Source organism: Patella vulgata, chromosome 3 (genome assembly GCF_932274485.2).
Source record: "Patella vulgata chromosome 3, xgPatVulg1.2, whole genome shotgun sequence".
NCBI classification, from domain to species: domain Eukaryota; kingdom Metazoa; phylum Mollusca; class Gastropoda; family Patellidae; genus Patella; species Patella vulgata.
Window position 1 is genome coordinate 90,542,897 of NC_065881.2, and position 121,654 is coordinate 90,664,550.

At 37.8% G+C, this 121,654-nt stretch overlaps 3 protein-coding genes across 4 annotated transcripts; 1 reads left to right on the forward strand and 2 right to left on the reverse strand.

Annotated features, from left to right (window-relative positions):
• Positions 1-3,071: 3,071 nt before the first annotated feature.
• LOC126815630 (synaptic vesicular amine transporter) lies at positions 3,072-83,341 on the forward strand. 2 transcript variants are annotated; one of them, XM_050541362.2, is made up of 17 exons: positions 3,072-3,254; positions 31,043-31,092; positions 46,180-46,340; positions 47,020-47,404; positions 58,814-58,872; positions 60,964-61,047; positions 62,162-62,254; positions 63,736-63,825; positions 68,059-68,160; positions 68,938-69,033; positions 70,199-70,277; positions 73,751-73,802; positions 74,309-74,372; positions 76,099-76,218; positions 76,766-76,811; positions 77,628-77,715; positions 78,874-83,341. In XM_050541362.2, the coding sequence occupies exons 3-17, from the start codon at positions 46,196-46,198 to the stop codon at positions 78,973-78,975; spliced, it is 1,605 nt and encodes a 534-aa protein (XP_050397319.1). In that variant the 5' UTR covers positions 3,072-3,254; positions 31,043-31,092; positions 46,180-46,195; the 3' UTR covers positions 78,976-83,341. The 2 variants fall into 2 exon arrangements, with proteins under 2 accessions (XP_050397319.1, XP_050397318.1); XM_050541361.2 differs by lacking the exon at positions 31,043-31,092.
• Positions 83,342-87,697: 4,356 nt separating this feature from the next.
• Positions 87,698-108,295, reverse strand: LOC126816788 (FACT complex subunit spt16). The gene is made up of 15 exons (XM_050543502.2): positions 108,261-108,295; positions 107,101-107,216; positions 106,431-106,513; positions 104,753-104,823; positions 103,985-104,112; positions 103,185-103,320; positions 102,209-102,335; positions 101,015-101,133; positions 98,942-99,067; positions 96,655-96,843; positions 90,996-91,165; positions 90,045-90,174; positions 89,567-89,696; positions 89,203-89,277; positions 87,698-88,708 (listed from the first exon to the last, which is right to left on the reverse strand). Exons 2-15 carry the CDS (start codon positions 107,157-107,159, stop codon positions 88,584-88,586), a joined length of 1,668 nt encoding a protein of 555 aa, XP_050399459.1. The 5' UTR covers positions 107,160-107,216; positions 108,261-108,295; the 3' UTR covers positions 87,698-88,583.
• A 637-nt stretch (positions 108,296-108,932) lies between these two features.
• LOC130012151 (FACT complex subunit SPT16-like) lies at positions 108,933-118,707 on the reverse strand. The gene is made up of 10 exons (XM_056099468.1): positions 118,562-118,707; positions 115,722-115,820; positions 114,680-114,838; positions 113,941-114,000; positions 112,718-112,957; positions 111,977-112,128; positions 111,282-111,454; positions 110,756-110,920; positions 109,326-109,438; positions 108,933-108,959 (listed from the first exon to the last, which is right to left on the reverse strand). The coding sequence occupies exons 1-10, from the start codon at positions 118,628-118,630 to the stop codon at positions 108,933-108,935; spliced, it is 1,257 nt and encodes a 418-aa protein (XP_055955443.1). The 5' UTR covers positions 118,631-118,707.
• Positions 118,708-121,654: the final 2,947 nt, after the last annotated feature.

A 121,654-nucleotide genomic window follows, 5' to 3' on the forward strand; every position in this document is an offset into this window, starting at 1 on the left:
TGCTGGGGTGCGGTGGTTGTGTTGCTGGGTGCGGTGGTAGTGGGGTTGGCTGCGGCTGTGGTGTTGGCGTGTTTTGGCGGTGTGATTAGGTGCGGTAGTGGTGTGAGTGGGGGTGCGGTGGTCGTGGTGTGGTTGGTGATTCGGTTGGGGTGCGGTGGTCGTATGGTGTTGTAGTTGGTGGTTGTCGTGGGGTTGGTAGAGTGGTGGTCTTTGTAAACTTCCAAAATCTCTAAAATTAATAGCAGTTAAAAATGGCGTAATTAAAAATCTCTACTTTTTCTCTCCCAAAGCTTAAAATTCCATGTATGCTGGTGTAAGTTTTCTAATTACTACAATATGATAAATTGCACATTTTTTTTCAACACCCGACATCCTCTGCAGGCGACATAATTGGGGTATGAGAAAAACAATTTGATGGGCCTCTCCAATTTGATGGGATCCAAGCCTGGATAATATCTAGAGTTGATATTTTGGTTTTCTTTTCTTACAGATGAATTATACAAGAGATAAATCTGCATATCACAGGTCTTTCTTTAGGCCTGAAATGTTATCTAAATTAATAATTAGACAGAAAGAGAGAGAAATAGGGTTTAACGTCCACTCGACACAAACTAGGTCATTTCGGGACTAACATATGGTTTTAATTTTATTTCAATAATTCGCTTGCGCGTAGGGGTCTTTAGCAGTGGGAGGAAACCAGAGGACCCGGAGAAAACCCACGAGGTTGGACAGGCGACCCTACTCCTTGTCACGTACAACCGGGGATTCGAAACCACGCCAGTCGACTGAATGACAGACTTTATGATATAGAGCGCGCACGCTAACCATTCCGCCATCCAACCCCCTATTAATTAGACATTAATTATCATGACAAGTCCAGAACCAACTCACGATGCTATCGCATTACTCCTATTTTAACTAGATTAGAACGATTCGCTCATTTAATGATTTAATTTAAAAATGGCGGGTCGAAGCTAAGACGGTGGTTACAATCAATGCACACATCTTGTCAAGACTTCAAACATTGATAGCTTCGCTCAAAATAAAGTAATTTGAATGAAATATTCATTTTGCATTATGTATTTTGGAAATGTTATAGCGAGAACGGCCAACTCTTTATCTAACTTTTACAAAATGCCCCTTTAACTAAATGTTAAATAATCAATTTGTAGCGTGGATTAAGCCGGTGAAAATTTCATATCTTCCGAAAAATATACATGACGCACTTGATTATTACGCCAAGTGTTGAAACCCACTAGATTTATGTAGGACTGAGTGACGGTAATATACCCCCCCCACCCCCACACACACACACACTCGCAACTTATATATCATAAATAATTCATCTGCTAACAGAGAATAAACATTACCCACCCACATCAGAAAACACACAACAAATGTTTTACCGCAAATTATTTTTTATTAGTTGATTTGGAATGATTAATAAAAATACTTGTATACGCATAAAACATTATTCATATACAAAATACCTCTATTCATATAAAAAAACAAACTTCTATTCATATACAAAATACTTTTATTCATATACAAAATACTTCTATGTATACACAAAATACTTCTATTTATATACAAGATACTTCTATCCATATACAAGATACTTCTATTTATATACAAAATATTATATATATATATATACAAAATACTTCTATTTATATACAAAATACCTCTATTCATACACAAAATACTTCTATTTATATACAAAATACTTCTATTTATATGAAGTCCTTATATAGAAATAAAACAACTTATATACATAGAAAAAAAACTACTTATATACATATATATATATATATATATATATATATATATATATATATATATATATATATATATATATATATAAAATACATACATATAAAAATAACTAACGGACAAACTAATTACAGACATTTCAACTATAGTAGAGATCTTTGCCTTAGTTGAAATATGATAGTTACTAGTCTTGGTCCATACACTCTATCATTTCTTCTTATCCCTATCACAAGCAATGTTCTAGTCTTTTACATTGAACAGTTGTTTACACGCGACCTCAGTTCTCCCCCCCCCCCCACCTCCACTACATTGAACAGTTGGTTACACGCGACCTCAGTTCTCCCCCCCCCCTCCACTACATTGGGCAGTTGTTTACACGCGACCTCATTTCCCCCCCACCTCCACTACATTGGGCAGTTGTTTACACGCGACCTCATTTCCCCCCCACCTCCACTACATTGGGCAGTTGTTTACACGCGACCTCATTTCCCCCCCACCTCCACTACATTGGGCAGTTGTTTACACGCGACCTCATTTCCCACCCACCTCCACTACATTGGGCAGTTGTTTACAGGCGACCTCAGTTCTCCCTCCCCACCTCCACCACATTGGGCAGCTGTTTTCACAGGTCCCCAGTTTCCCTCCTTGCCATTTCTGATGAACTTTCTCGGCCAACGCTAGGATCAAACGCCGGACCTTCTGATTATTGAGCCAACATCTTACTCACTGCGCCACCGTGACTCCCCGTGCAGTTTAAAACAGATATCCTTGATGCATGTTTCGTAGAATAGATCCATGTGCAATATAACTGTGTTCTTTATTCATCGCTTTAAAATCAAAACGTATTTTATTATTAGAGTTTTCCCTATAAAATCAAAACGTAATTTATTATTAGAGAATTAAGTCTTTCAGTTTTCTTTATAAAATGTTTATTCATCAAAAAACTGTCTAAGACTTGAGAAGGATCTAATTGTTATGTTGTGTCTGTTTATAGCACATGCTAATTATCTCCCCTGATCTATAAGCTTGTTTTTGTATCTATAACTAAAACAATAGATAATAATGTTAATTACGCCACACAATCACCATATTTACACTCATGACGTGACACACGTGCTAATATCAACTAAACTAACCAATCGAGCGTGACCAGATCAATGACGTCACGGCGTCCAAAGGAACGAGAGCGCGGGCTCGCTATGAAAGGAATCAATATCGGTGCCTATTGAATGCCAATTATTCCAATACTGGTTAAAGACAGCGGATGCCGCGCTTTTAGCGTCCCTGCTAACGGATCACGTGACCCATACCAACTTCCTTTCCAGTATATAACTGTATTTGAAGTAGTGAAGTTGAGTGATATTGGGCAGACGACGTGTATTAGCAGGACCTATAGAATCTATCTTCATGTTGAACTATAAACTTGATCTATGTTTCAATACAATCATTAGGACTACATCGGTTACACTATTTAACTCAAGGTAAGTCATAGTTTATTTCTTTTTTTTTATTGAGCTTTTTTAATATTTATTGCGAAACTGTTTATTTTGTACACAATATAAATGAACTGTTTTATTATAGCTATAAACGAATCAATATACTTTTTATACAATCCTTCATTCCTCAATAAATGACATTAAACTTTACTTAGACAATCTGAAAATCTTGTTAGAAAAACATTTACAACTAGGATATAACATAATAACTCGATTCCTTTATCTGGGAAACGTCTAAAAAATGCCGCGTGGAATTTGGTCTTGACTGTTGATGTCCATTTGTGAAGGGGTTATCAACCATCCCGTTTTTACGGCTTCTGAATTCCAGAACAAGTCGACTCCTTTATTTGGGGATTTTATCAAAAAAAATATCTGCTGTAATTGTATATGTCCATTTGCGCCGAGGTTACCTACCATCCATTTTATTTCGGCTTCCAAACTTTTACTATAAGTGAGACCACGGTATGCTTATTATTTCAAGACCATCCGATAACACTTCTCGTTTATTTTGGTTGTACGCATAGCTAAAAATATCCCACTTTCACATATAGATGTCCGAAAAACCCACAACATGTCCAACGTATATTTCAGTAACTAATACAATTATGGCAGTTAATATTTCTAAAAAGAATAAATCACATTATGACAATAATATTATTAGAAAAAGAAATCAGATATGTAAGATAATATTACTAGAAAGAACAAATCACATGTCTAGTATATAGGACCTACATGTTAAATTCATTTTCATCTATATTATATGTTTAACACATGGTCGTCGTAACTAGCCCAGAGCAACGAGGGGAGCGGGAAGTGTTCTCAGCGGTGCTGGAAATTTGATGGACAATGTATATGAATGGCCGACAATTGTTTTCACCACAGGGGGGGGGGGAGGTACTAGCCTGGTTCAACATATCTAATATGATCTTCATATATTATTTTCCGTACTATCGGAAAGTCTGTTAGGTTGCATGTGTCAAATAATGTTACCCGTAGCCATATATCTAAACTTCAAACATAACATTAAGAATCTTTTGATTCTGTTTTTATTTCGCCAACCAGTTAATATTTGAAGTCAAATAAGTTATATTATTATTTATAAATGCACTCATTATTATCCGGAAGGGTATGGTGAAGATGGCCGAAACGTCGGTCTATCCTAAAACTCCCTGGTCCCTCTGTTTAATGGATATGGTGGAATATTGACAATTAAAGAAAGTGGCATTTCTCGGGGGCGGGGGGTATATTATATCATTATTATCACAGGGTGTAATGAAGGACTTGTATTCGCTACCTCTGATATATATTATTACTTATGTGGGTGAGTGAAATAGCTTTATTTAACGTCCGCTTCCACTGAATTGATATCGCCGACAAGATATGACTATCCCTTATATACCCTATTATCACATATTTCCACTATTGTTGTATAAATAGTCTTGGATAACAAGATGTTTAATTTACATATACAAAGAGATTTGAGGAAGTGCGATTTTTCCATTATACAATGTACAATTACCTGTATATATGATGTCCTCACCTGTTCTCACCTGTCGCACGCTATATATCTAACTTATTTATACACTAATTACCTACATTCTTTATAGCGCTAAACCACAAAAACACAAATAGTTATTTGTTTCATGGCGTTCATCTATTTCATCACGTAATTATAAATTTAAATTCCTTTCTGCCAAGTTGTAAATAAACGGTGTGCCAAGTTGGTTGGGTGGGCCGGAAACCAAAGGCCCCTCTGTGTGCACATAAAGGAGTCGACAGTCGGGGTTTGATGAAGAGTTGTCGGAGCACCCCCTCCCCTCCCTTCCCCTCCGCCCCTCAGTGAGCCACATTGGGCTCCTCGGAGACACAATAGTATAAATGAAAAGTAACATTCATCTTTAAGGTATCCATTATATTGTGTACTGTCAATCATGCCATATATTATATTCGTTTAAATTTACCCTTTAAAAAGTAGGACGTTAAACCCCATTTTATCTCATTTCATTTTAATTTTACCATAATCAATTTCAAGTTGCTTTTCTATTTGTATTTTGTGTATATTCAATATATGGAAATCAAGTTTGTTTTTTATTTGTATTTTGAATATATCCAACATGTGGAAATCTAACTGATGAACACGTGTATTGGTACAATATCAATCACTGATTCTGCTTCAAGTCAGCCATTTTCAAGAAATTAAGTAATAATCCATTTGGGAAACATAGCAATTTAATTTTCAAATTTTACCTGTCTGGGCAACTTATGTTCTAAAAATCCAAGTAAAAGATGTACCTGGTGTCGTGTATGAAACAAGGTATGCCTACTCCTTCTAGAACACCTGATAAACCTTTTCTTATAGCTATAATTATTGATAGGTGTCATACACGAGGCAGGCTATGATGACTCTTCTAACTTAGTCATGAGTAGTGGCAGTTGTCATAGCTGAGACGGGTTATGTTTACTCTATCTAGACCACCGAATACCACTTCACAATTTCATATAATCAATGATAGATATAATACACGAGGCAGGGTATAACACCTGATGCCACCTATCTGGTGTTGATGAGTGTTGTGACGTTCCTTCTAGTAACCTGTTTCTACTTCTGTTTTTGTTTTGTGACGAGTTTGTATTCCATGTTGACAGTTACTGGGTATGACGTGTTGGAGTATTTGTGAAGAACAAATAAATAAAGTCGATAATGTCTCCTGTTTTAATAGATCATTATATATCAATACAAGATTCTCAACACTCTCCAGGAATCGTTCACTTGATAGTTGTAATTCCATATAAGGGCAGACAGGATTTCCGTCATAGCACACTGTATGGCGTATATGCACGTAAGAGATCCATGGGCAGTTGGAATTCGATATAAGAGTAGGCCATAGCGCCGCTGTCCAGACAGAATTTCCTTCTTAGCACACTGTATGGCGTATGCCCGTCTTCATTAGCCCAGTCGGAGTAGACCAGTCGGACGTTAAATCCCATTTCATTTCATTTCATTTCATTAGCCCAGATGGAGCAGAACAGTAGGACGTTAAACCCCATTTCATTTCTAGGAACCGTTGTTCCGAGAGTGAATGTTATCATACCAGAATAAAGATAAAAAAACAGACTAAAGGATTCAAATATTTACTTCTACACACAGAGAACTGTTGACTTTGACTATAGATCTCTGTCCTGAATGGCCACCATATTTAAAAACTAATATTATTATTTTCTAATGTGGTTCTACTGCGTTCCACATCTACAGAAAGGCTAAATAAATATTTTCGATTTATTAACTTGAAGCGGAGTACACTTTTCTCAAAATTCTCAAAGTATACTTAATGGTTTCGGCAGAAATCGTCGATATCGCAATTAAAATGTCGACCAATTAAAATGTCGGTCAATTAGCTATGTGTCTGTTCTCAAGAGGAACTTATTGTATGCAAGAAAATATTCTGATCACCCGTCGGAAACCGTTGGTTGTTCTTGAGGTTTATAGTCTATTTATAGCTCCAACATGCCAGAATAAATGAAATGAAATGAAATGAAACGGGAGTTTAACGTTCAACTGCTCTGCTCCGAACTGGGCTAATGACGTCGGGCATACGCCATTTTGCCCGGACAGCGGCGCTACGGCCTACTCTTATATCGAATTCCAACTGCCAAGTTGGCAGTTAATTAAAACAATATTTCAATCCAGTTCAGTTTATTGAATAAAATATTGTTTAAACTAACTGCCAAGGGATCTTTCACGTGCACGCCAATGTGTACACGGGACGAAATAGAGTATAGGGCTTATACAAACACAAAATTTTAATTCTTTCAAATCAATCAATCAATCTTAATTTAAACGTGATATGAGTTTCTATTGGTTTCTACACTCAATTAACTATACTCTATTAAAAACATATCAAGTTTACACTGATTTCACACTGCCATATTTATGTGTCTTGGAAAAAAATCAGGCCCAAAATAACAATCGTCTTTACTTACAACGCAATGACAATCTTACTTTTTACCATGAAGCAACCACAATCAGACTCAAAATATTTATGTGTCTTGGAAAAAAATCAGGCCCAAAATAACAATCGTCTTTACTTACAACGCAATGACAATCTTACTTTTTACCATGAAGCAACCACAATCAGACTCAAAATATTTGTTTTTCTTTCTATATGAATTATCATTTGTATAAAAAAAACAAAATATCACACAAATGCAGAGTCTCCTTATAATTTCATTCTAACGAAGGTTCTTTTTGCGTGCCCGCCAATATGGACCCCCGCTGTTGTTGCAACCCCTCGCACGACAGAACAACTCGACTGTCGAGATGACAGTGCCTCACCACACAACGTATATACCCTTACTCTGAGCATCGACCCAGCTATGAACCCATTAATAGATTTATTTATAAATGAGGCTCAAGGTTTTAAATTCCAATGATAGATATCTTCTATAGATTTCACCTTCCCAATTACTCATTTAATTAAATTGTCAGACTGATTCCGGTGCAAGGTTTCTAGATTTCCGTTATTTTAACATGATCCTAGTCAAACATCACCTGTTCATAAAATAATGCGGAAACTATCTACATTTACAGAATTTAAATCTGTTTTAAAAACTTATCTATTTAATAAGGTGTGATTATAAATATACTCAAGATATACTTTCTATATAATATACAATGTGACTGAAGAGCGATTAGAAATGACCATTGGACATAATGTAGCGCTATATAAGACAATTATTATTATTATTAATTAATTAATTACACATAGTGTTTATTTGTCTAAAATAAAATACAACAGATAAATAAACTAAGAAAATAATTCACCATAATATATTGTAATAAACATCAAATTATAATATGAAACACAATTACTATTTTAATTAAAGTGAAATTTCGTTGGGATAGTGCGAGAGGTGGGGTTTAACGTCCACTCGACGCAAACTAGGTCATTTCGGGACTAACATATGTTTTAATTTTATTTCAGTAATTCACTTGCGCGTACTGGTCTTTAACCTGACTCGGAGAAAACCCACGAGGTTAGACAGGCGACCCTACTCCTTGTCACGTACAACCGAGGAATCGAAACCACGCCAGTTGACTCAATGACAGACCTCATGATACAGCGCGCACGTGATAACCATTCGACCATCCCCCCACACTCCCACGTGCAAGTGAATTATTGAAATAAAATTGAACTTTCCCGCAGTCCCGAAATCATCTAGTTTATGGTTCGCTGAAAAGCTTTTATATGACAACTAATTTCGAATCCCCTTTAATATTGGGGCGGCCATGATTGCTTTAATATTGGGGCGGTCATGATTGCTTTAATATTGGGGCGGCCATGATTGCCTTAATATTGGGGCGGCCATGATTGCTTTAATATTGGGGCGGCCATGATTGCATTAATATTGGGCGCCCATGATTGCAGCCGCGTCGGCCCCCACTACCCCCGGAGCTTGTGGGGTTATAAACAAATTTAATATATTGATCAAGATTCAAGAGAGAATCGCAAAAATAATAACTGACCCAGAATAAGGTACCTCTAATAATAACTGGCCCAGAATAAGGTACCTCTAATAATAACTGGCCCAGAATAAGGTACCTCTAATAATAACTGGCCCAGAATAAGGTACCTCTAATAATAACTGATCTAGAATAAGGTACCTTTAATACAGGCCTTAATATTCTTATATTATGGTTTGGTATATCCCGTTTATTTCCTACCCGGTTCCTGTAGTTAGATTCGATGTAATTGGAGTTTCACTTCATTTAAATTACACGGAACGAAAATAGCAACTATTTACAATTAGGTGATTTATACTTCTCTACCGGTTGTTAATTTGGATTGAGAGAGAGAGAGAGAGAGAGAGAGAGAGAGAGAGAGGGGGGGGATAGAGTCTGTTGTAGACATTACTGTAATATTGTGTCTGGTGTATTCTATTTACCTGTTTAGGGTGTCTACCTGTTGTGGTCTAGTTGTTTGAAATGCATGTCACTTTAGTTAATTAAAGGTATATAGGTGTGTGTATAAATATATATATATATGTATCAACAGTCACACCATACCATATATAGGATATACTCGTACGGTATAGTTATAAAGGTCAGTAAATGGAATAGGTTTTATAGTGATCAACAAGTAGTAAACACATGGTTCAGACTAACGGACCAAAGGAAGCGTTGTCCTGCTCTCACTTTTGTCCCGGACAATGTTATTTTTTTTTATATATTTACAATTTCTGTTACATCTTTGATATTCCTTTTTTTGTAAATAATATACACATTTATTGTCTGCGATATCCCCTCAGTGAGAGCGGACGTTAAAGAAAGCTATTTCACAGACATGGAACGTCACTATCTCCGATACCCTGTCCCTGGTGAAAATAGACGGTCAATCTATTCACACATTGCGTTTAACGTCCTCGTGTACAGTATGAAACCGACTGATGAGGAGGGGAATATGTTGAACGTGAGAGGAGATGTTGCGCTATAGTAGCGCTATCACAAACTCTTATTTCAATAGCAATTGGTCTACACGGCACCTCGGTTTTACGTCCCCCCTGAATTCCTAAACGCCTTTTCCAATCAGAATCTCCGCCCTGCACAACTGACAAGGATAAACCAGTCCAGATAATCCAGACGAACTTTGTCCACCAAAACCGGGATTGAACCCGCCACCCGAGAGCAAAAAACCCACGAGGTTAGGTCGGCAACCCTATCCTATGTCACGTACAAGCCTGGAATGAAAACCTGTAGAAAAACCCGCGAGGTTAGGTCGGCAACCCTATCCTATGTCACGTACTATTCTAGAATGAAAACCACGCCACTTGCCTCAATGACAGGGGGGATTGATGGCCGAATGGTTAGCACGTGCGCCTGTATCATAAGGTCTGTCATTTAGTCAACTGGCGTGGTTTCGATTCCCCGGTTGTACGTGACAAGGAATAGAGTCGCCTGCCCAACCTCGTGGGTTTTCTCCTGGTTCTCCGGTTTCCTCCCACTGCTAAAGACCTCTACGCGCAAGCGAAATATTGAAATAAAATTTAACCGTGTGTTAGTCCCGAAATGACCTAGTTTGTAGTTTGTGTGGACGTTAAACCCCATCTCTCTCTCTCTCTCTCTCTCTCTCTCTCAATGACAGATCGTGTAGGACTATTGACACCGTTGTTATACAAAGAACCTAATCTATGTAGGTGTATTCCAGATATTTATGACGATAAAAAAAAAACCCTTGTAAATAATTACTCCTGGGATAGTATTGATAATGGAGGAATATTTAATGACTTCGAAAGGAAATGAATCCGCTTTATTATTTACACTCGTATAAAATTTGCAAGTTTCAGGATTGTTACGAGTTGCTGATTGAGAGAGGGTATATTGACCATGGTAAAAATACGACCAGGATGCCTTTTTCAATATGTATATCTATCGTGGGACAGCCATATTGGAAAGAAGATAGAAATGACTTCATTGAGTAACAGTACAAATTAAAGCTTTGATCAATTAGACAGAAGTTTGGGTTGATTGACTCTGCGAGTTTATCGGTTTATCCTAAATAAGTAATTTGCATATATAAATATACCTCGCGCTGTAATTAACCACCTGGCGGTTGTTTCTGGTTCAATTCAGGAATATTTGACCATCTGACATGTCCAAGACAGGGATTAAGTAATTAACAACTTTGAATTGGCATGGATTAAGACTGTATTCATTCCCTATATATATTTCGTTTCGTTAAATTCCGTTTGAAATCTTCACTTAATCGTATACAGTTTATGTATCTTTCGTTTCCATCAATTTTTGTTCCGTTTTTAAGTCTTTGACACTTTATTCTACGCGTTCAGTATTCCAGCTACTAAGGTGCTGCAGGGCGCTGTAAAGTAATGGAATTTACCGTCGAAATTACACCGTGGATTATTTTAAATTACTCACAGAAGTCAAGCCTACTTTTCTTATTGTAAATTGTTGCTTAGGAAAATAATATTTTTCGCTGGCTTGAATCGTCATGTCGTGTCAAAAAGTGATGACGTATTAGATGTCAATGGGTCAGTTAATTATGTCATTAATTGGGGAAAATTCGGCACAAGATTTAATTTCTCAAATACTTCAATTTCTGGGCCATGATTATTAAGGGCAGTTTATGTTGTCTGGGGATGAGGTTTAACATCAAGATCTGGGCCATGAAGGGCTGTTTATGTTGTCTGGGGATGAGGTTTAACATCAAGATCTGGGCCACGATAGTTAAGGGCTGTATATGTTGTCCGGGAATGAGGTTTAACAACAAGATCTTGTTAAAGTAATGCTTTTGGTTGATTTTGTATTATTGACAGAACTCGAGACTCCACTGTTAGCGAGTGGTTGCTCGAGAAAAAAATCCTTTCTCACTGGCTTGAATCGACAGGTCGCGTCAATTTGTCCATTTTTTCAATAATTAGGAAATATTCCGTTCGTCTGTCCTGTATACGAATTAGGATGGAATAAAATGGGGCTTAACGTCCTACTATTCTGACCTAGGTTTTTCGTCTCAGCCGAACGACTAGACACTGTCCCTTGTCATTCTTAGCGTCCCGCACCACCGTCGGATAATTCTTATACGGGACCTCTAAGTAAGCGAACCAACGTCTTACTCATTGAGCCACCGTGGTCCCTTTCCTGTATAAAACAAAACAACTAAGGGGGGGGGGGCGAATGGGTAGCACGTGCGCGCTGTATCATAAGGGTCAGCATTGAGTCAATTGGCGTGGTTTTGAATCCCCGGTTGTACGTGACAAGGAGTAGAGTCGCCTGTCCAACCTCGTGGGTTTTCTCTGGGTCCTCCGGCCCCCCACTGCTACAGAACCCTACGCTCAAGCGAATTATTGAAATAAAAGTAAAACCATATGTTAGTCCCGAAATGACATAGTTTGTGTCGAGTGGACGTTAAACCCGCTCTCTCTCTCTCCTTCCTCTATCTCCCTCTCTCTCTCTCTCTCCCTCTCTCCCTCACAAACCAACTAAAGCTAACCTAATTATTACAGTACTATAAATGGAATAGGAGACCAGACTAGCTCGGATTTCTATTTTATGGTTTGGGATGTCTTGGTTACCTGGAAACCATTATCAAAATCTCTTTATACAAAGATCAATAGGACTCTTTGTAACGTTAAACTTATCGGGTCTAGTTTTTATAAAAATTTCGTTCCAAAAATACATTTTAAAAGATACATTTTGTATGATTTCGATAGAGAGCTAACCGTTCTTATTATAATAGTTCAAAAATAAATAATGAAAAATTTCATTTTAAATACTTTATTCTGAGAAAAGTTATCAGTGTTGGAAGGCGTAGTGTAATTATCACATTAACGGCACTTAGCAATCGAGACTAAGTTTAAATTATCCATTAAATCTCGGCCATCTTGAAGTTAAGAGATTTAAATAGAACTGGTTAATTATCCATCTTGTGTGAAACTTTCTTGTATTTCTGTTTGTAATTAAGTTGAACCACGATGGATTACTAACCAGACAGTTCCAGGTTCGAACTCGATGTTGGCCGAGACAGATTACTCAGCAAGGTTTCCATCATAGTCAGTGGTGTACGACGGGGGGGGGGGGCGACTACTGGTGTTGGACGGGGAGTGTGGGGACAGCTAGTGTAGGACGGGGGAGGATGGGGCGACTAGTGTTGGACGGAGGAGTGTAGTGGAGCGGATGGTGTAAGACGGGGGATGGTGGCAGCGACTGGTGTAGGACGGAGAGTGTGAGGCGACCATAGGCGCACGAGCTGGGGGCTGGGGGGGGGGGGGGCACCAAATGCTGGGAAAATTTGGGCACACAATTGTACTTTGTAAAAGTTGTATAAAATAATATTGCGTTCTTGAATGTGTCCAATTTAACAGCGAATTTATTATTATTATGTAACATACTAAGAACCTAACTACATTTTTTGGGCACCAACCACCACCGCCCCCCCCCCCACCCCAGTCAAAAATTTCCCCGTACGCCTATGAAGGCGACTCGTGTAAGACGGGGGAGGGTGGGGGCGGCTGGCACGGATAATCATCTTATCATTCGGACTGTTCGAGACATCTTGACAGTTGGAACTCGATGACGATTAGGCAGCGACCCAACTCTCTGGTTCCTCATGGTGCACTGCTTGGCGCCTTCCTCTCTTCATTAACCAAGTCCCCGAATCTCGTGGGTTTTCTCTGGGTCCTCTGATTTCATCCCACTACTAAAAACCCCTACGCGCAAGCGAATTCATGAAATAAATTTGAACCATATGTTAGTCACGATATGACATAATCTGTGGCGAGTGGACGTTAAACCTCACTTGTCTCTGTCTCTCTGTGAAGTGAATGAGTTGCGTCTATATTTAGTCTATATGTATAGCTATAAAGGGAACTAGAGCTGTATATATGACCATGTATAATATATAAGTTATGACATCATGGTGGATATTAACGGTATAAAACGTGTAAATTGATACAATATTAATCAAAGAGTGTTAATTAATCCAACCAATCAGACAGGTCATTGCATGTCAAATACTCTCTTGTTATTCATCAATACAATAATAACTATATATATCTCCTTCCTTACTGATAGACTCTTACTACCAGACTTCTCTCTTACTAATAGTCTCTTACTACCAGTCTTCTCCCTTACTACTAGTCTTCTCTCTTACTACTAGTCTCTTACTACTAGTCTCTTACTACCAGTCTTCTCCCTTACTACCAGTCTTCTCCCTTACTACCAGTCTTCTCTCTTACTACTAGTCTCTTACTACCAGTCTTCTCTCTTACTACCAGACTCTTACTACCAGACTCTTACTAATAGACTCTTACTACTAGTCTCTTACTACTAGTCTCTTACTCCTAGTCTCTTACTACCAGTCTTCTCTCTTACTACTAGTCTCTTACTACCAGTCTTCTCCCTTACTACTAGTCTTCTCTTTTAATACTAGTCTCTTACTACCAGTCTTCTCTCTTACTACCAGACTCTTACTACTAGTCTCTTACTACTAGTCTCTTACTACTAGTCTCTTACTCCTAGTCTCTTACTACCAGTCTTCTCTCTTACTACCAGTCTTCTCCCTTACTACTAGTCTTCTCTCTTATTACTAGTCTCTTACTACCAGTCTTCTCTCTTACTACGGGGGGTTGGATGGCTGAATGGTTAGCGTGCGCGCGCTGTATCATAAAGTCTGTCATTGAGTCGACTGGCGTGGTTTCGAATCCCCGGTTGTACGTGACAAGGAGTAGGGTCGCCTGTCCAACCTCGTGGGTTTTCTCCGGGTCCTCCGGTTTCCTCCCACTGCTAAAGACACCTACGCGCAAGCGAATTATGTAAATAAAATTAAACCATATGTTAGTCCCGAAATGACCTAGTTTGTGTCGAGTGGACGTTAAACCCCATTTCTCTCTCTCTCTCTCTCTTACTACCAGGCTCTTACTAATAGACTCTTACTACTAGTCTCTTACTACTAGTCTCTTACTCCTAGTCTCTTACTTCCAGTCTTCTCCCTTACTACTTCTCTCTTACTACTAGTCTCTTACTACCAGTCTTCTCTCTTACTACCAGACTCTTACTACTGATCTTTTCTTTCTTCCTTCTTGCTACCAATCTTAATACACGACATTGTTCTCTCGCCTACTATTGCCCTACTCACTGAGCCACCGCGGCCCTCGCTACCAGTATTCTCTCCTACTACCAGTCTCTTACTACTAGTCTCTTTCTACCAGTCTTAACACGACATTCTTCTCTCCCACTATCGCCCTACTCACCGAGCCACCGTGCCCCTCGTTACATTAAAGGAAGCATGACTCCATTCTTTAGAACCTTAAGATAAACTAATAAATGGGCCGAAAAGCACATATTATATTTAGGTATTATTGGTGTATATAAAATGATTTACACTAATTTTTAGCATATTTTTATTGTAATTTTTAATCATTTATATTCTAAGAAATACGCGAACAGTCCAGACGGAACGACAGTAGTTTGCGCATGCCAATCCATTCTACATGTGTTTAGTATTATTATTATTTCGTAGTTTGTGTGTCAGCCATTTTGATTACTTCTGCATTGTCTTCTGGGATATGTTTCCCTTTTGTTCATTACAAATCGCGCTCGAAACCATTATATCCGTAGAATGCGCGACTCGTGTACTCGTGTCATAAATAGTTGATATTAGGATCCTATATTTTCACTATAACAACATCAATATTGATTGAAATGGACCAATATGCTTGTTTTTAATTTCGAATATTATGGATAATTTTGAGGTTTATCTCCTTTCAAATAAAGATGTGACCTATGAAAGTCTATTGTTGTAAATTAACGAACATGTAAATATTAAACACAACAGCTCTTATAGAAGAAATAACAATCTATTATTAGACATTGTTAGATTTCTGATAGTCAAATATCACGCAAGCATTATTAACATCGGCTTACAATCGATTATCCAGTCGTAGGAAACAATCTCCACACCATGGTTCTTGGTGTCAACGATTATCCAGTTGCTAAACTTATGAGATATTTGTTTGATAGAGGATCGTCTTGTTGATGGAATGTGAGGTGTCTAGAGACAGATTGGTTGTAGCAAGATTTACGGGACACGGTGTCCCAGTGAGTAAGATGTTGGTACGCTAACATCGAGGTCCCGTGTTCGATCCCAAGCTGATTAAAATACAGATCTATATTTCGTTTCGTTTTTTTTATACTTTCGATGGCCTACACTACATGAAGATCTGACAAGTTATAGCGATAGGTCACATCAGGGGTCAAAAGACCTATGACGTCAGACATTTGATTAACCAATCAGCATTGATGTTACTAGTGGATTACCCACAGTTCCGGGCAAAAAAGGTCAAACACTCGATTCGACAGACCATTTGATTGGCTGACCCCTCATTTCAAGCAGAACACGAGTTAAATAACAAGTCTTCCAGATCCAAGTGAAGTAAAGACAAGTAAAACGAAATTTTGAACTATAAAAACCAAACGAAAAAGGATCTGTGTTTTAACCAGTTTGGTTCGATCCCGGTGTTGACGGAGAAAGTTTATCGGGATTTTCCGGCGTCGTTCCCCCTTGTCAGCGGTGTAGGACTTAGGAACTGGGAAGGGAAAACGGATATTCATTCGGATAGGACGAAAACCTAGGCCCCGTGTTCACATTGACGTGTTACATAAAAGAAACATTCAGGTTGGTGTTGGTGTTTGTCCATTTTTGACGCGGCGTCCCAATTTCAAGATGGCTGCGATGACGTCATGGTCGATTCAAGGTTCATAAGGCACGCTCGTACTTGATACATTAGTTTCTATGACAACCGTGTCTACTTTTAAAGACACGGATCGGTAAATAGTACTATAAAGTTTATACGGACCATGATTATATTGTCTAGATCGATCTTTTATGCCTGGATATCGGTGTCGTTAATCTCATTGAGATATTTATGCCTGGATAACGCGGTCTTTAGTTAATTTTATAAAGCAGTATGAAGTTTGTATAGGCCAGGACAATCTCGTCTACATTTATAATGTTTGATTTGTTATGTCTGATAACGTTGTCGTTGGTTAAATTTATAAAGTTTATAGGGTCCAGGACGATCACGTCAACTTCTATAAAGTTCAATTGTTTAGGACTGGTCAACGGCGTATATGGACCAGGACAATCCTGTCTACATCTATAAAGTTCGATTGTTTATGACTGGTTAACGGCGTATAGGGACAAGGACAATTCGATTTTATAGAATTTAGGTTCAATACGAAGACAGAATAAAACATGGCCTATTGTAATAATAATATCTTTACATTATTCTGGTTGAATTCCTTTAATAAACCAATCAATTTACTAACTGTGTCTTAATACAAATCAATCTCGTGGTGAATAAAACCATTCAAAACGATATTTTGTGTGTAAAATTGTGATTTGACATATATTGTTCTAGTGACAATAAAATGGCCTCTTAGAGGTACGTTCATCAGATGCCTCAAGTGACAATTGCTCAATTTAAAATGGCTGACATTAAAAATCAATTTAGAATGAAAGAACCGTTTTAACTTTGCTCTTCTAGAATAAGTATCGGCAATAGAACCACATGTTAAACAAAAGTACTAATTTAATTTTACAATCAATTGGCTTTTACGGTACAGACACAAAAACAATCTATTGTCAGTAAATGTCACTGAACGTAATTTGATGGATTGTGGGGAGTATTAAAGGTTGCTAGGGTTAGGGTTAGGGATTGTGGGATGTATTAAAAGTCTTCATTTGACAAATGTTTCATCTGATGCAAACTACGATATTGTGAAGGACATGGCATGAAATGGGTTTTAACGTGCTACTGTTCTGCTCCGACTGGGCTAATGAAGACGGACATGCGCCATGCAGTGTGCTATGAGGGACGTTTTTCCCGAACAGGAACGCTACGGCCTACTCTTATATCGAATTCCAACTGCCAAGGGATATTTAACGTGCACGCTAATGTGTACACGGGACCTCGGCTTTTCGTGCCATCTGAACGAATCTCTAAAGGAAATAACAGCCCTAGTTTAACCCCATTCTCTACAAATTATATAATGAACTAAACATTGTCGCAACATTCGGCATTCGATGAAAACAAGCCGGCGCCACCTGTAAAATAAAGGTGAATAGAAACCTGTCTTTTATCCGACTGAATCGACACCGGGACATTATCCTCCTTTTATAGCTTTGTATTCTGAATTAAACTTTAATCAATTTGAAAATTAGTGTGCATATAAAAAAAACACCTTTAAAGGTAGACGGAATAACACCTTGAAGGATAGACGGAAAACATATTGAAAGGTAGATGGAATAACACCTTGAAGGGTAGACGGAATAACACCTTTAAAGGTAGACGGAAAAACACCTTGTACGGTCGACGGAATTACACCTTTAAAGGTAGACGGAATAACACCTTGAAGGATAGACGGAAAACATATTGAAAGGTAGATGGAATAACACCTTGAAGGGTAGACGGAATAACACCTTTAAAGGTAGACGGAAAAACACCCTGTACGGTAGACGGGAAAAGTAAGACTTTAACCCCTATTTCGTTTATATTGTTTTTACACTTCCTGTCTTTGTCTTGGATTATTTCTGTTACTGTCTGTTTGTTTGTCTTTTTAGTGACGGCATACTCTGCCTCGTTAAAGACACCTGTCACCTTTTATATTAACTTAAGAAAGGCTTTGAACTAATTTAACTGTGTTTGTCCTGTTTCTATCGTCATTTGTCAATTTAAATAAATTCTCGTGTTTTTATTGCGAATAGAAACAGCTTAAAGGTAATCGGTGATTCAATTAGAACCGATAGATAATAGAGTTTGTCTGTTCAATATGTAACCTGTCTACAGCAACTGAACTAACGTTTCTAGTTTAACTTAGACTATTAAACATATATTATACAACAGCTTAATCTACCAATTGCAGGTCGGTCTTTAGGCCTAAAATGTAATCTAAATTATTAATTAGACATTAATTAACTTACCCAGACCATAATCAACTCTAGATGGCATCGCTGGCCTGCGATCTTTAGTAGATTCAAATTTGTTTTCTTCTTGTGGATGCGGTTACCTTAAAACTAGATAATCGAGACTTTGTTGATTATCGTAACAACGGTATTAATGACAATCGAGGCTAACCTATGATTGTATCGCCGATTATTTGGCTCAAAGTGGAGTAATTTGACTGAGATTTTCAGCATATTCTCTTTCCATTATCCACTTTTTAACTATTATAGCGAGAACTGTCAGCTCTTTATCTAATCTTACCTAATGTCGCTTTAATAAAGGACGGTAATGGAAAATAAAGTAATGGTTGTTTTGAATCTTTAAATTAACACCAAATCTAACGGGTATTGTGCACTGATCAGGGTATGTTTACTATTTCTAGAGCATCTGACAACAATTGGTGTTTATTTTGGGAACAATCATTAATTCTGTTTCATGGTATTTATCACTATGACGAACATAATCTTGTTTCTATCTTACACCTGCACCATTTTCTCCTGGAGGAATATTTCATAAAAACAAAAACATGAAATTACTGTGAGTAGCACGAGATCCAATTACTTTCCCTATAAATATATTTCATGAATAACAGTAGATATGAAGGCAATTTTATCTGATCAAATTCCATATGAACAATTTACTTCAATAAGTAAAATGCCTCAAAGGATTTTACATTAATATTAAATTTCTTTAATCGGAAGTAAGAGTTTTAGACGTATTTAGCACACATATCGAGTGTCACCGGTGAATTAAAGGGGACGTCTCTCTCCCTCTCTCTCTCTCTCTCTCTCTGGGGAATAACGTCCACTCCGACCTACGGTGATAACACAGACAAAACCGGAAGTGATAGTTCGAGCCAGCCTATCACTTGTATTACTTGGGGATTTAGGAATTCGGAGCGTTTAGGCAAGGCAAACATATCACCACTAACATGGTCCGTGAACGGAACGCGACAGTGCGTCAACGAGAATAGAAGGACGGGTTAGCAATGGCGTGCCGAGAGCGAGGGGGGGGGGGGGACGGGGTTGGGGGTATCAAGTCAAATCAATAAAATATTACCTTTATTGAAATTTAAAATTAATGTTTTAAAAATTTAAAGTTATCGTATGTATATAAGGCAACACAAATAAAATAAGTTGTTTCTCGGGCACCGCCCGCACGCAAAATTGGTTGCGCGTGCGGCCTATTTATTAGTCTTGATGAAAAATAAAAAATATGTAACGCCCGCCCGAACATCGATAAGCAAGTCATAAAAAAAATATGCCGCATGTATCTACATGCCCCATTCGTAAATATCCATTCAAATGTATTAAACTGATTCAGATGTAAACGCTCATTTACGGGTCTTTTTTATTGATATCGAAAGAACCTCCATTTTTGTATCACGTGATTTTAATTGCCTCCCCTTGTAAACTAGAATTTGATTCGTGTTAAACACCGAAAGTCATTGACAACAATGCAATGTATTTCAATCATTCGATCTTAATCGGCTCATTATTGCCGGCTTCAGTCGGTCCATGTTTGAAAAAATCCTACTTATAAAACAATGAATCGTAGAACAGGTTAATTATTATAACTTGTGGCTACGAATACGATACGATGATAGTCACCATACCTTAGTCAGAATCTGGGTCATTAGCACATTTAACGGTGGTTTTGATAATCCGGAAAATAATAATTGGATTACACATTTGATGGTTTTACTGACGAGTTGTTAGTTAAATTTAAATAGTCATTCGATATAAACCCCAGATAGAACACCGAATATGCTGAGAAACACACCAAATATCCTGAGAAACAGTCATTGGTTGGAATTAGGTCAATCATTATAAACCAGCGATACTAGATTTAGATCGAAGTGAGGTTTACCGTGATGATTATTTTTGATACACATGCTGACAGAGGCTTACTCTTTAAAATATTGTCGTTATTATGGACGGCTATTAATAGTCGTACGGAATTTAATTTTAAACCAATTTCAATTATGGTTGTCACCATTACCATTAGTAAGCTACATTACGTGAATTAAATATGGAAAATTATTTTCCTTTCAGTCAGTGTTCAGTGTTTGAGTAGACTTGATTTTTGGATTTATGTTCTAAGTATGTATAATATATAACTGAAAGCAAAACCGTAGACAAGTAATGACTTTCTCATTAAAAAAAAAAAAAAAATACAAGGCCGCCCTCCCGCCCCAACAATTTTCAACAATAGGCAAATTTTATTTTGCACCATCCTCTAGCCAGAAATGAGATAAAAAAAAAAATAAACCGCCCTCCCCCCCTACAGTTTCAGCTGTCAGTTGCCCGAGAAACAAGACATTTATTTTGTGTAGCCTAATAGTACTTTCGTCATGCTAATGGATGGAATTGGTGCTCAAGAAATGGATATTTATATTATTATTATTATTAGATCCTTAGGGGGCATATGATCAAGGAGTTGGCTCCAGGTATCACCAAACCCCTCCTGTGTACCATCAAACCTCTCCCCGTCCTCGAGCGTTAGTTCTTGATAAAACCTAGTCAGCCATCACCAACAAGACTACTAACCCAGTGTTGTTATTTTGAAATATTATATTAAGCGCGAATTAATCTTTTATTTAACATAAAGTTCAACAATCCACTCGAAGTTGTCTCGTTAACCCTAATACCCGAGTTCTAATATCCCTCTCTCAACTTATATCAATCGCTTCTACTAAATCATATGTTTAGGTCATATTTATGACTTGGAACGGCCCAAGCATGAAGATTGGCTGCTCAGACAAGACAAGTGAAACCCTGGTGATGTTATTAGCTGATATCAAATCGATTTCACCAATCCCCTTTTTCAAATCCCAGGCAAGGCCAGTCCAAAAACATAATTTGCTCTAAGAGTAAATAGAAACTTCCAATACTCGTTTGTCTTTCTAACATAAAACAGTTAATATAACTTTTGTTTACGTTCAATTTGTAGGTTTAAATCATGTGACGTATAAAATTATGTGACGTATATGAAACAAAAATGGTAGATTTGACTTGAATACACTACACGTTGTATGGTCAATTATTGTAAATTTGGGAGGATGTAGAGGGGACGCTTAGTGACAATACTATAAAAATGTCGGACACCTATTTAACGTGAGTTTTGGTTCCCATAGAAACTATATATCTCACCAAATATTATACTAGCTTTCCCCGAATGACCCCATAACATCCCTGGTTGGTGTACACGTAAAAGATCCCTCGACAGCTGGAATCGATGAAGAGTAGGCTTGACTTATCCCGGTTGTTTCAGAGGAGCGGGAGTTTTGTAGATACGTGACAAAAAACAGGATGATCTAACCTCGTGGGTTTCTCCGTATACTATCTCTGGCTCTCTGACTCACTCTCTCCCATCTCTCTCTCTCTCTCTCTCTCTTTCTCCCAGTTATCCAAAGAATTTGGTTATATGCCAGCCTTTAGTTCTATATTGGTGATCAAAGGTACTTGAGTTGTGATTTATGAGTGAAGAATATCTCGACGTCAATTAGTATTAAACAACCACAGAGGATCAAACGTACTCGATATGGTGTCTGATGTCAAAACCAAATGTTGCTCCATCATTTTATAAGCGTCTTCTATCCACTTAACCCAAAGATTGTGCATGCATATACATACTATTATTACACAAGCTTCACAGTTTGTATTTATGCGAGGACTTTATCTTGAAGCGATCGAGTGAGGGATTTTTGTGGGGGATTGGATAAAAACCAATCCCATCTGAAATTAATTTGAACCTCCTATCGTGGTAGTAGAAGCTTTTATGACTATCGCGTATGGTTTTATATAAAGCCTTTTCCCAAGATGGAGGTGACCGAAAAACGGCACAAGAATAATAATGAACATATAATCTATAAATATTACAAATCATGTCATATTTTAAATGGATGCTAATGGAAGCTAGGGGTTGGGGTTAGGGATGGCTAATTACATGTAGTACCAGAGTGTATGAAACAGATGTTAATGGAAGCTAGGGGTTAGAGTTAGGGATGGGTAATTAGTACCTGACTATGTCGATGCTTTACGCGCAGAAGCATATATGGAGATTGTCTGTCTGACTAATTATTGTAAAACGGTAACACAGTGTCTATTTTGTCTAATCTGAGTTGCCGCTATACAATTACTGAGTCTTACACAACTCCCAACCATGATTCATTCAGAACGGAGCCACGGTGGCTCAGTGAGTAGGACACTGGCTCGCTAACCTGGAGGGAGTCACGTTGGCTCAGTGAGTAGGACGCTGGCTCGCTAACCTGGAGACCCCGTGTTTGATCCTTGCGTTGGCAGAGTAAGTTCATTCGGAATTTCCGGCGTGGTTCCCCCTTGTCAGTGATACAGGATAGGGGGTCTCGTTAGGCAAAACGTATACTCGTTCGGATGGGACCCAATACCGAGGCCCCGTCTACACATTGGCAGTTGGAATTCGATATAGTAATACGCCGTATCGTTGCTGTCCGGTCAAAATGCACCTCATGGCACACTGTATGACATAATGGCCGTCTTCATTGGGCCTGTCGGAGCAGAACAGTGGGACGTTAAACCCCAGTATTTATTCAGAACGATCCTTTTGTTTTTTACTGACACTCGTATATTAAACTTACAGATTGGACAATAAAATGGCGCCCCACTCGATACACACTAGATCATTTCGGGAGGACCCGGAGAAAACTCACGAGGTTGGACAAGCTGCCCTACTCCTTGTCACGTACAAGCGAGGAATCGAAACCACGCTTTAAACCACTAGATCACCCGACTCCCAAAATGTCGTCCATGACCAGCCTCTCTCTCTATAGGGCTAGAGCTACATGGTTTGTTAAAAGACCCATCTGCGCCTCCAACTGAAGATATTGAAGCCACACGTGACTGTGAAATATAATGAAATGGGGTTTAACGTCCTACTGTTCTGCTGCGACTGGGATATTGAAGACTGGCATACGCCATACAGTGTGCTATGAGGGAAATTTTGCCCGGACAACGGCACTACGGCCTACTCCTATATCGAATTTCAACTGCCACGAGATCTTTCACGTGCACGCCAATGTGTACACGGAAACCACTCAGGGAAATCCCGATGAAATTACTCGGTCAATGCAGGGATCGAACACCCAACCTCCAGATTAGCGAGTCAGCGTCTTACCCACTGAGCCACCGTGGCTTCCATGTGTCTGTGATATCTTCCTTGGAGGAAGCATACCCTTCTACTTCCACATATACGAGGGGGGGGGGTGGATGGCTGAATGGCTGAATGGTTAGCACATGCGCGCTGTACCATAAAGTCTGTCATTGAGGCAACTGGCGTGGTTTCGATTCCCCGGTTGTACGTGACAAGGAGTAGGGTCGCCTGTCCAACCTCGTGGGTTTTTTCCGGGTTCTCCGGTTTCCTCCCACTGATAAAGACCCCTACGCGCAAGCGAATTATTGAAATAAAATTAAAGCATATGTTGGTCCCGAAATGACCTAGTTTGTGTTGAGTGGATGTTAAAACCCATTTTTCTCTCTCTCCACATATACGCTATATTGACTCATTAACTTCCGTCCGCGTTCATACTGGAGGTTAGAGTGGGAGCGGACAAGACAAGGGAATGAAATGGACAGTTTCAATATTCTAAGATGGACTACAAAACCAAACCGGCAATTGTTGACGACATGCAGGAAAAGACTAAGACCACGAGGATGAGAGATGATATAAATCATATAGAGACCAGGACAAATTGATCGAGTATAAAAACCATCTCAAGATTTTTCCTGTGCACTTTAAGGAGTTGTTGACAACAAGGTTACAGAAAGCGATGTTATACGATTGCATTCCGATAATGTTAAGTTCTATTTCGTCTTGGTTAATAAACACGACATAAAAGGAAGAGCTGATTTTTTTATATATATTTATTTACAACAATTATGTCTCGATGTTTTATTGCCTAACCGTCTCTCTGATGATTGGTTATTTTTATGTAGTATTATGTTTCATATATTGGATATAGTCGGTATCTTTGATGTTTGATTTGAACTGGTTTCAGTGATAGCTTGTTATTATATTGGATACAGTCTCGATGCGTGTTTTGTTTTAATGTCGGGGTTCCTGTTTCATTGAAGCACAAACTGTTCATCAATATGTATTTATAGACGTGAAATAAACAATATAATATCAACCCCGGACAAATATTTGGTTTTGTCATACAGAATGTACAAATGTGCGAGGATCGTCGAATTGTTTAGAGTTAAATCTCAGACCCAACCCCCTCCACCCCCATCAATTATAAAACCATTAGGCCTAAGTTACATTAAAGGGACAATAACATTCTTGCTGGCTAGACAGCTCCAGAAAATAATAAATAGCCATATTCTAAGTACTAGATGTGTTAGTGTCCTACTTGTTGTGTAAATTATCCATTAAATCCTATTTTACTTGTCCAGAGGGTTCAAAAATATTTTAAAATCCAAGTCACATTTGAAAAGCTTTACGTCAGGATTTTCAAATCATTTAGTTGAATTTTTCCAATTTTTTAAACTAGGTGTGTTAAGATGAAATTTGTATCATCAATTAATTGAAATATTGTAAAATAGTACAATTTGTTGACCAGAATAAAGATTGGGACATATTATTCAGTTACAACAAGAGTGGTATTGAGCTTTTAATTAATCAGTGTACGATGCATGACCCAAGGTCCCCCGGCCACCCACCCCCAACCCCTAGGGTTACGCTGTTCTCTGTGGTGTTGTTATTTTATTATGTATAGTTTTATAAATAATAATATGTAGTTTTTATTATATTGGGTAAACACGGATATCTGTATTCGCTGAGAGAATTCATCAGTAACGCGGATCTTCCAGATTGGATATTAGTGTTAGCTGAGGGACTGTATCGGTACTTCACTGCCCGGTTGCCTCTTGACTGGGTGTATGATGGACGATCTGACAAGGAACGAACAACCGAAGATTCATTTGTGTACTTGTTGACATGCACAAAAAATGGAGATGTGATCGTAACGGTGCTAAAATTCACTTTGGTCAAAACGGCTATAATTTGGTAAAACGGTCCGAAGTTTGGTAAAATGGCCCGAACTTTGATAAACACGGCCTAAACGTTAGTTAAAAACGTCGATATTTTAGTCAAATAGCCACAAAATACTAATAAATGTTTTTTGAAACAATAGACATTAAATATCGACTGACTGATATTCATTTGTCTTTCTATGAATTTGGGACAGATATTCCACTATCTGATCAACATTGCTCTCATAGCACTAATCATGGTGTATGCCTGTCTTCATTAGCCGGGATGGTACAGCAAAATAGTACGTTTCATTTATAGACGATATTCCAGGAATATCCCTGATCTTAGTATACGTGAAATGAAATTGCATGAAATGAAATCGTGTTTAACGTCCTACTGTTCAGCTCCGAACTGGGCTAATGAAGACGGGCATACGCCATACAGTGTACTATGAGGGGAAATTTTTGCCCGGACAGCGACACTACCGCCTACTCTTATATCGAATTCCAACTGTCAAGGGATCTTTTACGTGCACGCCAATGTGTACACGGGACCTCGGTTTTTCGTCCCCTCCGAACGACTAGACAGCTGTTCTTGTCAGGCCCTCCGTCCTGCATCACTAACAAGGGGGAATCACGCCGGAAAATCTGGATGAACTTTCTCGGCCAATGCAGGGATCGAACACCCACCCGACCTCCGGGTAGTAAATACGTATTTTCCAGAATAAAATTTCGAAACAAATCAAGGCATAGCAGTAATTTAGCCGATATTATTAATATTGTATGGCACTAAAAAGACATTTGTTGAATGTCGTCTGGGTTTAAAATCGATGTATATAATCTATAGCCAAGTAAACAATGGAAGATTTACTAGAGACAATAGATTCGAGTTTCTACTTAGTATTTGTTGACTTTATGTTGAGATATTGTTGTGATAAATGTTGAACCTATTGTAAGGGAATCAGAACAACCTCATTCTATTATATACTGGATTCTCTATAATCATTATGTTAACAAACCACCCAACAATATCTATTTTTATCATCGTATTCAAATAACAATTCAAAGTTGTTATTTTGGGTCTGCGGCGCTCAGTGGGATAGGCGCATTTCCATATTGTGAGTTTCGTTTTACAATTGAAACCCTCAGGCGCATTTCTATATTGTAGCGTTTCGTTTTTAAATTGAAACCCCCAGACAATGTATTGGCGTTTCGTTTTAAAATTAGAACTATTATTAAAATCTATTGGTCGTCATATAAAGATGCATTATATAACAGCTAATTTGGCATATAAATTATTATTTAGACATTTATTCACATAACAAATTCCGTAGATTATCGGATGGCGCAGATGATGGAAACGGATTTTAATACGATCGTCTTATAATGCCAATACGTCAAACATTGATAACGTCACTCAGAATTAAGTAATTTGAATGAATTTTGAACTATCTATTTTGGAATTAATATATCAAGAACGGCAGTCCGTCCTCGTTATCCAAAGCTTATATAATGCATCTTTGTAAATGTTGAATCAGGTCATTTCAGTATTTACAAAAAAATAATCATTTAAAGGTATTTAATAACTAGATAGAGTAAAAAGTTGAGAAAATAAATGAATTAATAGTTTTCCATAAGTATATGTTATAGTTTTCTTTTATTTTAAAAAATCTGATGAATTGAAAATTTGTCAAAATCGGCACCTCTGCCACACCTGAAGTCTTCGCTGGAATATTTAGGTGACAGATTTGTAATCTAATAGAATACAATCCGGGGCAATATTTTCTATGTTGATGTATTTATTTTTATTTTGTTTTCTTAATTAAAAATGATAAATAATCAATTTAACCGTGGAGAATTTGATATTGTCCTCAAAATTAAAATGGCACACTGGGGAAGTGGGGAGGGGGGGGGGGTCTTTAATATAGCATTATTGTCGTTTACCTTTCATATAAAAAGGTATATCACCATAGTGATTACTGGGAGGATACTCGTGATCACAAGCAGTATATTCATAATTACGCGTAGGTTACTCGTGATTACAAGTACGATACTCGTAATTACAAGTACGATACTCGTGATTACAAGTACGATACACGTGATTACAAGTACGATACACGTGATTACAAGTAGGATAATCATTGCATGCCTCCACGATTGTCTATCTCGTTCCTCCATATTTATTATTCGTTTCGTCTGTCATTTGAATCAATAATTTATGCTTTATTTCCGGTTCCGGGTCATCTAGAATCTCGCACGCTATTGAATTTGAAGAATACGAAAGGTTTACTGCAACCAAGATACAAAAACTAATTGCAACCCAATCCTAAAGATAGCATCTGGGTTTTCCCATGGGGAAGTTATATGATTGATAACTATCAGAATATACATTCCTGAATTTGTCTTGTAGGGTATCGATAATGTTCATCAGAGTGATTTATCAAATTGGGATTGAAGTAGGACCAGAATAGATTATGGTGAATTTAAAACTAATCTCATTTTTACTCAACCTGAAATTAGCTTAGGATTTTAAAATAACCCCTGACTAAAATACTGTTTAACTAACTAAGAGGTCTTGGGTTCTTTCCTGGTGGCGAACGTTCCTCGGAATTGTCCGGCTTGGTTTCCCCTTTGTCAGTAGACTGGCAAGGAAAGCGCGTCTAGCTGTTCCGGTGGGTCGAAAAATGGGGTCAATGACAGTTGGAATCTGACGAAAAGTAGGTAGGAACGCCGGTGCCCGAACAAGAATTCAAATTGAGCTCCGGGAGAAATAAAGTTGAGCTCTGGGAGAAATCAAATTGAGCTCTGGGAGAAATTAAATTGGGCTCTGGGAGAAATCAAATTGAGCCCTGGGAGAAATCTAATTGAGCTCTAACAGAAAACATGTTTGAATTACAACAGAAAGATCGGAACATAAACAATGGGGGGCTTTCTTGGGTGAACAGTTCATACAGCTCACAAACACTTCATAGTCTAGCTACAACGTCAATGGCTATTGGTCCAATGCCCTCGTATGTGACACTTTAGAAATCGTGACGTCAGCGGCGTAACGTCTTACTTAAAAGAGCCAATATACAGATTAGATTTGTGTGTTAGGTTTGAACCTGATGTCTGTTTTCGTCTGTTGCTTGCCGATATGTTGTCGATTCGCCATTAGTTCCCTTCCTTTACAACCGTTACTCCTCACTGATTTCATGTTGTATTTAGCGGGAAGATGGCCAACGCAGACGGCTAGTCAGATGATCACTTCCGGTATTTAGGGATAATGAATACAGGCTGTTCATCAGACATCACGTGACGCCTATATCATAAAATAAACAGACATACGATAAAATACGTCAGAATTCTTGTAAAACCCCAACAATATAAACATCATCAAGGACATATTAAAAGGGTATAAATAATGTTTGTGCTCCTTTTTTTTTGGGGGGGGGGGTAAATTCGAGGGAAAATCTGCAGAGAGAGAGAAATGGGGTTTAACGTCCACTCGACACAAACTAGGTCATTTCGGGACTAACACATGGTTCAATTTTTAATTTCAATAATTCGCTTGCGCGTACGGGTCTTTAGCAGTGGAAGGAAACCCGGGGACCCGGAGAAAAACCCAAATCTGCAACAAGAAATAAATTCCTAGTAATATTTGATGTTAATCGTCATAGTTAGATATTGCCTTATTATTAATTGATAAAGACGAGAGGGTCCTTGTCGTAACATGGCTGGAAATAAACTTTTAAATAAGTGCTATTCTATTTAATTGTGTCAAGTTGTATGCCTGTTTAATAATAAAAGTACATCTCAATCGCGTAGCTCCCCATCAATGAGGTTCAAGAGTTAAAATATGCGGCGCCCAACACACAGATGTTTTTTCAAAGTTAGATTTTGCTAAACGCGGCACACGTAACATTTAGAGTTAAATTGCGCGCCACGCGTCAGAAAGAGTTTTGAGAGACTGCGCGGCACACAGCACACAGTACATTTACAGTTAAGTTGCGCGGCTCCTGACACACAGGATTCGTTTCAGGTAAATTTCGCAGTCGTCCCAGCACGATAAATTCCCATAAACACGAGTTATTTAAAAAGGATTTTTAATCTTAAAAATATCATTCGATGAAGTAGGGGTTGAATGTGGTGTTTAAAAACAACACAAAAAATATTAGGATGGTCAAATGATAAAGTGTGATGGGGGAGAGGGGTGTTTAATAAAACAAAATGTCCTGTTAGTAAAAGATGAAGGGATGGATTTAGTAATGATGAGAGAATTAACCATTGGATAGATACAGGCAGTCAATATGACGACTGTAATATTTAGACGCCATTTTCTTTCATTAAAAACCTTCTATCGGTTCATCTGGTATACTGAGTACCATATCCACTATTCTCCAGCCAAACCTAACTTATCCACTATTCTCCAGCCAAACGCTATCATTTTGGTATTATTGTCAATGAAAACATCAATGAAAAATAAATCTCTATTCTCTCTGTCCGGCTTATCTGACATGCGGTCGTTCTGCTCTAGGTAACACGTGTGTGATATATATGTTCTTGGCACGATCCACGGTAAACCTATCGTTGATACGTTACTCAATATCAGAAACAAATTACTGGAACCCGTGTCGTCCTCCACGTCAGATAGATATATCACACTAGCCACACACTTCGCTTTATACTAAAATATCTCTCATTCCAGATCGACTTTCTCCATGGATAATTTTTAAAGTATCTAATGTCAGTGTTATCTTATCGTTGGGTTGCAGGTCTCAACGTGACCTAATATGGGGCTTAGGTAAACGAGGGAAAATGATTGATTTTCCGCGACAAGAATGACCGTTACCATAACTGCCAAATAACTGAACGTTAACGCCTCCGCTATTGGCAGATAAGACAGAGAATTTGGGCAAAGAGTGATATTGACAGAAGTCATATGCGAGGTTGTGTGTTCTGTTCTGTTAATCGATTTATCATATAACGTTGAATGATGGAATAGATTATTAAAATAAATCTCAGAGACAGAGAGAGGGGAGGGGGGGGAGCTATACTATGACGAACCCGAGATCGAATCCGTGACTTGCCAAGAGCGAGAGAGAGAGAGAGGGGGGTGGGGGTGTATGCTATACTATGACGACCCCGAGATCGAATCCGTGACTTGCCAAGAGCGAGAGAGAAATAAAATGAAAATCGTTTAACGCCCTTCTTTTCCGCAACAACTCGTGCACTAACTCAACAAAACTTTTTTGTTAATATTCGTTTCAGAGCACAGTTGGGGGGAATCCGCAGAACCCGGAGAAAACCCACGACGTTAGGTAGGCCACCTGACTTATTAACAAAATTAAAATACTATAGTGTGCCGAATTGTTCCAAGGTTGCAGGGCAACGAAATTGTTTTTAATTTCTATTTTCGTCTATAAAAAAATCACAGCGGTCGTTTAGCAGTTACGTGTTTGTTTGGTCCAGTAAACGTTGCCTGGATGTGGGGCAACAGAGCGACGATTAAATAGTAATTTAAATCTGATTAATTCTCAAAGTGAACTGTTCATATCCTTCACTGGAGGCTTCAATCGTGTTCACCCATTTCACCATGGCTGATCAATAATGGCGAGCTAAATACCAACATGCAATCACAGAGAAGCAATTCATTGCGACGATTTTTATCTGGTCGGGCTACACACCAAATTACCGTACAATTGACATACGGATTAAATGTCTAATAAAATTGCAAATAGTTCGTGCTTTCTTCTGCTTGTAATGAAAGCCAGAAATTATGGTTGTTATTCATGACCAGGATTTGGTAAACAAGCCTTATCATTCATTGTTATCGCATTCATTGAATAATTCACCGGTGTGAATAATTAAAAAAGAGAAAAACAGCTGATGTAACTAGTCTCTGTATCCTACCGTAGAACAGACTCAATAATACCTCATTTAATCAGTTAAAATTTGGTTAATAGTAAGGCACAGTTATTAATATGTAAAAAATAAAGTTCATTTTCCGGACAATTTCCATGTTTGGTCTTTTTATTCCATGCTAACATTCATTAATTGACATTTAATTAAGAAATCAAGGGTAGATAATCTATCTGCTTGAATTCAATAGGGCCCATTAAAACATTTTACCAAACACTTATAGGTATCAATGAATATTCAGAATCCCAACTGACTCAACTGAGAAAAGAGAATCTCCTACGAGTCAAAAAATATCAACACAAGTCGATAATGTAACAAAAGAACGAGGCTGTTGATATTTTTTTGATATCAAAAAAGATGATTAGAAGATCTTATTTATCACCCAATAAAACATTCTACAGTAGATATCGCTTGTGTGATAAATATCATAATCTACTGCGATATCTCCTTAGGAGATATCGCTTTACATGCATTTGTTTGGTCAGTTAAAAAGGAACTACCTTTTTGTATTTTCAAAGAACAGTTCATTTTTTATTAAAAGTAACTCCTTGTTTATTAAAAATGAATTATTTTTATTTGATTGACTTTGATGGAAACACTGGGTCAATATAAAGGACTTTGCAATGGATGAATTGCTGTCAAAAAATGATGTATCACTACGCCGTAATGTAATCAGATTCAGTAAAAGTGAAATCTATAACAAAGAATTATATTTATTTATTTGTGCATGTAAGAAAGGATTGGGTGATAAATAAAATCTCCTACTCGTCTTTTTTGATATTAAAAAATATCAACACTCGTCGATAAAGTAAAAAAAACTCGGCAGAGCCTTCTTTTTTGTTACTTTATCAACTTGTGTTGATATTTTTTTATATCAAAAAAGACGAGTAGGAGATTCTCTATTTATCACCCAACCCTTTCTTACCCTTTCGTGGGTATAAATCAAATTGCTGTAAAGCTAGGAGATATCGTTCAGTGAAAGTTATCATACAAGCTATATCTACTGTGTGGTAATATTGTTGAGTAAAAGTTGTCATACAAGCTATATCTACTGTAGAATGTGTGGTAATTACAATTCTAAAATAACTGATAGGTAATTATATAACATTGACAACAATCAGACCTAAGACTTTGTTATAATTAGAGGTCAATGTCCTGTATAATCTGTGGTCTTAAAGGCTCAATACCACTCTTGTTGTAACTGAATAATATGTCCCAATCTTTATTCTGGTCAACAAATTGTACTATTTTACAATATTCCAATTAATTGATGATACAAATTTCATCTTAACACACCTAATTTAAAAAAATAGAAAATTCCAACTAAAAGATTTGAAAAGCCTAACGTAAACCTTTTCAAATGTGACTTGGATTTAAAAATATTTTCGAACCCTCTGGACAAGTAAAATAGGGTGTAATGGATAATTTAGACAACAGGTAGGACTCTTAAACATCTAGTACTTAGAATAAGGCTATTATTTATTTTCTGGAGCTGTCAAGCCAGCAAGAGTGTTATTGTCCCTTTAACCAATACGATCTTATTTATGGCCCAATGCCACATGGAATATTAGAAACTCTGATTCTATTTAACAAAAACCATTATGGCACGAACTTGATGAATTTATATCTGGATGAAATTCAAGATAGTAATAAATAAAATAAAATGAAATGAGGTTTAACGTCCTACTGTTCTGTCCGTACTAGGAGAATGAAAGACGTCGAGATTGTAATTCCAAATCAGTCCAAGAAGTTTTAATTTCCTAACCAGTAGTTTCAGATTCTGATATCGATTATGTCGCTGTTGCATATAGTACAAGAGGCAGGACATACTTACTCTTTCTGGAACACCCTATATCCACGCACTCTATCAGAGCACCCGATATTACTTAATCACAATGATGTGTGCCGTACAAGAGGCAGGATAAACTTACCTTTCCTGTAACACCCGACGTCCAGCTAAGAAATGAAATGGGGTTTAACGCCCTGCTGTTCTGCTCCAACTGGGCTAATGAAGACAGGCATACGCCATACAGTGTGCTATGATGCGATAACTTTTGCCCGGCAGCAGCGTTACGGCCTACTCTTATATCCAATTCCAACTTCCAAGAGGTCTTTTACGTGCACGCCAATGTGTACACGGGACCTCTGATTTTTGTCCCATCCGAACTACTAGACAGCTGTCCGTGTTTTGCCCTCCGCGCTGCACCACTGACAAGGAGTACCCACGCCGGAAAATCCCAATGAACTTGCTCGGCCAACACCGAAAAGTGAACCCACAACCTCCAAGCTAGCGAGCCTGTGTCTTACTCACTAAGCTATCGTGGCGTCCCGTCCAGCTAAGAACATTCGATACCACGTATTACTTAGTTATAGTGATGGATATCGTACTTGAGGTAGAGTATGATTACTTTTTGTAGGACCGAAGGTGAGATGCCTTCGTCTTACTGACTGAGCCATCGTGGCTCCCCGTCAAACTAAGAACATCCGATACCACGTATTACTTAATTATAGTGATAGATATCGTACATTAGGTAGAGTATGATTACCCTTTCTAGAACACCATTTTATGATGATGACTTCTACTATTATATAATCAAATTTCTAGAGTTTTCTGTCGATTTTTAGAGTTTTCTGTCAGTGATTTATTCCACAATAGCTGTTGGTAATTATTGTGATAAAATATCTTGAAGACTGTTGGAAACAGAGAAATACGCGAAATCTTCTAGTTAACTTGTAAATCACATGTATTTTATACCGGTTACTGATTCTACAATCAGACGGTTTTTATATTCATGAATATAAATGTCTAGATTGGTATTTTATGGAGAGACATCGCTTACGCCATTGTCAGACAAGATGTTGTTTTTATATCATTTTATGGCAATGATGTCAAAATCACAAGCTTTAAGCCAGAAGAGTTCAGTGGGCCGTCGTAGAGAGGGAGTCTTGGGTTAACTCGATGTTTTGATAAAGACAAGGGAACCTCATGTAGAAAGGTCGCACAGTGGGCCGTCGCAGAGAGAGAGTCTTGGGTTAACTCGATGGTTTGATAATGACAAGAGAATCTCATGTAGAAAGGTCGTAGAGAGGGAGTCTTGGGTTAACTCGATGTTTTGATGACAAGAGAATCTCATGTAGAAAGGTTACTCAGTATTTAAAAGAATATTATTCCTTAGAATTACTTCCTGGATTTCTGGTTTGTTTTAAACTGAGAAAAAAATGTCCGAGCAATATTTGCCGTACAGCACACTGTATGCCATCATTATCCCGGTTGGCGTAGAAAAGTAGGACGTTAAACCCCAATTCAACTCATTTCCGAACGTCCATAAATTAATCAAATGCTACATTAATCTATCTTGGCCTTACTAGAATAATTCATTCAAAATTATTACTTCAACATATATTCATTAAAATAGTTCAATATTACACCATGTATAAACCTCCATCTCCATCTGTTTCTGTAGATGCAGCAAGAAATGACAATTAAAACAGATTAAAAAATAACCTAAAATACAAAAAGTGATGTATTTATATTGTCTCCCATTTGTTTTTGTTTTGAGTGACGCGTGGCATATCAAGTTTACCCCCGGCTCTCGGATCGATTCACTTGATTTGATTTTATTTGTCTCTGTAACCTGGAGGTCCCGTGCTCGATCCCTGCGTAAACCAAGAATATTCACCCCCCCACCCCCCACCCCCTTGCCATTGGTATATGACAGAAATCCTGGCAAGGCACAACGTATAGCCGTTCGGATGGTACGAAAACCCGAGGTCCCGTGTACACATTGGCGTATACGTAAATGAACACTTGCCAGTTGGAATTCGATATAAGAATAGATCGATGCGCCTTCGTACCGGCAAAAATGTCCCTCATAGCACACTGCCCGTCTTCATTAGCCCAGTTGGAGCAGAACAGTAGGACGCTAAAGCCCATTTCATTTCATGTCCTTTCATTTTGTTGTTTCTTACTTACACTTTCTGTTTGTTGTGTGTCATGTTCGTATGTTTGTCCTTTTGGGTTTGTTTATCTGTGGTGTGGTTTGGATGCACCTTACGTTTACTTTTTAAATACAATAACACTTTGAATAATACGAGTTTTAACTGATGTAACTGGATATAATCCGTATAAATAATGTATAAGCGATATGCTTGTCAAATAATAACCAAGGTTCGGATATCTGTAATTAAACTATGTTTTTATCAGATTTAACATAGTCTGAATAATCTGATATTTCATGTGTTTAGAGAACTTGGGTCAAATACAGAAACGTGGGATATTAAACCCTTTTTTATTTTATTTCACTGTTTTGTTTCACTTTAGTCGGATTGGTTACGTTTCCTGTAACCACATGCGATGGTTTTATCCAAAGCTAAAAATCCCTTTCAAAGTTTGTATATTAATTATGTACGCCATGTTTGTTTCAGAGTTTGTATAATAATTATGTAAGCCATGTTGGTTTCAAAGTTTGTATATTAATTATGTACGCCAAGTTGGTTTCAGAGTTTGTATAATATACATGTACTCCATGTTGGTTTCAGAGTTTGTATAATAATCATATACATTTACCCCATGTGCCGGATTTAGGACAAATGAGGTCCTGTGCTAGTTACTGGGGCCCTGAAGGAGGTAGGCAGGGCATGTCTACATGGCTGTCTGACATACTTGCTTAGAAAATTTAGAAGTAGTTAAAATAGCACATGTTATCTGATTAATAATTAATTTTATCATGTTTTAGGAAAATGTTTAAATTATTCGGAAGGAAGATGACCCCAGACACCCCCACCCACCCCCGGACCATCGGGGCCCTGTGCTTAAGCACACCTAAGTATAATGCGACACTGCTCCAAGTTAATCATTCCAAGAAAGCTAGAAATGGAGGACGTATGAGCCTGTCGAGGAGAGAATATATATAAATCTAAAAGGACACAGAGCTTCCTAGTAAGATAACTAATGACAATAGCTAATGTTTGCGCCATGAGGTATTTTTGATAATTCCACAAAGTCTAGTCTGGGAGATTCTTGTCTCTGTAGCTGATTTTACCTATTTCTATGGTGGGCTGATGGTCGACAGGAAGTCGCACCTAAATGATGAGTCTATATATAAAAACAAATATCTGAATTGCGATCCAATTTTAAATTTAGACTTTCAAAGAAAAAAAAAGGTTCAGTCAATTATCATGCCTATAATGAGTATGATTTATTGAGAAAGTCAAGATATTTTTGTATTGCGGTAAAATATTGTTGGTTTGTTGGTCGAGTCAAGCCTCATTAACGACGCTAATTGTTAAATATTACAACAAAGGCTCGACTATTTTCGGAATATTCTATCATTTAGTTTGCTACTCTGCCTAATTATACAATCGATATTCATTTATATGCATGCATACCATTGTCGATTCTAACAACTCGGGCATCACGCTCACAGTCGCCATATTGACGTGTATATAGTACACGTCAGATAATAACCAATGACGTCAATGTAAACGAATTCAAAAAACAAAAAAGCAAATGAAACGAAACGAACTGATTTTTTTATTATTCGTAATTTTGATTGTTATATCAGTGAATAGTAATTCGTATTTTATAATAGTTTTATCAATAAGTATAATTGTATTATTATTGATTTTCTATAAGTGCGAACGTTAATTAAATAATGCTAATTGAAATATTGTGTTAATATCTACAACATATTATGACAAGGTAAGCCCGGGTGTTTGTTTTTAGCTCTGGGGTAGGTCCACACGCCTACTTTATAGAATTATTGATGGATTCAGTTCTAGTGAAAGTATCAATTAAATATTAGAGTTTATTAATATCGTCTTATTATACACCTGAAATGCCATCTGAATAATACTTCATATATAATGATTGATGACGCTACTTATAGAGACATTCCGCCCAGTAGTCATAAAGCCGTGTAGTCATTGATGACGTTACTTGTAGAGACATTCCGTCCAGTAGTCATTGATGACGTTACCTATAGAGACATTCCGTCCAGTAGTCATTGATGACGCTACTTATAGAGACATTCCGTCCAGTAGTCATTGATGACGCTACTTAAAGAGACATTCCGACCAGTAATCATAAAGCCATGACGTACTACAATGCCAATTATTTATAGTTGTTGGTGGTGCTACTTAAAGAGACATTTCACCCATAAAAAAAATTGATAGTACTGCTACTTAAACAGGTATTCCGTCCAATAGTCAAACTCAAATACTATTTAATAGTGTTACTTAAAGCGACATCCGTCCAATAGTCAAACTTAAATACTAATTAATTGTATTACTTAAAGCGACATTCCGTCCAATAGTCAAACTTAAATACTAATTAATTGTATTACTTAAAGCGACATTCCGTCCAATAGTCAAACTTAAATACTAATTAATTGTATTACTTAAAGCGACATTCCGTCCAATAGTCAAACTTAAATACTAATTAATTGTATTACTTAAAGCGACATTCCGTCCAATAGTCAAACTTAAATACTAATTAATTGTATTACTTAAAGCGAAATTCCGTCCAATAGTCAAACTCAAATACTAATTAATAATGTTACTTAAAGCGACATTCCGTCGAAAAGGATTACTCATACAGTAATTTACCAGTTAGTGGCGATTTGAATATAACAAAATTAACACCGTTATATGGTAGAACAATCACTGTTTGATAGCGATACGAGTATATTTATAGAAACGTCGTGTCTGTGTATAAACAAGTGATTGGTGTTCAGTATAACTGTATTAATTCTATCATACTGTAATTAATGGTACTACTTTAAAAGACATTCCGTACAATATATATAGTCAGATACTTAAAGGGAAATTCCATCTAATCACTTTAGGATTTAGATTGGGTTGGGTGGGTATGTCATTCAGTCAACTGGCGTGGTTTCGAATCCCCGGTTGTACGTGACAAGGAGTAGGGTCGCCTGTCCAACTTCGTGGGTTTTCTCCTGGTCCTTCGGTCTCCTCCCACTGCTAAAGACCCCTACGCTCAAGTGAATTATTGAAATAAAGTTGAACCATATGTTAGTCCCGAAATGACCTAGTTTGTGTTGAGTGGACGTTAAACCCCACTTCTCTCTCTCTCTCTCTCTCTTTCTCTCTCCCTCTCTCCCTCTCTCTCTGGGTTGGGTGGGAACCAAAAGATCTTATAAAAGGGGCATACTCTAGCAGGACCATGGGTCGCCAAGGTACAATATAATATCGATATTTACCAAAATACTAAAAAATGAAACGAAATCGGGTTTAACGTCCTACTGTTCTTCTCCGGCTGTTCTAATGAAGACGGGCATACGTCATACAGTTTGCTATGGGGAAAAGTTTGCCCGGACAGCCGCGCTACGGCCAACTCGTATATCGCAATTTAACAGCCGCGGGATCATTTACAATCTAAATATATATAATCAGTTTAATGACCACACCACATATAAACAAAACCGGGGACAAGACATTTCAAATAATAGACAACAAACTTAAATATTAAATCAAGTGTAAGGATCCGTAGGCCAGTCGTAGACCAGTCGTAAGCCATGACTGCGTTGTATCGTAATTATTATAAGAAACCGAAATTTTGTAACCTCTGCAACACAAGATTATTTACTAATTACGTAATTATCCGGGAATACACGGAAATAGTCGGAGATTTACAGATTAATTAATTGCATAGTTCAAATAAAATCACCGCCATCTTGTAATTTGAGTAAATGTTATATTGGGAATCAGTTTGGTATTTTCCAATCTCAACATAAATTATTCAATGTCTGTTTGTTATTAATTCATTGATAGAACAGTCTTAAATTAAATGGCGGACGGTGAATGATATCCGGTCTGTCTGAGATAACGAACCCTTGAGCTAGGAGAATATTGGCAGAGAGGGTTTAGGGGGGTTTATTGGACAATGAAAGTGTTGTACACGGGATATAGTGAATGCTAAATGAGTTAATTTAATCGTTGTATCGAGTATTTACATCTAGAAATAGGAAATAGAGATTTCTATTGAAACATGGTGTAATTAATCCACCGTTTGGTAAACCGACTCCTCGTAACACGAGACACTTTCATTTCTTTAAAGTGGTAATATTGATATTAATATATAAAAACCGACCAGGCCAAGTCTTTCTTAAAGGTGTAATATTAACATTAATTTATAAAAACCGACAAGGTCCAATCTTTGTTAAAATAGTAATATAATTATTAATTTATAAAATCCAACCATGTCCAGTCTTTGTTAAAGTAAAAATATTTTTAATAATTTATAAATACCGACCAGGTCGAGTCTTTATACTATATTATGGTTATCTTCAACTTATTGAATCATAAAAAAAACCTACACATTTGAAAACTCTTAATTTCTGATCACAGAATCTAAACGAAAACTGGAATCTATCTAGTAAATGATTCTACCGGTGTCTGTGAAACGTTCATGTCCTATTTTTTTTAAATCTAGCTACCCGCCATTTATTCTGTCACAAACAACAACAGCTTTCATTAATGATTTGTATAAACTTTCGGTGTCATTAGCTCGATTGGTGCAGAACCATAGGCGTAGGAGCCGGGGGGGCAGGGGGGGGGGGGCATATGCCCCCCAAAAAAATTATTTTCGGGCAATGAAAAATTCGACGACCTTTTTTTTCTATTAACGTTTAGAGACAAAATATAACTAACTTATTTCTATGAGATCCACACTGCCCGAAAAGTATTTTCTCGTCTTTTTCTTGTCCACTGCATATGCCCGAAAATATGCCCGAAGCTCTCTTATGATAGGTATGCCCGAAAAAACGGTATTGCCCGAAAATAGGTATTGCCCGAAAAACGGGCATCGGGCCGGAAAGCGGCAGAGGAAACTAGCAGTAAAACGCGTTTGCGACCGTCAAATATTCCAAAATTCGCCTCTCAAAGAAAACCGGCGCCGCTGTCTATAAATCCGAAATTTTTCGGGCATTTCTAGTTTTGCTTCCCTAACTGTCATCGAGCCCTAATAAAACACTAACTTTACTTTTCTTATAATTGAATATCACGAATTTGTACTGAATTGACTATGGATTAAAACATTTTATCTGGAGCCACTCTACTTTGTGCGACATTTTTCAGGCATCGATTATTATTTGTGAATGCAGATGCAACAGTCTGATTGGATGGTTAGAATTCAGAGTGGGATTTCAGTTACAAAACCATTGGATACTTTTGGAGTTGCTTACACGGGCTAGAATAGCAGAAAACGCATTTACGGTGATTAAATTTTCAAATTGTTCTCCGGGAGGGTGAGGCCTCCATATACCGCGCGACGATTGATTGGTTGTTTGGAATTCGGGTCAGCCAGGTAGGCTATATTGGACCAAATTGAAGTTGCTGTATTCACAGACTGGAATAACAGGAAAACGCGTTTGCGGCAGTTACATTTTCAAAATTTTCTCCCAACGATCCCGTCTTCGTTGACTGTAAACGATTGATTGGAATTCGAGTCAGCCACCTTAATAAGGCTATAATATATATTCGACCACTTTGAAGTTGCTTTGTTCACCGGCTGAAATAGCAGGAAAACGCGTTTGCGACAGTTAAATTTTCAAAATTTTCTCCTAACGGTACCGTCTTCGAGGACTGTAAACGATTGATTGGAATTCCGAGTCAGCCACCTTAATTAGGCTATATTAGACCGCTTGAAGTTGCTTTGTTCACTGGTTGAAATATCGGGAAAACGCGTTTGCGGCAGTTAAATTTTCAAAATTTACTCCTAACGGTCCCGTCTTCGAGGACTGTAAACGATTGATTGGAATTCCGAGTCAGCCACCTTAATTAGGCTATATTAGACCACTTTGAAGTTGCTTTGTTCAACGGCTGCAATAGCAGGAAAACGTGTTTGCAGCCGTCAAATATTCCAAAATTGTCTTTGGGGGGGGGGGGTATACAAGGTCGCTGCTGTCTGTAAACCCGAAATTTTTTCGGGCATTTCGGGTTCTGCCCCCCCCCCTAACTGTCATCGAGCCCCTACGCCTATGTGCAGAACAGATAGACGTTAAACCCCACTTCATTTCTATCTTCCTTTAATGCGAAAGATGTTGGTTTTACCTCGCCAAGTGGGTGCAGAAAAGTAGGACGTTCAACCTCATTTCATTTGGTTTTGCCTCGGCGGGGGTGAACTATGACCCCTGCCCACAGATGTAGCCCGTTAAGCATTTAATACTACTCGTTTTATTCCGTAACTTTGATCACTCGGTATGTTGAGCATCGTCCGCCACGGTCATAGTTTATCAAAACTATGTTTACAAACAAAGTAAATGATTTGATTGTAGTGGAAGAACAGCATGAAAAATAATTAACTAAACCTGCGAATTAAAGCTAAACGAAGGGTCTTCATATTGATTCGTTCATATAAAAAGTAATTGTAGAAATATTTGAAGGATTCGCATTCATTGGATGGAATATCAGTTTGGATACGAACATTTGTCTAAGAAAGTTGTTAAGGGGTCTCACGTGTAGCATGGATTCTTATCTTGGTCGTGAGAGAGAGAGAGAGAGAGAGAGAGAGAGAGAGGGGGGGGGTAAATGGGTCATTTCGGGACTAACATTTGGTACAGTTGTTTTTCAACAATTCGCTTGTTCGAAAGGGTCTTTAACTAAAAAGGGTGTGGGGGGGGGGGGGGGGTGCTGAACGACCTGGAGAAAACCCATGGAATTTGACAGGCGACCCTACTTCGTGTCACGTTCAAACCTTGTATCAAAACCACGCCACTTGACTCAACGACAGACCGTATAATCGAAAACGCATGCGTTAGATGTTTTATATCACCCACTCCCTGTATTCATTTGTTAGGATTATGATTAACTTCACCACACACCAGTGATTTCTATCTCAGCATGTGAGAATTCTCCACTACCGCAATCGGTTCAATAAAACCAGGTTATTGTAGGCGTGGTTGTGTTGCTAAGTGATGATATGTCTATATGAGTTATGTAATAAAGATATGATATATAAGGAACCAAACTGTGAGATATACACCCATATATTATATTAATATGATGTCATCACGATATATTCTACTTGATGTTCTAGATGTAGATCAAAACACACTAGGAGGGGCGATAACTCTCGCGTTCACCTAATCATCTAATTCTTTCACTCTAATTTATCTGGCTCTTTATAATTTCATAATGTGGATGATACAATTCCCCATCCCTGTGTAATAATTACAGAAATCGTCGAAACGTAATGGTAAAGTGTGTGTGTCAAAAATTCGCTTGTTCACGGGATTCGCAGAGAAAGGGGAGGGGAGGGGGCGATGAAAACCAGCAGGGTAGCCTAATTCAGGCGTCGTTTATTACGTACAAACATTGACTTGTATAGATGATAGATCTGTTGATCTACAGGGTAAGATCACTAACCATCCCTATCCAACCATAAACCCACATGGTTCAACTCTCTCTATCCGGCCATAAAGCCACACGGTTCAACTTTCTCACACTAACCCTCTCTATCCACACGGTTCTACTTTCTCACACTAACCCTCTCTGTCCGACCATAAACCCACACGGTTTAACTTTCTCACACTAACCATCCTTATCCGACCATAAACCCACTTGGTTCAACTCTCTCTATCCGGCCATAAACCCACACGGTTCAACTTTCTCACACTAACCCTCTCTATCCGACCATAAACCCACTTGGTTCAACTCTCTCTATCCGGTCATAAACCCACGCGCTTCAACTTTCTCACACTAACCCTCCTTATCCGACCATAAACCCACATGGTTCAACTCTCTCTATCCGGCCATAAACCCACTCGGTTCAACTTTCTCACACTAACCCTCTCTATCCGACCATAAACCCTAACCGTCTCTATCCGACCATTAAACTTGTCTAAATTATGACGTTTTATTGCGCGTGTGTTTGAGAACTGAAGTATCCCCATGTTAATACAGAATAAGATTGATCATTGATCAGTTTCTGTGATTGGCCTCAGTATGGACGATCTTCTCACCAAATTAATTCTATATATACCATGTTAACCATTCTATTAATTAGTCATGGTCCCACTAGTCATGTCAACAGCTAATAATATTTACACTGGCTCAATAACATCTCGTCAAAACACGTTTCAAGGGATTCGGCATCTTCTCACCTCGCTTGGTCGTCTTAACCTGGATTTATGAAATGAAGTGGGGTTTAACGTCCTACTGTTCTACCCGACTGGGCTAATGAAGACGGGCATACGCCATACAGTGTGCTATGAGAGCAATTTTGCCCGGACAGTGGCGCTACGGCCTATTCTTATATCGAATTCCAACTGTCAAGGGTACGTTTCGTGCACGTCAATGTGTACACGGGACCTCTGTTTTTCGTCCCATCCGAACGACTATATGGTTGTTCTTGCCATGCCCTACATCTTACATCACTGACAAGGCGGAACCACGCCGGAAAAACCCGATGAACTTTCTCGGCCAACACCTGACCTGGAGCGAACACGCGACTTAGAGGCTAGCAAGCCAGCGTCTTACTCACCGAGACACCGCCCCCCCCCCCTTGTTTTATAGAGAGTGTCAGCCGTTCAGTATCTGAATGAATGAGTAAAACGGGGTTTAACTTCACTGCACCGACTGTCAAATCATCAATCAATTGTATCAGGTATTGACAAATAAATGGGGTTTAACGTCCTACTTTTTTGCACCGACTGGGCTAATGAAGACGATCGGTGTATTATTAGACTACAAAGCGTGCACGAGGCAGAATATTTGTGGAAGACCGGATACCTCTTACCACTAGATTCACCCAATGACGTCTCGAAGCTGGATTCGTCTGGACATCTCACAAATGGTCTGGACAGTCGCGTTGATTTTATTATTCCCCAAATGTCATAATTCAATATTATTGGCATTCTACTTTTTGGAGCCACGATGGATCCTGCGTTGGCAGAGAAATTTCCTCGGGACTTTCCGGCGTGGTTCCATCTTGTCCTTAGTGCGGGACGAAAAACCAAAGTCCCGTGTACGCATAGGAGTACAAGTAAAAGAACCAGGACCGATGGAATTCGATATAAGAGTAGGCTGATGTCACTCATAGCTCACTGTATGCCCGTCTTCATTAGCCTTGGACAGTAGGACGTAAAAATCTCATTTTATTTCATTTCGATTCACTTCTATATATTATGATATTCGCACACTATACCGTTCTATATGATGGTATTCCCCTGTCCACCGGTACACTTCTATATATTATGATATTCGCACACTATACCGTTCTATATGATGGTATTCCCCTGTCCACCGGTACACTTCTATATATTATGGTATTCGCACACTATACTGTTCTATATGATGGTATTCCCCTGTCCACCGGTACATTAATACACCTAGCATTATATTGGAATTTACACAGTCAATCGATTCTATCAATACCACACTACAAACAGCGCAACATCATCTCTATATCATTGTTTACCCTGGATTGCGCATTGTTGAAATGTATTATTCTAACATCATTTTACACTTAGTTTATCATACTCAGCACGTAATTTGCGCAATAGCAAATTCACTAAACATGCATGTGAAATTGAATTAACGAGTTTACGCTCCGAGCAATTCAACAATTGTATTGAAATTGATAATTATGGTAAATTATATCAATATTTGACTGATCCTCTTTAACAAGGTTTTAGATTGTATTCTGTGTTTGGCCCAGTCCCCTGGATAGGGCAAATGTCCACATGAAAATGGATTGACCTAACTAAACTAAACTCCACACGGTTGCCGATATCGCGAAAACATCGGGATGACATTTTGTAGGATAGCGATCGTGATGAAGAGAATAAAATAAAACAGTGGCTAGGTGATAACATTACACATCATAGTCAAACTATTTTATTTATAACCAAACTTCACGTAGAGGATAGATTTTTTTATTTGTCTCTGTTATTTTTTAACCCGATGGAAACTTTATTTGTGGCAAGTTTTATCGATTATTGATCAAATGTTATCGATCACTGATCAAAGTGTTTTTCTTTAATCTTTAATCTTAGTTAAATCGACAATCCGCCATATTCCGGAGTATTCTTAATAAAGTGTCAGACCTTATAAATGTCGGAGGTCGAACCAGGATGAAGCACAGGCCTCCAGGGGGCATAGGCTTTCAGGTAGCACAGGCCTTCTAGTAACGTAGGCGTTCATGTAGCAGGCTTCCAGGAAACACAAACCTTCAGAGACCATAGACAATCAGGAAACATAGATCCGCTGGATCTGATAAATGCACCACGGGAAAGCATAGTCCTTTAGGGAGCATAGACATTCAGGAAACAGGTTGAATCCGTACGCACGACCCCCCACGGAGCACAGGCTAGGCCTATGTTGACTCAAAACAATAATACGTGGCCGGAAATAAAGTTAACGAGGAAATGGGGGAGTGTACTAGCCATGCGCTTAGAAAATGATGTTTTAGCGAAATTTAGTCTTTTAATTTGATAATTAAGTTTTTATTCTTTTGTATATTGCAGGTTCTAGAACGCCACAATGACTCAAGTGCCGAAACCAGTGAAGGAGTTATTTACGAACGGATGCAGTGGTTGTATCAACAAATGTCGTGAATCGAGGAAACTCGTGTTAGTTATTGTGTTTATAGCTTTGTTTCTGGATAATATGCTTTTAACTGTTGTAGGTAAGTCATTCGTCATTTAGTATACATTAATAGCATTTTGGATTGATGATTGCTCCAGCATATTACCAACATGTAATGTTGAGGTTGGTGAGGAGAGGGGCGAGTTTGTGAAAAGAGGGTTAGTTGGGGAGGAGGGGTGGGGTTGATAGGAATGACGGGGTTGTGAGGAGAGGGATTAGGAGAGGAGGAGGGGTGTGTTAGTTGGGGTTGGGGGGGGGGGGGCGAACAAGTTGGCCAGGAGAGGCGGGGCTGGTAGTCGTGTGGTAAGGGAACTAGATTCCCGAGAAATATATATCCCGGTTCAAATCCCGGCATATTCCGAGAAGGATCACTGGATTTGTTTAAACCAGCGCCATGTAAATTGTTGCCTAGTGCTTCGGATTGGACGAAAATTCAAGATCCCCTATATACCTTTTGACTTGCGCACTAAAGAGTGCTTTACTTTCTAAACAATATTCACCCCCACTTCCTCGCTTTTCGTTGGGGATCATAGAAAGAAATACCGGTATATTGATCTCAAAAGGGTCTACATTCCCTAGGCAACTCTTGACATACTTACTGTGGGGTCATATGTCACGATACCTGCGATCCTTAATATAGTTTCATCCATCCTAAATATAATATACATGACGTATCAGGGACTTTAAGGCTGTTAATCAATACCTATTTTATTTTTCAGTTCCAGTAGTGCCAAATTTTCTTCGGAAATTAGAAGATGCTCACAGGAAAGAAAATGTGGGTAAAAATCGGACGGTGTATGTAGGACCTTATTATGAAATTATTTGTTATAATAGAACAAACGATTCCGAATCCGACAATCATTACACGTGGAAGGGAGTGACTTATCTTCCAAAATATTATGTGCCAACTCCGACTATAGAAAACGTATGTGAAAACGTTTCAATAGACGCACGCAACGTAACAGAAACGTTTTATATAACGACAGAAAGTGCTTTTGGACACGAGGATTTAGCCAATGAGAATATCAAAGTAGGACTTATGTTTGCTTCTAAAGCCATGATACAGTTGATAGTCAATCCCTTTATAGGTTTAATAACAAACAGGTAAGATCAAATATTTTATATATATATATTTTACTTTAATTATCTTCCTTTTTTTCTTTTGAACATGTACGGGCGTGTTATGAACCTACATCCGAACATGACGTCATCACTACCATCTTGGAATTGTGACGTCATCACTGCCATCTTGGAATTGTGGCGTCATCACTACCATCTTAGAATTGTGACGTCATATCACAATTGTATTGTACAGGGAGTGAGAAAATGGCACAGGTACATTAATGTGCTGGCTCACATACACTATGTTAAAGTTATATTTTTAAATCAGCAACATATTCCGTAGACTTGGCCATTTCTGCACATAGTGAACTATCTACTCTACTTTGACAAACGATCTCTGTCCTAAATGGCCGCCATATCCAACAATTAGTATACTGGTTTTTAAAGCACGTTCTACTCATTTTCACGCCTGTTATACACACAAAACGACTAACTAAACCATTTCATTTTAATTAAATGGAAGCAGAATAAGTACTTCTCAAAATTTCGAAATGCACCCTATGGTTTTGACTTAAATTGTCGATTTAGGACTTAAAATGCCGATCAACTAACTTAATGTCTGTTCCCAAACGGGGCTAATTGTAAACAGGCAAGCTAAGTTTAGTATGCAGTTTTCTTCTTCGTCTTGAGGCGACGTTCTTGGATTAAAGTCTTTTAGACTCCACTAATTTCTCTGCGATCGACATCCTTGCTTTAAGGGTATTTATTGACTTCCTTCAATTTCCGATATGGCGTCACAATTCCAAGATGACGTAATATTCGATTCCTGTATGCTACAATCGTGCCTGTTCCCGCATTTACAAGTTACTGACTGTTGTAAACGATATTTTGCTAGTTGTTACTGTGGACAAAATGTCGATCTGCTCCAGAGATAGAGAGTTGCAGTAGTTCGGTGAGTAGGAAGCGGCTTACTAGTCTAGAGGTTTCGGGTTCATTCCGGCGATGGCCGAGAACGATACTCCAGATTTTTGCCGGTGTGGTTTCCCCTTGTTAGTGTTGCGGGGTTGAGGCTCTGACAAGGACAGCTGTCTAGTCGTTCGGGTTGAACAAAAAAAACAGATTGTCGTGCACGTAAAATAATTCTTGACAGTTGGAATTCGATAAAAGAGTAGGCCGTAGTGACGCCGTCCGGGCAAAATTTCTCTTATAGCACACTGTATGGCGTATGCACGTCTTCATTAGCCCTGTCGGAGCTGAGCAGTAGGACGTTAAACCCCATTTCATTTCATTTCATATTAGAACAATATTAGTTTTAAATTGGATGACGAGACTACCCGCTCCGGTTCTGACATACCAATAGACGTATCAATGGAAACCAATGTCAAATTCATATGATCGTGACTTTTGTTTGGATTGACTGATTTGAAGAATTGTTTAACCATAAAATCTTTAGTACGGCTAATTTCCATGGAGGATAATCTTTTAAAGAGGTATTATCAACAAGATGAAATATAGAACTAATTTATATCCTATTGAAAATAACACTATACATAAGGTGCCCATGAACACGTGGTTATATAAGCACATCTAATTATATAATACCTATTTATTGGAATGGGATTAAATTAAATTAAATCAAATGGCGTTTCTGCACTTATAGCACCAATGAAGACGATCCTACGCCATGCAGTTTTCTATGGGGACATTTTACACGGACAACGACGTTTCGGTATAAAAAGCGGGAAAACATACTCGAAAATCCTGACCTCCAAGCAATATTGTCTCTTTAATATATGTTTTATTTTATTCTGGGGAGTTATCCCTTTATTCTTGATTTCGTGATTTTGACCAAATATAGATGATCTTCTAGACTAGACTTGTCTTTAACGTACATTATTGTTTGTCATTGACCAATGAAATTCATCTTTTTACGGGTGGCCATTTTTCACGGTCTCTTGCTTATTGCCTCCCTTTGTCGTTCGGGTTAATAAAAAAATTGAGATCGATGGAAAACTAAACCGAATCCGTCTCAAAAACAGGAAATAAGAGAGTAAATGATGAATGGTGTATTTGACGTGGTTATTGGTTTTATCGATATGGGAGTTCTAGAAGTCACTGATTTCTATATAATAAATAAAAGGCCAGAAATAAAACGGCGGCCATAATTACCAGTTAGGGCAAGACGGGTTTCTACATGCGCATATTGTCGTTTCCGGTTTGACGTTGTTACTAGGCAATATGCTTCACGTTCACTTCACGAGCGGAAATACTATAATACGATAAATAGTGGCAATAGAAATTATCAAATCATTGACAGATAAAATCAGTTATCCTTTCACCATCGATTACCAATAAATTATTAAACAAGAAAAGATTCTATCGGAAACATCTCCACGGCGCCTTTAATTCTTTAAGTTATAAGTCTTCATTTTCATTCGATAAAATTAGACGCGGGTCTTCATTCTGTTTTTTTTTTTGTTTTGTTTTGGGTTTTTTTTGTTGCTATTCTAAAGCAGCCGTAAGTCATTTTGATAAATGTCATTCTCCCTTGATTCTACGGTGGAATCAATCCTACACGAGTTTCTGATTTTCTTGTATCACGACTGTGGTGATGTGTCTTTTATTTCAACATAACATCAAATAAAACACATATCTTGTAAACCGCTATTGTGTTTTTTGTAGAATGTAATAGGATTCCTCTCGGTCACTCTCGTCTCCTCTATAAATACGTCATTGATTACTGACGTGGACGTAAAACCCCAGGAATGAACTGACACTTGATATTATTAAATCAATGATGTGTGTGTATCACAATCCTGTCACTTCAACTCATCTCTAAGTACATCACTGGGGGCGTGTATCACATGCCTGTCACTTCACCTCATCTCTACGTACATCACTGGGGGCGTGTATCACAAGCCTGTCACTTCAACTCATCTCTACGTACATCACGGGGGCGTGTATCACAAGCCTGTCACTTCAACTCATCTCTAAGTACATCACTGGGGGCGTGTATCACAAGCCTGTCACTTCAACTCATCTCTACGTACATCACTGGGGGCGTGTATCACAAGCCTGTCACTTCAACTCATCTCTACGTACATCACTGGGGGCGTGTATCACAAGCCTGTCACTTCAACTCATCTCTAAGTACATCACTGGGGGCGTGTATCACAAGCCTGTCACTTCAACTCATCTCTACGTACATCACTAGGGCGTGTATCACAAGCCTGTCACTTCAACTCATCTCTAAGTACATCACTGGGGGCGTGTATCACATGCCTGTCACTTCACCTCATCTCTACGTACATCACTGGGGCGTGTATCACAAGCCTGTCACTTCAACTCATCTCTAAGTACATCACTGGGGGCGTGTATCACATGCCTGTCACTTCACCTCATCTCTACGTACATCACTGGGGCGTGTATCACAAGCCTGTCACTTCAACTCATCTCTACGTACATCACTGGGGGCGTGTATCACAAGCCTGTCACTTCAACTCATCTCTAAGTACATCACTGGGGGCGTGTATCACAAGCCTGTCACTTCAACTCATCTCTAAGTACATCACTGGGGGCGTGTATCACAAGCCTGTCACTTCAACTCATCTCTAAGTACATCACTGGGGGCGTGTATCACAAGCCTGTCACTTAAACTCATCTCTAAGTGTATCACTGATTCAACTTGGTGCTGTTAAACCTCTAACTTAATATTAACCATAATGTTCAAAATTTAAAAAAAAAGAATTAGAATTCAATGATCAGTCGATTTCAATGAATATTGATGTTGTTGTCTTGTCGAGAAAATATGGGATCCTAATATCCAATATTCAAGACACAGTGAATATTTTAAAATCAGTACACGATTCGTGTACTCTATGGACATAATGGTTTCCATCGACATTTGTAATGAACAAAGTAAAGCATATTCCAGCCAGTAGACAATATGAGAGTAATTGAAATGACTGATTCACAAACGACAAAATAATAATAATAAAACGAAAGGTAAAGTCTGGACAATTGCCGTTTATTTGGCTATTCGTTTATTTGATTAGAATTACAATAAGTTTTAAACATGGAATGTAAAACACTTTTTATACACTCAAATTATATTAATTTGTGCTCTTAGATTTCTTTTCGACTATTTTAAGGTTCCAAAATTAGAGCTATGCGCCCTTTAAAAGACGAAAGAAATATCAGTTTAACAAATGCAATAAGCCTGCAATGCACAATGTCTAGTTTGTTCGGATTGGACGAAAACCCGAGGTCCTGTACAAGTTGGTGTGCACGTAGAAGAGCCTTTGCCAGTTGGATGTCCGGCATACATTATGCTGTTCTACTATATAACTAGCTCATTTCGGGACTAACATATGGTTCAATTTTATTTTAATAATTGGCCTGCACGTAGGGGTCTTTAGCAGCGGGGGGATACAGGAGAAACCCCATAAGGTTGGACAGGCGATCCAACTCCTTGTCACGTACAACGGGAAATAGAAACCACACCACGTGACTCAATGACAAGCCTTATGGACCAACGCGTACGCGTTAACCATTCGGCCAACCAACCACCCGATTTGAAAACAACTAATGTCAGAATCATCACTAGTTTTAAAACATTTTGATGGTGTCAAACTAAAACAAATCTGACATTCTTCTGTTATTTTCAGACGTTGATTACAAATTTAACTTACATTAAAATATGGTATTATGCACAGGTTGATTTAATCAAGTTATTTACATATGAAGGTGTAATTATTATATAAAATATGAAATTGGGTAAAAACACAAAAACAATCTTATACATATAAAAAAACTCACAGTTTTTTTTGTGTTTTTTTTTTTTGGGGGGGGGGGAGTGTTTTTTTTTTAAATTGCTGTCGTGAGAAGAGGGGGAAATGTTTCCTTTACGACCTGTGGCATTATATGAGTCGATAATGACCGACTTTCGCCAACCCCTCAAACGAACTGTAACAACAAACCTAGCTGTGTTTTTTAACGATACGGGCTAGAAAAAGATCAAAAGTATTAGCCAATAATCCCAATCGAGAGAACGAGTATTGTTTATACTGTCAGCCATTTTGGATTTTGTATAGAAGCCATGAAAGCCACCGCTTCGTATTTTGAAGATAAATAATTAAATGGTTTGTTTATTACTAATCTCTCTAAAACTACTTGTCAACTTGAATCCAAGATTGATTAATAGACAATAGATAGTCCTATTATTGATACCCGATTGACTGATTGATTAATAGATAGTCCTATTATTGATACCCGATTGACTGATTGATTAATAGATAGTCCTATTATTGATACCTGATTGGGTGATTGATAATTGACAGAGCATGATCAATAGAACGTAGCGGATAAACAACGCTTCGATTTTTTTTTTTTTGAAATAAAAACTATCGACAGGAATCACCTCACATGACATAGTTTTCGTAACCCGTCCGATTTAACGTTTTATCGCAAATCACAGCGTGACCACTAACGAGGACGTTCCGGATTCAGTCCCATTCAATCCCGTTATTAGCTGCGACAATTCCTCGGAATTTTTTAAGGTGCTTTTCCCATTGCCAGTAATGTGTGCTGATTTGACTATTCACACTGACAGCCAATTAAATCGCCCATTAAATAAATGGTTTAGTCACCTATAATATTTAGTTCTACCAGTTTCCGATAAAGTTGAGTTCTACCAAACTACTGTAAAGTTGAGTTCTACAAAACCACTGTAAAGATAAGTTCTACCAGACTACTATAAAATTGAGCCCTACCAGTGTCCTATCAAGTCGAGTTCTACCAGTGTCCTATCAAGTCGAGTTGTACCAGTGTCCAATTAAGTTGAGTTGTACCAGTCTACTATAATGTTGAGTTCTACCAGACTCATATAAAGTTGAGTTCTGCCAGACTACAATAATGTTGAGTTCTACCAATCTCCTATAATGTTGAGTTCTATCAGACCAGTATAAAGTTGACTTCTATGAGATTGGTGATTACATGAGAATAATAGACTATGTGGGTTGGGAGTGTATCGATGTCCATGATAGTTTATATAAACGAGACGACATAACCATGTATTTAATCCCGTATATCATGTTACCGACTCCCATTTAATAATTTCAACGATAAATCTGATAAAACACGTTTCAAACATTGATTATGGTTGAATTATTTGATAGACTGACATTATGGTGGTTTGTTATGTTGTAATAAACTTCTATTGACACATATATCCACTTATTACGGACGTGCTACACAATAAATCTCATAGAAATTAAATCCTAATCTTCTACTCAGACTGGGCTAATGAAGGCGGCTCTACGCCATTCCGTGTGCTATGAGGGCAATTCTTCCCGGACAACGGCGCTATGACCTACTCTTATATCGAATCCCAACTGCCAAGGGATCTTTTACGTGGAGCTCAATATGTACAAGGGTCCTCTGTTTTCCGTCACATCCGAACGACTATACATTGCCCCTTGCTCGGTCCTTTGTCCAGCACCACTAAATAGGGGAACCACGCCGGAAAATCACCATGAACATTTTTGGCCAACGCAAGGGTCTAAATCTTATAGGAATAGTCTAAAATTGTTTGCTTGTCTGTTAGGGCTGGTCGTTCATGTCTACTACACTACTGCTGGTTATAACTGGTCGTTCTTGTCTACTACTACTGCTGCTGGTTATAGCTGGTCGTTCTTGTCTACTACCACTACTGCTGGTTATAACTGGTCGTTCTTGTCTACTACTACTGCTGCTGGTTATAGCTGGTCGTTCTTGTCTACTACTACTGCTGCTGGTTATAGCTGGTCGTTCTTGTCTACTACTACTACTGCTGTTTATAACTGGTCGTTCTTGTCTACTACTACTACTGCTGGTTATAACTGGTCGTTCTTGTCTACTACTACTGCTGCTGGTTATAGCTGGTCGTTCTTGTCTACTACACTACTACTGGTTATAGCTGGTCGTTCTTGTCTACTACTACTACTGCTGGTTATAGTTGGTCGTTCTTGTCTACTACTACTACTGCTGGTTATAGCTGGTCGTTCTTGTCTACTACTACTACTGCTGGTTATAGCTGGTCGTTCTTGTCTACTACTACTGCTGGTTATAACTGGTCGTTCTTGTCTACTACTCATAGTTCTATGGAGTTTAACGTCCGCTTCCACACAACAGTCGACAATCCGTATCTTGTAAACCATCAAATCACCTGCTGTGTGTCGTACTGGTAATAATTGGGGGTAGACGAGTGGTTTAACATCTGCGGTAATATAGAACCCGGCACCCTTTTATTAATAAAATCCAATTAAATCGATAATCTTTACTAATGAGACAATCAATTCCTGCACGTGATGAACCGCGTTGTCAGACCCAATTTAAATTTACTAAGCAAATAAGAGAAAGAGGAACCAGGTTTTAATTAAACAGGAAATTAACAACTTAATTACCTCCACTTTAAGAAAAAGCGGTGCATATTTTTTATTACCTAGACTAAGCGACCAATCGTGTATATGTTATATTACCTAGCCAATGCGACCTGTCGAGTATATGTTATATTACCTAGCCAATGCGACCTTTCGTGTATATGTTATATTACCTAGCCAATGCGACCTGTCGTGTATATGTTATATTACCTAGCCAATGCGACCTGTCGAGTATATGTTATATTACCTAGCCAATGCGACCTGTCGTGTATATTTTATATTACCTAGACTAAGCGACCTGTCATATATATGTTATATTACCCACACTAAGCGACCTGTCGAGTATATGATGTTATTTCTCACGACCAGTCGAGTATATTTTTTCATAACTACGACTAATTAAAAAGTGGTATCACATTCTACACACAGAGAACTATCTGCTCTGAGTACAGATCTCTGTCCTGAATGGCCACCATATTCAAAAATCAATATGCTATTTTCTAATGTGGTTATATTCCGTTTACATCTTTCATACATACAAAGACTAAATAAAACCTTTTCAATTTGATTAAATAAAAGCAGAATAATCACTTCTCAAAATTCTTGAAGTATGCTCAGGATTTTCGACTAAAATTGTCAAATTAGGAATTGAAATGTTGGGCTATTAGCTTCGTGCGGAGCCAATTGTAGGCAGACAATGTATGGCGGTATCAACCGTAATGCTTTCCCCAATTTTAACAATTCAGTTATTCATGTATACAGTTCGTTGATTGATTATTGGTCCTGGTCGCGAATGACCTAACGTGAGAAAACATCAAGTATAAACTTCATTTCTGGTGCGGTGGATCAGTGGGTAGGGCGCTGGCTCTGTAACCTGACAGTCTTGGAGATTTCCAGGCGTGCTTTCCTCTTGTCAGTGGTGCAGGACGGAAAAACAAAGATCCCGTGTACACGCTAACGTGCACGTCAAAGAAAAGAAATCTGAACTCTTAATTGGGAATAAAAGTAGGCCGGGTAACACACTGCATGTTGTGTACCAGTTATTATTAGCTCTGATCAGAGTCTATATATTATAAGGCACTGGCTCTGATCAGAGTCTTTATATAAGGCGCTGGCTCTGATCAGAGTCTATATATAAGGCGGTGGCTCTGATCAGAGTCTATATATTATAAGGCGGTGGCTCTGATCAGAGTCTATATATAAGGCGGTGGCTCTGATCAGAGTCTATATATTATAAGGCGCTGGCTCTGATCAGAGTCTATATATTATAAGGCGCTGGCTCTGATCAGAGTCTATATATAATAAGGCGCTGACTCTGATCAGAGTCTATATATAAAACTCTGGCTCTGATTGAACAAAACAGTAAGATGTGAAACCTGTAAATGTTATCGATAATTCTCGACATGTATTTCCAGCTGTCTGATTCAGAATACATCGTTGATGATATGAATACAGCAAACAGTGGCGGTTTAATCGTCAGGAATCTCTAGATATTCTCTTGTCCTGTGGACAGAAACCATCCAAATCATTTCAACACTTTCTCTTTTTAGCATTAAAAGTCAATATGGCGTTATGTAAACTTGAAACATTAAAAATAGAAGAAAAACAAAAAGGCTCCCGGAGACGTCGTATAAATACAGTTAGGTCTAAATATTACAACCAACCTATAATTACACCATCGGTTTAATTCGGGACCATAGTTTAGCAATAAAAAACACTGTGTGTTTGGGGGTGGCGCAGGCCGAGAGTTGGGATCTGCTAAAATTAGTGGGCTCCATTAAGTAAGGCCTGTCACAATCTGAACGACAGACTCACCCTACCTGCAGAGAAGTGACTCTGACACAGTGAATAGCCATGATATCCATATGACGTTATCTAAACGTCACAGGTCATGAGGTCACATCAACAAACAAATGTAAACACCATCGTTATGATCATTATCAACATTACAAGACACAATATATGTTACATTGTAAACAATGGCCTTCTTGCAGCCTTTTAGGACTGTATAATCCGTACAGAACGTCTTATCGCTTCTTCCAATGATTTTTCACAAAAATAACATCATCTACAACTCTAGATTTGACGTCGGCATATTGGAACTATTTTGTGCTTCGGTCGTGTCTATTTAAGATATACACAATCAATTCTGTTAATGTTTTTAGCGTGGGGATTGACTAAAAGTTAATTTATTTCAGTTCTAAACAAAAATTTAAAACTTTAACGCAATTTTTAAAAAATAGCGAAATTCTGGCTGGGATTACTGAGCAAAATGGCCATTCACTGTATACGTGCGAAAAAAAAGCCAGCTACCACCATTTAATTTTCGTACGTAAGTTACGTACGGGCCTGTCATTAGAGACTTTTGGCAAGCGTAATTTCCTGGTCCGTATCGCGTATCCGTATGGATTTTGCGTGTGACGTCATCAATGTCTGTGTATTTCTCATACGTGATACGGCACACGGATACGGCAGCACGTATGGAACGGCTTTCATACGGAAATGGTCCGTATAACACTGTCGTCTTTTTACCGTCGTTTTTGCTACTTTTAGACGCTGAAATGTTGCATCATAGCGTTTTTATGAATCTTTGTGTATCCTAAAACACGAAGGTGTATATTTGATGTGATTTTAACAGTGATAACGACTGCAATTTAATCATTATTTTTGATGGGTTGTTCTCGGAATTTTCATATTTTTCCCGCTTGTCTGCATACTGGTTGATTTACGGGCTAAACTTTCTGAAATGATACATTAGTGAAACCAAAAATTTCTAAACTCTGCCAAAACTCTAAAACTACATTGACGCAACGTATCACGTATACGATACGGATACGGGATACGGATGGGAAAAATCCGCTTGCCAAAAGTCTCTATTGAGTCAAGTGGCACGTGACAAGGAGTAGGGTCCTCTGGTTTCCTTCTACTGGTGTATACCCTTACGCCCAAGCGAATTATTGAAATAAAATCGAACCATATGTTAGTCCAGAAATTACCTACATTGGAACAAAAAAATCCTTGAAAAAACGTAAAAAATTCCTGAAACAAAAATTACCAGGAAAATTTTATCAGTATTTGTGTTTCCTGTAATTTACAGAAACTCCTTCAATTAACATAAATTCTATTTTCAAATACGGAAAAAAAATCCTGGTAATTTTTGTTTCCCGAGCATGAAAGTGATAACAATTTCATTGAATTAACCACTGACTTTATACGCGTGTGGGAAATAACTTTATTTAACGTCCGCTTCTACCGAAGTAATATCACAGACAATCTTTATTCGCAACCTTTTTCCGCTAAACTGAATATCTTATTCGAGAGCAATGTATCACAAACCGCTGCTCGTCAGTAAGGCTTTCAGGTATGCAAACTCTGCCATAGAGACAAACCGGCTTACACTAGCCAATCGGGTATACTATTCGGATTTAAGTGTGCTTGATTACCAGATAATACAACCTATACATACGGAGCGTTAAAACATCTTTTTATGAAATTATTTACAATCTGATTAACGTATGATGAATAACAATACACTTTATACATCTTATAAATACTGGAAATTAGATATACATGACATGTAATATATCAAAGTTTACAAGCTATAATTCTACAATATTATGGTTAATAAATTGAAATGAATACTATAACATGATAATTTTTAGGAATGATTATATATGTATACGATTACTTATCGTTGCATTTGCAAACAGAAATAATCCGTAAATTCCTGGTCATTGTACCGTTTATGCCGTAAAATAACAGACTTAAGTCCATTATAGAATGGAATAAAATATTTTATCCCTAAATTTCACGGAAATTTGTTGTTTAATACTGAATATTCCATAGAAATACATAAAACACGTAATTTGAAGAAATAATTCACACTTTTAACACAATTCCCCCCCCCCCCCCAAAAAAAAAGCCATCGATTAGCAGAAAAAAAGTGTTAAACTACGGAACTCGGCCACATAAACAATGGATATTTTTTACAGTATATGTTTTATAATTAATGTTTATTTTGTTTTATTTTTAGAATTGGATACAGTATACCAATGTTTACTGGTTTTTGTATTATGATGGTATCTACTATAAGTAAGTTATTGTTTTATTCTGATATATAATTAGAGTCTGTGATTGTTAGTGTGGATATATTTAGTTTCAATCAAGAATAAATCAATATAAATTCACATCAGTACACAATTTTAACAAAAATACAAATTACTGTTTGCAATAAACTTCTGTTTAACCTTCGTAAATTTTTTCCTTTAGCTTCGCATCAACTCCTTATTAGCTATATCCGCTCCTTTTCTATGGCTTTCTCTTCTTTATCTATAATCGTATGTGGTGTCTTCTCCTTCATTATAACTTCTCCTTCGCTATACATTATAACTTCTCCTTCGGCATGTATTCTCCTTAAACATGTCTTCTCCTTCGCTATACATTCTCCTTCGCTAAACATTCTAGGGTGGGGGGGGGTGAATGGTTAGCACGTGCGCGCTGGTTGTACGTGACAAGGAGTAGGATCGCCTGTCCAACCTCGTGCGTTTTCTCCGGGTCCCCCGGTTTCCTCCCACTGCTAAAGACCCCTACGCGCAAGCGAATTATGGAAATAAAATTGAACCATATGTTAGTCCCGAAATGACCTAGTTTATGTCGAGTGGACGTTAAACCCCATTTCTCCCTCTCTCGCTCTCTCTCTCTCTCTCTCTCCCTCTCTCGCTACACCTTCTGCATCGGTATGCCTCGCTACGCCTTCTCCAACACTATGCCTTTCCTTTCCTTTATGTTGCTCCTACGCTATACCCACTCTTCCGCTAATCTTGTCACTTCACTCTACCATTTATAATATATAGCTAAATTATTTTATTGTAAGGATTAAGAATTATAAAAGTGATTTTATCAAGTAGAAATCGATGATGAGAATATTGTCAATTAATTTATTTTCAGAACATCTCTAGGGAGTTTAGTCTATCTTTTGTTGTATAATCGTGTAAATTAATCGATAATTTGTTTAATTCTTCTCCACTTCAACTCGTTATTCCTGTGATTGGAATTAATTAATCAATCAATCAGTGAATGACATCCACGTGTTTGTTTTGATGACCCAATTATATAATAGTCATCATTGTCATACAAATGAAAATTCGAGATTAAATAAACTTTTTTTTTTTAATTGAAATTTGAAATATTCCCAACTTTATAAAAAGTTTTGCTTTAACAAAGGTCAAACAAATCATATCTATAAGGAAAGGCGGGGTTACTCTCTATGTAGCACCTGGTAACACTTCTCAATCAGATATAAGTAGCGACGGGTGTAGATATGAGCCAGGAAGTGCTTACTCGTTTTAGAACGTCTGATAACACTTCCTATATAGTAATAATTGGTGATGGGTGTAATATATGAAACAGGGTATGTGTGCTCTCTCTAGACCCCCTGGCATCACTTCTCAACTAGATACGAGGTGGAGAATGTCATACAGGAGACAGACTATGCGTGCTCTCTCTAGACCCCTTGACACCACTTCTCAACTAGATATGAGGTGGAGAATGTCGTATATTAAGTGGGGTATTAAGTTAATAATTATAGTGACAGGCTTCATGCATGACGTAGGCTATGCTTAATCCTTCTAGAACACTTGATATCACATCTCAATTATGGACGGGTGACATACAAGAAGCAGGGTATGCTTCTTCTGTCAGAACACCTTCTACCACTTCTTGTTTGAGAATTTCAAGGAATCTACTTTCACATGGGAGCCACGGTGGCTTAGCGGGTGGGACCTGGAGGTCACGTGTTCGATCCCTGCATTGGCCGAGAAAGTTCATTGGGATTTCCGGGCGTGATCCCCCTTGTTAGTGATGCAGGACGGAGGGCCTGACAAGGGACAACGTGTAGCCGTGCGGATAGGACGAAAAACCGAGATCCCATATACACATTGGCGTGTACATAAAAGATCCCTTGCCAGTTGGAATTCAATATAGGAGTAGGCCGTAGCGCTGCTGTTCGGGAAAAACGTCCCTTATAGCACACTGTATGGCGTATGCCCGTCTTCATTAGCCCAGGTTAGGAGCAGAACAGTAGGATGTTAAACCCCATTTCATTTCTGTTTTTACATGTAAACAGAATACCTTTTAGATTAAAGTCTGAAATCTACACTACTTTTATTTTTATTTATTTTTCAGTATTTGCGTTTGGTGAGAGTTATGTTGTGTTGTTTGTAGCGAGAACTATTCAAGGTATAGGATCATCTTGTTCCAGTGTCGCAGGTAAAAACAAAATGTTCATTATATTTCTAAAAACGTTTTAGAATTGAGAAGGGGTGCAAGATATACGGTCTGGAATTGAGAGCGGGTGTGGAGTATAGGGACTGGAATTGTAACCAAATAGTAGTTTGTTCTAAGTACAATTTGTGGATGAGCAAGGGGGATGAAACTTTAAATAATGACGCCGTATATCCCTGTGTAAGTCAAACAATCCAGCTTATGTATGTGGTTTCGATTCTTATATGCAAGCTCCTGGATGTTTATCGTCCAATGTTGATACAGGGAGTTTGTTTCAGAGTAATCAGGATCCAGGCCCGACACTGCGTAGGGTCAAGTAGCGTGATTTCTATTCTCAGCTTGTACGTAACAAGTAGTAGGATCGCCTGTCTAACCTTGTGGGTTTTCTCCAAAATCTCCAATGTCTTCCTACATACAAGCGAATTATTAAAATAAAATAGAAGCACATGTTAGTCGGTTGACCTAGTTTGTGTCGTCCTCAAATTCACACCTACATCATCCGTTCTTGTATCATCTCGAGAATCTTAGTGATTTATAATGTCGTGAATTGATTTTTAAATGAATATATCTCTCAAGTATTTCTGGTACTCCATGACGTATTTCCGGTACTCCATGACGCATCTAATAGTCACCAGAGACAAACTATTCTTGGGTGGATATCAAGCCGTAAGACATGGTAACATCCAGGCCACAGATCCAATATCATACTAAACTTACGCTTGTCAACAGACACTAAACTAGTTGACCGACATTCCAATCTTGAAATACTTCGCGAATTTTGAGAAGTATTTATTGTGTTTCCATTTTATAAAATAGAACGGGCTTATTTAGTCTACATGTGTGGGGAGGAGGGGGGGCTCACAGTGCCACCGGGTAATATTGGGCTGTGTGGAACATGCTAGAGTGTATCATATCTGATCCACGGTATATGTTTGACACTGGTTAAGCATTATGATAATGATTATAATGTTGAAAACCGCGTGAAGTTTTTGCCATTTGCGAGGGGGGGGGGGCGCTAAAACTCAAAACAATGACTCTTTCGTCCCTTTCACTTAGGCCCTAATTACATTTGATAATATTTATTTTGTTTTTCTATAAGGTATGGGGATGTTAGCAGAAAGATATCCGGATGATAAAGAACGAGGTAATGCTATGGGTATAGCGTTAGGTGGATTGGCTATGGGTGTTCTAAGTGAGTACATTATTTATGTTTCATATCTCAATTAATGACTAAAGGGTTTCATAAGCCTGTTACGGTAGCCACACATTTTGGACAAATATACGTAACGTTTCTGATCGCCTTCTGGAGTAGGGGGAGGCGGAGGTAATCTCTGTCAAACTATAACATTGTGAATGTCTATCTCTATAAGGAATGTCAGTCCAAAACTTTATACAATTCTGTTCCGTATTTAGATGAAACCAAAGAGGTCGTAGCCTAATTTATTAGGTCATTTGTAGACCGAGACATCCGGATTCAAAGTGCACTCAGATTCTAATAATACTGGTTGATGGTGGTCAAATGATAGACTTCGTTGTCACAAATGGTTAATTTTACAGGAAAGTATATCTAAAGAAATTGATATCTTTTCTTTGATAGTAGCTTAGGTTGGTTGCCACGGGCGTTCCTGGTAAGTTAAGAGATGGTACTATAATGGCGGTACTCGACTTACAAAAATGGCGTTATAAATTGACAAGACAGTCAATTTCATTCCACGATTTGTCTACAAAATTGGTGGTTATTTGGGACTGACATGGAACATCATACCAAACGTACGCTATTCGTCTACAGCGAACAGACACTAAGCTAGTTGACCGACATTTTAACTTATAAATCGACGAGTTTAGTGGAAAACACTAAGTATATTTGGAGAATTTTGAGAAGTATATATTTTGCTTCCATTTAATAAAATTGAAAAGGTTTATTTAGTTTTTGTGTGTAAAATAGTATAGTAATTGTTGGATATGGCGACCAATTAAGACAGAGATCTATTCTCGAAGCAGAGTAGATAGTTCTCTGTTTTCAGAATGATGGAACGTGTCTCTAAATGGCTAATACACATAAATTTTAATGGTCATGTAGAAGGGAAATGGAGAATTGTTCTTACTTATTCTTCTCACTATTAATCATTGACTCCACCATATTCTAATAAAAAAATATTGTCGGTTTTTATTCGACAGATATCTGAATTTGGATTGGTGAATAGGTTACATGTATGTAGGCCTTAAACCCAATCGTTAATAAAATAGTATGTAAGCAAGACATCGAAACGTCATTCCGTTCCGATAATTTGCTACCAACAGTAGTTTCATTCATGACAGCAATGGTGACGAACACAAGATAACCCACTCCTACATGTCAGCCATTCCTGTCCGATTATTTCCTACTAACGTAGCTTCATTGATGACAGGAATGGCGACGAACATGAGATAACCTACTCCTACATGTCAACTGAGTTAAAAAGCGTGCCAATTGTAGAGAAAAGTTGAATTCATATGACTTGTTAGTGGACTGGAAGAGCTGGTTAATTCTTTTGATAAAACCACTTGTTACATTTCCATTGATAATGACGAGTTTACACACTCACGTTTCTAATATTGATAATTTTTACACACGCACGCAACGGTCAACAATTTACTCCCTTGTGTAAACCCATGTCTGCTTTATATTTACAGTTGGGCCGCCATGGGGAGGTGTCATGTACGAATTTGCCGGAAAAGAAGCCCCGTTTTTAATCCTGGCTTTCCTGGCTTTGGTTGATGGATGTAAGTATTATATAAAATGGCTTGGTTCTAATGTTGTGGATCGCAAAAAACGATTTGGATCCGAGTTTTGACCACATTATATTGTTTGTTGGCCCTTCGCTTTGTTTGTTTATAAAACAAGTTTCGTTTTCAGCGAGAAAAGAATAAAATCTACAACATGGTATAAATATAGAACAACTACAACATGGTATAAATATAGAACAACTACAACAGGGTTTAAATATAGAACAACTACAACAGGGTTTAAATATAGAACAACTACAACAGGGTTTAAATATAGAACAACTACAACATGGTTTAAATATAGAACAACTACAACATGGTATAAATATAGAACAACTACAACATGGTATAAATATAGAACAACTACAACAGGGTATAAATATAGAACAACTACAACAGGGTTTAAATATAGAACAACTACAACAGGGTATAAATATAGAACAACTACAACAGGGTTTAAATATAGAACAACTACAACAGGGTATAAATATAGAACAACTGTAACAGGGTTTAAATATAGAACAACTACAAGAGGGTTAAAATATAGAACAACTACAACAGGGTTTAAATATAGAACAACTACAACAGGGTTTAAATATAGAACAACTACAACAGGGTTTAAATATAGAACAACTACAACAGGGTTTATATATAGAACAACTACAACAGGGTTTAAATATAGAACAACTACAACATGGTTTAAATATAGAACAACTACAACAGGGTTTAAATATAGAACAACTACAACAGGGTTTATATATAGAACAGCTACAACAGGGTTTAAATCTAGAACAAGTACAATAGGGTTTAAATCTAGAACAAGTACAATATGGTTTAAATCTAGAACAAGTGTAATATGGTTTTGGTTTTAAGAAAAGCTGTTTTTTCTATTTCATATAGAAATATGGCGGCTACTGATTCTGAAGATAGTTTTTAGGCTCTATGTTCCTATATATCTTGCTCTGTGTGTTATATTTGTGTATTTAAACAATATGGAGACAGTCTATTTTCTATGATAAAATGTTAGATAGCGTTTGATCAATAAACCGTGCACTATAAAACACAAGTTACGTGTTAATATTCCTTGTGTTACGTGAGCACGTGCTAAATGCGGAATGTATGGATCTGCTTCACGTATCAAACAAATATCAAACAGTGAAAATACAAACATCTTCATTGGCCACAAGAATTACATTTAAACACAAAACATTCTGCGATATTTAAATATTCCTTTTATCTTCTGATATTTTATATATTATTGTCATGTCGTCGTGCTTCAAATACAAGACTTGCATTAAATAAAACAAAACGTTGTGTTACTTTTATTTCATAACTTATCAAAGAACATGTTACGTCATTTCCGCAAATGCTGTCTATGTTTAAACGCCAGAATATATTCGTCTCCGGGTTTGCATAAAACCTTATTTGCAGACACACGAGAGCTGGGGTTTAACCGTCTCCTTTGTGGGTCCAGCATGATATAATTTTGTTCCAATAATTCGCTATGCTCTGAATCTTTAGAAGAGAGAACATGTTAGCCAGCAGACCCTACAAGTGTGTTATCGTATTCACCACTTGCCGAATGGTTAACGCGTGCGCATTGTATCATTAGGTCTGTCAGTGAGTCAACTGGCATTGTATCTATTTCCAGGTTGTACTTGCCAAGGGTCGCCTGTCCAACCTCGTTGGTTTTCTCCAGGTCCCCCGGTTTCTTCCCACTGTTAAAGACCTCTACGCGCAAGCAAATTATTGATATAAAATTGAACCGTTAGTCCCGAAATGACCTAGTTTGTGTCGAGTGGACGTTACACTCGGGGTTATACCCCTCTCTCTCTCTCTCTCTCCCTCTCTCTCTCATATTAAATCCCTATCTTTAAAATGCCAAAATGCGAATATTTAATTAATTGTTCGGCTATCGTCATGTGATTAGCTAATTGGAAAGTTGGGAGAGAGTCGTATTAACATTACCTGCGGGTAATTTCCCCTTCAGAATCGCTCGAGTATTATTAAAAAAGGATATTTTGAAACACTAAAATAATCCCTAAAGTGTTTTTTTACGCAAATAATCTATCCATGGTCTTTCTTGTTAATACAAATCCCCAGGGGTGAAATTCACCGTTAAAAATTAGGACTTGCAAATTAAGATTAATCGGTTTTTAAAACAGGGCATCCACAGAAAAACTTTCTTCTTTCGAACATCAATGAATATGTTATTTACAACAGCAATACATTATCCATCAGTCGCGGTGGCTCGGCAAGTAAGATGTTGGTACGCTAACCAGGGGAATTACTGCTGTGGTTCGCCCTTGTAGGGGCCTGGCAAGGAACAAGGTATAGATATTCAGAAGGTACGAAAAACCGAGGTCCCGTGTACACATTGGCGTGAATTGAAATGGGGTTTAACGTCCTACTGTTCTGCTCCGACTGGGATAATGAAGACGAGCATACGCCATACAGTAGGTACTACGGCCTACTCTTATGTTGAATTCCAACTGCCAAGGGATCTTTTACGTGCACGCCAATCTATACACGGGACTTCGGTTTTTCGTCTCATCCGAACGACTACACAGTTGTTCTTGTCAGGCCCTCCGTCCTGCATCACTGACAAGGGTAAACCACGTCGGAAAATCCTGATGAACTTTCTCGGCCAATGCAGGGATCGAACACCCGACCTCCAGGCTAGCGAGCCAGGGATTTAACCCACAACCTTTCGAACCATTGACAAAACATTCACAAAACTGTCTACTTACAATGCAAAATGAATTGACGACCCATACACATATAGTTCTGTTTGACAGATCTTAAAAATACCCATTATCTTTTGTTCCGCTCACATGTCTAAAAAAAATCCTTTTTCGTCTCGTCAGATAAAGTTTGATTAAAAGAAAGGAATAATGAACAATATAAAAAATACTTTATTCAGATCTCTGAATAAATAGATATTCACACGAGACATAATACGGAACATGAAAAACACAGCATCACCTTCAAGTTGGTTGGTGTAATAAAATATAGGAATAATTCAGAGTCATTAACTTTCATAACGGATACAAATGAAATGACATAAGATTTAACGTTCTATTCTGTGGCATTTCAGCCTAATGTTTATTGAATCCTAACTTTCAAGGGTCTCTTTATCAACACGCCAACGTGTACACGGCTTCTTCGTTTTCGTATCATCCGAATAACTACCCACTGTTTCTTGAGATCTCTTTTATCTATATGCCAACGTGTACACGGCCTCTTCGTTTTTCGTACCATCCGAATAACTACCCACTGTTCCTTGCTAGGTCTTCCATCCTTCTAAATTAAGAAATCCTGAGACAAGTTCTTTGCAAACACCTGAATCGAACCCGGTACCTTTTGGTCAGTGATATACTGTGGCCCCAGCTAGGGGATAGAATACAGATATAATATAAACACTTGCTGTATATCACATGATGAGATACTTCGTATTAAAAACTGTTTATTAATGAAATTGGTCTGGTTATATGAATAATAATATCAATACTTCAAATAGATATAACAGGTGATCCATTAAACGTCCCCACTACTGAAGTGGTATAGGGTGTTCAAGCATACCCTATCTTGTGCACTCTATACAACGCTACGTATTGTTAATGTGAGCTCTGTGAGACTTATGTATATCAGTCTGTTGACCTGTATCTCTCGATCAATAACGAGAGAGAGAGAAATGGGGTTTAACGTCCACTCGGTACAAACTAGGTCATTTCGGGACTAACATATGGTTTAATTTTATTTCAATAATTCGCTTGTGCGTAAGGGTCTTTAGCAGTGGGAGGAAACCGGGATAGATAAAGAAACTGTGTAATATATATATAAATAAATAGGGAAGATATATCTGTATATCTTATATGGGTAATAAGACCCTGACCCGTTAACCAGCAGGTCATGGGTTCGCTCCCGGTGTTGCCCAAGAAAGTTCCCAGGTATTTTCCGGCGTAATCCCCCCTTGTCTGGTGGTTCGGATGATACGGAAAACCGAGGTCCTGTGTACACATCGGCGTGCACATAAACGACCACTCGACAATTATTGGAATTCGATATAAGAGTAGGCCGTAGCGCCACTGTCCGGGCAAAATTTCCCTTATAGCCCACTGTATGGTGTATGCCCGTCCTCATCAGCGCAATCGGGGTAGAATAGTAGGACGTTAAACCCCATTTCGTGAAGTATATATATATATATATTGTATATTTTTATTATAACAGGTTTACAGTTGTTTGTTCTACAACCGTGTGTAAAACCAGAATCTATGGAAGGAACATCATTTAGAAAACTGCTGTCTGATCCTTATATCCTTATTGCTGCAGGTAAAATTATAGTAGATAATCGGTAATTATACATCAATGCCATGTAGCTTGGGTAGATTATGGTATGTAACTTGGGTGTATTCTGGGATGTAGCTTGGGTGTATTAGAGGATGTATAGATTTAGTTTAATCTGGGATGCAGCTTAGGTAGATTATGGGATGTAGCTTGGGTGTATTCTGGGACGGAGCTTGGGTATATTCTGGGATGTAACTTGGGTGTATTCTGGGATGTAGCTTGGGTGTATTATAGGATGTAGATTTAGTTTATTCTGAGATGTAGCTTGGGTGTATTATGGGATGTGACGTTGATGTATTCTAAGATGTAGCTTGGGTTAAGTCTGGTATGTAGCTTACGTTTATTCTGGGATACAGCCCGTGTGTATTTTGGAATGTATCCTGAGTGTGTTCTAATATGTAGCGTGGTTGTATTCTGGGATTTAGCATGGATATACTGTGGGGTGTATTCTGGGGTACAGCTCAGTGTATTTTAGGATGTAGTCTGAGTGTATTTTGGGATATAGCCTGGGTGTATTCTGGGATACAGCCCAGGTGTATATTTCGGATGTATCCTGGGTGTATTATGGGGCTCAGCATGGGTGTATTCTAGGATGCAGTCTGGGTGTATTTTGGAATGTAGTCTGGGTGTGTTCTGATATATAGCGTGAATTTATTCTGGGATGTAGCTTGGGTGAGTTGGATGTGCCATGATAACAGAGATAGTGAAATAATTATTCTTTTTAAAACCCGTTATCAATGTATTTTGTTTCTATAAATCTAGGATCTATCACTTTTGCTAATATGGGAATCGCGATGATGGAACCATCGCTACCTATCTGGATGTACGAGACTATGGGTTCAGAAGAATGGGAACAAGGTGAGTTTAGTTACATTAACTAGTGGGACACGATCAACCAGTATCAAACATGGCCAAATGATGATCCGACATGGTCAAATGATGATCCGACATGGCCAAATGATGACCCGACTAAGGAAATGAAATGGGGTTTAACGTTCTACTTTCCTGCTCCATACCGGCTAATGAAGACGGGCATACGCCATACAGTGTGCTATGAGGGAAATTTTGCCCGGACAGCGGCACTACGGCCTACTCTTATATCGAATTCTAACTGTCAAGGGATCCTTTACGTGCATACCAAATGCCAGAATTGACGTCATCTATTCGATAATTGTGATAATAATATCATTATTGTTATTAACGGTGACTACCTGGTGGACTCAAATAGTCCTTGTCAGCCCTTTCGTCGTCTTGCACCACTGACAAGGGGTGGGGATAGGGGTCAAACTGGTAAATCCCGAGAAACTTTCTCAGCCGACACCAAGTTCCAACCCGGCATAGTCTAAAAATTAAGGTCAGCTGCAGATTTAGGTCGTTAGATGTAAACAGGACTAGGGCACGTGATTGTTGGCGAGATTGTTGGTTAAGCGTTAAGGTTAGCCCTAGCCCTGACTACATCTCGTGACCTTTGACTAAATCTACAGTTGGCCTTAATTTTTAGACCTAACCCATGGAAACCGGGATTCCCCGTCTAGTGAAATGCACCCTTATCACCGTGGACCCTAAAGATATAATATAAAGTATGAAACTAGATATTTTTATGTCTGGATTCCTTCTTGTTTGTTTCGGGGATGACGTGGGCTAAGTGGGTAAGGCGCTGGCTCGCTAACCTGGAGGTCGGGTGTTCGATCCCTGCATTGGCCGAGAAAGTTCATCCAGATTTTCCGGCGTAGTTACCCCTTGTCAGTGATGCAGGACGGGGGGCCTGACAAGGACAGCTGTCTAGTCATTCGGAAGAGACAAAAAACCGAGGTCCCGTGTACACATTGGCGTGCACGTAAAAGATCCCTTGACAGTTGGAATTCGATATAAGAGTAGGCCGTAGTGCCGCTGTCCGGGCAAAATTTCCCTCATAGCACACTGTATGGCTTATGCCCGTCTTCATTAGCCCAGTTCGGAGCAAAACAGTAGGACGTTAAACCCCATTTCATTTCATTTCATTTCATTTTCTTATTTGTTTCAGGTGTCGCGTTTTTACCGGCCAGTATATCTTATTTAATAGGAACAAATATCTTCGGTCCTTTGGCTCACAAGATAGGCAGGTAATGCAGTTATTGGTATTCTTAATATTCCTCTTCATACAACCACGTCGATAAATGTCATATTCGTGACTAGTGCCAGCCTTTAACAACTGATTAATTCACATTGAGCGTGATATTATTCCGACCGGTAGTGTGTTCCTAGAACGAGCAGTACAAACCAATATCATAAAATGTCGTATTGACAAAATCTCTTTCTTCACGGACTCGCCCACTCACCTTTATATTAATATTATTTGCGGTTATTCGCAGGTTGTCCATATAGTTATCACTATTTGATATTTTTTAACTGATGGATTAGGAATGTGCGTTTTGTTTGTTGTCTATTGTCGGTCTGTCTATGCTTGTCCAAGACTAACAGACTATTGTTATCTATATGTAACGACGAGTTTATCAGTAGGACGAGGTTAGTCTTAATCATGGTATTCACGAATAAATGAAATGAAATCAAATGGGGTTTAACGTCCTACTGTTCTGCTCAGAACTGGGCTAATGAAGACGGGCATACGCCATACAGTGTGCTACGAGGGAAATTTTGCCCGGACAGCGGCACTACGGCCTACTCTTATATCGAATTCCAACTGTCAAGGGATCTTTTACGTGCACGCCAATATGTACACGGGACCTCGGTTTTTCGTCTCATCCGAACGACTAGACAGCTGTCCTTGTCAGGCCCTCCTACTTGCATCACTGACAAGGGGGAACCACGACGGAAAATCTGGGTGAACTTTCTCGGCCAATGCAGGGATGGAACACCCGACCTCCAGGCTAGCGAGTCAGCGTCTTACCCACTTAGCCACGTGATCCCCGTTCACGAATAAGGTTTACCTCATAAATACCATATTTATGAATTACGATTACATAGTAAAAACTTTTAAAGCGAGGATTATTAAACTATTTATCACTTACATGAAATATTTATTATATTTAAATAACCATTATGACGGCCATTCTCCCAGTCCAGTGACATCCAAGTCCAAAACTATTTACCCCCGGATGTTGTGCCCGGATAGCGGCACTGAGGGTACAATACTAGATCTTTGTACGATCTGGAAAATATCTTTCTCTAGGATTAGGGTTAGGGTTAGGGTTAGGTTTACAAATTACAAACGTACCAATTGAAGCAGTAAAACGGTGAATTGTGAGTAAAACTATTCTGAAGTGTTAGGTTAGAATTGTGGGTATAGACACTGAAAGATATTTTCCAGATCGTACAAAGATCTAGTATCGTGCGCACTGCGGTCTATTCTCATATCTAATTCCAACTACCACGGGATCTTTAACGTGCACGCCAATGTGTTTACTAGACAGTCGTATTTATCAGGCGCTCCTTCCTGCACCCCTGACAAGAGATGCCCACGGCGGAAAATTCCGATGAACTTTCTCGTCCAACACCGGGGGGAACCCGCAACCTCCAGACTAGCGCGCCAGCGTCTTACTCACTTAACCACCGTGGTTTCCTGCATATTATAGACGTTTTACATAACGGACAACTGGAATTGTTACTAGGTCACCGACTTTAAGGTATTTGACGGAAAGGTGGGTGGGGTGGGGACTCATCACCCAACCGAATAAAGAAAATTAAGAACTGATTGAGTTTAGGTTACACCAGTGCCACTTGTTCTGTGATTGGTTAGAACATTTTGAAGATCATGAGATACAATGAAAGATGTTGTGAAGTTTGAATTATCCCCCCTTTTAAAAGGACGTGACCTCTGTGATTCAATTAGTATCAAGAATCAAAGTGTTGTCCTGATTAAAACTGGCTTTTTGCCAACAGAGTATGTTGTTCATCAATGTCGATCAGTCTTACATGTAAATAATACGAGTGGTATAACCTTGTCGGCAGGTCGTTCGGGTGCAACCGATGGGGGCGGTGGCGGGGGGGGGGGGGGGTCTGAAAGGCGCGTAGTCAGCACCTATCTGCAACCCTACCAATATCGGAAGGTCGTTCGGGGTGCAACCGAGGAGGTGGGGGGAAGGGTGAGGAGGGGGTGTGTGAAAGGCGCGTAGTCAGCACCTGTCTGCCACCATACCCGTATTCCCTATGTTTATCTGGATCTGGATATAGGCTGCCTTTCGCATCTTCTTTGTTACATTCACCCTTCCCAACGCTGTGGACTCGGCCTCTCCGTTCCCTCTGACCTTTTTGGGCAAGTTTCTTCAGAAAGTCTGGTCTGCCGTATTACCATACCACTCGGCCAACTAACAACTCACCAGAAGCAGTAAGCGAATTGTTAGAGAAATCACTATATTTTCTGTAAGGGGGTATTGCGATTGAGTGATCTAATTTGTACGTTTAAAAACTAGCTGTGATATCGTTGGTCGACTTGTATTGTCAGCGACGTCCGGTTTTATCAAAGCCAAGTATTGACATAACGATACTATAAACAAAATAAGCCGAGTTCTGTGGGGTGGACGTTAAACCAAATGTCTGTATATCTTTTCCTGGGTGGTAGGGTTGGGGTTAGGGTTGTGTGACCTAACACTTTAGATTATAAAGTTAGGATTTTGTAATAGAACCAATTTGTGCCGTTTTGATGAAAGCTTGCCTAATCTTGAGGGTGTTCGCCAATTGTGTTTAGTGAATGCTAAACCCAATATCTCCCACACCGCTTCTGTAGTATGTAGGGAATACAACAAATACATGTACGTGACAGAGCAGGCTCGCCTGTCTAACCTCGTGGGTTTATCCAGTTGTGTTTAGTGAATGTTTAACCCAATATCCCCCCCCCCTTCCTGGCAATACATTGGCGATGTTCGTTTGAATGTTCCGGAACTGAATTTTCTCAATCCGAAATTAGTGACAATCGAGTGAAAATGGTGGTGTCGGGCTACAACAGCCAACGACTGCATAAGATAATATCTCAATCAACCATGACAACTGAAACGTTATATTTGTCGGGACTGGCGGAACTGTGACAGGCAACGCCATATTAACCATGGGGCACCATGGGGCACAGGCCCCAGGGCCCCCCACATTAGAGGGCCCCCACAAAAATCTCAGTTGCGTCCAGCCCCCTCCTCTAGAAATGCCATCATTTCATAGCACTCGCATTGATTGGTCCACTGAAATAACGCCAGAATGCGCTAATTTTGTGGCAGAATTTTATTTTTTTCTGGGGTAGGTACTTCTAAAGACTCCACACAAGTGCCTGAAATGCCAGGAAATCACGTTTCCGGCCTCAAATTTCTGAAAATTTCCCGAGGGGAGTCCCCCCCCCCCAGACCCCCTTGCGGGGCTTCGCGACTTTGCAGTCGGTGACCAGGGGCCCCCACATGTTCCAGGCCCCAGGGCCCCCACCATGGTTAATCCGGCGTTGGTGACAGGACGGAATTCAGCTTCACTCGATTGTAATTCTCTCATTTCGGGAGTTCCGGACTGACCACCGAAAATCCCCAACATGATGTCGTTAAACATGATTGGTTGATACAGGGGAGGTAACTACAGATGTCTACGTGTATATATATTTCAGATGGTTAAGTGCTATGATAGGAATGGCTGTAATTGGAATATGTTTGTTTGTGGTACGTACCTCTTGAATTAAAAATCCATTAAATCAAGGATTATAACATTAAAATATTGAATTAATAAAAGTTAGAAGAAAAATGTTATCATATAAACACTTTAAAGGATAGCGTATGAACCTTTTAAAGGATAGCGTATAAACCCTTTAAAGGATAGCGTATGAACCTTTTAAAGGATAGCGTATAAACCCTTTAAAGATAGCGTCCCATTTTTGAGACAGGGTTCTAAAACATAGGATTATTATGCATTAAATATAGTAATATATTGAGAATTTATCAGCCATAAGAATGTGTCTGGATGGTATTGATAAAGTGAAGATTGTTTCAGCTCTGCTGTTAGAATATTAAATTGGTTAAACTTACGTCATAGATCATGCAATAAACTTTTTATCAGACATTTATTTCCTTTCTTTTAGCTTAAATTTTGAACATAATTACTAAAACCTTTTAGCTTAAATTTTGAACATAATTACTAAATGCTTTTAAAATATTTTCTTTTCTTCCAGATACCATTTTCCACTAATATACTGCACTTGATAGCACCCAATTTTGGTCTGGGGTTCGCCATTGGTACGTATACTATTAATGGTTTATTTAAAAAGTCTATCTTAACTGAAATCATGTACACGGCTGTACTAAGCCATTAGCTACACCTTTTTGCCGACGAACCGTGTCCAGCCTATTGGCGTTGTTAGTTTATGGAGATCCTTCGCAACCAGAGAATTTACCACTGTCATCTTCTCCAACCAGATGATTTACCACTGTCATCTTGTCCAACCAGAGGATTTACCACTGTCATCTTCTCCAACCAGATGTTTTACCACTGCCATCTTCTCCAACCAGATGATTTACCACTGTCATCTTGTCCAATGGGGTTGATTCATACCAGAAGAAAAATAACCAAATTGATACAAACCCTGCACTCGGCTAATTCAGTAGGAACCCTAGTCCTGGTACTACCCGGGATATATTACCAGTACACCCAACTACAGTACGGTAGGTAATCACACCTATCTACAGTACAGTAGGTAATCACACCCAACTACAGTACAGTGCAGTAGCTAATCACATCTATCTACAGTACAGTAGCTAATCACATCTATCTACAGTACAGTAGCTAATCACATCTATCTACAGTACAGTAGCTAATCACATCTATCTACAGTACAGTAGCTAATCACATCTATCTACAGTACAGTAGCTAATCACATCTATCTACAGTACAGTAGCTAATCACATCTATCTACAGTACAGTAGCTAATCACATCTATCTACAGTACAGTAGCTAATCACACCTATCTACAGTACAGTAGCTAATCACATCTATCTACAGTACAGTAGCTAATCACATCTATCTACAGTACAGTAACTAATCACATCTATCTACAGTACAGTAGCTAATCACATCTATCTACAGTACAGTAGCTAATTACATCTATCTACAGTGCAGTAGCTAATCACATCTATCTACAGTACAGTAGCTAATCACATCTATCTACAGTACAGTAGCTAATCACATCTATCTACAGTACAGTAGCTAATCACATCTATCTACAGTACAGTAGCTAATCACATCTATCTACAGTACAGTAGCTAATCACATCTATCTACAGTACAGTAGCTAATCACACCTATCTACAGTACAGTAGCTAATCACATCTATCTACAGTACAGTAGCTAATCACATCTATCTACAGTACATTAGCTAATCACATCTATCTACAGTACAGTAGCTAATCACACCTATCTACAGTACAGTAGCTAATCACACCTATCTACAGTACAGTAACTAATCACACCCAACTACAGTACAGTAGCTAATCACATCTATCTACAGTACAGTAGCTAATCACACCTATCTAACTGTTATGGGTAGTAACCGTCCTATCACTGCAGCAGATCTACAAATATTTAAGCAATGTGGTCGAAAGCAGCATTAGCAGCCCTGGAGCTTAAGTTTCAATAGTTTTATAATAGATCTGTCTCTTGGTTCTGATCACCTTCCACGGTCACCCAGCGTCAATACATAACATCGACATAATTCACTTGTTTTCATATCACCATCAATATGGTTGAGGTGGGATGTAACTCACTGGTTTAAAATGGTCACCAACTGCGGTCATCTAGCGCCCATAAATAACGACAACATAATTCACTTGTTTTGATTTCATCATCAACGTGGCTGGGGTGGTGTGTAACTCGCTGGTTTAAAATGGTGGTTTTGGTCACCAACTGCGGTCATTCAGCGTCCATACTTTATGAGATTTGAGTTCATCATCAGTGTTTGTTTTTATAGGTATGGTGGATTCCGCCATGTTGCCACATATGGGATATTTGGTTGATCTACGTCACGTGTCTGTATATGGTAGCGTGTATGCTATAGCTGATGTAGCTTTCTGTCTCGGATTCGCTGTAGGTGAGTCAACATAAATGTTTATATCTTCTGTATAAAATAAAATGAAATGAAATGGGGTTTGACGTCCTACTGTTCTGCTCCTCTACTGGGCTAATAATAATAATAATAATAAAAACTTTATTTAATGAGGCAACGTATTTAGTTAATGAAGACGGGCATACGCCATACAGTGTGCTATGAGGGAAATTTTGCCCGGGCAGCGTCACTAGCTATCCCCTACTCTTTAATCGAATTCCAACTGCCAGGGGACCTTTTACGTGCATTACAATGTATACACGGGACCTTGGTTTTTCGTATCATCCAAAGGACTAGACAGCTGTCCTTGTCAGGCCCTCTGTCCTGCATCACTGACAAGGGGAAACCACACTGGAAAATCTAGATGAACTTTCTCGGCCAATGCAGGGATCGAACACCCGACCTCCAGGCTAGCGAGCCAGGCCCTCCGTCCTGCATCACTGACAAGGGGGAACCACATCTTCTGTATAAAATACTAGTTCATGTTATATTCACCTTGGTATTAGTTTTATCTAATATTGTTTTATTTTAGGTCCGGCCATTAGTGGGACAATAGTACGAGAAGCTGGATTCCAATGGTAAGTTTCCCGTATATATTTAAACTTCGATTAGATAGAAATTTGGAATAAAATAGGGGAGAATGAACATTTTAACCCCGGCAAGCGAGAAGCATCCTCCATTCAATACAAAATCACACGATGAGCAAAATTCCAAACTTTGTCAAAGCCAAAAATCAATAAAACGAAATGTAAAATCTACAACAAGTAGACTTTCAAAATTATGACTCGGTGTGTTGGGAGCCGTGTGTATTATTTATTTAAATATAATTATTAATAGCATGATATTATGCTGTATATCTGTTGCAATAATATTATTAATAGCATGGTATTATCCTGTATATCTGTTGCAATAATATTATTAATAGCATGGTATTATCCTGTATATCTGTTGCAATAATATTATTGTGATGTTTCTCTTTCTGCCAACAAATGTTGGATTAAAATATTGCGTACATTGTTCATTATTGTATAATATTTCAGGAAGTTATGATTGATAGCTATAATATATTTTATAGTATAATATATTGTATAATATTTCAGGAAGTTATGATTGATAGCTATAATATATTTTATAGTATAATATATTGTATAATATTTCAGGATGTTGGTTGATAGCTATAATATATTTTATAGTATAATATATTGTATAATATTTCAGGATGTTGGTTGATAGCTATAATATATTTTATAGTATAATATATTGTATAATATTTCAGGATGTTATGAGTGATAGCTATAATATATTTTATAGTATAATATATTGTATAATATTTCAGGATGTTGGTTGATAGCTATAATATATTTTATAGTATAATATATTGTATAATATTTCAGGATGTTATGGTTGATAGCTATAGTGAATCTACTTTATGCGCCTTTACTCTATTTTCTAAGAAATCCACCGGCAAAAGAGGAGAATCTCGTAAGTAACCTGCTGGGCCTACTTGTTTCCCTGTCTCAGGGAGTAGGGGGCGGGGTTAACACACGACTTGCGTCCCTGTCTCAGGGAGTAGGGGGGGCGGGGTTAACACACGACTTGTGTCCCTGTCTCAGGGAGTAGGGGGGCGGGGGTAACACACGACTTGTTTCCCTGTCTCAGGGAGTAGGGGGGCGGGGTAACCCACTACTTGTTTCCCTGTCTCGGGGGGGGGGGGGGGTAGAAATTTCTATAAGTTGTAATGATTTTGGACGCCATTTTCCGGAAAGCTTTTCTAGCGTGTTCCCCCTGGGCAGGTGTGCAGAACGGGGACTAGGAAAAGAAAAACGCCCAGTAGTTTGGATGGAATCAGAAACCGAGATGCTCAGGTTCTCTCGTGTAGGGGTTGGCTTGCACCTTAAAGTAACAATGATGGTTTACAAATAAAGAGTATGTTGACACGCCGCTGCCCGGGCTAAATTACCCTCATCGCAGACTGCATGACGTATGTACCTTTTGATTAGCCCGGGTGGTGTAGCAAAGTGGGACGTTGAACCCCAATTCCGGCGTGGGTTCCCCCTTGTCGTGGTGCAGGACGGATGCCTGGCAAGGGCAGCTGTTTAATCGTTCGAATGGGACGAATAACCAGGGTCCGGTTTACACATTGGCAGTTGGAATTCGATATAAGAATAACAGTAACGCAACTGTCCGGGCAAAATTTCCCTCATAACACACTGCATAGTGATCGCCCATCTTCATTAACCCAGTCGCAACAGAAAAGTAGGCCATTAAACCCCATTTCATGTCTACAATGACGAGTTTGAGAATGACTCGAATATTAAAGTTTGGATTAGGGCTGACCCACCATGTACGCAGCTAAAATTCAAACTAAAATGTATAGTAAATATACCAACTTCCGCTTACTCTCTACAAATGAAAACTTGTCCTTCATTAACAAATCCGATACACCACCCAACCCAAAACGTTTTTTGAAATGGTCCATTATTCTATTCTATTCTTCCATCTATTCTATCCTATCCTACCCTATCCTACCCTATCCTATCCCATCCTATCCTATCCTATCCTATCCTCTATTCTATTCTATTCTATATTCTATTCATATTCTATTCTATTTTATTCTTATATTCTATTATTTATTTTCAGTCGTTGATCATGAATGAGAAGTGTCCAGTACAATATGTGACGTATAACCAGACGAAACAAGGTATTCTCAACTCTGATGAAGAAGCTGATTACCTAGAATAAATAGTAATAATATGACGTAGCGTAGCGGAGCGGGGTATAATAGCGAGGCTTGTTTTGAAGGGTGGATTTGAATAATGTGTAAAATTTAAGAAGTTTTGCTCGTGTATACTCGTGTCCCCTTTCTAGAATAATAATAATAATAATAATAATCATATTTAATGATTGATCCAGGTAAACGTGCATTCATTGATATTTAAATATACAAAAAACAGTTTCACCAAGTGAAATATTATAATGCATATAATTTGTATATTGAAATATGAAATAGATCATCATTAACGTGACGTCAATATTAGTCTAGGAAACGTGACGTCACAAGTAATCTAGGAGTTATAGTATATTCGGACATGTGATGTCACAAGTAATCTAAAAATGACGATGTAAAAGAAACGTGACGTCACAGGCACTCTATGAATGGTTGTATTCTAGGAAATGTGACGTCACAACTACTCTCAGATGACGGTATTCTAGATAATGTGACGTCACAATTACTCTAGGGTGACGGTATTCTAGAAAATATGACGTAACTAGTTAACTAGAAATGACGGTGTAGTAGGAAAGGCTGGCTACACATGTACCAGTAAAACTTTGTTTGAAAATGGAATTTTTGCTGTAAACTAGAAACTTTTATTTGAAAGTTGTTAAAGTCAACTGACGACCGTATTAGACTGTCCTCGGATGGGTTTCTTCTAGTCTGGAGAATTATTATTAAACTCTTTAATTTAAGTATTGTAAAATATGACCACGTCTTCTGAAGTGCAAATATTAAAATAGCGCATAGGATTATTTATGGTGAACAGAACTAGAAGTTCATTTATTGAGTTAACTTGTATATTGCCCCCCCCCCCACCCCCGCCTTCCCACCCACCCACCACTACCACTATTCTCCAATGCTAATTAAGATTCGACAGGAGAAAATAACTCTTTACAGGGTCATTACAAATATGCTTTGGTACAGATCATTGGAGACGAAGTCGTAAACCAAAAACTGTGACGGCTGAATCGTTGCCTTCTGCCGATCATTTCAGTGTTGTGAAATATTAATTAAATGTCGTGTAGATGTAAATATGTAAAATAAGTTTTAGGTAATTATATTATCTATCGGTCTTATACCATGGATTCTTTCAAACTTGACATATATCGAATTTCCGCACGTGATGAGGAATTATTCATGTAAACATCGGATGGTATAAAATATATTTCCATTGACGTCATCTATTTATGACGTCAGTGTATATTTCTGTCCACGTCCTGGCGATCTTGTCATTTAAAGCAATCTTTCTGTGTATTTCCGTGGAATAATGAACTGATTATCATGATGAACGCGGATATTCAACCGAGAAGATAGGTCTATGTCCGGTAAGGGCAAAGCATTCAACCGAGAAGATAGGTCTATGTCCGGTAAGGGCAAAGGTAGTTAAGATTCATCGCATGGACGTTAGTTAGTATGGTCGTCAGTTGTCAATGGGAATATTGTCAAATACGACAAATAGGCAGGAAAGATTAAAACCAAGATGTCTGACTATTATACTCTCATAGGCCATGTTTGCATTCGGTTTTTTGGACCAGACGTTATCGTGAACACATTGGCGTGCAAGAAAAAGATCCCTTGGCATTTGGAATTCGATATAAGAGTAGGCCGTAGCGCCGCTGCTCGGGCAAAATTTCCCTCATAGCACATTGTATGACGTATGCCTGTCTCCATTAGCCCAGTTTAGGAGCAGAACAGTAGGACGTTAAACCCCATTTCATTTCATTTCATTTCTGGACGTTATCACCAACTTCTTGACAAACGCAACTTCCGCTCTCTTTCTACAATGAGCTCCGCTTTGAGAACCATCTTGGTATTAGAGTATAATAGCATAAAAATCTTGGTTTAAAATCAAATTCAGATTTAAAAGAAATTAATGTGTTTGATGATGTTTGAGAGATATAGATGGTTAGATAAGTAAAAATGTTAGTAATAATTTACTTGTTAACAATTAGTAAAACTTTTAGTACAAACTAATGTAATAATTTACTTGTTGACAATTAGTAAAATTTTTAGTACAAACTAATGTAATCATTTACTTGCTGACAATTAGTAAAACTTTAGTACAAACTAATGTAATCATTTACTTGTTAACAATTAGTAAAACTTTAGTACAAACTAATGTAATCATTTACTTGTTAACAATTAGTAAAACTTTAGTACAAACTAATGTAATCATTTACTTGTTAACAATTAGTAAAACTTTAGTACAAACTACATGCTCCTAGATTCAATGTAAATATTGATGCTGTTGGTCAATATTTCACGACCTGGGGCCGGTTGCTCAAAGCTTTGATAACTTATAACGACTCGTTAACATGGCGTTAAAGGATCGTTATCTTTAAAAGAGAGAACATCTGTTGCTGGTGACCCCGTTAACTTTAACATGTCGTTATCTGTTTAACGATGGCATGAGTCGACTGCCAGTCAAAGTATACCCTTAGCAAAACCATCCTATAGATTACCAGTGTAGTTTTCTATAGAATTCTATAGAACATTCTAGGGGGTTGGGGGAGATCCCATTTTCTATAGAATTAAATTCTATAGTATTCAACATAATTCGGGGGGGGGGGCTGTAGGAAATAAGAGCCCTAAATATTCTACAGATTCTGTAGTGCAAACCCTATAACTGTTCCTACAGATTCTGTAGTGCAAACCCTATAACTGTTCCTACAGATTCTGTAGTGCAAACCCTATAACTGTTCCTACAGATTCTGTAGTGCAAACCCTATAACTGTTCCTACAGATTCTGTAGTGCAAACCCTATAACTGTTCCTACAGATTCTGTAGTGCAAACCCTATAACTGTTCCTACAGATTCTGTAGTGCAAACCCTATAACTGTTCCTACAGATTCTGTAGTGCAAACCCTATAACTGTTCCTACAGATTCTGTAGTGCAAACCCTATAACTGTTCCTACAGATTCTGTAGTGCAAACCCTATAACTGTTTCTACAGATTTATGCTAAAATTTCTATATATATAGTATTCTGTAGATTTTTTCTAGTGTTTTCAAGTTTTGAGTACAGACGACACAGTTGTCCTCTTTATTCCGTTCTTGTTAATACTAACTTCTATGAAGTTATTATACATATACATTGAATTTATAAATTTAAAATTCACTTGGATTAACTTTAATCAGTCCGTTAGCTAACGGATAATGAAATAAACGGACCGTTAACACGTTAGCAAGATAGCGATCCGTTAGAGTTTAACGGATCGTTAAAATAACTGAGTTTTGAGCAACCGGCCCCTGGGATTAAACTATTTTATAGGAATCTATTTCATAACGCCAGCTCCAGATGTAGTCAAAGGTCATGAGATGTAGCGCTAACCCGAACCCTGGACCTAGCCCTAACCTTACCCCACTATCTAGTCAACAATCACGTGCCCTAACCTTATTTACATCTCAGCGACCTTGACGTAATCTGCAGATGACCTTAATAAATAGATCTCGCCCTATAGATGTTGTAGAAGAGTAACTAGACCTTGTTAATAATAAATATATGAATGTACAGTGGCGTATAAAGATAAATAGTGCTCAATGACAATACTTCTCTCGTTCAACCTATTTAAAATTACTTTTTCTCCCCCGTGATGTTGACATTGAATTCCGGTAATGTTCGGTAATGTCCGGCAATGTTCGGTAAGGTCCGACGTGTTTAATGTTCAAATATTGTAGGAATATTAAAACGAAATGTGATTGACCTCTCATTTTAACTAGATTGAACCTGTTTGTAAATACATGTATTCGAATAAGGCTTATTATCTTATCGCATCACGGAGTTATTTCCCTTTATATAATATATAATTGAACTTCAAGCCTAGCGTATTAAAGATTCTGTCAGAGGGGGCATTGATAGTTGGTTCCTCAAATTTATGTTTCCATGACACCATCTGTAGAAAACAATATCCAATGTTGTCAAGAATATATTTTTTTAGGATACTTCCTGGAGCCTGGTCGCCATTAAGGCGATGAACGGAAGGGGACATCCGCGTTACCGGGCAACGCGTGTCCAATGGATAAGCTAAGATATCAACTACTGTAATAGAGTCAACAATTTGAGATATACTGTAGAATGGAAATCGAGGACCCAACAGTTGATCTTATTATGCGAAAGGGAATACTGTTTGTGGAGGTCTGACAATAAGGGGAAATAACTCTAGTAATAAGATATAATTGCTATGACTGTGTTTCGTGTATTGTTTTTTGTGTAATCAGCCATTCGTCCAGATTACTGTAAAATGTAAATACTATATTCTATGGTTCTTTATTTATTCTCCTGTTTTAAATTGGCTGTGATTGATTGATTGTAGATAATAAAATGTGTCTCTTAGAAATATCCTTTAGTTCTTTTATATTATAAGACCCTATAAAATATGATATGAAAGGGGTTTAACGTCCGACTGTTCTGCTCCTACGGGGCTAATGAAGACCCGTGTACGCCGTACAGTGTGCTATGAGGGGAATTTTGCCCGGCCAGCGGCGCTATTGGCTACTCTTATTTCATATTCCCTGTCAACTCGACACCTCGTTTTTTCGTCCCATCCGAACGACTATATGTCGTGCCATATCAGACCCACCGTCCTAGGCTACTGCCATGGGGGAACCACGTCGCAAAATCCCGATTAACTTTCTCGGTCAACGCAGGGATCAAAGGCGAGACCTCCAGGTTAGCAATCCATGTGCTACTCACTGAGCCACCGCGGCTCCCAGAAGACCCAACAAGGAAAGAAATGAAGACGGACATGTACTTTACATTTTGCCCGGACAAATATTAATTTTAGCCTACAAATGTCGAAATACAACAAATGAATAAATAAGAATAAAGAACTAAGAATAAAGAACAACGAATAAAGAGCTGTTTGGTCTTCCATAAAGAATGGCGGTATCTCATTAATGTGCAGTAGAAAAATACAGCAAATCGTTGGGTGATCTTCATGTCACAATGAATCATATCTTCATGTTATAGGAGTGACTATTGCTCTCAGTAGACAGTGACTGGAATAACAGCAGTCGAACAAGAATAGGGGGGGGGGGCAGGGCTTTGCAAAACGTTTCGCCCCCCCCCCCCCCCTGTGAAAATATTATCGATCATAAAAACAATAGATATACATTGTCCGTTAATTTTACATATGGAATTGCTGGTATATGTAAAGTTGAGACACACAATCTAACTAGAACAAGCGGTTGCCATGCAAGATACGCCCACATGTTGAAATTGATGGACGGAGAACTGGTAAACAGGACTCACTCTTTCATTGGTCAAATGCTTCACATCAAATTACAAATAAATCTGTTAAAGATAGGTTGCCAGGCAACGAAACATACGCCCACAGCAGCTAAATCGTCTGGGCAGTCAACAAGAGTTGTCGCATATTTTTACTTTTTTCGGTAATGAAACATTTATAATACACTAAAATCTGATTAAGAGCAACAACTCAGAAAACCATTAGATTTTGTTTGGTTTTTATAAAGTTCTGCCCCATGCTAACGTTTTGTATACAAAACTTTTAATACTGTATCATGGATTTAGCTGTTCCAAATTCATTGAAAATCAATATACTTGTTCGTCTCAAGATCATAAACACTGTGTATCAATCTGAAGTCAATCGGATATTAACTTTGGCCTCTAGAGCGTCCACAAGATTTTTCAAAGTGATCAAGGGCCATAACTTTGGCAGTAATTATCAGAAATCTTTGAAAATCAATAGGATTCTTCGCCTCGTGACCTCAAACACTGTTTATAAATTTAAAGTCAATCAGATATTAACTTTAGCCTTTAGAGCATCCACAAGTTTTTTTTTAAGTGATCAAGGGCCATAACTTTGGCAGTAATAGGCTTCTTCGTCTCATGACCTTAATCACTGTGTATAAATTTAAAGTCAATCGCTATTAACTTTGGCCTCTAGAGCCTCCACACGATTTTTAGAAGTGATCAAGGTCCATTACTCTGGCAGTAATTATCGGAAATCGCTGAAAATCAATAGGCTTCTTCGTCTCATGAACCTAAACACTGTGTATAAATTTAAAGTCAATCGAATATTAACTTTGGCCTCTAGAGCGTCCAAAAGATTTTTTGAAGTGATCAAGGGCCATAACTCTGGCAGTAATTATCGGAAGTCGCTGAAAATCAATAGGCTTCTTCGTCTCATGACCTTAATCACTGTGTATAAATTTAAAGTCAATCGCTATTAACTTTGGCCTCTAGAGCCTCCACAAGATTTTTAGAAGTTATCAAGGGCCATTTCTCTGGCAGTAATTATCGGAAATCGCTGAAAATGAATATGCTTCTTCGTCTCATGACCTTAAACACTGTGTATAAATTTAAAGTCAATCGGATATTAACTTTGGCCTCTAGAGCGTCCACAAGATTTTTTGAAGTGATCAAGGGCCATAACTCTGGCAGTAATTATCGGAAATCGCTGAAAATGAATAGGCTTCTTCGTCTCATGGCCTTAAACACTGTATATAAATTTAAAGTCAATCGGATATTAACTTTAACCTCTAGAGCGTCCACAAGCAATTGTGGACGCCGGACGGACGGACGGACGGGGGCGACGACAATATACGACCACATTTCAATGTGGGCGTATAAAAACTGTAGCCTCTATCCCGTTCACAAGGTGTTTGAAAAAGGGTGGCAACTTCGGAACGGTATGTCATGGATCACTACGTACGTAACTAACGTACGAAAATTAATTGGTGGCTAGCTATACTTCTCCGCAGGTAGCGTGTCTCAGATGTTCAGAATGGGATCACTGAATACTGAAAAAATTCGTCAAATCATGACCACGATGCTACAAGCCAGATTTGAAATAAATATTTATAGCTGTAGCTCATATCCCGTTCTGGGAATATACATGTACTTAAGTGTTACGTATTTAAAATGTTAGTCAACCAGCTTAGTGTTTGTTTTCAAGCCGAGCTAATTGTAGACAGAGAAGTCGGTATATATAGGAACACAGGATTTTGTTCCATTTCCTTTTCAGTCCCTTCTTCAATACCTTGTGGTAAGTAAATGAAATAGGGTCCAACAAAAAGCACATTTGGCATGCCTGAGAGATATTTTTGCCTACCCTTATTTCAAATTCCAACTGTCAAGGTTTCTTTTACCTGTAGACAGTGGCGGCGCCAGCCGTCGGTGATTGGAGGGGCAAAGTCCAAGGTTAAGGGGGCAAAGGCACGAGCTTCAATTAGGGGTTAGTTTAGGGTTATGGTTGAAAAACAGGTTGCCGGAAATGCAGCCTGGCAGTATTTTAGGCACTAATCGTTGAGGTAAAGTGTCAAACGAACGGACTTGAGAACCTCAACGAATTTCCCTTGTGAATAGACTGCCGGAAATACTCTACAACATGCAAGTTTATGACTGAGTGGGGATGTGGGATATTGATTATCGAAACGTATCAAAAAAAATTATTGGGGGGGGGGGGCAAACAGAGGGCAGACCAGATTTATGGGGGGGGGGGCATTCCCACCCTTGGCGCCGCCACTGCCTGTAGACCCATAATAACTAGACACTGTTCCATGTTACTGACAAGGGAAAAAAATAAATCAGAAAAAACCAGGATCCAACCCAGCACCTTGTTAGGAAGTCAGCACCTGGTTAGCTAGGAGAAATGGGGTTTAAAGTCTACTGGACACAAACTAGGTCATTTCGGGACTAACATGGTTTTAATTTTATTTCTATAATTCGCTTGCGTGTATGGGTCTTTAGCAGTGGGAGGAAACCGGAAGACCCAGAAAAACACGAGGTTGGACAGGCGACCCTACTCCTTGTCACATACAACCCGGAATTTGAAACCACGCCAGTTGACTCAATGGCAGACCTTACACCTGGTCAGCAAGCTAGCAACTACCTGTGGTAAAAAAGACAATAAGATAAAACTGTTTAATATATTTAATGATGAGATGAAATGAATCATGAATAAACCAATAATAACTCACACACAACCTATCATCCATCTTTCAACATTATAATTATAGCACCTCACACCCAGGTGTGTGTAACCATGTTCTACAGATTTTTATCTTTTCTGTGTATTTCATATTTAATGAAGCACTATACAAATCAAACAATAATAGGACTGTATTAAACCTGTGTATTGTATGTGTAATGAAGTACTATACAAATCGAACAATAATAGGACTGTATTAAACTGTGGCTATATTAATTCTACCTAATTTGATTTGTTCAGGAAAATGCCATATTAGTAGTTTGGAATGGAAATGACACCAACCTTTTTATGGTAGTTTCAGTGAGAATTATTTATTTAAATGATAAATACATGTTTAAGTTGGAACTGGTACCTGTCCTTTCCTTCTAAGTAGCCGACCAACTCAAGTATCTATTTTTTTAAGTCCCAACAGCCAATTTGCACCTTTCTGGTTTATGATAAGACCCTAATATTACTGTTATTTCCGTGTTCCTGATATAGGACATACTCCAAATCCAGATTTCACTGGGAATTTTTTAAAATTTGTTTCCATGTGGCTTGCTGTTTGGGCGACTGACATTGGCTATAATTATGCATATGACTTGATGAGTTTATATATACATGTAAATCATTGGACCATGTGATGGGAACAGCTACAAGTATCCTCTTATCGTTATCAAGCATATAGTTTATTCTAAAAGCACGACGTTTCGACAAGTATCCTCTTATCGTTATCAAGCATCATTTATGCTTGATAACGATAAGAGGATACTTGTCGAAACGTCGTGCTTTTAGAATAAACTAGTGATTGTATCCCATAAAAACTGTGTTCTGTTAATTTGTTCCCTGATCGCTAAATGCCACTTAAAGAATAGGTTTAGATGTTAATAAAGTATAAAATACAGATGAAGACAGATTTGAAATGAATCCGACTTTAATCAGATTGTTTTGTGCCCAATTTCAAATTTTACGACAAAGAAACAAACCAGTTGATGTGACATAAACTTAGCACTATTATCACAATATACAATTTTATATCAATCATGAACTATCTCCGTAAACAGGTAGTGTATATAATAAATTTCTCAGGAGCAATAATTTCAAGATTGTCTAAGCTATGTGTTTAGACACGATTTTGTGCCCTAACTCGGAAGTCATCTCCACAACTTACTGTTGTAGATCAATATTGAACCCTAACAGGACGTCCTAAAACACGAACAGGACGTAGGACGTCCTACTATCACATACTGTAAACAGTAATTTGCATTATTATTATTTACATACTCTTCCAGGACTGGGGCCATTATAATTACTGTTTTTATTTTTAACAATGTAATTAATCACCATTAGCCATTAATTTATAGCAATATTGATATTCACAATAAAATGTAATTGGAACCTTCTAGTAGATGACCATTAATTCAAAATCAGTAATAATTACATTTTGTTACCTATAACCTCACTCCTGTTCAAATCATGGTTTTAATATTTTAATATTACAACTTGAATAATGATTGTGCAGACCAACAAGATGACAGGACACTACAGACAATTAAAAATGTTCCGAGTGAAGCAAGATGTTAGCAAGTCAATGAATGACATCACAATATACAATGATACAACATAATTCAAGCAGAAATTCTAACGTCGTTTCTTCTTCTTGTCTTTCGAACCACGATCAGAATGGTCACTACGTTTACGTTTTTTGTCTGATGGTTTAAATCTGGTTTCTTGCACGGGTGGATCGTTATCACGTTCCATATCAGCTGTAAACAAAAATAAACAGTACATTTAATATAACAAGTTTAACTATATCTCCAGCTATGTCTACTGACATTAATCAGTCCTGAGAGAGAGAGAGAGAGAGAGAGAGAGAGAGAGGGGATTTAACGTCCACTCGACACAAGCTAGGTCATTTCGGGACTAACATGTGATTCAATTTTATTTCAATAATTCGATTGCGCGTAGGGCTCTTTAGCAGTGGGAGGAAACCGGAGGACTCGGAGAAAACCCACGAAGTTGGACAGGCAACCTTACTCTTTGTCACATACAACCGGGGAATTGAAAACTCGCCAGTAGGCGTGTGCCAACCATTCGGCCATCCAACCCCCCTTAATCAGTCCCTAAGAAATGAACAGGCTTGTAACATGTCAAATTAAATGGTATATTTTACTGAAGTTTATGTATTATTTCGAGATTATGAGAGCCATAAAGACTCCTGAACATCTTCGTTGATAAATGTAACCCAAGTTTTACAGACCTTTTCTGGCTTCTTCTTCAAGTTCATCCCAATCTTTACCACTTTCTTCACTTGATCCCATTTCTTCTGATCCTTCTACAATAAATATATACAATTATTGATCTTTCTAAAACAAGTGTGTATATGTATATACAAATACTTACTGTAAAAACAGGATTTAGATGACATTTAGTTTATATCTTAAAGGTTTCGGAATCATTGACACAAAACACTGTTTTTTATAATACCGGGAAACTTTACTTTTCAGTAACAATATAATGAAAATACTTATTTGGGTCAATTTTTTTGTGTTAATTATTTGGGTCCGTTAATTCAATCCCTGCCCGATTACTTCCGGGGTGAAGATACAAGATGGCTGACAAACCTGAATCCTCCTCTTCATCCCAATCACTCTCCTCTTCTTCGCTGTCCTCGGAACTCTCTTCTTCTGAATTTATATCAGACGGCTGGAATGCCTCGTCCTCTTCATCAGAATCAGATTCATGATTTTCAGCCTGAATATTAAACAAAGAAACATGGTTATTATTACTAGTGGGTTGAAATGGGCTAGAGATCTAGCTTGCTGGTCACCAATGACCCGTGGTTGTGGTTTAGATCCCTGGTGTAAGCGTTTGTGGTCTGAAGATAGGGGCACCTACTTTCCCTAGAAACCATTACACTACTAAATACATCTCTCTTAGCAACAATCCGTTTAACAATATTATTAAATGTAGCAAACACACATTTAGATAATTGCAAATTATGTTTTTATATTTTATTGACTGGCTGTTTTTCATTTTTACCATATGATTATTCAAAAAAAAAACCAAACAAGATTTAAATTTGAAATTAATTCTACTCACGTCACTCTCTGGATCCAAGAATGTCCAACCTCCATTATCAAAAAACCCTTCTGGGTCATCGATGATGGTTTTCATAATTTTGGTCCAGTTTAAACTCTGAACGCCCTCTGTATATCTGATATCACAGGAACTGAAGAAGAGACGTAAGTATAATATGTAATGTAGTTAATTTATACATTTGTGGCCGTTTATTTCAACGTTCAACGATAGTTGTTCGTCCTGCGTAACTGACAAGGGAATACCATACCATGCAGTAAAATTAGCCATCACCAGGATCGACATCGGTAACTAATGAATAAAGAATTGGCAGACAGATGAACAGACGGGTAGATGTAATAAAATAGAGTTTAAAGTCCTACTTTTTTATTCCAACTGGGCTAATGAAGAGAGACAGAGAGAGAGAGAGAGAGAGAGGGAGGGTTTAACTCCTCTAGTCACAAACTAGGTCATTTCGGGACTAACATATGGTTTAATTTTATTTCAATAATTCGCTTGCGCGTAGGGGTCTTTAGCAGTGGGAGGAAACCAGAGGACCCGGAGAAAACACCCACGAGGTTGGACGATGACCCTACTCCTTGTTACGGACAACCAGGGATTCGAAACCACGCCAGTTAACCCAATGACAGGCCTTATGATACAGCGCACAAGCACTAACCATTCGGTCATCCAACCCCCCGGCTAATGAAGAAGGGCATACGCCTACAGTGTACTATGAGGGAAACTTTGCTCGGACAGCAGCCTAACCCTAACCAATCTGTATAAAATTCAAGGGTTCCATTACGTACATTCCAATGACAAGGGAACCATGCGAGAAAATACCGATTAACCTTCAGTCAATACAGGTATCAAACACAGGACATTCGAGTTAGCAGACCCACGTCTTACTCACTGAGTCATCGTGGGTTTAAGACAAACGACCAAATATGGTCATGATAAAAAAATATTTCTTACTTCAACCATTCCTTGACGTGATCTAGAACCTGCATGGGTATCGAATTAATCATCGCAATCTTCCGTGAATAATCTTTAAACACAAAAACCATGTCAAAATTCTTCAACTGGAACGATACTCTCTCAAAATGAACGAGCTCAACAGAATCAAGGCTCACTACAAACGGAGGCTGAAATATAAATGGATGCATTTTGTAAATATACACGGAACAATTGTTGACCATTATAAATATAGACGGAACAATGGTTGACCATTATAAATATATACACAGAACAATGGTTGACCTTTATAAATACACACAGAACAATGGTTGACCTTTATAAATATACACAGAACAATGGTTGACCTTTATAAATATACACAGAACAATGGTTGACCATTATAAATATACACAGAACAATGGTTGACCATTGTAAATATACACAGAACAATGGTTGACCATTATAAATACACACGGAACAATGGTTGACCTTTATAAATATACACAGAACAATGGTTGACCATTATAAATATTGTATGGACTCTGTATGAAAAAGATAGTGCAATTATCAAAGAGAGATGGCAATGTTAAATCAAGAGAGAGGGGGTTTAATGTCCACTGATGCAAACCAGGTCATTTCGGGACTAACATATGGTTCAATTTTATTTCAGTGACTTGCTTGCACGTAGGGGTCTTCAGCAGTGGGAGGAAACCGAAGGACCAGGGGAAATCCCACGCGGTTGGACAGGCAACCCTACTCCTTGTCAAGTACACCTAGGGAATCAAATAAATCAATAAAGATAGGTTGCCAGGCAACGAAACATACGCCAACAGCAGCTAAATCGTCCGGGCAGTCAACAAGAGTTGTCGCATATTTTTACTTTTTTCGGTAATGAAACATTTATAATACACTGAAATCTGATTAAGAGCAACAACTCAGAAAACCATTAGAATTTGTTTGGTTTTTATAAAGTTCTGCCCCAGGCTAACGTTTTGTATACAAAACTTTTAATACTGCATCATGGATTTAGCTGTTCCATGTCATAAAAGTTCATTGAAAATCAATATACTTGTTCGTCTCAAGATCTTAAACTCTGTGTATCAATCTGAAGTCAATCGGACATTAACTTTCGCCTCTAGAGCGTCCACAAGATTTTTTGAAGTGATCAAGGGCCATAACTCTGGCAGTAATTATCGGAAATCGCTGAAAATCAATAGGCTTCTTCGTCTCATGACCTTAAACACTGAGTATAAATTTAAAGTCAATCGGATATTAACTTTGGCCTCTAGAGCGTCCAAAAGATGTTTTGAAGTGATCAAGGGGCCATAACTCTGGCAGTAATTATCGAAAATCGCTGAAAATCAATAGGTTTCTTCGTCTCATGTCCTTAAACACTGTGTATAAATTTGAAGTCAATCGGATATTAACTTTCGCCTCTAGAGCGTCCACAAGATTTTTTGAAGTGATCAAGGGCCACAACTCTGGCAGTAATTATTGGAAATCGCTGAAAATCTATAGGCTTCTTCGTCTCATGACCTTAAACACTGAGTATAAATTTAAAGTCAATCGGATATTAACTTTGGCCTCTAGAGCGTCCAAAAGATGTTTTGAAGTGATCAAGGGGCCATAACTCTGGCAGTAATTATCGAAAATCGCTGAAAATCAATAGGTTTCTTCGTCTCATGTCCTTAAACACTGTGTATAAATTTGAAGTCAATCGGATATTAACTTTCGCCTCTAGAGCGTCCACAAGATTTTTTGAAGTGATCAAGGGCCATAACTCTGGCAGTAATTATTGGAAATCGCTGAAAATCAATAGGCTTCTTCGTCTCGTGACCTTAAATACTGTGTATAAATTTAAAGTCAATCGGATATAAACTGTGGCCTCTAGAGCGTCCACAAGATTTTTTGAAGTGATCAAGGGCCATAACTCTGGCAGGAATTATTGGAAATCGCTGAAAATCAATAGGCTTCTTCGTCTCATGACCTTAAACGCTGTGTTTAAATTTAAAGTCAATCGGATATTAACTTTGGCCTCTAGAGTGTCCACAAGATTTTTTGAAGTGATCAAGGGCCATAACTCTGGCAGTAATTATCGAAAATCGCTGAAAATCAATAGGTTTCTTCGTCTCATGTCCTTAAACACTGTGTATAAATTTGAAGTCAATCGGATATTAACTTTCGCCTCTAGAGCGTCCACAAGATTTTTTGAAGTGATCAAGGGCCATAACTCTGGCAGTAATTATCGGAAATCGCTGAAAATCAATAGGCTTCTTCGTCTCATGACCTTAAACACTGAGTATAAATTTAAAGTCAATCGGATATTAACTTTGGCCTCTAGAGCGTCCAAAAGATGTTTTGAAGTGATCAAGGGGCCATAACTCTGGCAGTAATTATCGAAAATCGCTGAAAATCAACAGGTTTCTTCGTCTCATGTCCTTAAACACTGTGTATAAATTTGAAGTCAATCGGATATTAACTTTCGCCTCTAGAGCGTCCACAAGATTTTTTGAAGTGATCAAGGGCCACAACTCTGGCAGTAATTATTGGAAATCGCTGAAAATCTATAGGCTTCTTCGTCTCATGACCTTAAACACTGAGTATAAATTTAAAGTCAATCGGATATTAACTTTGGCCTCTAGAGCGTCCAAAAGATGTTTTGAAGTGATCAAGGGGCCATAACTCTGGCAGTAATTATCGAAAATCGCTGAAAATCAATAGGTTTCTTCGTCTCATGTCCTTAAACACTGTGTATAAATTTGAAGTCAATCGGATATTAACTTTCGCCTCTAGAGCGTCCACAAGATTTTTTGAAGTGATCAAGGGCCATAACTCTGGCAGTAATTATTGGAAATCGCTGAAAATCAATAGGCTTCTTCGTCTCGTGACCTTAAATACTGTGTATAAATTTAAAGTCAATCGGATATAAACTGTGGCCTCTAGAGCGTCCACAAGATTTTTTGAAGTGATCAAGGGCCATAACTCTGGCAGGAATTATTGGAAATCGCTGAAAATCAATAGGCTTCTTCGTCTCATGACCTTAAACGCTGTGTTTAAATTTAAAGTCAATCGGATATTAACTTTGGCCTCTAGAGTGTCCACAAGATTTTTTGAAGTGATCAAGGGCCACAACTCTGGCAGTAATTATTGGAAATCGCTGAAAATCTATAGGCTTCTTCGTCTCATGACCTTAAACACTGAGTATAAATTTAAAGTCAATCGGATATTAACTTTGGCCTCTAGAGCGTCCAAAAGATGTTTTGAAGTGATCAAGGGGCCATAACTCTGGCAGTAATTATCGAAAATCGCTGAAAATCAATAGGTTTCTTCGTCTCATGTCCTTAAACACTGTGTATAAATTTGAAGTCAATCGGATATTAACTTTCGCCTCTAGAGCGTCCACAAGATTTTTTGAAGTGATCAAGGGCCATAACTCTGGCAGTAATTATTGGAAATCGCTGAAAATCAATAGGCTTCTTCGTCTCGTGACCTTAAATACTGTGTATAAATTTAAAGTCAATCGGATATAAACTGTGGCCTCTAGAGCGTCCACAAGATTTTTTGAAGTGATCAAGGGCCATAACTCTGGCAGGAATTATTGGAAATCGCTGAAAATCAATAGGCTTCTTCGTCTCATGACCTTAAACGCTGTGTTTAAATTTAAAGTCAATCGGATATTAACTTTGGCCTCTAGAGTGTCCACAAGATTTTTTGAAGTGATCAAGGGCCATAACTCTGGCAGTAATTATCGAAAATCGCTGAAAATCAATAGGTTTCTTCGTCTCATGTCCTTAAACACTGTGTATAAATTTGAAGTCAATCGGATATTAACTTTCGCCTCTAGAGCGTCCACAAGATTTTTTGAAGTGATCAAGGGCCATAACTCTGGCAGTAATTATCGGAAATCGCTGAAAATCAATAGGCTTCTTCGTCTCATGACCTTAAACACTGAGTATAAATTTAAAGTCAATCGGATATTAACTTTGGCCTCTAGAGCGTCCAAAAGATGTTTTGAAGTGATCAAGGGGCCATAACTCTGGCAGTAATTATCGAAAATCGCTGAAAATCAACAGGTTTCTTCGTCTCATGTCCTTAAACACTGTGTATAAATTTGAAGTCAATCGGATATTAACTTTCGCCTCTAGAGCGTCCACAAGATTTTTTGAAGTGATCAAGGGCCATAACTCTGGCAGTAATTATTGGAAATCGCTGAAAATCTATAGGCTTCTTCGTCTCATGACCTTAAACACTGAGTATAAATTTAAAGTCAATCGGATATTAACTTTGGCCTCTAGAGCGTCCAAAAGATGTTTTGAAGTGATCAAGGGGCCATAACTCTGGCAGTAATTATCGAAAATCGCTGAAAATCAATAGGTTTCTTCGTCTCATGTCCTTAAACACTGTGTATAAATTTGAAGTCAATCGGATATTAACTTTCGCCTCTAGAGCGTCCACAAGATTTTTTGAAGTGATCAAGGGCCATAACTCTGGCAGTAATTATTGGAAATCGCTGAAAATCAATAGGCTTCTTCGTCTCGTGACCTTAAATACTGTGTATAAATTTAAAGTCAATCGGATATAAACTGTGGCCTCTAGAGCGTCCACAAGATTTTTTGAAGTGATCAAGGGCCATAACTCTGGCAGGAATTATTGGAAATCGCTGAAAATCAATAGGCTTCTTCGTCTCATGACCTTAAACGCTGTGTTTAAATTTAAAGTCAATCGGATATTAACTTTGGCCTCTAGAGTGTCCACAAGATTTTTTGAAGTGATCAAGGGCCATAACTCTGGCAGTAATTATCGAAAATCGCTGAAAATCAATAGGTTTCTTCGTCTCATGTCCTTAAACACTGTGTATAAATTTGAAGTCAATCGGATATTAACTTTCGCCTCTAGAGCGTCCACAAGATTTTTTGAAGTGATCAAGGGCCATAACTCTGGCAGTAATTATTGGAAATCGCTGAAAATCAATAGGCTTCTTTGTCTCGTGACCTTAAATACTGTGTATAAATTTAAAGTCAATCGGATATAAACTGTGGCCTCTAGAGCGTCCACAAGATTTTTTGAAGTGATCAAGGGCCATAACTCTGGCAGGAATTATTGGAAATCGCTGAAAATCAATAGGCTTCTTCGTCTCATGACCTTAAACGCTGTGTTTAAATTTAAAGTCAATCGGATATTAACTTTGGCCTCTAGAGTGTCCACAAGATTTTTTGAAGTGATCAAGGGCCATAACTCTGGCAGTAATTATCAGAAATCGCTGAAAATCAATCAGCTTCTTCGTCTCATGGCCTTAAACACTGTATATAAATTTAAGTCAATCGGATATTAACTTTAGCCTCTAGAGCGTCCACAAGCAATTGTGGACGCCGGACGGACGTGGGCGACGACAATATACGACCCCATTTCAATGTGGGCGTATAAAAACCAAAATAAATTTCAAATGGCTGTAATAATCAGGCCCAGAAATGAAGATTTTGGTTGGAAGATGACCTGAAATGGGTTTTAAAGTCATATAAAATGTACTAGTACCCAATCTGTGGCTGACGATGTCGATGACATTTGCCTTATTTTTTAAACTTGCTAACATTTGTGGACCAAACCATTTGTACTAAAAGTATTTTTAATTATGTATTCAACTCTGGGGTTTTAATATTAAAAAGTTTTGAGTTCTTACCCATTCTGTAAAGTTCACGATACATCCACTGGTTGGCTGTAATAATACAGTACTTCTAAAAGGGGCACCATGGAAACCTAGTTCTCGGAACGGTGTGTCAAATTCTATTTCTTGTTTTGTCAATGATTCTACTTTCTCACAGAAACTTTTAAATGCCGATTTTAATCTCTGTCGCAATTCTCTTTCAGCCTGAAATAAACAAAACATAATTATCAGAAAACTATTCTCGTCGAAATCCCTCCGCCTTGCTCACACTGATAGCCTGGTATGATTTGGTCAAGGAACCACAATGAGTGTTGTGCTGACCCAGGAACCACCTCGGAGTGATTTTCCATCCAGATTTCCCCTTGGAGGACGGAGAGAGAAATGGGGTTTAACATCCACTTGAAACAAACTACGTCATTTTAAGACTAACATGGTTCAATTTTATTTCAATAACTTGCTTACATGTAGGGGTCTTTAGCAGTGGGAGGAAACCCGATAACCGAGACAAAACCATGATGATGGACAGGTGACCTTAATCCTCCTCACTTACACAAGCAAGTAGGGGAGTCGAAATTACACCACATGACCTTAGGCTACACAAAATAAATGTCTTGTTTCTCGGGCAACTGACAGCTGAAACTGTAGGGGGGGAGGGCGGTTTATTTTTTTTTTTATCTCATTTCTGGCTAGAGGATGGTGCAAAATAAAATTTGCCTATTGTTGAAAATTGTTGGGGCGGGAGGGCGGCCTTGTATTTTTATTTATTTTTAATGAGAAAGTCATTACTTGTCTACGGTTTTGCTTTCAGTTATATATTATACATACTTAGAACATAAATCCAAAAATCAAGTCTACTCAAACACTGAACACTGACTGAAAGGAAAATAATTTTCCATATTTAATTCACGTAATGTAGCTTACTAATGGTAATGGTGACAACCATAATTGAAATTTATTTAAAATAAAATTCCGTACGACTATTAATAGCCGTCCATAATAACGACAATATTTTAAAGAGTAAGCCTCTGTCAGCATGTGTATCAAAAATAATCATCACGGTAAACGACACTACGATCTAAATCTAGTATCGCTGGTTTATTATGATTGACCTAATTCCAACCAATGCATGTCACGTGTCATCGGGATTCGTGAAATGACTGTTTCTCAGGATATTTGGTGTGTTTCTCAGGATATTCGGTGTTCTATCTGGGGTTTATATCGAATGACTATTTAAATTTAACTAACAACTCGTCAGTAAAACCATCAAATGTGTAATCCAATTAATATTTTCCGGATTATCAAAACTACCGTTAAATGTGCTAATTACCCAGATTCTGACTAAGGTATACGACTATCATCGTATCGTATTCGTAGCCACAAGTTATAATAATTAACCTGTTCTACGATTCATTGTTTTATAAGTAGGATTTTTCAAACATGGACCGACTGAAGCCGGCAATAATGAGCCGATTAAGATCGAATGATTGAAATACATTGCATTGTTGTCAATGACTTTCGGTGTTTAACACGAATCAAATTCTAGTTCACAAGGGGGGGGGAATAAAAATCACGTGATACAAAAATGGAGGTTCTTTCGATATCAATAAAAAAGACCCATAAATGAGCGTTTACATCTGAATCAGTTTAATACATTTGAATGGATATTCACAAATGGGGCATGTAGATACATGCGGCATATTTTTTTTATGACTTGAATATCGATGTTCGGGCGGGCGTTACATATTTTTTATTTTTCATCAATTTTGCGTGCGGGCGGTGCCCGAGAAACAACTTATTTTATTTGTGTTGCCTTATGATCCAAACAGATCACGGAAAACTGACAGGCGTATGCTGGATGCGTAAATCTCTGTTATGAATTCTATCTGATTAAAATACAGATCTATATTTCGTTTCATTTTATATACTTTCGATGGCCTACATGAAGATCTGACCGGTTGTAGCCATAGGTCACGTCAGAGGTCATACGAGCGGCTTTTGACCCTTTGACATCAAACATTTGATTAACCAATAAGCATTGATGTTACTATTGGATTACCCACAGTTCTGTGCAAAACACGCCTTAAGCTCACCGTAACAGACCGTTTCATTGGCTAATAGCTCACATCATTCAGAACACGTCAATGATAACAACTCTTGCAGATCCTAGTGTAGTAAAGACAAGTAAAACGAAAATTTTGAACTATAAAAATGAAACGAAATAGGATCTGTGTTTTAATCCGATTGTTATGATGACGATATGTTTACCTGTGTTTTAATCAGATTGTTATGACGATATATTTACCTGTTCAGCGTGTAAATCATCTCGATCGTGCATATGTTGATGTTTACCAAGATCTGTTGTTATTTCTCCAACTTCCGTATAAAACTGAACATCAACATGTTTCTTCTTACCGAACAGAATAGCATGCTGAAAAATACGGTCAGTGTTCTAGTATACCAAGCTGTAAGGTATTTTTTTTTTTACATTTGATTAGTAACCTTAAAAGTCTAAATTATTTCAATGGCCTTTATTAACTGAACTAAAACATACAGGTGATAATTTTATGGAAAACAATTACTGCTTATTACGAAGTGACAGTTTTGACTAGGCTTCTCTAGTCATTATCAAGCAATGATTAATAGAGAAGCCTAGTTGAAACGTTGCTCAGTAATAAGCAGTAATTGTATTCCATAAAATTATCACATGTATATCAAAAGTCTATGATTGTTATTTTCAGGATTGAAGAATCGTTGTGAAAGAAATATCAATCCAAAAATGGTTTAATTTCAGTCAGTATTTATAAAGATAAATTAAACATCTGTCAACATTCAACATGTTCTACAGATTATATATAGAATGTTGTCAAGAACAAGTCAACCACGCCACGAGGGGAGTTTGATTCAAATCTCATTAAGGCAGGACACTACCTAAGAATTTTACATTGATAACAGAAACTTGCCATTTAGTGTAATATTAGTATATGATGTCCAAAATCAGATTTGATAATTTGAGCGCAAAATGTTTATTTGTTGTCATGGAAATGGTGGCCATATTGGATTTTTTTTATATATTCACGGTGGCTATGTTAGGAAATCAAAATCTTCAACAATTTTATTGAAACAAACTATTTGTGATTTGGAATAACATATATAGGCATTAAAGAGTGCAATAAGGCATAAATTTTACTATTTGAATGTTAATAAAGAACATTATGCATCCCACATAAAACAAGTGGGTGTGGCCGAACACACCACTAAAAGGATTTTGTACAATAAAATGTCCAAATGTATAACAAACACTTTGAAAATCACCTTATTGCAAACAGTAGCTATAGCACTAATCGTATTCCAAAGATGAGACCATTATCTCTCATAGATTTTGAGAATTTGATTTTCTAAGAACAGGCGTCGAGTTCACAAATCATTCTCAGACTTAAGGTGAGAATTTGCTCAACTTTCAATCACTGTTTATGAGAAATATCTTTCATCCAGAAACACAAAACTTTGCACCTAGTTTCTTATTGATGTATTTGATAGATTAAAACAACAACATTATTATAAAGGGCTATATTTTAGTTAAAATAAGGTGGACAAGTTTGAGTACATTCTCAACTTAAGTCTGAGAATGCTTTGAGTACAGAAAAATCAACAAATTTTAACTATTTTGGGCAATTTTAGCTGATATCAAAATTTGACAGATCAATCTATACAGACTGTTTTATAAGGTAGTGTCCAGCCTTAAATCCTTTATCAACTGTTCACATTCAGATTTGGTTTCCTCAAGATACATTATGTAACGACTAAATCTTTCTTTTGCAAGCCTTTGTTTAGGTCTTAAATGTTTTATAAACTGTTAATTGAACATTTAATAACATAAGATCATAATCAACTCCTGATACCATCAGAAGTCAATTTAATATAAAAATGGAGAAGTGATGATAAGACTGGAATAATCAACACCGTGGTTACGATAATGAACAATCAATGCACACATCTTGTCAAAATTACGAACCGTGATAACTTGGCTCAGAATAAAGAAATGAAATGAAATGGGGTTTAATGTCCTACTGTTCTGCTCCTAAACTGGGCTAATGAAGACAGGCATACGCCATACAGTGTGCTATGAGGGAAATTTTGCCCGAGCAGTGGCCTACTCTTATATCAAATTTCAACTGCATTATCTATTGTTGAACTATTATAGTAAGAATGGCCGGCCCTTTATCCTGGACTAAGCAATGAAAAATCAAATATTATCTGAAATAACGAAATAACGACCAGCAATTACCTTTAAATATTATCTGAAATATAGAAATAACGACCAGCAAATTACCTTTAAATATTATCTGAAATATAGAAATAACGACCAGCAAATTACCTTTAAATGAAAATGAAGAAGTATAATCATTTCACCATCACAGGGTTGAAAGAAGGCGTGTTTTACATTATTATATAAAATATCAACTTTATCACCTCGTACAGACGTAAAACGAAAACCTGCAATTCAAATGAGAAATATAAAAAGGAATGAAATTAATGTCAACGTCCTACTGGGCTAATGAAGACGGAAACCACATCCTAATTTGATGGAAATTTTGATCTGGGACTGAATATCAACAGCTTCTACCATTGTAAAATGTTACTGTTGGAGATTATTATCTATGGGTTATTTTTAAAGGAATACTTTTGTCCTGTATAATGAAAATATTATTAGATAGAGAGAGAGAAATGGGGTTTAACGTCCACTCGACACAAACTAGGTCATTTCGGGACTAACATATGGTTTAATTTTTATTTCAATAATTCGTTGCGAGTAGGGGTCTTTAGCAGTGGGAGGAAACCAGAGAAAACCCATGAGGTTGGACAGGCGACCCTACTCCTTGTCACGTACAACCGGGGACTATTATTAGATAACAAAAAAAATATTCGCTTTCTCGATGCAGGAATGTGGGGTTTTTTGTTTTTATTTTGTCAAAATTCTGGCTGGTTTTTCAATTTTGATAAACCCATAATGTTACAAATTTAATATGTGAAAAACCAAAAATAAAAAAGATTTTGAAATAACAGCTGAATAATTCCGTGATTTCTCCTCGATTAACTCCTGGGAAAGTGTTTTCAAATCCGCCGGCAACCATTACCTGGTACTCATTGTTAAAGCATCGATTTTGCTGATGGTTTATATCGAAGTCTACGCCCCCAATCTCCCCAGGGAGAATACTTTTGGTCATATCTCTCACAGTTATCGTTCTCGGGAAATATACTTAGGCATTATGATCGTAACAAATGACAGATTGACAGCAAAATGTCGCCATCATTGTGGAATTACATATCAACAATCGATTATCAAGTGCTGTTGTCAACAGTGTTTCCCATGGTTATGTACTCGATAGCCGAGTGTAGTGTTCAGTTCCTATTTTCAAGAAAACGCTTGAGTTACTTCCCTTGATAACAAACGTGACGCAGCGGTATCTGAGAAGCAGAATATTTTTTTGTGGCCTAGGGTAAATATATATATGACCTTAATAAACTCGATAAATATGTATAGCATTATTACGTGTAAATAAATACATACCGTTAGTATGAGCTTCAAGAACTCCAGAGATACGTTTTGATACGATGTTAGGTCGGATGTATAAATCTTTAAGTTTAGGATTACCACGATTCGGATTAACTATCAGTGTGTCTTGTTTAACAATACCCTGAAAATATTACAACAATATAAACATATTATACACAGATTATCATATCATGGCCATTGAATTATCAACATAAATATTACATAATAATAATATCATAGCCATTGAACTACCAACATAAATATTACATAATAATAATAATTATATCATAGCCATTGAACTACCAACATAAATATTACAAAATAATAATAATTATATCATAGCCATTGAACTACCAACATAAATATTACATAATAATAATAATAATAGTTCTCTAGAGGGTTCACTGCTCTGTGGAACTTTACAAAGAAATACAAGTACACAAACTTGACACCGAGAAAACCCACAAGGTTAGACAGACGACCCTACTCCTTATCACGTACAAGTCGGGAAATCTAAACCAAGCCAGTTGACTCAATGACAGACCTTCGTTTGCAATGCGCATGTGTTAACCATATGGTCACCCACTCACACTCCTTCAACAGTCAGTGAGATTTAACATTTAACCAATTTGAACAGTTACTGTCAACCATATTTATCTTTCGGGGTGACCAGGAACTGGTTGCTAACCGCTACCCATCTAGTTCTTGGGGTGACGCTCGTCTTCTAAAAACCCTGAGGCTCCGTCAATTCAAGTCCGATCAACATGAAAATTGGCATGCTTCTTCTTTTAAATTTTATCCTCAAAACAAAGCTATAACATCTTTATAAAGTGATAGGTATATATGCAGAGAACAATACCTGTATGTTAAAACTATATCTACCTGAATGAGGGGGAACTCAATCGTATTCTCAAACATCATGGTCACTTCCTGGTCCATAGTATGCTCGTACTTGTTAATAAAAGACTTGGACAATATATCAGTAACTCACCTCCTTTTCTTTCTCTTCAGCTTCTCGAGTTTTAAATTTTTTCTGCACTTCTTTGATTAATCTGAACGCTGTATTTAAATTAGATGAAGGGGCAGATAACTCCCCTGGCTCCTTTGTGTTTGAACTTCTGTATGTGCTATTAAATAAAAAAAATAAAATAATAAAAAACTTGAGTTAAATTTATCCCATTACAAAATCAAAATATTTCACAACATTTTAACTGTTTTTGAAAGGACTTTGGAATCGGTTTATGGTGAGGAATCAACCATGTTGTCTATGTTATAGAACATGTGTCCTAAAATACAGTCAACCTGATTGGTTCAACACCTTTAGTCTATAAAACAGTCAACCTGATTGGTTCTGTTAACGTCCACTTAATTCGATCACCATTCAAGTTCGGTATTATCTGTACAGTATTCTCTTGTTGTCACAACACAATAAATTATATCAGCTCTACGACATGAGAATCCTTTTCTTAAAACTTATTTCTAATCAATCTAATAAAGTGGTTAAAACAATTAATGAATTGTCTTATATGAAATTACTATTATTATTATTATTACAACATATTTATAGTGCACCCTTTCATATAACATGTTCAGGGGCACTTTACAAAGTGACAATGTAAATCACACATAAACAACAAGATTATGGGCATGTTAACGATTGTATACAGAGTCAGTTAAAAGCCTGATTAAATAAATGTGTTTTAAGTTGTTTTTTAAAAGAATATAGAGATGTACAACATCTTAAACTAAATGGTAGATTGTTCCCTATAAAATAATATTGAGTCTACTTACATTTCTTTTAGGAAGGTCATGTCCGAGTTCGGATAGGCGTTACCTTCATTTCTACCCAGTGTGGCTCCGGGATGGAAAAAATTAATACGAAGATATGTGTATTCACCTTCAACCGACTGGCTTATATTCTGTAATAGAATAGAGACAGATATACTGTATCAATTGACATATTTAAACAAAGATTCAAAACAAATTTGTTCCAATTACACTTTGAATAATTGGTGGATCTCTTAATCTTAATCAAACATGTGCCTTTGGAACCATTCATTTGGTGTTGCTATAAAAAAATACTTTAATGTTTAAACATACATTAAGCAAGAGCTAAATCTGGCTATTGCCAGGTCTTTCTTTAGGCCTGAAATGTTATCTAAATTATTAATTAGACATTAACTTATCCAGACCATAATCAACCCTTGATGGCATAGCTAGGCTGTGATGTTTATTAGATTAAGTTCCGATTTGCTGTTTGACTTCCATTCATAATTAAATCATGAAATGGATAATCAAGACTGTTTTTTTTATCCTACCGACTTTAGTAATGATGATCGAAGCTAGGCCGAAAATTAAATCGCTAAAATCTCGGTTTATAGTGGATCAATTTGAATGAATTTTTCAGCAAATTCCCTTTACAGTATCCAGGTTTTAACTATTATAGTGAGAACTTCCAGCTCTTTATCTAATCTCCCATAATGCATCTTTAATGTTAATGAGAGGGAGAGAGAGAGAGAGAGAGAGAGAGAGAGAAAGAGAGAGAGAGAGAGAGGTTACCTTGATTGTAGCTATATGAAATGGTGATGCAAACCCAAAAACTGGTAGAATAATTGTTTCGTATCTTTTATCTGAAAAGCAATCGTAAAACAATGAAATCTATTTCAGTACACGATTTATCAATGCAGTCTGGTAGACTTGTAAACACACCGCCAACACAGTGACAAATTCCAGTCATACTTTCGTTGTTTTCCAACAGGTCAAAAAGAATTTGCCAGTTTTTGTGGGGTTTAAAACCGTTAAGCAACGTTTACAGGTGATGGAATTGAGTCAGTTTTGGAATGAAATGAAATGAAATGGGGTTTAACATCCTACTGTTTTACTCCGAACTGGGCTAATGAAGACTGACATACACCATACAGTGTGCTATGAGGGAAATTTTGCCCGGGCAGCAGCACTAGGGCCTATATCAAATTCCAACTGTCAAGGGATCTTTTACGTGCACGCTAATGTGTACACGTGACCTCGGTTTTCCGTCTCATCCGAATGACTAGACAGCTGTTCTTGTCAGGCCCTCCATCCTGCATCACTGACAAGGGGGATCCCGGTGAACTTTCTCGGCCAATGCAGGATCGAACACGCGACCTCCAGGCTAGCAAGCCAGCGTCTTACCCACTTAGCCACCGCGACTCCCCAGTTTTGGAGTGATAAACCTTTTAACATTGATAATAATAGTAGTTTGTCAGGAATAAACACGACTCGATCAGCTCGATCAGATATATTCAGGGATAACATACAACTAATATATTCTTAACGCCATTGTATTGATTTCATGCTATCATTTTCAATTATCTGAGTTCATCACAGTAATAACAAGCCAACAGTGAGGCTGATGTCCCCCGCCGAAATAGGAAAATAATTAGAGGACACATATAAATTTATCACAAATTATCTTTTACAAAGTATTGAACAATCAAACAGTATATCTTTACTTATAGTCTAACAATCAAAGTACGAGAGTTATTGTTTTCCAAAGTCTCGACCAATCAAATTGCGTATCGCTCTGCTTACCCTGAGCAGAAAATGCTCATTATCAAACTTAGTCAAGGTATTACTGTAATGAAACTATACACCAAGTTTCATCAATCTCACTTAATTAGAACTAAAGTTATCGTGTCCCAAAGCATCAACCAATCAAATTGCTTATCTCTGCTTACCCTAAGCGGAAAATGCTCATCTTCGAACTCCATCAAGGCATTGACCTAATCAACACATACACCAAGTTTGAACATTCTAGCTCAATTAGGAAGAGAGTTATCGTGCCCCAAAGTATCAACCAATCAAATTGCTTATCTCTGCTTACCCTAAGCGGAAAATGCTCATCTTCGAACTCCATCAAGGCATTGACCTAATAAACACATACACCAAGTTTGAACATTCTAGCTCAATTAAAAGTTATCGTGTCCCAAAGCATCAACCAATCAAATTGCTTATCTCTGCTTACCCTAAGCGGAAAATGCTCATCTTCGAACTCCATCAAGGCATTGACCTAATCAACACATACACCAAGTTTGAACATTCTAGCCCAATTAGGAAGAGAGTTATCGTGTCCCAAAGCATCAACCAATCAAATTGCTTATCTCTGCTTACCCTAAGCGGAAAATGCTCATCTTCGAACTCCATCAAGGCATTGACCTAATAAGGCGGGGGACAATAATTAGTAATGATTGATACTTACCGACATAAATCTGTAAATCACGAACTTCAGGTTCGTTGGGAAAGTTTGATGGGTTTTTATATGATGTGTTTGATTTCCGTACTCTGAAATAAAATCAAATATATGTATTACATGTACATACAACAATCTTTTTAACTGATACTTAGGGAGGGAAATGAGAGAGAGAGAAATGGGGTTTAACGTCCACTCGACACAAACTAGATCATTTCGGGACTAACATAAGGTTCAATTTTATTTCAATAATTCACTTGCGCGTAGGGGTCTTTAGCAATGGGAGGAAACCGGAGGTCCCCGAGAAAACCCACGAGGTTGGACAGGCGACCCTACTCCTGGTCACGTACAACCGGGGATTCGAAATCATGCCAGTTGACTCAATGACAGACCGTATGATGCAGCACGTGCGTGCTAACCATTCGACCATCCAACACCCCCTGGGAGGGAAATGAAATGGGACTAAATGTTCTACTTGTCTGTACAGAGTGGGCCATTATGAATCCAAGTGTTCTTCTACACGCACGCTAATGTCTGAATATCTAAAAGCTGTTCCTCACAAACCAAGTTAGAACTCTGGACCAGCAGGTTAGAGAGGGTGAAGGAGAATTGATGCCTGTTTTTATTTACATGTAGACAGAGAATTCCATAAATCTAAAACAGAAGACAAAATAATTACTTTTTATCACCAGAATCTGTGGTTTGCCCTCGTAATCTCTCACGGGCATCTTCATTCATTTTAACAGCTAACTCTCTCTGATGTTCTTGTCGTTTTTCTTCTGTTGATAATTCAGTCTGTAAATACGGTATATATAGATAACAGAGACTGTTAATATTTAATATAGAACAATTTATTTTTTTACTGTAAACATAGAAGTACTTAAATCTATAAATATCATTCACTCAACACAAACTAGGTCATTTCGAGAAATGCATGGTTAAATTTTATTTCAATAATTGAGAGAGAGAAATGTGGTTTAACGTACACTCGACACAAACTAGGTCATTTCGGGACTAACATACAGTTTAATCTTATTTCAATAATTGATTACCAGGTGTAGAAATTCTAGCTGGTTGCGAGTCAAATGAGCCAGACGACGGCTGCTGGTTTTTCACATTTTTTATAATCAGACAGACAGAAATGAGGTTTAACGTCCACTCAACATAAAATATGTCATTTTGTGACGAATATGTTACAATCGTATTATAATAATTTACTTGAGTATAAATGTTATTAACAGTGGAAGAAACCCTCAGGAGGTTAGACAGGTGATCATAGTCACGTACAAGTGTGGTATCGAAATGGCAGACATTATGATTTACAGCCTACACATTAGACCATTGGGCAACCTCACCCCCTATCATGTGTAATTGGCCAATTTCCTCGACCGTATAAAACTTACCCATGTCCTTGTATCTAATACAGGGGGATCACGTGGCTAAGTGGATAAGACGCTGGCTCGCTAGCCTGGAGGTTTGGTGTCCGATCCCTGCATTGGCCGAGAAAGTTCATCCAGATTTTCCGGCGTGGTTTCCCCTTGTCAGTGATGCAGGACGGAGGGTCTGACAAGGACAGCTGTCTAGTCGTTCGGATGGGACGAAAAACTGAGGTCCCGTGTACATATTGGCGTACACGTAAGATCCCTTGGCAGTTGGAATTCGATATAAGAGTAGGCCGTGGCGCCGCTGCCCAGGGCAAAATTTCCCTCATAGCACATTGTATGGCATGTGCCCGTCTTCATTAGTCCAGTTTAGGAGCAGAACAGTAGGACGTTAAACCCCATTTCATTTCATGTATCTCTTACAGCATTACATTTACCACGACCCTATCAAACTTACCCTAGTCCTTGTATCTAATACAGCATTACGTTTACCACGACTCTATCAAACTTACCCTAGTCCTTGTATCTAATACAGCATTACATTTACCACGACTCTATCAAACTTACCCTAGTCCTTGTATCTAATACAGCATTACATTTACCACGACTCTATCAAACTTACCCTAGTCCTTGTATCTCTTACAGCATTACATTTACCACGACTCTATCAAACTTACCCTAGTCCTTGTATCTCTTACAGCATTACATTTACCACGACTCTATCAAACTTACCCTAGTCCTTGTATCTCTTACAGCATTACATTTACCACGACTCTATCAAACTTACCCTAGTCCTTGTATCTCTTACAGCATTACATTTACCACGACTCTATCAAACTTACCCTAGTCCTTGTATCTCTTACAGCATTACATTTACCACGACTCTATCAAACTTACCCTAGTCCTTGTATCTAATACAGCATTACGTTTACCACGACCGTATAATTCTGTTTGAGGTTGTGACGTATCAACTTCCTCATCTTCCTCGTCTTCCTCCTCGTCGTCATCTTTCAGAAATATTCCAATGTGTTTTATCTTCTTTTTAAGGTTCGTCATAATCGAGGCTGGGGCATTCTGTAAATAACAAATAATAATATAACCGATGCCGGGGCATTCTATAAACAAAATATTATAATATAATCGAGGCTGGGGCATTCTGTAAACAAATTATAATATAATCGAGGCTTGACATTCTGTAAACAACAAATAATATTATAATGAAATAGGTTTTAGCATCCAACGTTATTGCACCAAACACCAACAAAGACAGGCATATGACAGAAGGGTTGCTGGGCAGCAGAACCACAGCATACCACAGAACATACGAAAACATATGACAGAACGGTTGCTGGGCAGCAGAACATACAACAACATATGACAGAAGGGTTGCTGGGCAGCAGAACATACGACAACATATGACAGAAGGGTTGCTGGGCAGCAGAACATATGACAACATATGACAGAACGGTTGCTAGGCAGCAGAACATATGACAACATATGCAGGCATATAAAAAGATTTTACCTCATTGACCAGAACAGTATCACCAATAAATAAAGCATAATTTTTCTTAGAAGAATCTGTGACATCTTTAACACTTAAACCAGAGAATCCAACATTTACATTAAATACCATTCCTGAATTACAAAACATAAATACCATTCCTTAATTAAAAAATATTTATGTTAAATACCATTCCTGAATCACAAAACATTTCTATGTTGTTAAACCTGTACCTTTTACCTTTACCTGTAATAAGTAGAACTTTCTCCAAACCTCAGTCAGTACAACGTTGGCATGCTCAAGTTCATCAGTGTTTTCCACCTTTTGCAATGGTATATAATGGATGGTTTGGCAAGGGGCAATGTTGGGTCATTCAGATCGGATAAAAAGTCTACGTACCATGTACCCTTGACAGTTGGATTCAAATTTCATTTTCCAAGGTGAAAATGAATATCTAAAAGAATGCCTGACCCCCAATCCCTATATTAAATCTCTTTTTCAGATTGTCTGATAAAATACTCTTTACGTTAACTTTAAGGCCTGTTGTACTGTACCAGTTGTAGATAGTCTACAAATAAACGTTGTGGTCAGAGGGCGTGAAGTAATGTGCAAGCTGGAACAGAAGACACCCGTCACTTATAATAAAGTTTTTATTATAATATCTAAACACATGCACATTGTGTAATAATTTGTGTCTCTGATATGTCCAGGGTTGTTAATCTGTGTCTGTGTTATAATGACTGTCATTTATGGTTTTAATCTCAGATCCCAGCCATGTACAAGGGGGAAAGTTGGTTGTCTGTGGGTTAATGAAGACAGACACACACCATACAGACTGCAATGAGAGTCATTTCTGGGTCTGGATCAAGAATTCGAACTCAAGAGACTCTAGTCGATATAGTCAAGTGCCCAGTGAGTTGTAATAAATGAAGTCCTATTGTTCTGATACAACCGGGCTAATGAAGATGGCTATAATTATGTATTGAGTGCACTGTAAACACCTTTTCTACTTCGAAACTATTTGGGGGGTTGGATGGCTGAATGGTTAGCGTGCGCACGCTGTATCATAAAGTCCGTTATTGAGTCGACTGGCGTGGTTTCTAATCCCCGGTTGTACGTGACAGGGAGTAGGATCGCCTGTCCAGCCTCGTGGGTTTTCTCCGGGTCCTCCCACTGCTAAAGACCCCTATGCGCAAGCAAATTAGTTTGTGTCGAGTGGACATTAAACCCCATTTCTCTCTCTCGAAACTATTTGTTGTAGACTTAGCTTTATCTATATAAATAAAATCAAAGTGTGTACGTTCACCCATCGCCATACTCCAACCCAAACATATGTGGCATCAAAATAACCTGTATGACCTGCTCCCCGGAGCGAACTTGGGCCCCTGCCGAATTTGGGCCACAAGAGAAGCCCAGGTGTCCTGCTGGTATTACATGTTTATATCACTTACCTTTTTTAGCTGGAGCATTTGTTTTACCCGAGATGAGCAACGAACCCTCCCTGAATTCTATTCCCATGGCGAATCCAAAAGATTTGATGAGATTTTCTGTCAGGTCTGGTCGTTCTTTCTTCACCTTACTAAATCCTGCGTTGTAGACTTCACTTAATCTTACACCTGAAAAAAAAAAAATATCACAGAACTTCATTAAAATTCTTAGTTGCTATTTTGGTGGTAATCACGTACATTAGAATACAACATTCTCCATAATAAATTACAAAGAAATATTTTTGTTGAAGTCTGGTTATAATAAATGGAATAGAAGCTTAAAACTTCCTATCGAGACCTGATTTGACCAAATTCTGGCCGGTTCGTTTTAAATAGGATTAAGAAACCTGGTCACGTTTATAAATGTCGTAATTTTTGTTTATATAAAATTTACATGTAAAGTCTAAAGGCATATTTAACTCCTAAAAGAAAACTACGTAATGAAATGATATGTCCATATTGATTGTTAAATTTGTGAATTTCCACTTACCATGTTGAAGTTTGCCGATAAGTTCGTCTTGAACTAACGTGAGAAATTCATAATCTTTCTGTATTTGATCTGGTGGATCGACCAATAGAGTTCGAACTATGTTAGAGCAGTAAGATTTATACCTGGCTCCCATGGCACAAACAATCGCACCAAAATGTAGGTATTTCTCATCACTGTAATTATATGTTATTTAGGCCGTATAATAAATATTCTATTAAACTGCCCCCTAGCATCAAATTTTATTAAAACCCAGTATCCAAGATCCATAATTTTTTTTAGGTACATGTATTCATACAGTTTGTTGTATAAAAAGCTAACTTCAAGGGAATCGTTCGTATATCTTCTATAATCCTGTAACCGTGGTGAATTCAAAAAGAAATGAAATGAAGTCTAACGTCCTTCTGTTCTGCTCCAACTGGGCTAATGAAGACAGCCATACGCCACAGTGTGCAATAAGCCACATTTTGCCCGGAGAGTGGTGCCATTGTCTACTCTCATATTGAATTCCAACGGCCAAAGGGTCTTTTACATGCAACCCAATGATTTTTCGTCCATCCAAACGCCTACACGTTACTCCTTGCCAGGCTGTCCTTCACAACTGACAAGTGGGAAACCAAGCCAGAAAATTCAGATGGACCTTTTCAGCCAATGCAGTGATCAAACAGTAAATTTTATAAGAAAAGAAGTAAGTTTACCTTACTGTACTGAATTTTAGACTATAATTTCCTCCACTCTGTATAATAGCTGGATAACACATGTCTAGTTGAGAGTTATCTACCCCTGTAACATATTTCTTGTTCTGTAAAGCCTGTTCTACACCATCAGCTAACTTAGAATGTTTCACTTTCTATAAAATAACATTACTCTCGTATCAATAATAACCTATGAACATATTGACAGTTATCAATCAATATTAAAGATGTGGTTTATTTACATAACTACTGAATATTGTAGTTTAATGGGGATTCAAAAACTGTAAAATAGCAAACATCCACTGTAACCAAGGTATCATTTAATCTTGTGTATCTAGCACTAATTTCTTTCACATTCGTTTAATATCAATTCTTTGTTTAAAAATTCGTAAAAATCATTCAAAAACAAACTATTACTCATTAAAGGAGCTAAATTGCTATCAATTGGCACCTAGAAATTGACACAAATAGGTCGCAACGCATATAATAATGTATTAATAACATTCAATCGTTTCAGTTTTTATTGGAATTTCAAATCAGTTACGTTCGGCGAAATAGGCGAAGAGTCCAAATTGAATGGCAGTCTACACCAGTACTATTCTCCCCTGTGGTATGTTAGCCGTGTGTCCATTTTAAAACTTTCAATCCATAAATGCAAATCAAGAACAAGGGCAGTAATCATCGCAAACCATTAAACTCAATGTGGGCGTATATAAACGCAAGTATTTGTTAAATATAACCAACCTTTTCTGCGTCAATTATCTCCATGATTTGTTCTTTAAGATATTTATTAAACACATCACAGGTCACCTGGCATGCTCGCTGAATTGTCTTCTGCTCTGCTTCTTCTTTCGACGCCATTATGTAAGCAAACGCTACCGATACATCAACCTTTGCTAATTCTGCATCTTTTAATGCAGCTCGCCAACTGTCCAAAAACTCACCAGGAAATTTATCTTTCGCAAATTCTCCGTAACATTTACCCTGATAAATAAAATAAAATGTAGTTTAACCTCCTACTGTTCTATATGTGTAATACACATAGGCGTACGAGCTGGGCGGGCTGGGGGGACGGCTGCCCCCCCATTTTGGGCACCAAATGCTGGGAAAATTTGGGCACACAATTGTACTTTGTAAAATTTGTATAAAAAAAAATATTGTGTTCTTGAATGTGTCCAATTTAACAGCAAATTTATTACTATTATGTAACATACTAAGAACCTAACTACATTTTTTGGGCACCAACCACCACCGCCCCCCAGTCAAAAATTTCCCAGTACGCCTATGGCCATACAGTGTGCTGTGAGGGAAATTTTGCCCGAACAGTGGGGCTACAACCTACTTTTATTTCGAACTCCAATTGCCAAGGGTTCTTTTATGTGCAAGCCAATGTGTACACAGGACCTCCGCCCTACATCCGTTAACAAGGGGAAACCTCGTCTGAAAATCCCGATGAACTTTTTCAGGTAACGCAGGGATTAAAAACAGCACCTCCAGGTTAGCAAGCCAACGTCCTACTCACTGGACCACCATGGCTCCCTGATAAACAAAACAATCTCTAGCGTCTGGTTATTCTATTCTACACTGGTATTATTTAGTGCGCATGCCATCGAGATAAGAATATGGCGCCACGGTTTGACATGACTTGTGGAATATGTCTAACGTCGTTCGAGTCCCTTGTTAAAAATGGCAGAGAAATGCATTCTGCTACACGATTTGTGTACCAATGGTAAAATATTTATTTTGTCTTAAATATTGGATAACAGAAGCGCATCTTTTCCCGGTAAGATCACAACATCAATGTTGATTTAAATTGACAAATAATTTGTGTATTCAATGTGGAAGATTGTGGATGATATTGAGTTAAAGACTTAGTTATTTCAAGTCTGTAGATACACCAATATTATATTATTCAATGTAAACGTTGTTTTATATATTAACGTCAATACTTTATATTCAGTCCTCACCTTTTTACTGTTTTTAATGGCTTCCACTAAAGATTTGAAATTAGCATGATCTTTGTCTCCCTGAAATTACACAACAGCTTAAAGCAATATTTCTCAACCTTGTATACAAATTTTTTCAGAGGTGGCTGCACTATCACGGCTGTCCAGAGAGAGAAATATAGTCTAGTAAAATTCAGTATGAGTATTTTCAACATGACTTACTAAGACATTCTTCTACTTTTGTCAACCTTTGAAAATGATATATTTCTGTATATATCTGAGACAGTGCGATAGTTTGTCTTTTCATGTTCGTGGGTTGTCAGCTACAACAGAGCCGTCTGGAGCTGAAACTTTGAGCACAATATAAAGGCAGCTCGAACTGGGTTGTGACAGGCCTAGCAGTGCTTTACCACCAATTCCAGAGTTATACTGTATTTCTGGTTTCACGAAACTCCTGAACAAGCAAGCTATTTTTTTGGGGGGACCAGGAAGTGGTTGCTAACTGCTACTCATTGTGTTCTTGGGGAGACGCTCTTCGAAAAAGTCTAAGGTGCTGTCAATTCAAGTCCGATCGACATGAAAAGTGGCATGCTTCTTCTCTGAACAATTCTGCATCGACTTGGTGAATTAGATTTTTGAATTTCATCTAACAACATGGTCAGTTTCTGGTCCTTAGTATGATCATATTTGTTAACAATTTACAGATTCAGGGTATTTAGAAACTCCTAATTAAGGAATCTAGCTTGTAGTTCAAACCAACCTTATCTCTTGTCAATAATTTAATACTTGGTACACCATCATGTTCACCATCTTTTACTTGTTTCATGAAATCTATTTTTTTTTTACTGGCTAATATATAAATACCACTCTCACACAGAACCATTATAGTATCTGTTAACTCATATCCAAATAACCACGTCTGAAATATAAATAAAGTTTAACGTCCTACTGTTCTGTTACAACTGGGCTAATGAAGACGGGAAAATGTCATACACTGTGCTATGGGGAACATTTTGCTCAAACAGCAGCACTACATGCTGATCTTATATCGAATTCCAACTGTCAAGGGATCTTTTACGTGCATATCAATGTGAACACAGGACCTCACTTTTTCGTACCCACCAAACGACTAGACAGTTGTCCCTGCCAGATCCTCCGTCCTGTATTAATGACAAGGGGAAGATTTCGATGAACTTTCTCAGTCTACACCTGATCGAACCCAAGATTGCCAGACTAGCGAGCCAGCGCCTTACCCACATTTGAAATGAATAGAAATCAAATGGGGTTAACATTGTACCGTTAGCCATTTTTACACAACCAACAGGGCTCTGACCTATTCTTATTTTCGATTTTCCACTGTCAATTGTACATTGTACTTTTAAGCGTATGTCGAAAAATACAGCTAGGGTTAGTGAAACAATCTGAAATTGTTATGGGTTTCTTTTTTTGTTGGGGGGGGGGGGAGGAGGGGTTTCTTTATTTACAGAAAATGTACTTATTAAATTTTTTGATCTATTTTAATAAAACACTAATTCTGGTTAAGTCAGACCAATCTTCAAGGGTGTCGGTTATTTTCTCAGATACAACAAAATATTATTTTCATGTCTGTAAATTGTTCAGAAGAAAACAAAATAGAAAAATATCTAATATAAATCAAATATTCCAATATAAATTAGATATTCTAATATAAATCAGATATAACAAAACATTATTTCATGGTCTGTACCAGATGCCGATAATGACCTCAACATTAAATTCTGATGTGAAAAACATAATAATAATTTGATTGGCCTGTATTTTACCTGAAGTGAGGTTGATTTAGAATATACCACGTCTTCATCCACACCAACAGCCGTAACCAAGGCATCCATTTTAGCCAGACCATCTTCTCCTGTTGATTTCTACAATATAGAATTAAACCTTTCCATGTGATTTGATGACCTACATGTATCTCGACTAAAAGTTTATTCAAACTAAATCTATCAAAAATTGCTTCAATATCCCAAGGTATAAAAAATCTATTTAATTTAAAGAAGTCATGTTTGTGTTACATGCTTTGGCCGTCGCAGTAACTAGTAATGGTTGCCAAGACGAAGAAGAATTCATTGCATATAAGACAATGTTGTCTTTAATTGCTGTCCAATTTCGAGATCTAGTACACGCCATCAAAATGCTTAATAAATTCCCGCGTGCCGTGCAAGCTAAAACTTCAAGCAAGAACAAATTAAATACATTCGTAATTTTAGCCTGGTGTGCAATTTAAAAAAAAAAGTACCATCGAAATTTGAAATTGTAGCAACCAGTGCACATGTTTATTAGTCATACACAACAATTTGACACTGTTGTGGTACATGTAGTTGCCACCCCTGAAAAAGGTTTACAATATGGTGCGCTGAATTAAAATTTGAAATCCTTCTGCCAGCATGTCGGATATGATAACTATTATCTATTTCAAATTGACAAAGGATTATGGAAAACCTGACAATTAGTACAGATTAGTCGTTTTAGGCAAGGTAAAAATGTCAACTACTGACGTGCAAATCTAAAGAAAATCTAAAATAAAACAGTCTCAGAAAAGAATTACCTGTGCATGTTAGTGTAGCGAACATACATGTACTCTGCAAACTGGTGGTGCTGAACAGAGACTCGGGCAAGGATGTGAAGGAACAGTGTACATGAGGCGTTTTTACGAGAAAAAGATTATAATTATAGCTAATAATCAATTTGCAAATACCATTCAATCATGTTTACGGCAAAAATTAGCCTGATCGGTTTTACATAACCGTTGAATTCTTCAGTCTTTAGCCATCTTGCGAGGCAAATCGTTGCATTTACGAGAACTGATTCGAATATCAACCCGAGACTCACCTAATGACCTAATATGTTCAATGAGATATTAGATGGGTAATCGAAACCGATTTGTTGTTTTTTTCGGTTAAAAACGCCTTTTATAACATGTAATGTTTGTGTACAGTATCCTCCCATTTCACTGCCGTTTGCATTGCCTTGCGATTTTGGTCTTAAAATTACAATTTCATATTTTCTAAGAAAGTCAAAACATAATTATTTCTATGTCTTTTGCTCAATAGGTTGTCAACTCACTATCATACGATCATTGGTATGCCATTCTCGCACTTAAAACCCATTTACACCGGAAATAATAACACAATTACCTCCCTTGTTTTCTATTCTCCACCATGGAGTGTAGTTATTTTCAAAGGTTTGAATTTGAAGATGCAAATGATATTTTTGCCAATTTCTCAACTGGCAATAGTGAACTAGTAGGGGTTTCAGGTCAAAGTTTCAAATGACAGAAAAAAAATTTTTAAAAATATTTTGTGAAAATATACATAAAATGCTACCCAAATTTTTTTATTTCATCAAAATATTCTAATTAGATCCAACGTTATGGAATTTTAAAATCCGAGATCGACGTCAATAATGTAATCAAAATGCTCTATACCAGTCAATGCGTGGCATGGCACCAAAATAAGTGCTTTTCAGTCATATTTGAGTGACGTCATAAGCGGTATTTTCCCTTCAGAATCGCTAGTACCAATTTTAAAACTGAAATCCGCACGTTATTGTCCGCTAAAATTTATTAAAATCGTAATAATTTAAATGATAATATGTCAAATATTTATAATCTGGATGATACCTCAAGAAAGTTTTTTTATATTTAGTCGAAATTTGGCAATTTTCAGTCATCAAAACAGATAAATCCCATTTTCTACGGGTCTACTTGTCCGATCACGTGGTATCAACAACCATAATAACCACAAAAATGTTATCTGTCGTTTGATTGGTTCTATATCAAAATCCCCCGGTAACTAAGCTGCGGATTCACCAATGAAGTGAGTCGTAGCAATGGAAAATCTCAGGCCGCGTGACGTCAGAGCGGTATTTTCCCGCGAGCGTCTCATGTAAACAAACAGTAATTTCGCTTACATTTCGATAATTTTTTAGCCTGAATCTTTGCAGATATTGAGATTGATATTAAACTATTGCAATACAACTGCTAGTAATGCATTTACATAAAATAGTAATTCAGAATCGTAGATCGAAGTGGGCTATATTTCAGCCGCTGGCTGTCCGATTTCACGCTAAGGTCACGTGACCTGAATGAATGAAATGTTGTTTAACGTCCTACGCTTCTGCACCTAACCTGGGCTAATTGAAGACGGGCATACGCCATACAGTGTGCTATGAGGGAAATTTTGCCCGGGCAGCGGCGCTACGGCCTACTCTTATATCGAATTCCAACTGCCAAGGGATCTTTTACGTGCACGCCAATGTGTACACGGGACCTCGGTTTTACGTGACCTGAAACCCCTAGAACTAGGCCTATAGGATTTATAGGATTATTCTATAACAAGGTAGGACTGTTTATAGATACCATCTATTTTAAGGCTTTATTTTGATAAATTTTAAAAAAAGAACTTAAAAAATATGAAATTGCAACATTAATTTTGTAGCATTTTGCATTTGGGGGGTTGTGGGTAAATGTTCCTTCACTTGCAAAAGCATGTGTTACTATAAATAGAAACGTCAACATTGCCTTTTCGAAAATCGTGATACATTTACTTACTGGAAGACAAAAGTTTTGGCAAATGAAAGCGGTTCATTTTTGTAGACTACTTACCGCCCACGAAGAGTAAACTCTCTTCATACGACGAAAGAATGCGTCTTTATCGACGCGTAAATTCGACATTTTGCGATGTTTTCGCTTTTTTTTTGTCGAAGCAGCGGAAACCCTCAGATGGCGGGAGAGTAGACGTGATCACGTGTTTCCGGTTTATTGCTTTCCTTTACTCTACTTCCGGCAATAAAGGCATTTGATTGGCTGTTTGCAGAAAATGGCTTCCACTGCCCACCCTATGGCTGTATGTGTGGCTGTTATTGCAAAAGAGGTGAATTTAGGTGTTAAAAGTTGATATTTAATTAAATCCCATCAAAGCCGAACCATCTTCGTGGGTTATAGCTTCCATCTTGCGTAAAATAATATAAATTCAGTAAGACATCGATGAAGAAAGATGATTTCAAAAATGTCGTCTGGTGAATCTTTCAGTTTCAGTTCAGTATATACTATGTATTCAGTGTTCTGACTTTGATCGATATTTGCCACTTTAGAAAAAAAAACATGTCACTTCATTCTTTACTTCAGTCTTTCAGTTTTCTTTTAGGGGATATCGCCAGATGAGACACCAAAGGAACAGGTCAATCCTGATAACCAATGTGAGATGATCTGTGATCTAATCAAACATATTCCACGTCATATTCAGTCCTCCTGCCCAGTCTTTATAACTGCTATGGGATGAGTAGAATCGTGATGTAATCAAAAACATCAAACTTCAGATGTCATCGTTGATTGGGATATTTTCGTATCATCAGAGTTTCCGATAACCGGTATTTTCCGGTTTTATACCGGTAAATTTTAACGTGTACCGGTAAATTATCTTCCCGGTGGTCCATGGGACCGGTACACAATGATACGGATCGAAAATCATAAACGTCAACAAAATTAACTGCAACTTTATCTTTCCATTCATAACTCATGTCTAAAATCTCGTGCTGACCGTGGGTGTCGAAAAGTGGTGCTATTTATAGTAACTTCGGTATGATGGTTTCTTCCGTCTTGAAGATCGCTGCTCAATGTCTGCATGATCTTCACAAAATGGCACCAAAGTAGACGAATCTTTCGTCCTTTAACGGAGCTGGTGATACACGTATCAAACGCAAAAGAAATATCGTTATAACTTTGGTAGTTCCAGCAGAGAAAAAACGGGTTTACGTCGGCAAAATTTAATATACGTCTCTGCAGTCTGCGTAATCGTTTATCTTAGCACCCTAGTTTTTGTCTGTCACCTTTTAGTTTTTATTCATTCGACGATGATAGACAAACGACACAATGATCACGTGACAACCACAATTGAAATTTCTTTAAAATCTTTTTTTTTTTGACTATGTCATAGCCTTTAATAATATCGACAACATTTATAAAACAAAGCTTCTGTCAGCATGTAGGATAAAGTAAAAAATCATAACGTTAAACAGTATTTAAAACTAAAGCTAACTTCGCCGATTCATTGACCTAATTCCAGCGATGTCATGTGTCATCGGTATTCCGAAAAATATGTTATTAATGACTGTTTCTCAGAATATTCGGTGTTCTATCAGTGGATTATATTCAATGAAGATTTAAATTGAACTAACAACTGGTCTGTGAAACCATCACATCTATGATCCAATTATTATTTTAATATCTACCTGGAATTCATAAGGAGCGTCAATCAAAGACGCGCGATTCTCGAGATTCACAATACAATCCATGACGAGATCCGCCTGGCTTATTTTCACAATGTGTTCAAATTTTCACAACATGTTTCAATGAAAGGTTTATTTATTTGAATACATTTACAAGAATAATTAGCAGTAAAATTTTGTTTTCATCAGACTGGTAAAATTACGAGTGGACCGGTATTTTTGACCTCTACCGGTACGATGTACCGGTAATTTTTTAAAGCTAGCGGAAACACTGATCATGCACTCTTTGTGACCCCACAATCTTCCGCACAAAATTAAATATATCAATTAAAACACTGCGAAAAATACAAATCGATACGGAACAACATAGCAGGGACCAGAGACATTGTGCCCGATAGAGTCTGGATTTGTGCCAAACCAAACCTGTTAAAGGTTTAAATTCAAAAGATATCTTAACTTTAAGTGTTAATCGATCATCCTCACAAATCTATGATTTATTTTCAGAACTATCCACTGTTTATTAAAACCATACCAACAGAGAACGAATTGAAATTTTATTACACAGTTCATACCTCACTAGATGTTGTTGAAGAGAAAATTAGCTCCATTGGTAAAAATACAACAGAAGCTCGAGAACTATATTTAGGCCTACTGTACCCAACTGAAGATTATAAAGTGTATCCTTTAAACATATTATGCAAGAGCTAAATCTGTCTATCGTAGGTCTTTCTTTAGGCCTTAAATGTTATCTAAATTATTAATTAGACATTAATTAACCTATCGAGATCAATCAACTCTCGATGACATCACTAGCCTGCGATATTTACTGGATTAGAACTTGGTCTGCTGCTTCTGATTAAATAAAAAAATGGATAATCAAGATTATGTTTTTTATCATACCAACTTTAGTAATGATGATCGAGGCTAGGCCCAAAATTTATTCGATAAATACTCGGTTCAGGGGTGGATCAATTTGAATGAAATTTTCAGCAAATTCCCTATACAATATCTAGTTTTTAACTATTATAGTGAGAATTCCCTATACAATATCTAGTTTTTAACTATTATAGTGAGAATTCCCTATACAATATCTAGTTTTTAACTATTATAGTGAGAATTCCCTATACAATATCTAGTTTTTAACTATTATAGTGAGAATTCCCTATACAATATCTAGTTTTTAACTATTATAGTGAGAATTCCCTATACAATATCTAGTTTTTAACTATTATAGTGAGAATTCCCTATACAATATCTAGTTTTTAACTATTATAGTGAGAATTCCCTATACAATATCTAGTTTTTAACTATTATAGTGAGAATTACCAGCTCCTTATCTAATCTCCCAAAATAGATCTTTAAATTTAAAAACAATAAAAACCAATTCTTGCAGGCTCTTCTGAAAACATTTGAGTTTTAATTTTTATGTTTTAATATTTTAATGAAACATGATTCACAAGACCTGCGTCAC

Coding starts and splice junctions, on each gene's coding strand:
- LOC126815630 (XM_050541362.2), top strand. CDS start 46,196: ATGACTCAAGTGCCGAAACCAGTGAAGGAGTTATTTACGAACGGATGC. Junction 61,048..62,161: donor ATCTTGTTCCAGTGTCGCAG/GTAAAAACAAAA, acceptor TTTTTCTATAAG/GTATGGGGATGTTAGCAGAA. Junction 68,161..68,937: donor TTATATCCTTATTGCTGCAG/GTAAAATTATAG, acceptor CTATAAATCTAG/GATCTATCACTTTTGCTAAT.
- LOC126816788 (XM_050543502.2), bottom strand. CDS start 107,159: ATGAATGAAGATGCCCGTGAGAGATTACGAGGGCAAACCACAGATTCT. Junction 104,113..104,752: donor TTCATATAGCTACAATCAAG/GTAACCTCTCTC, acceptor ATTCTATTACAG/AATATAAGCCAGTCGGTTGA. Junction 89,697..90,044: donor TCTTGGATCCAGAGAGTGAC/GTGAGTAGAATT, acceptor TTTAATATTCAG/GCTGAAAATCATGAATCTGA.
- LOC130012151 (XM_056099468.1), bottom strand. CDS start 118,630: ATGTCGAATTTACGCGTCGATAAAGACGCATTCTTTCGTCGTATGAAG. Junction 114,001..114,679: donor AATTATTGACAAGAGATAAG/GTTGGTTTGAAC, acceptor GTGTAATTTCAG/GGAGACAAAGATCATGCTAA. Junction 112,958..113,940: donor CCATTAAAAACAGTAAAAAG/GTGAGGACTGAA, acceptor TTTATTTATCAG/GGTAAATGTTACGGAGAATT.